General features: G+C 43.9%; 2 protein-coding genes across 4 annotated transcripts; both read left to right on the top strand.

Moving 5' to 3' along the window:
- Positions 1 to 47,961: 47,961 nt before the first annotated feature.
- FAM117A (family with sequence similarity 117 member A) lies at positions 47,962 to 117,444 on the top strand. Of its 2 annotated transcripts, XM_007525624.3 has the most exons (8): positions 47,962 to 48,231; positions 91,418 to 91,587; positions 105,891 to 105,986; positions 110,614 to 110,724; positions 111,205 to 111,339; positions 112,700 to 112,901; positions 114,580 to 114,730; positions 116,304 to 117,444. In XM_007525624.3, the coding sequence occupies exons 1-8, from the start codon at positions 48,036 to 48,038 to the stop codon at positions 116,593 to 116,595; spliced, it is 1,353 nt and encodes a 450-aa protein (XP_007525686.1). In that variant the 5' UTR covers positions 47,962 to 48,035; the 3' UTR covers positions 116,596 to 117,444. The 2 variants fall into 2 exon arrangements, with proteins under 2 accessions (XP_007525686.1, XP_060059657.1); XM_060203674.1 differs by lacking the exon at positions 105,891 to 105,986.
- Positions 117,445 to 120,568: 3,124 nt separating this feature from the next.
- SLC35B1 (solute carrier family 35 member B1) lies at positions 120,569 to 128,829 on the top strand. Of its 2 annotated transcripts, XM_007525626.3 has the most exons (9): positions 120,572 to 120,870; positions 121,454 to 121,557; positions 122,387 to 122,517; positions 122,814 to 122,844; positions 123,432 to 123,589; positions 125,410 to 125,536; positions 126,971 to 127,077; positions 127,246 to 127,399; positions 128,672 to 128,829. In XM_007525626.3, the coding sequence occupies exons 1-9, from the start codon at positions 120,662 to 120,664 to the stop codon at positions 128,722 to 128,724; spliced, it is 1,074 nt and encodes a 357-aa protein (XP_007525688.1). In that variant the 5' UTR covers positions 120,572 to 120,661; the 3' UTR covers positions 128,725 to 128,829. The 2 variants fall into 2 exon arrangements, with proteins under 2 accessions (XP_060059653.1, XP_007525688.1); XM_060203670.1 differs by lacking the exons at positions 122,814 to 122,844; positions 123,432 to 123,589 and having other exon boundaries at positions 120,569 to 120,870.
- Positions 128,830 to 137,890: the final 9,061 nt, after the last annotated feature.

Genomic DNA, 137,890 nt, shown 5'->3' with positions numbered 1-137,890 from the left:
GGCGGAGGAAGCGTTGTCCTTGCCTGTAGCGCACAGCAAGTAAGTTAGTTGTTGAGGTCACAGACGGAGGTAGAATCGTTTCCCGGAGCCTGTAACTCCCCAAATCCCTAATTTAGGGCCCGCAAGATAGCTCACTTGGATAGCTCACTGCTGGATCTTCAGTGCTGTGGTTTCTCTCTCCCTCTTAAAAAAAAAAAACCAGTTTAGCTCTGGTATGCACCTATCTCCCGCATTCACTCTTCATTATGTATGTGTTTGCGGACACTTCAAATCCAGGAGTTGGGAAAGGAAGGAATGTTTTTTTGGTTTGTTGTTTTTTTTTTTTTTTTTTTTACCAGAGCACTGCTTAGCTCTGCCTTATGGTGGTGGTGTGGGGGCGGGGGGATGAACCTAGGACTTAAGAGCCTCAGGCATGAGAGTCTTTGCATAACCATTACGCTGTCTACCCCCACTCGGAAGGAAAGGTTTTTTAATGAGTTTGGATTTAAAAAGATACAGACTCTTAAAAAAAAAAAAATATATATATATATATATATATACATACATACATATATATATATACCAAAGCGTCACTCTGGCGCACATGTGATGCTGGGGCTCAAACTCAGGACCCATGATTGAGAGCCCAGTGTCCTTCCATTGTATCATCTCCCAGACTACATTTTTGTTTTGTTTTAGAGGCAGAAGAGAATGAAAGTGATCACAGCACTGAAGCCTCCTTCAAACCTAAGTGGTACACATGGCAAAGCAGCACACAAAGTGAGCTTTCGCCAGTCCTATCTTTGTCATTTGTTTGTTGTGGTTTTTTTTTCCAGAGAAAACTGAATTTTTTACTATGTATTTGACAGTATTTTCTGAGTGTTAGCAGAATGAATGAGATTCTCTCCATGTTATCATCTTGCCACAGAGCTCAACAGTACATATGCATTTAAAAAATGTAATTCAAGCTCTAAGGAATATGAGCTTGGGTTCAGAACACGATTAAACACACACACACACACACACACACACACACTGTCTTCCCTTTAAACAGCTCCACATAAAGCAGTCAGAATAGAGAATAGTTTCACAATAAATAATTGCTCCTCTAAACTGTACACAGTCCTGTTAACAAAGCAGCCCTTTCCATTTCTTTATAACTGCAGTAATTTGTGAAACACTCAGAATTTTAGCATTTGGTCAAGGCCAATGTGCTGTTATTTACCATCTTAAAGCTGTCAAATAAGTTCATACTTAACAGTGTGACCTCAGTACACACTTAGATGCCGATTCTCAGGTCTTTGCATTCGGAAAGGCTTCTTTCCCACCGGTGACTTCACACACTGTTCTTCCCATTCCAGACACCAAAAGCTCAGTGTGGCGGTAAGAGAGCAGCAGAAAGAGACTGTGAACTATCAAGCATTACAGTTCCCAGTTGTTACCAATTATATAGCTAAATAAGAATTTACATAATTTACAAAGAGTTTGTGTTCCAGGCTTGTTTTAAAGTTATGCCCCAAAGATCCGCATTTATTCATGAAAGCAAATAATTGTCCTAAAAGCCATGAGATGAGATTGCCTTGACAGAGACTTCCTAAGAGCCGGGCCTAGGAAACCAGGGCTACTGTGCTCTGTCTTGACTGCCTGCAATGGACAAAGGATATCAGTCAATTGAACAGCCTCTCTGCTGTGTGTCCGGGAGCTCAAAACCAGCAGTTAGCAGTTTTCTCCATTTCTTGGCATAAACATCAAGGATTCTTTTTTTTCTTCTTTTTGCTTCCAGGATTTATTGCTGGGGCTCAGTGCCTACTCTGGAGGCTATTTTTTCCCCATTTTGTTGCCCTTGACGTTATTGTTGCCATTCATGTTGTTGTTGTTGGATAGGGCAGAGAGAAACAGAGAGAGGAAGGGAGACAGAGGGAAAGATAGCCAGATGCAAACCTGCTTCACTGCTTGTGAAGCAACTCCCTTGCAGTGGGGGAGCCAGGAGCAAGAACCAGCATCCTTATGTTGGTCCTTGTGCTTTGCACCATGTGCACTTAACCCACTGCGCTATTGCCCGACCCCCCCCCCCCCACTTTTCTTTTTGAACAACATTCTTTTGGTGGGTATCAAGCACAACTGAAATTTCCTGTCTAAACCCTCTAAGTTTCAGATTCGTAAAGACCTGTAGAGCTATCATCCACATCTAAAGACAATGCTTTCTGTAAAGCACAATGCTCCTGCTGCATCTACTGCAAGATGGAAATCTCTGTCCAAAATTTTTAAAGTGTTTATTTGCCATTGCCTTACAAAGTTTATAAGATTCTAGGGGACTTTTCACCTGTCTACATGTATATGTGCAACTCATCACAAGTTTCTGTGGTCCCTTAGTTACCCTTCCCTCTGATACCACTATAGTTTTTTGACAAAAATCTAGGGAGGGGGTAGATAGCATAATGGTTATGCAAAGAGACTCTCATATGTGAGATTCCAAAGGCCTAGGTTCAATCTCCAAAGCTGAGCAGTGCTCTGGTAAAAAAAAAAAAAAAAAAAAAACTAAGAAACTAAGATAGTATTTTCACACACAAGTAAGACTATTTGGTGGTTATCTTTCATACCATAGTTGACTTAGCTACACAGTCATCTTCAGTTCCATCTATTTTGTCCAGAAGGAGACACTCCATCTTTTTAAATTGCAGAGTAGTAGTATATTGAGTATATATCCCTCAACTATATATATGAAAGATAGGAGGAGAGAGAGAGAAAGAACTAGACATCACTCTGGTATATGTGCTGCTGGGGATTGAACTCAGGACCTCATGCTTGAGAGTCCAGTGCTTTATCTACTGCGCCACCTCCAGGACCACACACCCCACAACTTCTTTATCCAGCTGTCTGTTGATTGGCATTTACATGAGACTATATTTTGACTACTGTGAATAAATAGTGCATCTATTGCAACTAGTGTTTTGTGTCCTTCGGATATAAAGCATGCACATTTGAATACTAATCATAGGACATGAGAGGGCCTGAGAATAACACAAGGTGTTGCTGAGGAGTTATGACCACCTCAACAACAACAAGGATATAGACTGGAGTTTCCAATGAAGAGAATAAGGACACAGAACTCTGCTGGTAAAAAACAAACAAACAAACAAAAACAATTCTGATGGTGGGGACTGTGTGGATTTATACCCCTGTTATCTCATAATTTTGTAAATCAATATTAAATCACTAATAAAAGAAAGACTAAGAAAAAGAATTGACCAGAGAAGCATTTGGGGCCTTCAATTTTCTATGTGAGATCTTAAATGTAATGACTGTTTTTCTATTATTCTAAACAAATAATAAGTATATAGGCTGCAAGAATGGAAGAACAGCCATAAAGACTAATAAGTGGAGGGCAGGCTCAAAAGATTCAATTTTGCTGGAAGAAAAGCTTTGAAAGAATCAAGGTTTGACCCAGAGCTGTAACTGGGAATCCCAGCAAGGTAGGTCATTAAGCTAGGGTCCTGGACCCCAGTTTCACTAGACAAACAAGGAGATTCCTTCCACTTTCCTCCACCACCACTAACTTCTTCAGCAGAGCTTAAGAACAAAGCATTAGAGAATAAATTTAGCACATTGATGTGCTAAACAGAATACTCCTAAGAGTTCAAGTCACTTTAGACAGCATTCAGGGGGATATCCTGAGTTACAGTCAATAAATAAAGGTAGCTTTTTAAATTTAGTACTTAGCTTTTGTATTTAAAATATTCAATGAAATAATTTCAAATAGCTTACTTGGGTTGACTAGCACATAAGAGCTTATTTGAGGGGCTGGGAGATGACTTACCCAGTGGAACACACTTTGTTTACTTGTAAAGGTTTATTTATTTACTAATGCTGAGGGAGTGAGAGTACACCAGAGCATCACTCTGGCACATGTGATGCCAAGAAACAAATTCATGATTGTAAGTCAGCACTACTGTCACTGCACCCCTCCTGGGCTGTAGAGCACACAGTTTACTATGTACAAAGACCCAGATGTGAGCCACATTGCTGGTTCATTAAGACCTGGGTTTTGTCCTTGGAGAGTGCAGATTCTACCAGAAAGTTGAACAAACGAACATCAATAAGAAAGAAATATGATGACAAAAATTGATATGCTTTGTTAAAATTTAATTTTTTTCAAATATTTATTATTGTACAGAGACAGAAATGAAGAGGGAAGGAGAGATAGAAAGGGAGAGAGACACCTGCAGCCCTGCTTCACTTTCCCCCTGCAGGTGGGGGCCAAGGTCTTGAAACCAGGTCCTCCTGCACTGTAACGTGAGTGCTTAACCAGGTGTGGCACCACCTGGTCCCCTGAATGTGGCATTTTTTTTTTTGCCTCCAAGGTTATTTCTGGGGCTCAGTGCCTGCACCAGGAATCCACTATCCACTGCTCCTGGAGGCCATTTTTTTCCCTTTTGTTAACCTGGTTGTTTTTGTCGTTGTGATTATTATTATCATTGCTATTGATTTCATTGTTGTTGGATAGGACAGAGAGTAATGGAGAGAGGAGGGGAAGACAGAGGGAGAAAAAGATAGACACTGGCAGACCTGCTTTACTGCCTGTGAAGCACAGGTGGCGGAAGGATCCCGGTTCAAGCCCCCAGCTCCCCACCTGCAGGGGAGTCGCTTCACGGTTGGTGAAGCAGGTCTGCAGGTGTCTGTCTCTCTCTCCCCCTCTCTGTCTTCCACTCCTCTCTCCATTTCTCTCTGTCCTATCCAACAATAACAACTACATCAATAGCAATAACAAAAATAAATAAAACAAGGGCAACAAAAGGGAATAAATATTTTTTTAAAAAGTGATTTAAGGGAGTCGGGCAGTAGCGCAGTGGGTTAAGCGCAGGTGGCGCAAAGCGCAAGAACCAGCCTAAGGATCCCGGTTCAAGCCCCCGGCTCCCCACCTTCAGGGGAGTCGCTTCACAAGCGGTGAAGCAGGTCTGCAGGTGTCTATCTTTCTTTCCCCCCCTCTGTCTTCCCCTCCTCTCTCCATTTCTCTCTGTCCTATCCAACAACAACAACATCATAACTACAACAATAAAACGAGCAATAAAAGGGAATAAATAAATATTTTTTAAAAATTTTAAGTGATTTAAATTACCTTTGCCTCAATTTTCTTACCTGTGAAGTAGAGCAGTAATGACTACCTCACAGAGTTGTCATAAGGGCTAAAGGAAATGATTTTTTAATATGATTTATATATGTATATTTATCATCTTTATTTATTGGATAGAGACAGCCAGAAATCAAGAGGGAAGTGGGTAATAGAAAGGGGGAGAGACAGAGACACCTGAAGTCCTCCTTCACCACTTATAAAGCTTTCCCCCTGCAGGTGGGGACCAGGGACTCGCACCTGGGTCCTTGCACATTGTAACTCAACCAGGTGACCTCCATCTGACCCCAAAAAATGAATGTTGATGAGTGTTTATTTCAGTTTCTGACAAAGTACTCAATAAGTGACTATTGTAACTGACATTTGTAACTCCAGTCATCCTAGTCCTGACTATAACATTTTAATGTTTATGCACATACTTTTTACATGGTTTTAATGGCTTTTTTTTTTTTCTTTGTCTCTTCAACCTTACAGCAGGTAGTAGGGACACGCTGAGGGACTTTAAACTGAGCAGTACCATGACTTTGCACTTTCTGAAAACTCTTCAGGGATGATCAAATTGGCTGAGAGACTGGTTAGGGTGCTGCCATGGCAGCCCAGGAGGTGGTGCAGTGGATTAAGCATTGGACCATCAGGCATGTGGTTCTGGGTTCAATTTCCAGTATCAGCATGTGCCACAGTGATGCTCTGGTGTGTGTTCTCTCACTCTCTCTCTTTCTCTTTCTCCCCCACCTCCTTACTAATAAAAATTTAAAAGATTTTTAAATATTCTTTTATTTGTTTTCCTTTTTGTTTTTTATTGTTGTTGTTATTGATGTCGTTGTTAGATAGGTCAGAGAAATGGAGAGAGGAGGGGAAGACAGGGGGGGAGAGAAAGACAGACACCTGCAGACCTGCTTCACCACCTGTGAAGCGACTCCCTTGCAGGTGGGGAGCCGGAGGCTAAAATCAGGATCCTTACGCAGGTCCTTGTGCTTTGTGCCACCTGCGCTTAACCTGGTGCCACCCGGTGCCACCGCCCAAGTCCTTAAATATTCTTTTTATGTATTAATTGGATTGAAAGGGAGAAAGAGGAGCCTGCAGCCTTCACCACTCACAAAACTTCCCCTTTTCAGGGACTGGGGGCTTGAACCCAGGACTTTGTGCATACTAACAGATGAGCTCAACTGGGTGCATCGCCACTAGCCCCTTTAAAACAAATTCTGCTGTAATAAAATTAACTAGAGTAGAGGAGAGCCTGGAGGGTGGCATCAATTGTAAGGAAATTTTCTGGGTAATCTTCCACACTGTCTCCTGTTACAGTTGTATGTTCCTTTAAAAAATCTTTCCTGTGGTCGGGAGGTGGCGCAGTAAATAAGTCATTGGACTCTCAAGTATGAGGTTCTGACTTCAATCCCCGGAAGCATATGTACCCAAGTGATGTCTGGTTCTTTCTCTTTCTTCTCCTATCTTTCTCATTAATAAATAAACAAAGTGTTTTTTAAAATGTTTTTGGGGAGTGGGGCGATAGCCCAGCGGGTTAAGCGCACGTGGCGCAAAGCACAAGGACCCGCTTAAGGATCCTGGCTCTCCACCTACAGGGGAGTCGCTTCAAAAGCGGTGAAGCAGGTGTGCAGGTGTCTATCTTTCTCTCCCCTCTCTGTCTTCCTCTCCTCTCTCCGTTTCTCTCTGTCCTATCTAACAACGATGACATCAATAACAACAACAATAATAACTACAAAAATAAAAAAAAAGTAACGGGAAAGAAATAAATATTAATTTTTTTCTTTAAAAAATACTTATTTAGGGGCTGGGTAGTGGCACACCTGGTAGAGCATACAAATTACAATGTGCAAGGACCTCGTTCAAGCCCCCAGTCCCCACCTATAAAGGGAAAGCTTTGAAAACAGCCTAGCAGTGCTGGTGTGCGGGTGTCTCTCTGTCTCCCCTTTCCTTCTTGATTTCTCTGTCTCTATGCAATAAATAAATAACTTAAAATACTTATTTACTAAGTGTATTTATAGAGAGAGTTGGATAAAAAAAGAGAGGAGAGGGGCCAGGTGGTGGCGCACCTGGTTGAGCACACATGTTACAATGCACAAGGACCCAGGTTCGTGTCCCTGGTCCCCACCGGCAGGGGGTAAGCTTCACAAGTGGTAAAGCAGAACTGCAAGTGTCTCTGTCTCCCCCATCACCCTATTCTCTCTTGATTTCTGGCGGTCTATATCCAATAAATAAATAAAGATACAAAAAACTTAGAAAAGAAAGACAGAAAGCGGGGTTGGGCAGTGGCACACAAGGTTAAGTGCACATAGTACTAAGCATAATGACCTGTGCAAGGATCCCAGTTAGAGCCCCTGGGGGGGGTTCACCTGGGGGGGGGGTCACTTCGCAAGTGGTGAAGCAGCTCTGTAGGTGTCTGTCTTCCACTCCTCTCTCAATTTCTCTGTCCTATCAAAAAAAAAAAAAAAACCCAGAGCATCACTCTGCAATATGCTATGGTGGTAACCAAAATCTGGACCTCACACTTGAGAGTCCAATACTTTATCTACTATGCCACCTCCTGGACTATTTATTTATTTATTTACAAGAAAGAGGACCAGAGCATCATTCTTTTTTTTTTTTTAATTTCTCTATTGGGGGATTAATGTTTTACATTCGACAGAATATACAATAGTGGGAGTCGGGCGGTAAGCACATGTGGTGCAAAGCGCAAGGACCAGTGTAAGAATCCCGGTTCGAGCCCTAAGCTCCCCATATACAGGGGAGTCGCTTCACAAGCGGTGAAGCAGGTCTGCAGGTGTCTTATCTTTCTCTCCTTCTCTATGTCTTCATTTCTCTCTCCATTTCTCTCTGTCCTATCTAACAACAATGACATCAATAACAACAACAATAATAACTACAGCAATGAAAAACATGGGCAACAAAAGGGAAAATAAATATTTTTTTAAAAAACTCATCTTCAAAAAAAGAAAATACAATAGTTTGTACATGCATAACGTTTCTCAGTTTTCCACATAACAATACAACCCCCACTAGGTCCTCTGTCGTCCTTTTTGGGCCTGTACTCTCCCCCCTCCACCCACCCCAGAATCTTTTACTTTGGTACAATATAGAGCATCATTCTTAAATGGCTCTTAAAAATATCTCTTGTGGGCAGGGGAGATAACATGATGGTTATGCAAGATTTTCATGCCTGAGGCTCTAAAGTCACGGATTCAACCCCCTACACCACAATAACCCACTCTCTCATCTTCTCCCACATCCCATCATCTCTTTCATTCATAAATAAAGCTTTAAAAAAAACCTTTTGGTACAACAATAATAACTACAACAACAATAAAAAAACAACAAGGGCAACAAAAGGGAAAATAAATAAATATAAAAAAAAGATTTTAAAAAGGGAGTCGGGTGGTAGCACAGCGGCTTAAGCGCACATGGTGCGAAGCGCAAGGACTGACGTAAGGATCCTGGTTCAAGCCCCCGGCTCCCCACCTGCAGGGAAGTCGCTTCACAGGTGGTGAAGCAGGTCTGTAGGTGTCTATCTTTCTCTTCTCTCTTTGTCTTCCCCACTTCTCTCCATTTCTCTCTGTCCTAACAACAACAATAATAACTACAACAATAAAAAACAAGGGCAACAAAAGGGAAAATAAATAAATATTAAGAAAAAAACCTTTTGGTGGGGGCCTGGTGGTGGCACGTCTGATTGGGCACACATGTTACAATGTGCAAGGATCTGGATTCAAGCCCCTGGTCCCCACCTACATGGTGAAAGTTTCACAAACCATGGAACAGTTCTGCAGGTGTCGATCTTTCCCTTTCTTTTTCTTTCTTTCTTCTTTTTTTTTTTTTTTAGAATTTTTTAAAATTATTGTCTTGGGAGTTGGGCAGTAGCACAGTGGGTTAAGTGCACAACGGAAGGACCAGCATAAGGATCCTGGTTTGAGCCCCCAGCTCCCTACCCACAGGGGAGTCACTTCACAGTGAAGCAGGTCTGCAGGTGTCTATCTTTCTCTCCCCTTCTCTGTCTTCCCCTCCTCTCTACATATCTCTGTCCTATCCAGCAATGACGACATCAATAACAACAACAATAATAACTACAACAACAATGAGAAACAAGGGCAACAAAAGGGAAAATAAATATGTTTTTAAAATTTTTAAAGTATTAAAAATAAATTATCTCTATGTATTGGATATAGATAGCCAGAAATCAAGAGGAGAGGGGCTGATAGACACTGGCAACGCTGCATCACTGCTGGTGAGGACCAGGGCCTTGAACCTGGGTCCTTGCATTATAATCTGTGTTTAGACCATTTAGCCATACTACCACACAGTCATTGTAACCTGTGTTTAACCAGGTACATCACCTATTTTTTCCTTATGTTTTCTCCTTCCCTCTCAATTTCTTTCTCTATCCAATAAATAAATAAAATTTAAAATAAAAAAATACCTCAGTATTATTTTTTTAATTTAATTTTTTAAATTTAAATTTTAATTTTTTTATTGGATAGAGACAGAAATTGAGGAGAATGGGGTTAGAGAGGGAGAGGAAGACAGACATGAAGCCCTACTTCACCACTTGTGAAGCTTTCCCACTACAGGGGGGGACCAGGGGCTTGAACCTGGGACCTTGTATACTGTAATGTGTGCGCTTAACCAGGTGCACCACCGCCTGGCCCCACCTCTTAGTATTCTCTAAAATCTTCCCCTTGCCAGTAAAATTATAGGCACCATGTTTCAAATACAAGACTCAGTTATTTGTTTCAAAGACCTGGGAGCTCCTGAAGGTTGAGATTTCTATCCTTTCTTTCCTTTTCTTTCCTTCCCTTTCCTTTCCTTTCCTTTCCTTCCTTCCTTCCTTCCTTCCTTCCTTCCTTCCTTTCGCCTCCATAGTTATTGCTGGAGCTCAGTGCCTGAACTACAAATCCACAGCTCCTGGAGGCCATTTTTTCCCCTTTTGTTGCCTTTATTGTTTATCCTTGTTGTTGTTATTGCTGTCATTGTTGTTGGATAAGACAGAAAGAAACCAAGAGAGGAGAAGACAAAGAGTGGGAAAGAAAGATAAGACACCTGCAGACCTGCTTCATCGCTTGTGAAGTGACCACCTTGCAGGTAGGAAGCTGGGGACTAGAACAGGATCTTTAGTGTAGTCCTTGTGCTTCACACCATGTACGCCTAACCCACTGGGCTACTGCCTGGCTCCCAATATTTCTAATTAATTAATTACCTTTTAGGCAGGGCTTGAATTTGGGATGTACACTATACAAGTAAGCTGGCCCTGGAGGTTGAGTTGTTTGCTGAGCTGGCCATATTGTCTGTCTCTTTCTTTCTCTTTTAATATTTATTTTATTCATGAGAAAGATAGGGAGAGAGAGAGAGAGAAAGAAAGAAAGAAAGAAAGAAAGAAAGAAAGAAAGAAAGAACCAGACATCACTCTGGTACATGCACTGCCAGGGATTGAACTCATCCTCTCTCCTCTTTTTGACCAGTGATGTGACTGCAAGGGTTTGTGGATAGCAGTTTCCTCTGTGTGCAGATTAACAGTCCTATAAGATGGGGGAAGCATGTTTTTACCTTTTTAAGACAAGGCTAGTGCAGCCAGGCCAATCTCATAACATCTGAGTAAAAGTCTTAGCCTACAGTCTGTCCTTTTGGGAACATCACAGAGGTTGCTGGTGTGACCATAATTCATATTAAAATGTTTTCATTCATAACTGCCTTAAAAAAAAAGTTGTTCAAGCCCCTGGCTCCCCACCTGCAGGGGAGTCACCTCACAGGTAGAGAAGCAGGTCTGCAGGTATCTTTCTCTCCCCCTCTGTCTTCCCCTCCTCTATCCATTTCTCTCTGTCCTATCCAACAATGATGATAACAATAATAACGACAATAAAAAACAACAAGGGCAACAAAGGAGAATAAATCATTTTAAAAAAAAAAAGTTGTTCTGGGGCCAGGTGGTGGCGCACCTTATTAAGCGCACACACTACAGTGCACAAGAACCCAGGTTCAAGCCCCTGGTCCCCACCTGCAGGGGGAAAGCTTCACAAGTGGTGAAGCAGGGCTGCAGGTGTCTCTCTGTCTCTCTCCATCTCTATCTTCCCTTCCCCTCAATTTCTCTTTGTCTCTATCCAGTAATAAATAAGTTTAAAAAGAAGTTGTATTTGACTTCCGGAGGCGGAGCTACGAGCAGCAGATCGCTTTCTCTCCTCTCCTTTCCTCTCCTGGATCAACTAGGAATACCAAAGGAGACCACCCGGGACCGAAACAAGATAGGACTAGAATGACTACAGGAACCCAGTAAATCACCGGTGAGTACAAACATGTGTGGCTGGTGACAGAGAGGACAGAGGAGCCTAAGGAGAGATTAAGTGACTGCTAACAGTTCAGCAGTTTATCAGTTGAGACACAACCTCCAGTCTGCTCCACCAACAAGGGGACAGCTTAAGGGAAGAGAGGACTCCCCAGAGACTCACCAAGTGCAACTCTGAGTCTCCATTGCTACTACCCTCAGAATCTGGAGCAGTGACAGGGAGGGACACCAGGGGACAGGGATCTAACCAGGAAACTCAGGAGAAGACCTATACCATGGTGGCATAGCTGAGGGGCTGTGAAAGTCTCTTTGCATAACCACTGGATTATCTCTGCCACACCCTGCTTTATCTCTTGGTCAGGAGTCAGTGATTAAGCTAAGAAGCCTATTGATAGTTGAAAAGCCCTCAGGCTCCCATAGCCTACAGGGGAAAAAAAAAAAAGAGGCTTTTAAACCATTGAGCTCCAACTCAGGGATTGAATCAACTGTTAACTTCCACCACTGTGAACCCTTTAATTAACTTACTTAGACACAAGTCAATTCAGGTAATAGTGATCAATAATTTGAAAAGTACTGATAAAGGGAACTCATAACATAATATATAAAATGGTTAAAACAACAAGAAAAAATATTGGAGAATCAAACCAGGACAAGAGTCCAGCTAAAAGTCCTCCAGAGGGTGAAGCACAAAACAATGAGTTCAACATCCAAACATTAGCTAAGGAAATAATAACAGGAGTGAGTAAAGAATTTGAAAAAAATTGTAATCAGAAATGCAGGAACAACAAATGAGAATATGGAAGAAAATACTAATTATCTCATGGTTATTAGAGAGCTGAAAGCTGAAATTGCTGAGCTAAGAATGCAACTAGCTGAACAAGCTAAAACAGTATCAGAGCAGGGCAACAAAATAGATGATCTCCAGAAAACAGTAGAGGGCAGAGAGAATAGAATCTATGAGGCTGAAGACAGAATTAGCAAGATTGAGGATGAATTAGAGACAACTAAAAAAGAAGTAAGAGATCACAAAAAGAGATTGAGATGCTGAAAACAACAACAGAGTCCTATGGGATGACTACAAAAGAAACAATATACGCATTATTGGCATACCAGAGGAAGAAAGAGAAGGAGAGGAAGAAAGCATTTTACAGGCCATAATAGCTGAAAACTTCTCTAGTCTAGACAACATCAAAGACATAAAGATTCAAGAAGCCCAGAGGGTCCCAAACAGAATTAATCCAGACCTAAAGACACCAAGACATCATACTTAGAATGGAAAGTAATAAGGATAAAGAAAGGATCCTGAAGGCTGCAAGAGAAAAACAAAGAGTCACCTACAAAGGAAAACCCATAAGATTAGCAGCAGACTTCGCCATACAAACACTACAGGCCAGAAGAGAATGGCAAGATACCTATCGAGTGTTCAATGAGAAAGGCTTTCAGCCAAGAATACTATATCCTGCTAGACTGTCATTCAGACTAGATGGAGGCATCAAAACCTTCTCAGAAAAGCAACAGTTGAAAGAATTAACCATCACCAAGCCTGCCCTGAAAGAAGTTCTGAAAGGTCTCCTATAAACAACCAGACCACCACAAATAGGACATATATCAAAACACTCTAAAACTCTCCAAGAATGGCATTAAAATATCTTCAATCTTTGATATCAATAAATATCAATGGCCTGAATTCACATATTAAAAGACACAGAGTAGGAAGATGGATCAGAAAACACAACCCAACAATTTGCTGTCTACAGGAAACCCACCTAACTCAACAAGACAAAAACAGACTTAAAGTGAAAGGATGGAAAACTATCATACAAGCCAATGGCCCACAAAAAAGGGCAGGAACAGCTATTCTCATATCTGACATGATAGACTTGAAAATAGATAAGATTAAAAAAGATAGGAATGGACACAACGCTCAGAGGATCAGTCAATCAAGAGGACTTAACAATTATTAACATCTATGCACCCAATGAGAAGCCATCTAAATACATCAAACTTCTACTGAAAGAGCTACAGCAATATATTAACAGTAACACAATCATAGTAGGGGACTTCAGCACCCCAACTCTCTCAACCTGACAGATCATCCAGGCAGAAAATCAATAAAACATAAGGGAGCTAAATGAAGAGATAGATAAACAGATAAACTAGACCTATTGGACATTTTCAGAGTCATTCATCCCAAGAAACTTTAATACATATTTTACTCAAATCCACATGGGTCATTCTCAAGGATAGACCGTATGTTAGGCCACAAAGATAGCATCAGCAAATTCAAGAGCATTGAAATCATCCCAAGCATCTTCTCAGACCACAGTGGAATTAAACTAACACTTAACAATCAACAAAAGATTAGTAACAGTCCAAAAATGTGGAAGCTCAACAGTACACTTCTTAACAACTTCTGGGTCAAAGAGGAAATCAAGGAAGAAATCAAAATTTTTCGAGAGTTCAATGAAAATGAAAACACAAGCTATCAAAATATTTGGGACACAGCTAAAGCAGTCCTAAGAGGGAAGTTCATAGCTATACAAGCACACATTAGGAAACAAGAAAAAGCACAAATAAACAGCCTGATTGCACATCTTAAAGACCTAGAAGAAGAACAAAGGAACCCTAAAGCAACCAGACGGACAGAAATCACTAAAGTTAGGGCAGAAATAAATAAGATTGAGAATAGGAAAACCATACAAAAGATCAATGAAAGTAAATTTTGGTTCTTCGAAAGAGTAAACAAAATCGACAAACCTTTAGCCAGACTCACAAAACAAAAAAGGGAGAAGACTCAAATAAATTGGATCATAAATGAAAGAGGAGATAACACAACAGACACCACAGAAATTCAACATATCATGCGAGGCTTCTATGAACAACTATATGCCACCAAGCTAGAGAACCTGGAAGAAATGGACGATTTCCTAGATACCTACCAACTTCCAAAACTAAGTAAAGAGGAAGTGGATAACATGAACAGGCCCATCACAGCTAATGAAATTGAAACAGTTATCAAAAATCTTCCCAAAAATAAAAGTCCTGGACCAGATGGTTTTACAAATGAATTCTACAAAACCTTCAAAGAAGAACTAATACCTCTACTTTTAAAAGTCTTCCAGAAGATTGAAGACACTGGAATACTCCCTGCCAGCTTCTATGAAGCCAGCATCACCCTGATACCAAAAGCAGACAGGGACACAACCAAAAAAGAAAACTACAGACCAATATCTCTGATGAACATAGATGCAAAAATATTGAACAAAATTCTAGCCAACCAGATACAGCAGTATATCAAAAAGATTGTTCATCATGACCAAGTGGGGTTTATCCCAGGCATGCAAGGTTGGTTTAATATACGTAAATCAATCAATGTCATCCACCACATCAACAAAAGCAAGACCAAAAACCACATGGTCATATCAATAGATGCAGAGAAAGCCTTTGACAAAATACAACATCCCTTTATGATCAAAACACTACAAAAAATGGAAATAGATGGAAAATTCCTGAAGAGAGTGGAGTCTATATATAGCAAACCTACAGCCAACATCATACTCAATGGTGAAAAACTGGAAGCATTTCCACTCAGATCAGGTACTAGACAGGGCTGCTCACTATCACCATTACTATTCAACATAGTGTTGGAAGTTCTTGCCATAGCAATCAGGCAGGAGCAAGGAATTAAAGGGATACAGATTGGAAGACAAGAAGTCAAACTCTCCTTATTTGCAGACATGGAAAAACCTCAGGAATCCAGCAAGAAGCTTTTGGAAATCATCAGGCAATACAGTAAGGTGTCAGGCTATAAAATTAACATTCAAAACTCAGTGGCATTCCTCTATGCAAACACTAAGTAAGAAGAAATTGAAATCCAGAAATCAATTCCATTTACTATAGCAACAAAACAATAAAATATCTAGGAGTAAACCTAACCAAAGAAGTGAAAGACTTGTATACTGAAAATTATGAGTCACTACTCAAAGAAATTGAAAAAGACACAAAGTGGAAAGATATTCTATGTTCATGGGTTGGAAGAATTAACATCATCAAAATGAATATATTACCCAGAGCCATCTACATATTTAATGCTATCCCCATCAAGATCCCAAGCACATTTTTTAGGAGAATAGAAAAAATGCTACAAATGTTTATCTGGAACCAGAAAAGACCTAGAATTGCCAAAACAATCTTGAGAAAAAAGAACAGAACTGGAGGCATCACACTCCCAGATCTCAAACTGTATTATAGGGCCATTGTCATCAAAACTGCTTGGTACTGAAACATGAATAGACACACTGACCAGTGGAATAGAATTGAGAGCCCAGAAATGAGGCCCCACACCTATGGACATCTAATCTTTGACAAAGGGCCCAGACTATTACATGGGGAAAGCAGAGTCTCTTCAACAAATGGTGTTGGAAACAGTGGGTTGAAACATGCAGAAGAATGAAACTGAACCACTGTATTTCACCGAATACAAAAGTAAATTCCAAGTGGATCAAGGACTTGGATGTTAGACCACAAACTATCAAATACTTCGAGGAAAATATTGGCAGAACTCTTTTCTGCATAAATTTTAAAGACATTTTCAATGAAACAAATCCAATAACAAAGAAGACTAAGGCAATTATAAACCTATGGAACTACATCAAATTAAAAAGCTTCTTCACAGCAAAAGAAACCACTACCCAAACCAAGAGACCCCTCACAGAATGGGAGAAGATCTTTACATGTCATACATCAGATAAGAGTTTAATAACCAACATATATAAAGAGCTTGCCAGACTCAACAACAAGACAACAAATAACCCCATCCAAAAATGGGGGGAGGACTTGGACAGAATATTCACCACAGAAGAGATCCAAAAGGCCGAGAAACACATGAAAAAATGCTCCAAGTCTCTGATTGTCAGAGAAATGCAAATCAAGACAACAATGAGATATCACTTCACTCCTGTGAGAATGTCATACATCAGAAAAGGTAACAGCAGCAAATGCTGGAGAGGGTGTGAGGTCAAAGGAACCCTCCTGCACTGCTGGTGGGAATGTCAATTGGTCCAACCTCTGTGGAGAACAGTCTGAAGAACTCTCAGAAGGCTAGAAATGGACCTACCCTATGACCCTGCAATTCCTCTCCTGGGAATATATCCTAAGGAACCCAACACACCCATCCAAAAAGATCTGTGTACACATATGTTCTTGGCAGCACAATTTGTAATAGCCAAAACCTGGAAGCAACCCAGGTGTCCAACAACAGATGAGTGGCTGAGCAAGTTGTGGTATATATACACAATGGAATACTACTCAGCTGTAAATAATGGTGACTTCACTGTTTTCAGCCGATCTTGGATGGATCTTGAAAAAATCATGTTGAGTGAAATAAGTCAGAAACAGAAGGATGAATATGGGATGATCTCACTCTCAGGCAGAAGTTGAAAAACAAGATCAGAAAAGAAAACACAAGTAGAACCTGAAATGGAATTGGCGTATCGCACCAAAGTAAAAGACTCTGGGGTGGGTGGGTGGGGAGAATACAGGTCCATGAAGGACGATAAATGACATAGTGGGGGCTGTATTGTTAAATGGGAAACTGGGGAATGTTATGCATGTATAAACTATTGTACTTACTGTTGAATGTAAAACATTAATTCCCCAATAAAGAAATAAATTTTTTTTTAAAAGTTGTTCTATCCAACAACGATGACAACAATAATAATAACTACAACAATAAAACAACAAGGGCAACGAAAGGGAATAAATAAATAAATAAATATTAAAAATAAATAAAAAACCAAAAAGTTCTCATAGTCACTAATGGTTGTTCCTCTCTCAATCTTACTGGAGATGGCATGGAACTTCATTTAGCTTCTTGGCCACTTGTTAATTTGTTCTTACATCACCCTTATTCACCACCCCCCAACCCCCAGCCCCACCCTGAGCAGAAGGTATTGGACAGATCCCAGCAGGCTCAGGCACAACTCCCCGCCTCTGCAGCTGGGGTTATAAATAACCATTGAAACTAAACAGTCAAATAACCACTTTTTGAAAATTGCAGAACGAAAAAAAAAAGTCACTCTGATTCTGATTAAATAGTTCTTCTTCCACTCCTGTCTTATCTACCCCTTCCTCCCTTCCCTGATCCAAGCTAACTTACCTCTCTTCCCTGATCCAAGCTCTCAAGCTCCCTAAGGAAGTCAGTTTGAGCACAAAGCATTGTATGATGGAAACATCCCTTTCCATATTTGACAGGGCAAAAGCCCTCCAGGGGTGTAGTTATAGTTACACAATGTTGTTATGGCAGCAGAGGCCTTAGGGTAACATATGTTCCTGGGTGGTAATTGGGTTTACTTTAACAGACTGTCTCTCCCTAGGTTCTCCATGCCCAAACTCACTTACCAGGAAGACCACAGAATTATAATTATGGATGGATATTCTTCTTCATCTTTTTTTTTCCAGCAAAATCAATTTCCTCTTTATTCCCCAGGATAGAATGTACCCAGTGATCATAGTTCAAGATTTTTTAGACCACAGGAATTTACATGTATTCATTCAATAAATATTTATTGAACTTGTGATAGATGCTCAACACTGGACTGGAACCTGAGTGTACATTGTGAATAAATGGATGTGGCCCTTCCGTCCTGATGCTGATAATTTAGGACAAATGTGGAAAGGAATAGGATTTTCACTTGCCCCAACCCCATTCATCTTTTCAATAAGTGTCAATGCAGTATGATAACACTAAGTAAATCTTTAAGAAGATAAGACAGGAGAAAGAAGAAAACCTTACTCTTACTGCTGCCCCCAAATTAATATATTGCCTTCTAGTTTTGCTTCACCTGCATATCTTATTATCTGCATTTTTGTTTTGTTTTTGCATCATTACATGAGATTACATAGTTCGTTTTAAAACATTTATTCCCTATTGTTGACCTTGTTGTTTTATTGTTGTAGTTATTATTGATATTGATGTCATCATTCACCACTTATGAAGCAACCCCCCTTCAGATGGGGAGCCAAGGGCTCGAACCCAGATCCTTACACTGACTGGTTCTTGCACTTTGCACCACATGCACTTAACCAACTGCGCTACCACCCAACTCCTGAGATCACATGGTTTCAATCATCTTCTTGAAGGAAATGCTGGTTTACATGACTGTTATCACAGTGGTGCAGCTTCACATCTCCCCAAGATGCTGTCACCACATGGGCTAGACTAATTGACATTCCCCCCAACAGTGTTTCCTTTTCTCCATATCCTCAACAGCATTTGTTCCTGTCATTTTGGGGGTATGACATTATCACAGGTGTGAGAGGTGGTATCTCATTGGAAATTACAATTTTTTAAATATTTATTTACTCCCTTTTGTTGCCCTTGTTTTATTGTTGTAGTTGGAAATTACATTTTTTTATCTTTATTTATTGGATAGAGACATTCAGAAATTGAGAGGGAAGGGGCTGATAGAAAGGGGGAGAGACAGACACCTGCAGCCCTGCTTCACTACTTACAAAGCTTTACCCCTACAGGTGAGGACCGGGGGCTTGAACCTGGGTCCTTGCACATTCTAAAATGTGCACTCAACCAGATGCGCCACCACCTGGTCCCTGGAAATTATATTTTAAAAAAACAAATTCTAAACGTTTCCTGTGTTTTCTTTAGTTCATTACTATAATTGTTGTTGCATGGCATTGTTTTCTGTCTTCTAAATTTGACAGAATTTTATTATTGATTTAATGGTCTTTTTTTTTTTTTGCCTCCTGGGTCATTGCTGGGGCTCAGTGCCTGCACCATGAATCCACTGCTCCTGGAGGTCATTTTTCCCCCTTTTTTGTTGCCCTTGTTGTTGTAGCCTTGTTGTGGTTATTATTGTTATTGTTGATGGTTGATGTTGTTTGTCGCTGGATAGGACCAAGAGAAATGGAGAGAGGAGGGGAAGACAGAGGGGGGAGAGAAAGACAGACACCCGCAGACCTGCTTCACTGCATGTGAAGTGACTCCCCTGCAGATGGGGAGCCGGGGGCTTGAACCGGGATCCCTACTCAGGTCCTTGCGCTTTGCACCATGTGTCCTTAACCCGCTGCACTACCGCCCAACCCCCTTAATGGTCTTTTATTAAGACCATAGGAGCATAGTTCCACATCACACCCACCACCAAAGTTCTGTTCCTCTCCCCATAATGATATTGTAACATGTGCTTTCATTTCCCTGTGTGTAATCAGGTTCTTATATGTCAGGTAATGCTGCAGTGAGTGTCTGCATGCATCTATAGTTCTGTTTTTATTTCTACATTATATAGTTTTATTTTTCTCCCTAGAAACTTGCTAGATGCCAATTTTAAGAGACTTTGCCCAGGACCATGTTAACCATTTAATAAAAATCTTGCCATTTTGGTAAACATAGACTTTATACCTCAAATGTGTTGCTTTGTTTTGTTTGCCTCCAGGGTTATTGATGGGTCTTGATGCCTGCACTACAAATACACTCCTGGCAGCCATTTTCCCCATTTTTTATGAACAGGACAGAGAGAAGTTGAGTGGGGAGCAGAGATAGAAAGATAAACACCTGTAGACCTGCTTCACCACCTTTTCCCCCCTCTTTACTCTGATAAGGGGAACTGCCTGACTTCTCTGGTATTTTCCAGGTTCGCTTCCCTTTCAGTGATGGTACAAAAACAGGACTCTTGGTGACAGATACTTCAGGTCCTGGTGTAGTTGGGTTTCAGAGGCCTTTGATCTTCTTCCCTTATCCTTTATCCCTCTGGAAGTATAGACCAAAGTTCTTTTTGGGGTGCAGAAGGTGGGAGTTCTTCTGTAATTGCTTCTTCACTGGACTTGAACATTGGCAGGTCAGTCCATACCTCCTGCCTGTTTCTGTCTTTCTCTAGATGGGTAGGGCTGTGGGGAGGTGGGGTTCCAGGACACATTGGTGAAGTCATCTACCTGGAGAGGTCAGGATAGAATCATTTAACATCTGCAAATAGGTGGCTGAAAAGCAGTAAGATATAAAGCAGGGCAAAATGTTTAATGAACAGGAACCAAAAATTAGGAAGAAAGCAGATGAGAATATGGACCTTAGGGCAGAAAAAAGCTAGGAAGTCCATTTTAGGTATGTTCCTAGAGGCCCATGTCCTTAGCAATCATTGTTTGATCTTGATAGTCAACATGGAAGTGGACTAGAAATGTCTAGGAAGTTGGTATCAGTGTTCAGAATAGAATTAGAAAGCAGGATTAGGGCAGAGAATAGCTCCTAAACTTGAGAAAGTATATAAATACAATGTACTGTTTACCACATTGATCTGACCCAGAGCCCACATTCATTCACATTTAGCACAAGAGCCTATATAACCTCGGCTGCTCCTGGTCACAGCTGGAAACATTCTGGGCTGCTTTCATCTCAGGACAAGTTTTATTATTATTTTTTATTTAAGAAAGGATTAATTAACAAGACCATAGGGTAGGAGGAGTACAATTCCACACAATTCCCACCACCCAATCTCCATATCCCACCCCCTCCCCTGATAGCTTTCCCATTCTCTATCCCTCTGGGAGCATGGACCCAGGGTCATTGTGGGTTGCAGAAGGTAGAAGGTCTGGCTTCTATAATTGCTTCCTCGCTGAACATGGGCGTTGACTGGTTGGTCCATACTCCCAGTCTGCCTCTCTCTTTCCCTAGTAGGGTGTGTCTCTGGGGAAGCTGAGCTCCAGGACACATTGGTGGGGTCTTCAGTCTAGGGAAGCCTGGCCAGCATCCTGTTGACATCTGGAACCCGGTGACTGAAAAGAGAGTTAACATACAAAGCCAAACAAATTGTTGAGCAATCATGGACCCAAAGCTTGGAATAGTGGAGAGGAAGTGTTAGGGGGGTACTCACTGCAAACTCTAGTGTACTTCTGCTTTCAGGTATATATTTTGCAGTAGTTTACGGATACGTGTGAACATATGCTCTCTCTCACAGAAACTGGTGTATATCTAGGTTTTGGGACTTCGTTAGAAAGTGAACCACCTGAGATGGAATTAGAGTATACTATGAAAGGAAAGGTCTCACCCGAGTAATGAAGCTGAAGGGTTGTCATTCCACACGTAAAGTCTCTGGACACAGTCTGCAGTGAAGCATGTTGAGGTGGCAATCGTTGTGTTGGTTAGGTTGTGATCGGCAGATGCAATATTATTTGATATGGATTGGGAGAGGCATACGGGAAAGTGGGCCCTATCCAAGGGTTCCAGGACTGGGGGAAGTAGGGGCTCTATAGTGAAGATGTGAGGTTCCTGCTGTCTTAGGGTTCAAAAAGACAATCGATAGTTAATGTTATCATCACATTATTTGGTAATTGGTGTTGTTAAAATTTTCAGGAGGCTCTGGCCGGCCTGGTTCCAGAGTTGGAGAGTTCCTGAGTTCAAGAGTAAGAGAGAGTGTTTGTGCCGCCGCAAAGAGACAACAGAGTTCTGTTTGGTGATTAGTTAGTCTTAGTTTATAAATCATTGTTCCTGAATAAAGAAATACAGCTTCCCTGCCCAGCCATTGTCTCCGTGTCTCTGTTCACCACTGCTAATCCAACCCGGCTGGCAAGAGCCAACAAATTTTAACAACAAATTGGGTTAACTTTGAAAAGTCCTTTTGTTAGGGTTTGCTGTACAGTACCCAGTATCTTATATATAGCTGTGCTATTTGGTTGCTTCTTCAGGACAAGTTTTAAAGTGACAGAGTAGGCTGACCCAGCCACCCTTTGGAGAGTGGGACATTCCTTACCACTGCTAGTTCACAGTGAGAGCAAGACCCTGGAGAGGCCCCAAAAGAGCCCATGATGACTTTCCTGATGGGAGTGACCAGTGACAGTAGAGAGAGAACTGTTGGAAATCTAGGCCTATAATATCCATGAGGGAATCCAGGTGATGAGGTAGCTATTATTAAGTGAGCCCCTCTCTTGTCTTTTTCCAGCTTTTGTAGTGCCTTAATGCATTCTTTTTTAGATATTTATTTATAGGGTAGAGACCGAAATTGAGAGGGAAGGAGGAGGCAGAGCGAGACAACTAAAGCACTGCTTCACTGCTCGAGAAACTCTCCCCCTACTTGACCAGAGGCTTGAATCCAGTCCTTGTGCATTCAACCAAGTGTGACCCCCCCTTTAAAACTGATTAATGAGGAGAGAGAGAGAGAGAGAGAAATAAAATGAACCAGAGCATCACTTTGGCACACATGATGTCAGGGATCAAACTCCAGACCTCATGCTTAAGAGTACAATGCATTATCCACTACACCACCTTCCTGGCCACTGGTGATTTTCTTTCAAATGTGAATGAGAAACAGATGATACATAGGTAGAAAGACAGACAGATACTTTGTCTGAGCCACATTCAGTTTTGGAGTCAGTATTACTTAGAAGACAAAACATTCGCCTCATAATTATTTCTGTAGTGGTTTCTCCCACTCTTGCTCCAACTTCCCAATTATATCTAATTGTGAACTCTGGCAAGTATATAGGCTATTGAGAAAGAGAATGAAATTGTGTCTCATGTGTGGATGGTGGGGATGTAAGTGGCAAGGAATCCGTTGTCTTTCTTCAGCAAGAGTTGAGGGGTCACTTCAAAAGCTGTAGCCTCCTCTCTCACTTACTATAGAAACAATGGAAATGGTTCTGTAGATACTATTTTCCTGGTGACCTAGGAAAAACTGAGTCCACTGAATTCCCCCCACCCCCAAGTTTCCTAAACCAATGAACATAGGGTGAATAAAAAAAATGGCTCTACATTCTGCAGTTTATAAATTGCACATCAGTTGTTGGGAGATGTTTTCCCAAGAATGAGGCCTATGAATGCCCCCATTCAGCTCTTGGAACTTCTCTCTTATAATTTATAGGATCCAAATATGAATCAAGTGGCTAAGGTAAAAGATGTAAGCCATGGGAGTCGGGCGGTAACACAGCAGGTTAAGCGCATGTGGCCAGTGTAAGGATGCAAGGACTGGCGTAAGGATCCTGGTTTGAGCCCCTGGCTCCCCACCTGCAAGGGAGTCGTTTCACAAAAGGTGAAGCAGGTCTGCAGGTGTCTATCTTTCTCTCCCCCTCTGTGTCTTCCCTTCTCTCTCCATTTCTCTCTGTCCTATCCAACAACGACATCAATAACAACAACAGTAACTACAACAATAAAACAACAAGGGCAACAAAAGGGAATAAAGAATTTTTTTTAAAAGAAGTAAGCCACAACTGGGAAAAACATTTCTCTATTTAAGGCAAACCAACACATATATAGTCCAAACTCACAATCTTAGACCTCTTGGCCTTACTCTACCCAACTGAGATTACTGACCCCAATGTAAACTTGAGAGTTTAGGATGGATGATTTTCTTACTGGTGCGAAAATGACATGAGAATAACAAAATTTCTCTCTGGTCATTTTCTTACCTGCCTAGCCTAACCAGTAGATGTCACTACACGAAAGCCACATTCTTCAAAATTAGGCGTGCAAAGAAAACTTCTGAAAAGCCTTCTTCAACCCTCATGATCCTCTCCTCCCATAGATTAATACCCCTGGAGAACTACCAGATGTGTAGATGTAGTAGTGTTCCAGAAAACACTAGGGTCTGAAATTAGCACCTCAGGGTCTTGCCTTTTGGGTAGGGTCAGATTTTCCTTTTTTTTTTTTTTTTTTTTCCCCAGAGCACTGCAGTTCTGGCTTGTAATGCTGGCAATTGAACCTGAGACCCGGAAACATCTGACAAGAAAGTCTTTTGCATAGCCATTATGCTATCTCCCCTGCACTACTCAGAATTCTTATCTAGGGCCTGCCCTAGATTGGGTGGGGAGCACAGCTGCTGTAGGAAGGGTGGGAGGGTGAATAGACCATTTAAAAGGGGGGGTACACATGATAGGGTTATCTAGGAACAAGAACCATAGTCTTGGGGCTGTTCCAGATGCCACTATAGTTGAGCTGAGCTGATACCTCAGGCAAACCACTCCACCCACCCTCCACCTACCCCCCCAATCCATGTTGCCTGAGTGCTGCCAGATGGGGACTGGCTCATCAGTTTGGGGCCTCCCCAGTGCCATCTAGACATAAATATTGTGCCAAGGCACTAGGAAGCTTTGAGCATTTCAGATCGTTGCTACTAGCTTCCTTCAAGATACGTATAAGGAGCTACTTGGAAGCTGAGGAAAAGAGTTATTGTCAGCTCTTACATAAAGACTTGTGTGCCACATGCTTCTCTGTAGGCTAAAGTCTGAAATCCATCTGCAGTGTTTTGCATGGCCTTATCCTCTGGATAACTCTCCAGCCCATCCCACACAAGCTCATCCTCATGCTGAAGCTTCATTGGCTTTCCTGCAATTACACAGGAGTGCACTGGTTCTTTTCATCTTAAGCCCTTTGCACTTGGGGACTGGGTGGTGGTGGACCTAGTTGAGTGCACATGTTATCATATGTAAGAGCCCCAAGGCACTGGGCCCTACCTGTAGGGGAAAAGATTCATAAACAGTGCTGCAGTTATCTCACCCTCCCCTCTCAATTTCTGTCTCTATCCAACAAATATCTTTTTTTCTTTTTTTTTATATTTATTTTATTTATTTATTCCCTTTTGTTGCCCTTGTTGTTTTATTGTTGTAGTTATTATTGTTGTTGTCGTTGTTGGATAGGACAGAGAGAAATGGAGAGAGGAGGGGAAGACAGAGAGGAGGAGAAAAAGATAGACACCTGTAGACCTGCCTCACCGCCTGTGAAGCGACTCCCCTGCAGGTGGGGAGCCGGGGTTCGAACCGGGATCCTTATGCCGATCCTTGTGCTTTGCGCCACCTGCGCTTAACCCGCTGCGCTACAGCCCGACTCCCCTTTTTTTCTTTTTAATATTTATTTATTTCCTTTTGTTGCCCTTGTTTTATTGTTGTAGTGATTGTTGTTGTTGTTATTGCTGTTGTTGTTGTTGGATAGGACAGAGAGAAATGGAGATGGAGGAAGTCAGAGAGGGGGAGAAAGATAGACACCTGCAGACCTGCTTCACCACCTGCGAAGCGACTCCCCTGCAGGTGGGGAGCCAGGGGCTCAAACCGGGATCCTTATGCTGGTCCTTACACTTTGCGCCAAGTGCACTTAACCCGCTGCGCTACCACTCAACTCCCCAACAAATATCTTTTAAAAGATTTCTCAGGGCTGGTCCAGGAGGTGGCACAGTGGGTAAAGCACTGGATTCTCAACCATGAGGTCCTGAGTTCAATCCCCAGCAGCACATGTACCTGAGTGATGTCTGGTTCTTTCTCTCTCTGCCTGTCTTTCTCATGAATAAATAAGTTCTTTAAAAAAAAAAAAAGATTTTGCAGGGGCCAGGTGGTGGCACAGCTGGTTAAGTGCGCACATTAGTGTACAAAGACCTGGGTTCAAGCCCTTGGTCCCCACCTGCAGGGGTGCTGGGAAATTGTGCAGATGCAGTCACATCTGCCATATTGTCCCCTCAGGCTATTGCTAGTTCCCGTGAGAGTTGGCACTTTCTCAGAGTGCCTTTCCCAACCAATCCTGTTCCGACTCGTCACTCCCCGTTTTTGCCCTATAAAGCCCTTCTTCTTCCGCCCCTCGTTTTCTTGCCCGCTTTTCACTTGGGTGATTAGACACAGGGAAGGTTGCTGTGCGAGGTGGCCATTTTGGCTAGCTCCACGTGGCCCGAACCACTGCGCTCTTGCCCAACTGTGAGGTGCCGGTGCCAATAAAGAATTGTGTTCCCTCTCCACTCCAGATATCCTCTCTCTCTCTCTCCTCCACGTCGCAGCACAACACAGGGGGAAAGCTTCATGACAGGTGAAGCAGGGCTGCAGGTGTCTGTCTCACTCCCTCTCTGCCTCCTCCTCCTCTCTCAATTTCTCTCTGTCTCTATCCAATAATAAATAAATAAAAATATTTAAGGGCAGGGGTAGATAGCAATAATGGTTATGCAAAGAGATTCTTATGCCTGAGGCTCCAAAGTCCCAGGTTCAATCCCTGGAACTCCTATAAACCAGAGCTGAGTAAACACAAATAAAACAAGAGCTGGTAAACACACACACACACACAAAAAAAAAAAAAAAAAGAAAAAAAATTGCACTTAATTTCTCCTCTGCCTGAAATGTTTATGTCCCAAGTACTCCTTCACCTTCTTCTCCATTTAATCCTTCAGATCTCAGCCCAAGTATCATTTTCTCAAGGAACTCTTCCCTGAGGCTTCCCAATTTAATCAAGGTCCCTTTTTCTATATTCTTCCAGCACTCTGTACTTCATAGCACTGTCTAAGTTTGTTATATATAAGTTTATTTGTAGTGATTTGGATTCTCTTTTTTATTTTTATTTATTTATTCCCTTTTGTTGCCCTTTGTTTTTTTTATTGTTGTAGTTATTGTTGTTATTGATGTTGTCGTTGTTGGATAGGACAGAAAGAAATGGAGAGAGGAAGGGGAGACAGAGAGGGGGAGAGAAAGACAGACACCTGCAGACCTGCTTCACCACTTGTGAAGTGACTCCCTTGCAGGTGGGGAGCCAGGGGCTCAAACCAGGATCCTTATGCTGGTCCTTGAGCTTTGTGCCACCTGCACTTAACCTGCTGCGCTACCGCCCAACTCCCTGTGATTTGAATTCTTGACCTTCTGTCCTTCAACACATACCACCTTTCCCTCAGACTATTGTTCCCATGAGGGCAATGTCTGCTTTATTACCATTACACCCTCAGTACCTAGCACAATGTATAACATTTAGTAAGCACTCAGTAACTAGTAGATATCTGAGTGAATGGTCACTGTAAAAATGAAGGGTATTACAATCATAGGATTACTCTGATGTATGTAATTGTATAGCACTTGAATATGAGATAAAAGGTCTAATTCTGATTATACTCATCCTGAGGTGAACATAATTCAGAGAAGTTTAAGTTGATCAAGGGGATGGTGGATGTGAACATAGTGAAGAAATCAAAGCTGAGGATATGCTACCCATGTAGTATATATTATTTATTTTATTTATTATTACTGGATAGGGACATAGAGAAATTGAGAAGGGAGGGAGAGATAGAAAAGGATACAGACAGACATCTGCAGCACTGCTTCACCACTTGTGAAGCTTTCTCTCTGTAAGTGGGGACCAGGGGCTTGAACCTGGGTCCTTGTGCACTGTAATGTATGTGCTTAATCAGGTGTGCCACCACCTGGCCCCTGTATATGAAAATATAAAGGGTTTGGGGAGTCGGGCAGTAGTGCAGCGGGTTAAGTGCAGGTGGCGCAAAGCACAAGGATCCTGGTTCAAGCCCCGGCTCCCCACCTGCAGGGGAGTCACTTCACAGGCATTGAAACAGGTCTGCAGGTGTCTATCTTTCTATCCCCCTCTCTGTCTTCCCCTCTTCTCTCCATTTCTCTCTGTCCTGTCCAACAACGACATCAATAACAACAGCAATAATAACTACAACGGTAAAAACAAGGGCAACAAAAGGGAAAATAAATATAAAAAAAGAAAGAAAATATAAAGGGTTTGGTGCATATTTCTTTACCAAATCCCATAAGGCCAGCTAGAGAGAAGATCATTTGACAACTAGATTGTGAACTCCCTAAAGAAAAAAACTTTGTTATTCATGTTTAAAGCCATAGCTCCTAGCATGATGTCTGGCAGGTACATGATGGAGTCTCAACATGTTGAACAATTTTGTCTTTGAAGCTTAAAGGAGGTAAACTTGTGTCAGGGTAAAGTAGCATGCAGTTATTCACTCAGGATACCCTAGAAACAAGAAAAAGACTGAAAAGGGTCAGGAAGGGTTCCTTTACATCTATCAACAATGGCTATACAATGGACTCTTCCGGGAACATTAGAGCTATTCAAGACCCATCCCTTGACCTTTTGAGATCTTCCTTATGAAGGACAATTACCACATACACGCAAAATGCATCATCTTTCACCAATGGAGAGCAAATACTCAACCATTTAAATCATTGGTCTCACCTTACCTCATACTGTTGATTTCCTTCAATGCCTTCCACTCTTGGACACATGCCCTGCTGATCTCCAGGGCATAATCTACTCTGGTTTTCACCAGGGAAGGGAAAACCCCAGAAGGTGGTATCCTTCAATCAGAAGTAAAAATGGCTGCATCTCTCAGGGCAACCAGACCCTGAGCCTGGTATTCCTGAGCCCACAGCAGGGAGGCCATTAGCTCCAGTTCCAAGAATCTCTGTAACCAGCATCCCTGGCATTTAGCCTTCCATCCTTGGCACTTAACCCCCTGGCCCCTTAAGTTGGAGCATTTTAAATAGTTTTCCTTGGAGCCATGGAAGGTTCAAAAGCATTCTTGTATACTAAAAAAATAAATCTTCCCAAAACAGCCATTGAGCTGCTTAACCTTACTGGTTTCTTCCCTCTTCCAGTAGTGTAAGGACTTAAAGAAAAGGCTGAGGGCTTGAGTATGTGCCCATTAACCTCATTCCAGACAGTTCTACTGGCCTCATCCCAGATAGTATCTGAGTCATGGGTTCTAGCAGGGGAGAGGGCTATGTCTTGTCCCAAAGGCATCAGCATCAAGAAGACAAACGCTGTGACTTGTCAGTGGTATGCTAGTACATCATGAGAATTAGTCCCAGGATCTCTCTCTGGCTTCCCCTCACCCATTCCAACAGCCTATAAATCACTAAGTATTAAATACTGTCCAGAAGGGCCTTCTCTCCCACCTCTACTCCCTGCAAGGCAAAAGACTACAAACTAAAAAGAAAGAAAAGAAAGAATGGGCAGCCAGCAGGGATGTCCATCATCTATCAACTAAACACAGTGGTCGGTCTCTCTTCCCAGCAGTCTCTGACAGGTTGGGCAGCCAGTGCAACCAATGTCATTTTCTGGCAGTCTGGCAAGAGTCCCCCTTATTTCTCTATCTTACCCTAGAGGTGGAGAGACAGCGTCAAGGAGAAAGTCCCTTTCTCTTTTGATTTTGGTAGCTTCAGAATTAAAGCATACTTTCAGTCCTGGATAGACTTCTACCTCTTACCCACCCTTTCTGCCTCACAGCCTCCTCCTGTAGCCTTTCTCCCCCCCCCACCCACACAAAAAGCTTTCTCCCTTTACCTGGCACACTTCAGATCTCTGACAGACTCTTAAAGGACAGCACCACCTCCTCTCTCCATCCTTTAATCTTTCTCTGGTTTTTCCTTAATGGAAATCCCCCAGATTTCCCATCTCTTTTTCTCCCCCACTCTCACCCCCAGCTAGGAAGGATAGAGAAGGGGAATGAGTTTGACCCTAGGCTAGTCCACTGGAGAAGTCATGCTTTTGCATGAAGTTCAAAAAATATGTTCACACATCAGGAACAGCTGGAACCTGCCAGAGTCACCCCCATAATTTCTGAGTACTATTACCCTGTGATATAAATAAGAACAAAGTTATAGACAGTTGAAGGCTAGGGGAGGTAACAGAGAGGCAGGGGATTAGGTTGTGGAATGACTTAGTCTGGCTTGTATTCCTAAATATGACCCTCAAACTCTGGGCCAGGAAGGGTGTCTATTTCCCTCTGATTGAGTAGGCAGAGTCCCCCCAGTAGTAGTTATATACACAGTCTAAAACAGAAGGACCTCCCACCTCTAGCTATATAAGCTTCAATGTATTTCTTAATCTCTCTTAGTCTGTTTTTTTGCCTGTGAAATGGGGATAATCATATCTATTGTATAGAGTAGTTTTGTGAGTCAGATGAGAGGATTGTGCAGATCATCCTTATCGGTACTCAGCTAAGTGAAAGGTTTTGTTTTGTATGTATGTATTTGTTTGTTTGTTTTTGCCAGAGCACTGCTCAGCTCTGGTTTATGGTGGTGCGGGGGATTGAACCTGGGACTTTGGAGCCTCAAGCATGGGAGTCTGTTTGCATAACCATTATGCTATCTACCCCTGCTCTGTCTTTCTTCCTGTCTTCCTTCCTTTCTTTCTTTCTTTCTTTCTTTCTTTCTTTCTTTCTTTCTTTCTTCCTTCCTTCCTTCCTTCCTTTCTCTCTCTCTCTCTCTCTCTCTCTCTCTTTCTTTCTTTCTTTCCACTAAAGCACTGCTCAGCTTTGGCTTATAGCGGTTTAAAAGATTGAACCTGGGACCTCAAGAGTGTCAGGCATGGAAGTCTTTTGCATAATCATTATATTATTATCTCCCTGGCCCTGAAAGTTAAGTTCTATGCTGTGTAGTAGTGGTACATGACCTATAAGATCCTGATTATATTATACTTCTCAAGAGCTGATGTTACTGTCTACCCCCCCACACACACACACACAGTGATTCAGGCTTTTTTCTTGGACATTCTCAGGAATACAAACCCACCACTGGTTCAGGGAAACTGGCATTTCTATTTGGGGAGTAATTTAAAATTGAGTATACAGAGCCTAGAAGTTCATATTGTTATCGATTTTTAAAAGATTTTATTTACTTATTAATGAGAGAAGGGAAGAGAGAGAACCAGAGTAGAGTATCACTCTGGCACATGTGACACCAGAGATCAAACTCAGGACCTCATGGTTGAGAATCCAATAGTGTAGCTACACACTACCTCTCAAGTCAGGACAGTATTGGTATCTACACCCTGACTTGGTATTTTTGGCAAATACGTAGGAGGTCAGAGAATTGAATGGAGCTGCTGAGTGGGATGACTAAAGAAAATGCTGATTTGTATGATATGATCAGAGTGCACTAGAAACACGGCCAAACTTTCTGACCTGAGTGGAATATAGGCTACTTTGTAGACTCCCAGGCCTTTACCCAAGTTGAATGGAAGCAGAGGTCACAGAGGCCACTGGTGGAATGTAGTGGAGCATTCCAGACCCTTCTGTATAATAACACAAACTCTTGAGGCATTGAGCCATCACAGGCTTCCAGGATTGGGTACAAGTTCCTCATCTTCCACTGTGCACTGCAGGGGGAACCACCTGCTTTGAAAAGGACACTATTTTAAGAAATGCCAAGTTTTTAAATAGGAGAAATAGCAATTTAACCTGTGTGGACATTTTCACTTGATAGAAAGACTTGGTTGCTGAGCTGGGGGATAAGCATAATAGTTATGCAGAAAGATTTTCATGCCTGAGGCACCAAAGGCTCCAGGTTCAACCCTCAGCACCACTATAAGCCAGAGCTGAGCAGTACTGTGATAAAAATAAATAAATAAAACTTGGTTGCCCAAGCCATTTTGTTGAGTTTAAGCCATCTTGTGAAATAAATGCGTTGACCACAGGATATCCACAGAAAAAACCTGAAATAATCTTTATCCAGTCAGGAATGAAGATTTAAACCAAATGTTACCAGATTTCATTATGCCACAAAGAACCCGGAGTCTTCCCAACTTTCAGTCCATAGAGCTTTTAGTTAGCCTCACCTTCCAGAAGTGATCAGAAATATTAGTTGGAGAAGCATCAAAATACTTAAATAACCAGGATTGATTCAACATATAACACTTACACAGGGCACTAACAAGAAATACCAGGACATGTAGATGACCCTGCTCAGACTTGGGGAGAAAAGACAAAGGTATAAAAATGACAAAACCACTCATAAACTAGTACAAAATAATGGGCTAAACACTAAACACTTAAACCCTGAGGGACTCATTAGTGTCAGACATCAGTTGGAAAAATGTTTTGTTTTTTGTTTTTTATTATCTTTATTTATTGGATTGAGAGGAAATGGGAGATAGACAGACAGACACCTGCAGCACTGCTTTACCACTTGTGAAACCTACCCCCTGCAGGTAGGGACCAGGGGCTGGAACCTGGGTCCTTGTGCATTGTACCACCACCCAAGCCCCAGGGAAAATGTTTAGTTGGAAAGTGAGTTTAGATTAAAAACTGAACCAAAGGGCCTGGAAATAGCTCATCCAGTAGAGCATACACTTTATCTTTCATAAGAACCCTGGTCCGAGACCCCAGCCACCACACGGGAATACCACACAAAGGAAAAGCAGTGGAACAGTGTTGTAATGTCTCTACTTGGAGTGGTAGAATTGTGCAGGCACAAAGTATGTTGGTAGAAAAAAAAAAAAAAGTTCAAACAGATGATGGTGAGGGAGATGGAGTTGCAAGGAGAGGAAAAGAAATCTCATTTGCCAAAAGCACAGATAAAAAAACAGACTGATCAGGCCAGGTGGTAGCGCACCTGCTTGAGCATACATGTTACAGTGCACAAGGACCCAGGTTCAAACCCCTGGTCCGCACATGTAAGGTGAAAGCTTTACAAGTGGTGAAGCAGGGCTGCAGCTCTCTCTGTCTCTCGCCCTCTCTTTCTTGCCCGCTTCCCTCTCAATTTCTGACTGTCTCTAGCCAATAAACAAATAAAAATAATTTATTTAAAAAAAAGAAAATAGACTGAGCTGAGAGATAGCATATTGGGGTGGGGGGGCGCAGTGGGTTAGATGCACATGGTGAAAAGCGCAAGGGCCAGAGTAAGGATCCTGGGTCGAGCCCCTGAAGGGGGTCACTTCGCAAGCAGTGAAGCAGTTCTGCAGGTGTCTTTCTCTCCTTCTCTCTGTCTTCCCCTCCTCTCTCTGTTTCTCTCTGTCCTATCCAACAACAACAACAGCTATGACAACAATAACAGTAACAACTACAACAAAATGATAACAATAATAACTACAACAAGTGCAACAGCAAGGACAACAATATGGGGAAAATGGCCACCAGGAGCTAGAGCAGTAGAGTCCCAGTGCTGGCACTGAGCCCCAGTGATAACCCTGGAGGCAAAAAAAAAAGAGAGAGAGAGAGATAGCCTATTGATTATACAAAAAAACACTTTCAAGCCTGAGGCAGCAAAATTCCAAATTCAATCCCCAGCACCACCATAAGCCAGTGTTGAACAGTGCTCTGTAGAAGAATAAGAAAAGAGAAAAAGAAAATAGACTTATCTATGGTTATATTTTGAAGTTAGCTATTGCAAAAGCACTTTATTGATAATATGGTTAGTTCTGAAAATAAACTTTGAAGTCTGTACGCTAAGTCTAAAGGAATTCAGCCTGTGGCTGGGAAGATAGCTCAACTGGTAGAGGGAAGGACTCTCGTGCTTGAGACTCCTAGTTGGGGACCTGCTGCTACATGTACTAGAGTGGTGTTCTGGGATGTCTGTCTCTCTCTCTCTCTCTGTCTCCCCCCCCCCACACACACAGTGTAAATTCTCTATTAATATGTCATCGTCAGGGCTTCACTGCTTCAGGTCAGCCTTCCCCCACCCTTCCAGATATAGAGAGACAGAAAGAGAGGGAAAACCAGAGCACCAAAGCTCCCCTAGTGCTATGTGTGTGTGTGTGTGGGGGGGGAGAAGATCTTAATCTGGGTCACAAAATAAGTCTTTAAAGAAAAAGAATGGGAAGGGGTGGGTGGTAGAGCACCTGGTTGAGTGCACATGTTACAGTGTACAAAGACCCCACTTCAAGCCCCCGGTCTCCACCTGCAGGGAGAAAGTTTTGCGAGTGGTAAAGCAGTGCTGCAGGTGTCTCTCTGCTCTCTTCTTCTCTATCTCCCCTTTCCCTCTAGATTTCTGGCTATCCCTATCCAGTAAACAAAGATAATTTTAAAAAATTTAAAAAGGAAGGAAGCAAGGAAGGAAGGAAGGAAGGAAGGAGGGAGGGAGGGAGGGAGGGAGGGAGGGAGGAAGGAAGGAAGGAAGGAAGGAAGGAAGGAAGGAAGGAAGGAAGGAAGGAAGGAAAAGAGAAAGAAAGAGCATGGATCAGGTGGTTGTGGTGCACCGAGGAGAGCATACACATTTCCATGCACAAGAACCAGGGTTTAAACTCCTGGTCTTCACCTCTGAGGGGGAAGTTTCATAAGTGTTGAAGCGATGCTGTAAAGTGTCTCTCTTTCTCTTCCTCTTTATCTCCCATTTCATCTCAATTTCTATGTCTTTGTCAAATACATAAATAAATAAAGTTTTAAAAGAGAAGGAAATCAGCAGCATGGGAGCTAGCACAATGGATAAAGCACTGGACCCTAATGCGTGAGCTCCTGAATTTAATCCCCTGCATCACATGTGCTAGAGTGACATTCTAGTTCTCTCTCATAAAGACATAGATCTTTCTTTAAAAGAAAAAGAATCCCAGGGGTCAGGCAGTGGTGCAGCAGGTTAAGTGCAGGTGGTGCAGAGCGCAGGGACCGACATAAGGATTCTGGTTCGAGCCCCCAGCTCCCCACCCGCAGGGGAGTCACTTCACAGGCAGTGAAGCAGGTCTGCAGGTGTCTGTCTTTCTCTCCCCCTCTCTGTCTTCCCCTCCTCTCTCCATTTTTCTCTGTCCTGTCCAACAATGAACGACATCAACAACAATAACCATAACAAGGCTATAACAACAAGGGCAACAAAGGGGGGGGGGAAATAAATGGCCTCCAGGAGCAGTGGATTCATGGTGCAGGCACTGAGCCCCAGCAATAACCCTGGAGGAAAAAAACAAAGAAAGAAAAAGAATCCCAGGGGCCAGGTGGCAGCGCACCTGGTTGAGCGCACATGTTATTGTGTGCAAGGACCCAGGTTCAAGCCCCTGGCCCCCACCTTCAGAGGGGAGAGCTTGACAAGTTGGTGAAGCACACCTACAGGTACCTCTCTCTCCCTCTCCCCTTTCCTCTCAAATTCTGGCTATCTCTATCCAATAATAAATAAAAGATAATTTAAAAAGAAAAAGAATGGTGGGGGTAGATAGCATAGTGGTTATGCAAAGAGACTGCCATGCCTGAGGCTCCGAAGTCCCAGGTTCAACCCCCTGCACCACCATAAGCCAGAGCTGAGCTGTGCTCTGGTGTTTCTCTGTGTCTTTCTCTCTCTTCATCTCTCTCAAAAATAAAATAAATAAAATACGTTTTTAAAAAAAGAAAAAGAATTCCAGGTTCAATCCCCTTTCCACCATAAGCCAGGGCTGATCAATGCTCTCGTAAAAAAAAAAAAAAAAAAAAAAAAAAAAAAAGGAAAGAAAATAAATCAGGGGGCTGGCTGGTGGCACACCTGCACATGTTGTATGTACAAGGACCCAGGTTCAAGCCCCTAGTCCCCACCTGCCGGGGGAAAGTTTCACAAGTGGTGAAGCAGCGCTACAGGTATCTCTGTCTCTCTCCCCCCCTATATTGCCCTTCCTCTAAATTTCTGGCTGTCTCTATCAAATAAATAAAGATAATAAAAAAAATTAAAAGAAAAAGAAATGCGGGGGCCAGGGGACATACCCCTTTGAGCACACAAGTTGCAATTCACAAGACCCTGGTTTAAGCCCCCAGTTTCTGCCTGAGGAGCAAGCTTTGTGAGTGGTGAGGCAGGGCTGAGGGTGTTTCTATTTCTCCCTCTTAGATCCCACCTACATCTTAATTTCTCTTTGTTACTATCCAGTAAATAAATAAGCCTCATCCTTTCTGTTACATCTGTAATCTCTGTGAGTTGAATTCTCATGATACCTGCTAACTGCCTGGTGTGAGGGGGAAGGAGAGGGATTGGATGTGGAATCAGTAGGTGATTATAGTGGGCATTGTAGTTTATTCGCCCCAGGGCTGTGTTTTTGAGGCAGACTTGAAGAAAGCAGATGGGAACAGCAGTGGAGAAGAAAGAAGTCCAAAGGGGGCTGGAAAAAATATATAGTCTAGAAATGTACTAACAACATTTTTTCAAAGACTCCAATTGTGCAGGTTGCCTGGGAGAGTCAGGTGTGGGATATACACACTGTCCCCACTGGGGCACTGCTCTGGGAACCAGATGGTTTCCTGGTGTACCCATATCACACGACAGAAAACCATTTTAATTCACTTTCTGCAAACTGGTCACAGCTAGGAATAGTAATGAATGATAACCAAGACACACCTTTTCTCCTTAGGAAGCTAGTATATTTCAGAGTGGGAAGACATTTTCTTAAATGAGATTTGCCAGAGAGCCAAATCTTATGTATCTTACAGTGGCCTGCTAAAGTGTATATTTGCAGGTGTGTGGGGGTAGATAGCATAACGATTATGTAAGAGACTCTCATGCCTGAGGCTCCAAAGTCTCAGGTTCAATCCTCTACACCACCACAAGCCACAGCTAATCAGTGCTCTGGTAATAAATAAATGAATAAATAAGTAAATAAAATCTTTATTAAAAAGTGTATATTGCTTTCTCTTGGATACACCCTGAAGAGATGATCAGGGGTGGCCCAGAAAGTGGTTCAGTAGCTAGAATGCGGGACTTATAAACATGAGGTCCTGAGTTCAGTTCCCTGTATCACATATGCCAGACCAATGCTCTGGTTCATTCTATCTCTCAGATTTTTTTTTTAAGTTTTTATAAAATGGGAGTATTGACAAGACCATAGGATAAGAGGGGGTACAATTCCACACAATTTCCCGCCACCGGATCTCCATATCCCATTCCCTCCCCTGATAGCTTTCCTATTCTTTAACCCTCTGGGAGCATGGACCCAGGTCATTATGGGGTGCAGAAGGTGGAAGGCCTGGCTTCTGTAATGGATTTACCCCTGAACATGAGTGTTGACAGGTCAATCCATACTCCCAGCCTGTCTCTCTCTTTCCCTATTGGGGCAGGGATCTGGGGAGGTGGGGCTCCAGGACACATTGGTGGGGCACACATTGGTGGGGACACATTGATTCACCATATCTTTCAGATATAATCACCATAGGTTTTTTTGTTAGTGATGAGGAATCTTCAATTTTTTTTTTTCCAGGGCAGCAGTAGATAGCATAATGGTTATGCAAAGAGACTCATGCTTGAGGCTCCACAAGCCTCAGGTTCAATCTCCTGAACCACCATAAGCCAGAGCTGAGTAGTGCTCTGGATCAAAAATAAATAAATGGGGCTGGGTGGTGGCACACCCGGTTGAGTGCAGTATTACAATGTGCAAGGACCTGGGTTTGAGCCCCTGGTCCCCGCCTACAGGGGGAAAGTTGTGCAAGTGGTGAAGCAGTGCTGCAGATGTCTCTCTGTCTCTCTCCCTATCACCCCCTTCCCTCTTGATTTCTGGCTGTCTCTATCCAATAAATAAAGATAACAAAAAATTAAATAAGTAAGTAAGTAAATAAGGAGTCAGGTGGTAGCTCAGCGGGTTAAGCACACATGGCGCAAAGCGCAAGGACCCGCTTAAGGATCTCGGCTCCCCACCTGCAGGGGAGTTGCTTCACTAGCGGTGAAGCAGGTCTGCAGGTGTCTATCTTTCTCTTCCCCTCTCTGTCTTCCCCTCCTCTCTCCACTTCTCTCTGTCCTCTCCAACAACAATGACATCAATAACAGCAACAATAAAAAACAACAAGGTCAACAAAAGGGAAAATAAATAAATAAATATTTTAAAATAATTCAGTAAAAAATAAATATTCCATCAGGGTTATCAGTGATCCTGCACAAGGATCCCAGTTCAAGTGCCCAGCTCCCCACCTGTAGGGGGGTTGCTTCACAAGAGGTGAAGCAGGTCTGCAGTTGTCTTTTTCTCTCCCCTATCTTCTCATCCCCTCTCAATTTTTCTCTGTTCTATCCAGTAAAAAATGAGGAAAATGGGGGCCAGGTTGAGTGCACGTGCTACAATGCTCCAGGATCCAGGTCTGAGCCCTCCAACCCCACTTGCAGGGAGAAAGCTTTGCAAGTGGTGAAGCAAAGCTGTAGGTCTTCCTCTGTCTCGTATCCTTTCTATCTCACCCTTTCCTCTCAATTTTTGGCTGTCTCTATACAATAATAAAATTTTTTTAAAAAGATAATAAAAAATGGGGAAAATGGCTGCCAACAGCAGTGCATTTGTATTGGTAGCACCAGCACCAGCGATAACCCTGTAGAGAAAAATAAATAACAACTTACATTTTTGACCTCCAGGTTCCAAAATAATAAAACAGAGAGTATGGTGACTCAAACACGTAACATCCCTTTCGACCTAGCTTCTTTCTGCAGCCTCTGTCTGAAATGTCAGGACCAGTTCCTCAGGGAATGAGATCCTGAGGAAATGGGGTCAGAACCAAGGAGCATAGCAGCCTGAGAGGGCCTAGGAAGGAGAGCTGAAGGAATGAACGAGGTTATGGGAACAGAGTAGGGAGGGGTCCTAGCCCTTAACACTTCTTCCACTCCAGTAGCCTCCCTCTCCCTGTACCCTTTCCCTAACTCCCAAGGTAACTAAAGGACCTGGATTTTGACCTTCAGTACATTTTCCAACATATTTTGTCCCTTGCTTCAACAAACGCTTTCTGACTCCTGGATTAAATATCTCACTAATTAGTTCTTCTTTATTCAGATTGGCTGGCAGTTACTACTTAACACTGTTTTTTCCTTTCCATGGGAAAAAAAATACTGCAACCATCTATTTATTTATTTATTTATTTATTTATTATTTTGCCTCCAGGGTTATTGCTGGGGCTCAGTGCCTACATCGTGAATTCACTGCTCATGGAGGCTTCTCCCCCGCTTTTGTTGCCCTCGTTTTATTGTTGTTGTAGTTATTATTATTGTTATTGATGTCATTGTTGGTGAACAGAACAGAGAGAAATCGAGAAAGGAGGGGAAGGCAGAGAGGGGGAGAGAAAAATAGACACTTGCAGACCTGCTTCACTGCCTGTGAAGCGTCCCCCTACAGGTGAGGAGCCGGGGTTTGAACTGGGATCCTTACGCAAGTCTTTGCACTTTGTGCTATGTACACTTAACCCGCTGTGCTACCGCCCAACCCCGGCAAGCTTTTATTTTATTTATATTTACTTATTATTGGTGAAGCTGGTGTCTTACAAATGTGTTATTTCAGCACTCAGATGCCACTTTTTCATTTAGATATAGACACTGAGACAGAAGGAGACACTACAGCACCAGAGCTTCCCCTGGTACTATTGACACTCCTGTGTGGTACAAAGGCTCAAACCTGGCCTGCACACTTGACACAGCACACACCCTATCCAGTGAGCTGTTTCTCAACTCCCTGTAAGCATTTAAAAAATATTTATTTATTTATTCCCTTTTGTTGCCATTGTTGTCTTATTGTTGTAGTTATTATTGTTGTTGTTGATGTCATTGTTGGATAGGGCAGAGAGAAATGGAGAGAGGAGGGGGAGACAGAGAGGGGGAGAGAAAGACAGACACCTGCAGACCTGCTTCACCGCTTGTGAAGTGACTCCCCTGCAGCTGGGGAGCCTCGGATCCTTACGGCGATCTTGCACTTTGTGCCACGTGCCCTTAACCCGCTGTGCTACCACCCGACTCCCAACCTGTAAGCATTTTTAGGTGAAGATTCTGTAACTTGAGGGGTTGTGTAGTGAAATAAGGTTTGGACTCTGAAGCGTGGAGTCTTGAGTTTGATCCCTAGCAATTGCATGACTCCTCTCTCTAATACATTTTTTTTAAATGAAGATTCCTTGGGGCTGCGTGGTAGCATACCTGATAGAGTACACATTACTGTTCATGAGGACATGGTTCAAATGCCTGGTTCCGGGCTGGGGAGACAGCGTACTGTTTGTACAATAGACTTTCATGCTTGAACTTCTGAGGTTCAATCCCCGCACCACCATGAACCAGAGCTGAGCAGTGCTCTGGCTTAAAAAAAAAAAAAAAGCCAATTCCCACCTGCAACTCTCAGCAACCTTCTTTCTCTCTCTCTCTGTCTCTAGTAAGAGAGAGAGAAGAAAGCTGGTGAGTACTAGAATAGTGAACTGTGCTTTGGACTATGTGAACTTAACCTGGTGCACCACCGCCCAGCCCCCCTACTTCTACTGAATACATTTTTTTTTTACTGAATACATTTTGGGGTACAGAAACAATGGCTATGAATTCCCATTTTTGTTGGTTATTGTGGCATAAATGGATATAAAGGGGGATTAGGTTTCCCAAAAGTATGATCAGAACCTGTTGTCAGACCAAGTAAACTCTTTTTTTTTTTTATTTTAAAAAAATATTTATTTATTTATTCCCTTTTGTTGCCCTTGTTGTTTTATTGTTGTTGTAGTTATTATTGTTGCCATTGTTGGATGGGACAGAGAGAAATGGGGAGAGGAGGGGAAGACAGAGAGGGGAAGAGAAAGATAGACACCTGCAGACCTGCTTCACCGCCTGTGAATCGACTCCCCTGCAGATGGGGAGCTGGGGGCTCGAACTCTAGTTCTTAAAAAGATTTATGGGGTGGTGCACCTGGTTAAGCACATATATTACAGTGTGCAAGGACCCAAGTTTAAGTCTCTGGTCCCCACCTGCAGAGAGAAAACTTCAGGAGTGGTGAAGCAGGGCTACAGGTATCTCTCTGTCTCTTTATCTCTCTATCTCCCCCTTCTCTCAATTACTATCTCTCTATCCAGTAATAATAAGAAGAAGAATAGTTGCCCAGCTCTCACCAGCCTTCTTCTTCTTCTTCTTCTTCTTTTTTTTTTAATTTTTGCCTCCAGGGTTATTACAGGAGCTCGGTGCCTGCACCAATGCACTGGTCCTGGAGACCATTTTTCCCCCCATTTTTGTTGCCCTTTTTGTAGTGGTTATTATTGTTATTGAATAGGACAGAGAGAAATTGAGAGAGGAGGGGAAGACAGAGAGGAAGAGAGGAAGACAGACACCTGCAGACCTGCTTCACTACTTGTGGAGTGAATCCCCCCTGCACATGGGCAACTGGGGGCTTGAACCAGGATCCTTATGCCAGTCCATACACATATGCCATGTGCGCTTAACCTGTTGCACTACCGCCCAGCAATAATAATAATAATAGCTATTATTATTAGACTACTGGGATGTGTGGCCATACCTCTGAACCACACCTGAAAGAAAAATAACTATAATTTCTTGCATTCTCATCGGCAACAGCTATGGACACCCTAAAAGCAGAGTGGGGTCAAGAGGTTGAGCATCTGCTATTGGAGCCTTCTTCTTCTTCTTTAAAATATTTTTATTTATTTTATTATTGGGTAGAGACAGAGATAAACTGAGCGGAGTGGAGAAAATAGAGAAGAAGAGAGATAGAGATCACCTGTAGCCCTGCTTCGCCACTTGTGAAGCTTTCCCCCTGCAGGTGGGGGCCAGGGCTCAAACTTGGGTCCTTGCACACTGTAATGTGTGCACTTATCCAGGTGCACCACCACCAGTGCCTCTTCTACATACAGACTTCAAGGCGTGCCTGGGTGATGAATACTAGTGTCAGGTCCATGTTTCTAAACATTATTGTCATTCATTAGTGCCTAGATCTCTGTCTGACACATAGTGCGTAATGGCCATTTTAATAAGCTTGTTAGGAGTGAATAGAAGTCATATTAATAAAGATGGTGGGAATGGTGACAAAAGTTTTCTTGTAAAATGAAAGATGCTTTATAAGGCAAGGCATCTTCATCTAACAACACATTGTTTCTCAAAGCCATGTTTACTGGAAGAAGCAGGGGTTAATCTTCAGAGGAGGTCTTTATCTTTCCATCGTGCCCATACCAGGAGGAGCTATCAATGATAGAGAAGGAATCAGACGGCTGGTTAAGCATGATACCTAGTATGAAAAGGACAGGGTTCTCTGCATGCTTGCCTTCTCACTCCTCCAGCTAGAGTCAACTTTAGTGTCTTTTGCTTTCAACTTATCAGAAAGCACCATGACTCTCTGGACTTAAAAGATCTAATTCTTCAGCTGTGCCACTTTCATTGGCTCTTCTTCCATGGTCCAGGCCCTCAGTTTCTGACACCTTGGCTTTGGGATAAAAATATTTTGAATTTTTTTTTTTTTAACCAGAGCACTGCTCAGCTCTGGTTTATGGCACTGCAGGGGATTGAACCTGGGACTTCAGAGCCTCAGGCATGAGAGTCTCTTTGCATAACCATTATACTATCGACCCCCATCCTTGGGATAAAAATATAACCCTATGTTTTGGGACTACTCACATTACTCTTCAAGGAGAGTCCAGTAATAAGTCATTTTATCTTTAGAACAACTCTGTGAGGTTAGAATAGAGGTAATTCTAACATATAGAGAAGTCATATGCCGGGGTTGGGTGGTGGCACACCTGGTTGAGTGTGTAGGTTACAATAGGCAAGGTTCCAGGTTTGAGCCTCCTGTCCCCACCTGCAGGGGGAAAGCTTTATGAGTGGTGAAGCAGTGCTGCAGGTGTCTGCCTCTCTCCCCCTCTCTCTATTTTTTTTTTCCAGAGCACTGCTCAGCTCTGGCTTATGGTGGTACTGGGGATTGAACCTGGGACCTTTGATGCCTCAGGCATGAAAGTCTTGTTGCATAACAATTATTTGTCTCCCCTGTCCCTGCTTTTCTCCCTATCTCCTCCTACCCTCTATATTTCTAGCTGTCTCTGTCCAATAAATAAAGATAATAATAAAAAAATGTTTTAAAATAGAAGTCATGTGTCCACAGTTTCAAGAGCCCTCATTCCTGAATATTTAATGTTCTTGTCATCATCATTATCATAGCACTGCTCAATTCTGGCTTGTGATGCTGGGGATTGAACCTGTGACTTTTGCTTTCTCAAACATGAAAGCCTTTTGCAAAACAATAGTTCTATCTCCTGGGCCCCAAGACTTTTACTTCTAATGCACAGTGCATGTTTCAACCAATAAATGTTGTTCATTATTTAGACTGCCTGAGAATTTTATTTTATATTTATTTATTTTTACCAGAGCACTGTTCAGCTCTGGCTTCGGTGGTGTGGAGGAGGATTGAACCTGGGGCTTTGGAGTCGCAGGCATGAAAGTCTCTTTGCATAGCCATTATGCTATCTACCCCTGCCCTGTTTCTCTTTTTTCAACAGCAAGGAGTTCACAGCTCTGGTTCAATTTTTTCAGGTAGAAAAAGAAAGTCAGAGATAGACAGAAAGGATGGGAAAGACACTACAGTACCAAAGCTTTCCCCAGTAGGGTGTGGACTGGACTTGAACACTAGTCACTTCCATACCAATACATGGTACCCTTCCAGATGAGCTATTTTGCTGGCCCAAGAAGAGATTTCTTTTATTATTTTATTTTATTTTTGAGAGAGATTCAGAGAGAGAGAGAGAGAGACAGAGACAGAGAGAAAAACCAGAGCATTGGTCAGTTCTGGCTTATGGTGATGTGGGGGATTGATCCTGGGACTTAGGAGCCTCAGGCATGAGAGTCCGTTTGCCTAACCATTATGCTATCTTCCCTACCTCAAGAAGAGATTTCAAGGGACCAACCTACTTTTTGACTTTCAGGCAGACTGACAGTTTAGAAGTTGAGTGATGGGAAAGTGCTTGAGTTTGCAATGAAAAGATAAAAAATGTGGGGCTAGGTGGTAGCACATCAGATAAAGTGTACATAGTACTAAGTGCAAGGATTCAAGTTTAAGCCCCAGGCTCCCCACCTGCAGAGGGGTCACTTTGCAAGTGGTGAGGCATGTCTGCAGGTCTGCAGGTGTCTTTCTCTCTCCCTCTGTCTTCCCCTCCTCTCTCAATTTCTCTCTGTCCTATACAACAACAGCAGCAGCAGCAGCAGCAACAACAATAACAGCAACAACAGCAATGGAAAAAAGATGGTTGCCAAGAGCAGTGGATTTGTAGTGCAGGCACTGAGCCCCAGTGATAACCTTGGAGGCAAAAAAAAAAAAAAAAGATAAAAAAATGGCAGCCAGGGAGATGGTGCATCTTGTATGCCTATCGCAAAATTAAAGGTGGTACTGTTTGTGAAAGTTACAGAATGCTATACAAATGTTAATTTTAACATATCAGACAAATTTGCATCTTTGGGGGCTTTTTATGTAAAATATAGATACCAGTATATTCTGTATTTGTGGGTTTTCTTCTTATTTATTTTTTTTTACCAGAATACTGTTCAGCTCTGACCTATGGTGGTGTCAGGTATTGAAACTGGGACCTCAGGGTTTCAGACATGAAAGTCTTTCTGCATAACCAGTATGCTATCTCTCTAGTCCCATCTGTTAGTAAGAAAACTAGAGAAATAGAGATTACAGCTCAGCTGTAGAATCAAGCCAACTTAAGCCATGGTACGTTTTCCTGAAGCCTCAATGAAGAGGAAATAAAACTCACTCATGGGTGCTTGGCGGTGGTGCACCTGGTTAAGTGCATACATTACTATGCACAAGGACCTGGGTTTGAACCTCTGCTTCCCACCTTCAGATGGAGTGTTTCATGAGGAGTGAAGTTGGTCTGCAGGTGTCTTTTTGTCTCCTTATCTTCCCATCCCCTCTTGATTTCTCTGCTCCATCAAAAGTAAAAATAGAAAGGGAGAAAGGAAGATTTAGTGAGGGAGGAAGGAAGAAAGGAAGGAAAGAAAGAAGGAAAAAATTGCTGTCAGGAGTGGTGGATTTGTAGTGCCAGCACTGAGCCCTGGTAATAACCCTGGTGGCAAAATAAAACAAATATTCATTCATTTATCATTAGATAATGTATGCACACTGCTTTTATGCACCTGGCATGGATAAAGGATCTCAATAAAGGTTTCATGTTCAATACTCATATCACCATAAGCCACAGCTGAGTAGTGCTCTTGGAGAAAAAAAAAACTCAATGAGTATTTGCTGCTAGCTGATTTAATTTATTAATGAAGATGTGACACAGTATGGTCCAATAAGATCTAACAGAGTAATAGGGAAATTGTTGTCTACTGGTGTTTGAAGTTTCTGGTTCAATCCCATGTATCAGAATGTGCTCTGTTATCTCTGTCTTATATGAAAAAACTCTCGGGCAAGGGTAGATAGCATGATGGTTATGCGAACAGACTCTCATGCATGAAGCTCCAAAGTCACAGGTTCAATCCCCCGCACCATCATAAGCCAGAGCTGAGCAGTGATTTGGTAATAATAATAAAAAAAAGAAAAAAGAAAAAAGAAAAAAATTCTCATATACAATAAATAAAAAAATTCTAGCTCAACAATTTGTTTGGCTTTGTATGTTAACTCTCTTTTCAGTCACCAGGTTCCAGATGCCATCAGGATGCTAGCCAGGCTTCCCTGGATTGAAGACCCCACCAATGTGTCCTGGAGCTCAGCTTCCCCAGAGACACACCCTACTAGGGAAAGAGAGAGGCAGACTGGGAGTATGGACCCACCAGTCAACGCCCATGTTCAGCGGGGAAGCAATTACAGAAGCCAGACCTTCTACCTTCTGCAACCCACAATGACCCTGGGTCCATGCTCCCAGAGGGCTAGAGAATGGGAAAGCTAACAGGGGAGGGGGTGGGATATGGAGATTGGGTGGTGGGAATTGTGTGGAGTTGTACCCCTCCTACCCTATGGCTTTGTTAATTAATCCTTTTTTAAATAAAAAAAAAAGGAGGAAAAAAATAAAATAAAATCTTAAAAAAAAAATCTAAAACATATCTGGTAGAGATTTAAATTAGAAATCAAAAGGGCTCACCATTTTGGGCCTCTCTCCATGGAGAGGGGTATAGCACTTCCCAGCAATAAAAGAGTTCAAATGTCTGATCTTGAAGTGAAATCTACAAGAGTACATTCTTTGCAAATAAAATAAAATCTTGGGAGTCCGGTGGTAACGCAGCGGGTTAAGCGCACAAAGCACAAGTGTAAGGATCCCGGTTGGAGCCCCTTGCTCCCCACCTGTAGGGGAGTCGCTTCACAGGAGGTGAAGCAGGTTTGCAGGTGTCTACCTTTCTCTCCCTCTGTCTTCCCCTCCTCTCTCCATTTCTCTCTGTCCTATCCAACAACGACGGCATTAATAACTATAACAATAAAACAACAAGGGCATCAAAAGAGAATAAATAAATAAATATTTTAAAAAAGAGTCTAAAAAATAAAAATAATTTTTTTAAAATTTCTTTATTGGGGGATTAATGGTTTACAGTCAGTAGTAAAATACAATAGTTTGTATATGCATAACATTTCCACATAACAATACAACCCCCGCTAGGTCTTCCTCTGCCATCTTATTTCATGACCTGAACTCCCTACCCACCCCAGTGTCTTTTACTTGGTGCAATACACCAACAAAATTAAATCTTTTTCCTGGATGTCCTATTACTTGATTTCATTCTGCATATGTATGCTGATTTTAATACTCAACCAATTCTTGAATTCTACTTTGGTTATTATCTGTTTTCTATATTTACCCCTCCCTTACCCAGATGATCTCTCCTTGTCCTGCAGCATGCTTCCAGATTGCTTTTTTTTTCTCTGATTAGTTAGTAAGTCTTTAGAGAATACCTTTATTTTCACATTAAACTGGAAAAAAGCAGAAATAGAAAGACAAATCTGTAGCCAGATCAAAAATAGGATTCATAGCTAAATATAAATCTGGAGGGAATTATCCAATTATTTTGACTGTCCCTTATTGCAGACTATTTAGGGTTGATTGCTTTTTGTTTTTCCCATATATAGAACAAAACGGTTAACACACAGCAAGAGTGATAACTTCTTGGGGGGGTGGGGCAGGCGGCGGCACAGTGGGTTAAGCGCATGTGGCGCAAAGCGCAAGGACCAGCGTAAGGATCCCGGTTCGAGCCCTTGGCTCCCCACCTGCAGGAGAGTCGCTTCACAGGCGGTGAAGCAGGTCTGCAGGTGTCTTTCTCTCCCCCTCTCTGTCTTCCCCTCCTCTCTCCATTTCTCTCTGTCCTATCCAACAACGAACAACATCAACAATGACAATAATAATAACCACAAGGAGGCTACAACAACAAGGGCAATAAAAGGGGGAAAAAATGGCCTCCAGGAGCGGTGGATTCATGGTGCAGGCACCGAGCCCAGCAATAACCCTGGAGGGGAAAAAAAAAAAAGAGTGGTAATTTTTTTCTCTTTTGTCACCTGAATAATAATTTTTAATAGTAACTTAAATGATGTTTTCTTTCCCATATATATATATATAGTACCATGTGCTTTTCACAATTGTATGTGTTCTCTTTGGCCATCATTCAGTCTTTTCTGAGTTGTAGGTCAGAGTATTGAACTGGGAAGGCCAAGATTTACTAATGAAGTCATACAAACTTGGGCAACTTTCTCAGTCACTTTGTGTCCTAGATTTGAAATGGACAACTCTAAAGGGAAAATTTCCTGCTTTTTTTCATTCTCAATTTTCAAGCTAGCAGCTGTTTTTCTAGTTGGACCAACACCAGGTAGAGTATTAGAAATGCGGAGAAAGACAAATGTGGGTGTCACATGAGGAATGGTAGCCATTAAATTCATGAATATAATGCAAATCACATGCAAATATATGCAATTTTAACATTACTTTGTAAAATCTTGGTTTGGGTTTTGTGAGCAGCACTGAGTTTATGAGAATTCAAAGTGCTTTTAGGTCAAACCAAAGCAACGCTTGTGAAGCGATTGCTTTCCCGGCGCTTTGCAGGGGTGCAGCTGCTTAAAGTTTGACACACTTCTCTACACCCCCACCCCGTAAAATTTCCACTAGCGCTAGATTCCAACCAGCAACCGGCCCCGCCCCCCGCTCTGTCCAATGTCACATGGCACTATTTGCATACTACCTGGGACTGGGTGTGACGCTCCCCTTTCCTGCATCTCCTCATTGGCGGTGCTCAAGAACCAGCCCTCTTTCGGGCGGACCAATCAGCGGCTCCTCGAACTCGGGGAAAGCAGCTGGGGGTGGGGCGTGGGTTGGGTCTTGGGGCGGATCGCTAGGCCTGTCGGCCAGTCATCCTCGGGAGAGGGAGGAGCAAGCTGTGGATTGGTTGGGAGGAGGGGTCTGGGGGTCCGTACGCGAATGAGAGCTCTGGGCTGAGGGGGCTGGTCTCCGCCCCGTAGGACAGATAAGCAGCCGCGGCGGGGACTGGGGGGCTGTGCGGGGCTCGCTGTGGGGCCGTGGCGGGTGGGCTGCCGAGCGGGCCATGGCGGGGGCTGCAGCGGGCGGCAGAGGAGGAGGTGCCTGGGGGCCGGGGCGCGGAGGGGCTGCGGGGCTCCGGCGGGGCTGCTCTCCTCCAGCCCCCGTCGGCTCCCCTCGGGCTGGGCTGCAGCCGCTCAGGGCCACGGTTCCCTTCCAGCTGCAGCAGCCGCACCAGCGGCGTGACGGGGGTAGCCGCGCAGGTGAGCTGGGCCTGGAGCGGGTTCCCGGGGAGGAGCCGTTGGGGGGAGGGGTGGGGGAGGGGGCGCGGGGTGATGTGAGGGGGGAACTGGAGCGGGGCGAGGGACGAGCAGGGGCGTCGCGCTGAGTCTGTGAGGGAGAAGGGAGCGAGAGCGAGGAGCCTTCAACGTGGGGTACCCCTTCAGGACCGTGTGTAGGGACTTGGGTCCGGTAGGTGAGAGGAGGGACCTGGCAGATGGAGGCCGGCTTTGGGGGCGTAACCGAAAAGTGGGCCGAGAAGTGAGGTTCGGGGGCGAGTGGAAGCAGCAGCCGGGGGGCGGCCGTGAGGTCTGAGCGGCGCGTGCTGCGGTCGGGACGCGGGCGAGACGGGGCGCCGAGCTAGTGGGCGCTGGGCGTCAGCACGGGGCGGGGGAGGGGCAGGGCCGGGAGCGCCCCGCCGAGCCATGTGTTACTTCTCCAACTTGAGTTTGGCCCCAGCATCCTGCGCTTCGGCAGTGGAATGAATTCCCTTCCTCACCGCTTTCACGTGTGCTTCCTTGGATGCCACCTCCGGGAGCTGATCCCATGCGAGCCGTTGGAATAAGTTAGTTTAATGGCTTTTACTGCCATGCAGACGCCACGCCGCGATCCCTCCCCCCATTTCTCCCTTGGCGAGGCTGAAGAGTTCGTGTGTGTTCCCAGACCATTGATCTGCTTAATATGGCCGTCTCATTCCAACTATCTCGAGTGCGTCTGTGTTTTGTCCTGGGCACTACCAGCCAACGTGGCAGTGGGGTGAGGACTACAATCAAGTGCACTGTGGCAAACACCCCCACTTTCTGAACAGCACCAAAACGATGTCTGAAAAGCTTAATGTAGTGGCTGGGGGGCGACCCGAGGAAAGAGCAAGCTTAACCTTGCTTTCACAGTCGGTTGCGACTGGTCTCTCACAAGTACAGGCTGTTAGGAATGGGAAAAGGAACCTACATGCACAAGGAGACTGGCAATAAATAAGTTGAAAGTGAGGCTTGCGTTTGATTCACACCAGATGTGAAAAGATCACTGCACACTTGCAAAGCCTTAAAGTCTACTAAATGTACAAAAGTCATGGTCCTTGCCTTCTAACAGTCAATGACATTCTCTGAATCAGAGTCTCGGGAACTTTTTGTGATTATTAAGTTTAATTGCTGCACATCCTTCTGAAAGTATAGCTGCAAAAGTGCTTTTCTCGGTAGGAATGCATTAAAGAGAGTTTCTGGGGCCTGAGAAGTGGCCGTGTAGATTAAGTATTAGATTCTCAAACATAAGGTCCAGAGTTCAGTCCCTTGCATCCCATCTGCCAGAGTGACATTCTGGCTTTCTCTCTCCCACTTAGTCTCTCTCATTGATAAATAAGCATTTAAAAAGAGGGTTCCTGAGGTAGAAAGACCTTTGGTCTGTCTGGGCTTCATTGTTAATGTTAGCTTTGCATATTGAAGCATAAACTTCCTCCAGTCTGGTAGCAAGATGGTGACCAGCCAGCAAAAGCCTGACTGTGTAGAGCAAGGCAAATTCATGCTTTTCGTAAGCTGTAAAGCAAACCACAAGACTGCAAACTTGTTGGTTTTCTTTGGGCTTCCTTGGAGTCCAGAGACTTTAGTAGAACAGTGAGCAACAGAAGTGTAAATCAGTCTGAGTTGAAATCAGCAGAAAACTTACCTGCATGGTATCTGGAAATCTATTAGTCATATTTTAAGAGCAGTCATTTTGTGTCTGCTATAGAACTAGTATTAAAAGGACAAACATTGGTGGATGATGTGGAAGGGAGGCGAGTATAGGTTTGGATAACTGGGTTCTTACAGGGCCTATTCCTTTTACAGGGCCAGAGGCACAGAGATATTGGTGAAAGGAGGGAAGTAGAGCTCTAAATAGCTTGTTAGTTAATTTAAGGCAAGCTAGAGTGTGGCCTCTTGTTTATGGATTGAGTTGATAAATTATTTCTCCACTGTTAGTATTCAGTGGCACCAATAAGGCACTCAGTGTATAATGGGGTATAGACTTTTAGAGAAGTAGAGGAGAGGAAACATAGAAGAGTGGCCTGAGCCTGTGGGCTTCTTTGTAGGCAGACATTAGGGGAAAGTATCTAACCTTTGGGGAGAACATCAGGTCTTTTATATGCTAATATTAACTTTTATGTGCACATTGTCTCCACAGCTTGAATTTGGGATGTGGCAGAAGGGGTTTCTTCTAGCCCAATTGAGTATAAATGATAGAAGGAAATGCCTTGTAGTCATAAACCCTTAAGAGAGTGAACTTGGTTATCAGATGCCTGGGTTGTTTTCAAATCCAGGTTCTGCCTTTTACTTCAACAAAAAAATATGTGGCTTAGAGGAAATCACTTGACTTTTCTGCCTCGGTCTCCTCATCTGTAAACATAACTACAAAAAGAATATCTACAACATAAAAATCAAGAATGTGGTGGTCCCGGAGGGTGGCGCAGTGGATAAAGCATTGGATTCTCAAGCACGAGATCCAGAGTTCAATCCCCGGCAGCACATGTGCCAGAGTGATGTCTGGTTCTTTTTCTCTCTCCTTATCTTCGTGAATAAATAAAATCTTAAAAAAAAAAATCAAGAATGTGGCCACAGTAATAGCATAGTGGTTATGCAAAAAGACTTTTATACCTGAGACTTTGAGGTCCCCAGTTCAATCCCCAGCACCACCATAAACCAGAATTGAGCAATGCTCTGAAAACAAAAACAAGCAAAAATAAAAACAAAAAAAACATCAAATGAGTTATGACTGAAGAGGTGGCCCAATGAATAAATAGGGTGTTGGACTCTCAAGTTCCATCCGGCACCACATATATACCAAAGTGATGCTCTGGTTCTCTATCTCATTAATCAGTCAATGAATATTTAAAACAAATCAAATGAGGCAATAGATATAAAAGAACAGTGCTTGGCACACAGAACATGCTGTGTTTACTGCCTCTCTCCTCCTCCCCCCAATTGGATGGAGCAAAGGCTTCACCTTTCTGAACCAATATTTTTAGATAGAGAAAAAGGGATAAAGGTAAAGACGCTACAGCACCAAAGCCTTCTCAGTGCAGTGGGGCCTGGACTCAAACCTGGGTTGTAGGCATAGCAAAGCAGGCATTCTCTGAGGTGAGCTATCTTGCTGGCCTACTCTTAATATTCTCTTTACCTAGCCAAGGTGAGAGCACTGTTGGCCAGAGCCCATTACCTTTTTAGGCTTCAAAGAGCAAAACCATATTGGTCTGAAACCAGTATTGCAGGTTTCAGAATTTCAGGGCTTCCCCTTACACATTCCCTCATCTTTTAAAATGAGCTGTTTAGATAGGGCTGTGAACCCAACAGTTTAAAAAAGACATGTGAGCTGGGCATAGGTTTCAAGAACAATTAAGTGTCATCACTGTTTCTGTTTCCCATCTCACCGTGATGTAGTGCTCAGAGCTGGGTAGTTAGTTTTCTCCCCACACATTCCCTGTTATTCTTGACAAGATATATTAGACCTTGTTAAAAAAAAAAAAAGTTCTTGTGTACACAGCAGGATTTGCCTTCTGCGACCATTCATCCAAAAAGGATGGTTTCATCAAGTGAGAGATGGCTTTGTTTTACGAACCTGGGTTAGAAGTGTGAAAGGCAGAAGAGAGTATAAAAAAAAAAAAAAAAGAGGGTCAACTGTAAGAAAACTAAGAGCCACTGGTGGGTAATAGACCCCAGGATAAATTCCTTACTTCAATTCCCCCTTAAATACTCATTTGTGTCTTAAGTCAAAGTTGGAGGCTGAGTTTTATGTTCTTTCAAGATCATTAAAGGTGGGTAGCACAAGAGTGGATTCCATTCTTACCTATTATTTTTTTCCCTCCAAAGATGTTTATTTTAAGAGAGAGAGAGGGAGAAACAGAATGAGAGAGTTGTTCCAACTATTCATGGAGTTATACTCATTTTGTCTTCCTTGCTCATATTTGGTGATGGGGAATAGAACCCAGAATCTCACACATTTACATGGACAGTGCACAACCTCATTGGCTCCCAACAGAATTCATTTATGCTTCAATTCTTTTTGCTGCAAATTTCTTACCTATTATGGTTAGTCTTTCTGTCTCCATATCCTTGGGATGAAGATAGTATTTAATCCGATTTTGTCATGTCTTCTCTACTAGGCGAGCCATACCGGGCCAGCTGGTTTCTGTGCAAGTTAGATGCTACCTGCGATTTATTTATTTGATAGGACAGACAAATTGAGAGGGGAGAGGGAGAGAGAGAGTGGGCTGGGCAGTGACACACTTGGTTTAGTGTACAAGGACCCAGGTTCAAGCCTACTTGCAGGGAGGTAGCTTCAGGAGCAGTGAAGCAGTGCTGCAGGTCTCTCTTTTTCCATGTAATCTCCCATTCCCCTTTCAAGTTTTCTTTTTTTTTTTTTTTAAATTTATTTCTTTATTGGGGAATTAATGTTTTACATTCAACAGTAAATACAATAGTTTGTACATGGATAACATTCCCCAGTTTCCCATTTAACAATACAAACCCCACTATGTCATTTATCATTCTTCACGGACCTCTATTCTCCCCACCCACCCACCCCAGAGTCTTTTACTTTGGTGCGATATGCCCCTCTCAAGTTTTCTATGTCCTATCAAAATTAGTAAATAAATAGAGGCAGAGAGACACCTGCAGCACTGTTTTACCACTTGTGAAACCTCCCTTCAGGTGGGAACTAGGGGCTTGAACCTTGGCCCTTGCTTATGGTAATGTTTGTGCTCAATTGGATGTGCTACCGCCCAATTCTGATGCTGCCTTGATTCTTTTTATTTTTATTATCTTTTATTTATTTATTGGATAGAGACAGCTAGAAATTGAGAGGAAAGGAAGTGATAGAGAGGGAGAGAGACTGAGAGACACCTGCAGCCCTGCTTTACCACTCGTGAATCTTCTACCCTGCAGGTGGGGACCGGGAGCTTGAACCTGGGTCCTGTAACACATGAGCTCAACCAAGTGTGCCACCACCTGGCCCCCGTTCTTTTTATTTTTCATTTTAATGAGAAAAATGGGGGGGGAGGGGAGAGAATGATCAGCTCTTTTGTATGGTGGTGCTGGGGATTGAACCGAGAAGCCTCAGGTATAAAAGGCTTTTGCATAACCATTATTTGTTTCCTCAACCCACAACCTCCATTCTTACCACAAGAACCTTCTTAAACAGAGGTTGGCAGTTATAGCCTACAGACCAAATCCAGTCCCCTGCCTGTTATTTATTTATTTTTTTTAGATTCATTCATTCATTCACTCACTTTTGGGGGGACCACCAGAGCATCACTTTGACACCTGTGGTGTTGAGTATCAAACTCAGGACCTCATGGTTGAGAGTTCAGTGAATATCTTCTGGGCTACAAAATTTATTTATTTATTTATTTAATTTTTTATTTATAAAAAGGAAACATTGACAAAACCATAGGATAATTAGGTACAACTTTGCACAATTCCCACCACCAGAACTCCGTATCCCTTCCCTTCCCCTGATAGCTTTCCTGTTCTTTAACCCTCTGGGAGTATGGACCCAAGATCATTGTGGGATGCAGAAGGTGGAAGGTCTGGCTTCTGTAATTGCTTCCCTGCTGAACATGGGTATTGACAGGTCAATCCATACTCCCAGCCTGTCTCTCTCTTTCCCTAGTGGGGAAGGGCTCTGGGGAAGCGGAGCTCCAGGACACATTGGTGGGGTTTTCTGTCCAGGGAAGTCTGGTCGGCATCCTGCTAGCATCTGGAACCTGGTGGTTGACAAGAGAGTTAACATACAAAGCCAAACAAATTGTTGACCAGTCATGGACCTAAGGACTGGAATAGTGCAGATGAAGAGTTGGGGGGTTTCCATTTTGTAGATAGCAAGTAGGCATATTTGAGTTAAATTCCAAAGGGTTTGTGGCTATCCTAGTTTTTTGTTTTTTTTCCTTTTCCTTTTGCCCCTGAGCCTGAATTCTGATATGCCAGTGGATCCAAGTTATTGTCTGGAGAGATGATGTCATGGCTGGAAAAAAGACCAGAAAGCTGGATCAGGGAAGAGAGTAGCTCCCTAATTTGGGAAAGGGGTATAAATATTGTTGACTGTAAACCCCATCGATTTGATGTGATCTGGGGCCCATGATTAGCTTAGGAGCCTGTGTGACCTCTGCATCCCTCTAGATCTGAGCTCACATTCTGTGGCTACAAGATTTATTAACAAGAGAAAGAAAAGTCGTGGGTGGGCAGGGGAGACAGAGAAGCTTGAGCATCACTCTGGCACATGCAGTGCTGGGAATTGCACTTACAGCTTCATGCCTGGGAGTTCACTGCTCCACCTTTGGTATCATATTTATTTATTTAAAGTTTTAAAACTATCTTTATTTATTTACTTATTGGATAGAGACAGCTGGAAATTGAGAGGGAAGGGGGGGATAGAGAGCAGGAGAGACAAAGAGACACCTTCAGCACTGCTTCACCACTTGTGAAGCTTTCCCCCTGCACTTGTGAAGCTCGATCCCCCTGGGGATAGAGAACTCGAACCTGGGTCCTTGCACATATTAATATGTGCATTCAACCAGGTGCGCCATCACCCAGCCCCCAATAATATATATATTATTTCTGTATAAAGATCAGTTTCAAATGTGTGTGATACATGTCCCCTCAGAAAGTTCTATGGAAACTGAGAAATGTTATGCATGTACAAACTATTGTATTTACTGTTGAATGTAAAACATTCCCCAATAAAGAAATAAAAAAAGAAAGAAAGTTCTATGGGGACAACTGCCTACAACTAACAAGTTTGTATCCTCATTTATATTTTAGGGAAAAAGAAAAGGTAGATCATCAGGTTCCAAGACAGTCTTTTTGTCTTTTTTTTTTTTTCCTCCCCTCCAGGGTTATTGCTGTGGCTCAGATGAATCCACTGCTCCTGGAGGCTTTTTCCCTTTTGTTGCCCTTGCTGTTTTTTTTATCGCTGTTGTGGTTGTTATTGATGTCATTGTTGTTGCATAGGGCAGAGAGAAATGGAGAGAGGAGGGGAAGACAAAGATAGGCAGCTGCAGGCCTGCTTCACCACTGCCCTGCAGGTGGGGAGCTGGGGGCTCGAACCGGGATGCTTACTCTTGCTCTTCGCACCACATCTGCTTAACCTGCTGCGCTACTGCCTGACTCCCCAGTTCTTAGTCTTTGTACTAGATCAGCACATGCGAATTTAGGCTACCAACTCCTACGACATGTTCAGTAGACATAGCTAATTTGGATTTACATAAAAATTTGTCAGCCAGGTTCAGTCCCTAGTGCCACCATAAGCCAGAACTAAGCAGTGCTCTGGTTAAAAGTCAAAAAGACAAAACAAACAAAAAAAATGCTAGGTAAATCTGTTCTCTCTATCTCTCCCTAACAGCTATTTATTACATATGGGAGAAAATCGCACATGAGGAAGATAGACACCAGAGTATCACTATTGTAAATGTGCTGGGGATTGAATTGAGAATCTGAAGCTTATAAATTCAATGCTTTAATAACTGAGCCATTTCCCCAGCCACTTCTCATTACTTTTCTAAAAAATATATAAGTGATCGTTTGAATACATATTTATTTTTAGATAAAGACAGAAATTGAGAGGGAAGGTAGAGATAGAGAGTAGGAAAACACCAGTAGCACGGCTTCACTGTTCGCAAAGCTACCTTCTTTTTTTAAAAAAAAAAAAAATTTATGTATTCCCTTTTATTGTCCTTGTTGTTTTATTGTTGTTTTATGTCATCGTTGTTGGATAGGACAGAGAGAAATGGAGAGAGGAGGGGAAGACAGAGAGGGGGATAGAAAGAGAGACACCTGCAGACCTGCTTCACCGCTTGTGAAGCAGCTCCCCACCTGGGGAGCCGGGGGCTCTAACCGGGATCCATAGCTGGTCCTTGTGCTTTGGTCCACGTGTGCTTAACCTGCTGTGCTACCGCCCGACTCCCCGTGAAGCTACCTTCTTTCTATAGGTGTTTACCACCAGCCCTTTCATTACCTTTTTTTAATTTATATAGATATTTTTAAATTTTATTATCGGATAAAGAGAAATTAAGAGCAGAGGGGAGATAGATAGAGAGAGACAGAGAAACACCTGCAGCCCTGCTTCACCACTAGTGAAGCTTTCCCTCTGCTGGTGGGGACCAGGGACTTGAACCTGCGTCCTTGTGCACTGTAGTGTGTGCGCTTAACCAGGTGTGCTACCACCTGGTCCCACTTCACTCCTTTTTATTTACCTGAGAAGATCATTGAGCACTAGCTGTAGCCATAGCTGCTCTAAACTACTGGCTTCCCTCAGGGGCATGGGAAGGGTTTATTTCAAATGTCAACTAGGTCCTTCAAGATGGCCTTTTCAGTGAATATAAGGTAGCATTGTTATTAGTAATGTTACTGGTAATTGTTTTTTTTTTTCCTTTTGTTGCCTTCGTTTATTGTTGTTGTTGGATAGGACAGAGAGAAATGGTGAGAGGAGGGGAAGACAGAGAGGGTGAGAGAAAGACACCAGCAAACCTGCTTTACCGACTATGAAGTGAACCCCCTGCAGGTGGGAGCCAGGGGCTTGAACTGGGATCGTTAGGCCTGTCCTTGCGCTACGTGTGCTTAACCCACTGCACCACCGCCCAGCTCCCTACTGATAATTATTAAACACCTTTCTTTGCAGTGCTGTGAAACTTAGTCCTTGGGGGATGGGTGTTTAGTAGGTCTGGAACTACATACAGGAGATTTCCTATTAAAGATCCTAGGACAAAGCTTTCATCAAATATTGCTCCATCAAACAATGGTACCAGAAACTGCCTGGAGATGAAGATAGAGTACACCCTTTCTATGCTAAGGAGTCATCTTGCTGTAATGAAGCTTGGGGGTACAGTTCAAATCCTTTAAGAGCTACAATTGTTCTTCAGACCTCTGTGATTAAGCAACTTCTGTTTGGGAAGCACTGAAAAAAAAAACAGTCATTTTCCAGCCTCACACTGCTAACTTGCTTTTTGACAGCTTCAGTAGCATCAGGCACATGGTCAGCAAAATGCACTGCTGAAGTGTCTGACTCTTAAATGTTATCACCAGTAACAACATCCTTGAAGTTAGTGGTGATGTTGCCTAGCTGCCTTATCCCTTTGGTACCTAGAGAGGTGTGGGTCCATGTGTTCTTCAATATTTTTCATCCCAGAGGCTTGTTATTACATGGAAAGGTTTTCCACTTAACACAGCTTGGAGATTTTTAAACCATTGAGGTCAGAGGGGGAGGAGTAAGAATAACAGTGGAATGTGGTGATAAGAGGACATCCTTCTCTCTGCTTCAAATATAGATCTTTAGGGAATTTATGACAGGATTGTAAGACTTTCATAATCACGGTGGAAGTTTTAGTGTTGATAAAGTGCTTGATGAGTTTTAATTGCCAGAGAATACTTTCCATACATTTTGTTTGTTTGTTTGCTTATGCTGAATGCCATGTTATCATGGTACCTCAACTACCCCTTCTTGGTTAGTGGAATCATTAGAAATAAAGTGTCCTGGGAGTCAGGCAGTAGTGCAGCGGGTTAAGCACACGTGGCGCAATGCGCAAGGACCGACTTAAGGATCCCGGTTCGAGTCCTCGGCTCCCTACTTGCAGGAGAGTCCCTTCACAGGTGGTGAAGCAGGTCTGCAGGTGTCTCTCTTTCTCTCCCTTTCTCTGTCTTCCCCATATCTCTCCATTTCTTTCTGTGCTATCCAACAACAATGACATCAATAACAACAACAACTACAACAATAAAACAAGGGCAACAAAAGGGGAAATAAATAAATAAATAAAAAGAAATAAAGTGTCCTCTTCCATATTCTCGTAGAATTCTTGAAAGAACTTTTAACCAAACGATTCAGTCTTTAGGGTGTGACATATATTCTGAGGCTAGTCTGGTTTTTGAGTTCATATTGACACTATGCTATTTGACACTAGCTCAAATGCTTTACTAGACTTAGCTGGGCTTGCTTATTCTATAGGAAGTTGGGAACCCTTTCCCAAATCTGGAAGGGAAAACCTTGTTTCTTTCCTAGTTCCAAGCGAGGGTGGGTGTCCCCTGCAAATTACTTTAGAGAGGGTGGAGAGTGTCTTTGCGTATTGATGTGCCCCTCCAGCTAACCTCTCCCTGTTTCCCCCAGTGAAAGTTGCCCTTCTTTGTCATAGAAGAGGAAGCAGGGGAGAGTGGAAGCAGAGAAAAGATGAGTGAGGAATCTGGTCAGCCACCTGTGTCTGAGATGAGTCTTCACAGAGAGCTCTGTTACTTAGTTTGCAGGGTTATGGATTAACTAAACATTAGCTAACTCTATTCACATTGTTAGTTCAAAACCAAATCCCGATCTCTGAGAGAAAAGAGTTTTGGATTATATCTGAAGTTATAAATTATCTGTGCTCCAGTTCCTCTCCAGTTGTGGGGAGCTTGTGAAGGGGCCCTTGTTCTTGGGAACAGCTGTATGGTGGGAGGTTCTGTGCAGCTGGCTGCTCACACTCAGGCCTTTCGCTCATGGTCCCCACTGAACCTCCTGGTTTTGAAAACACTTCCTGGCACTTTGCTTTCTCCTCCACACTTTTCTTCAGGGTCATTACATAGCTGAATGCCCAGCTTGGAGTCATTTAAATGTTTGTTCTCAGGCCTGAATAAGCCTTAGTTGACTTTTACTGTGTGGGAGCCCCACAGCCAATCAAGGGTGACTTTAATGAACTTAAAGGAATGCTATCAAAGTATTTCATAATAGGAAAACTTTTCATTCCAGCCCCTGGGGAACCTGGAACTGAAGTCTGGGCTATGTGCAGACATTCACTCTGCCCTGCTCACAAGCCCCAGACAGCTGACACTGGGGGTGGATGGAGTGTCTTGGACTCATCTCTGCCTGTACATTAGCAGCTCTGGCTTCCAGCTCTCTAATAAAAAGGGGTGGAGGGGGAGGCCTGGGAAGATTCCTCTGAGAGCTTTGGTTGATCTGAAGGGGCAGACCTGTGATCAGGTTGGGAATTTCTTTCCCTCTCCCTCTCCCTCCCCCGCCCCTCCCCTCCCCCTCCCCTCCCCCTCTCCCTCATTCTCTCCCTCACCCTCATTCTCTCCCTCACCCTCATCTTTTAATGATGTACTTATTTACTTAGAGAAGGCAGGAGGGGCCGGCTGTGGCATGCCTGGTAGAGTGCAGACATTACATTGTGTAAGGACTCAGGTTCAAGCCCCTAGTCCCTATCTGCAAGGGAGAAGTTTCATGAGTAGTGAAGCAGTGCTGCATGTGTTTCTCTCTCTCTCTGCTCATCTCTTTCCCTATTTCCTCTCAGTTTCTCTCTGTCTCTAGTGAAAACAAACAAGAAAATATTTAAAGAGAGGGAGAAGGCAGAAGTGAGAGAAAAAACAAACAAAATGCTATATTTTTTTATATTGTGGCCAAACTCTGGACCTCATACTTAAAAGTTCAGCACTTTATCCACTTCTTCTAGCGTTTGCCAGCACTTTATCCACTGTACTACCAGGCCACAGGTATTCCCTCTTCTCTTCCCTCCTCTTCCCTTCCCTCCTCTTCTCTTCCCTCCTCTTCTCTTCTCTCCTCTTCTCTTCCCTCCTCTTCTCTTCCCTCCTCTTCTCTTCCCTCCTCTTCTCTTCCCTCCTCTTCTCTTCCCTCCTCTTCTCTTCCCTCCTCTTCTCTTCCCTCCTCTTCTCTTCCCTCCTCTTCCCTTCCCTCCTCTTCTCTTCTCTCCTCTTCTCTTCTCTCCTCTTCTCTTCCCTCCTCTTCTCTTCCCTCCTCTTCTCTTCCCTCCTCTTCTCTTCCCTCCTCTTCTCTTCCCTCCTCTTCTCTTCCCTCCTCTTCTCTTCCCTCCTCTTCTTTTCCCTCCTCTTCCCTCCTCTTCTCTTCCCTCCTCTTCTCTTCCCTCCTCTTCCCTTCCCTCCTCTTCTCTTCTCTCCTCTTCCCTTCCCTCCTCTTCTCTTCCCTCCTCTTCTCTTCCCTCCTCTTCTCTTCCCTCCTCTTCTCTTCCCTCCTCTTCTCTTCCCTCCTCTTCTCTTCTCTCCTCTTCTCTTCTCTCCTCTTCTCTTCTCTCCTCTTCTCTTCCCTCCTCTTCCCTTCCCTCCTCTTCTCTTCCCTCCTCTTCTCTTCCCTCCTCTTCCCTTCCCTTCCCTTCCTTTCCCCTCCCCTCCCCTCCCCTCCCCTCCCCTCCTATGTAAACACAACTTCTCAGGATGGGATGCCTCTTCTTTGACCCTGAGCTCCTTGTTTTGCAAATGTTAGGTGGCTTTTTGGAGTGGCCATGATAAACTCACATAGTTATGCGAGGTCTAATTTGCCACCAGCTGTGCCCCTTGAATCTAAGATCATTGAGTTATTACCCTCTTAAGAGAAAGGTAGTGTTAACTATACAACTCTGAAAGCAGTTCACCATATCCACAAGTGACTAAAATACAAATATACATTCAAGCTGGTGACAGCCTTGGATGAAAGAATGCTCAGAGTTAGGTAGAGTTCTATAGAGAGCTGGTTTGTTGCCAATAGACCCCTCCCCCCCTTTTTTAAAAATTAGCTAGCATATTTTCCCTAAGGTTAAACTAAGTTTTTACTTTCCTTTCCCTTCTAAAAGTGACATTTTATGGCCTTGTCTGGTCAGCTGTGTTCCTTATTCAAATCTTGTTAGTCCCTTCTTCCTCTTGGTGGAAATTATGTGCCTGCCTTTTTAAAAGGTAGGCACCTCATGTTTCAAGTTCAAGTGCAATGGAACTCACCCTGCAGCTTGAAGAGATTTGAATGTTTTTGCAGAGGGAGGGCCAGGGCTGATGGGGAGTGGCCTACTCAATAAATACTTGTTAGATTGAGTTGCTGGAAAGGCAACCAGGCTGGGGAGAATGAGCTACACTTCCCCCAGGCTAACTCAAATTGGTTTTTCCCACTCTGGTCCCCACATACTGTGCCCCCTTTATAATACCTCTCTTTTACTCCATACAAGGCAGCCCCCTGAAGTGAGTGTTCTCTCTCTCCTTAAATCATTGCTCTCCTATTCATCCTGGTCACTGGGCTTCAAGCCCAGCTGGTGGCAAAAATGTGGCATTTCCAGGGATGTCATTGCAGGGCCTGTAGGTTCTTTTCCCCGGCATGTAAAGCCAGAATCTGAACTGGGGCAGATTGATCCATGGAAACAGCTAGTGTCAAAGATTTTGTTTAAGAAACAAACCAACAAAAAACCAAAACAGAAAACCTGGTACCTGGCTGTATGCTTTAAGTGGATATGAGTGAGAGGTCAGGGAACCCAAAGTGGATGCTGGCCGACTCTTCACTTCAGGTAGATTGCACCAAATTCCGTTTTTTTTTTTTTTTTAATTTCTTTATTGGGGAATTGATATTTTACATTCAACAGTAAATACAATAGTTTTCACATGCATAACATTCCCCAGTTTTCCATATAACAGTACAACCCCCACTAGGTCCTCTATCATCCTTCATGGACCTGTATTCTCCCCACCCACCCACCCCAGAGTCTTTTACTTTGGTGTGATATGCCAAATCCATTTCAGGTTCTACTTGTGGCACCAAATTCCTTATAGTGTTTTTGTTTTGTTTTGTTTAATGGCAACAGAGAGATAGAGGGAAGGGGGGCCGGTTCGTGGCACACCTGACTGAGGGCATGTGTTACAATGTGCAAGGACCCAGGTTTGAGCCCCCAGTTTCCACCTGCATAGGAAAAGCTTTGCAAGTGGTGAAGCAGTGTTGCAGGTCCCTCTCCCTCTCCCTCTCCCTCTCCCTCTCCCTCTCCCTCTCCCTCTTCCTCTTCCTCTCCCTCTCCCTCTCCCTCTCTCTCTATTACTCCCCTCATGGTTTCTGGCTGTCTCTATCCAATAAATAAATAAATACAATTTGAAAAATTTTTTAAAAAGTTGAGAGGGAAAGAGGAAGAAAGAGAGACTCGGAGCACTGCTTTTCTGCTCATGAAGCTTCCCCTCTATGGGTGAGGACTGGGGGCTTGGACCTGGGTACTTGTGCATGATAATGTGTGTGCTCTACTGGGTACACCATCACCTGGGCCCTTGCAGTGTTATCTGAACCGGAATCAGTGACTTCTTTTGGCTGGGAGAGCAGAACTGTCTGTTGGCCTAGCATGGCTTCAGAGGTGTTATCATACTGGGCAAACCCCACCCCCCCAATTCCACAACCTTTCCCTTATGCAAACTAGGCAGTGTCCTGTGATGCAAAGCCCTGTTTCTCGTCTTCCTACCACCAAATGGGAAAATGCTGGAAAAGTGATGCCACCACCTCCCTCCCTAAGCCCTGGGCTCATAAACTGCCAAGCATGGGATCTGTGTTCCCTGCCTTTAAAGTTCCAACCACAGGCTTCTGTCTTAAAGTCACCTGACTCAAGGTGACTTAAAAAAAATTTTTTTTAAATATCTATTTACTCCCTTTTGTTGCCTTTGTTGTTTTATTGTTGTAGTTATTATTGTTATCGATGTTGTTGTTGTTGGGTAGAAAGAGAGAAATGGAGAGAGGAGGGGAAGACAGAGGGGCAGAGAAAGACACCTGTAGACCTGCTTCGCCGCTTGCAAAGCTACCCCCCTGCAGGTGGGAAGCCAGTTAAAATTTTTTTTTTTAATATTTATTTACTTATTTTCCCTTTTTGTTGCCCTTGTCTTTTATTGTTGTTGTAGTTATTATTGTTGTTGTTCATGTCATTGTTGTTGGATAGGACAGAGAGAAATGGAGAGAGGAGGGGAAGAAAGAGGGGGAGAGAAAGAGAGACACCTGCAGACCTGCTTCACTGTCTGTGAAGCAACTCCCCTGCAGGTGGGGAGCCAGCGGTTCCAGCCGGGATCCTTACTCTGGTCCTTGCACTTCGCACTACGTGTGCTTAACCTGTTGCGCTACTGCCCGACTCCCTCACGGTAACTTTGAACAGAGTAAACTGTGATGGGGAGGGAACAAAAGGCAGCTTCTCTTGTCTGCTTCTCTCTTCTCTCCCCTACCCCACAAACTGCCTTCCCTTTAAGAGTTTCCTGTGCTTTGTGCATGTTTGATCACCCACATGGCTTTGAGAACACATTGCTGATAACTCATGTGTTCTCTGCCCCACACCTGCAAGCTGGCTGAAAACCTGCCACAAAGCCCATGTTTGGGGATTGTGTTTTCAACTCCTGCCCATCAGATAGGACATGCAAACTGGGGTTGAGAGTGGAGGTGAAGAGCATATATCATGATAGAGGGGTACAGAGAGTTTTCATAATATTGCATCATCTGGATTTAGAGGTGGGGATAGGGAAACAGCTCAAGTCATATCGATGTAGTGTGCACACATCTTCTTTTAATCTTATATTTATTTATTTTTTACTTTTTTATCTGCCTCCAGAGTTATCGCTGGGGCTCGGTGCCTACACTACGAATCCAGTGCTCCTGGAGGCCACCCTTTTCCCATTGTTGTTGCTGCTGTTATTGGATAGGACAGAGAGAAATTGAGAAAGGAGGGGAAGACAGTGGGAGAGAAAGACAGACACCTACAGACGTGCTTCACCTCTCAGGAAGTGACCCCTTTGCAGATGGGGATCCGGGGGCTTGAACCAGAATCTTTGCACCTGTCCTTGCACTTGGCACTATGTGCACTTAACCTAGTTGCCACTGCCTGGCCCCCATGTGTACACATCCTAATGCTGAGAGCAGGTCATGGAATCTTGTTTTGTACAACCAAAATCCTGGATAGTTCTGAGTTAACAGGAGACTAAAACAGCTGCTTCTGTGGAAAGAATCTGCCATTCTCTTGGCTGGAAGGCCCCCAGATTAATTTGTAATACTTAGGGAAGTTGAGAATTGAGATGGTTTTAATTTTGACAATGTGTTCCATTTCTTTAGCTCTTTCATGCTCAACTTTATAATGTTAAATACTTCTCATCATCATCACAACAGTTCCCTGGGTACAGGTAGCATTTAACTTGTTTTTGCAGATAAGGAAATCAAGGCCGAGAAAGGAAGTGACTTGCCCCAAACCAAGTGACTAACAAAACCTTATTGCTCCTAGTCCAGGCTGCTTCCAACTTATGTCTGGAGTGCTCTGTTGTCTGTTGGCCATTGGGTGGTTTTGGAGGTGTGATCAGACTGGAAGCCCTCTCTCTCAGGCCAGGGTCCATCTTATGATCTGAGGCTATAAATTTCCTCCAAGGTGGGCATCCTTTGCTGCCTGCCCAGAACACTTCCAGCCTTTGGTTCTCTCTGCTTGTGTTATCTGTATTCCAGGAGCAGAGATTCATGTGTTGAATTAACCAAAATAAGGCTGGGGAGATAGCTTAATGGTTATACAAAAAACTTTCAAGCCTAAGGCTCTGAACTCCCAAGTTCAGTCTTCAACACCACGACAAGCCAGAGCTGAGTAGTAAGTACTCTGGTCTGCCTGTCTGTGTCTCTCTGTTTCTCCCCCCCCCCCATTTAAAAGTAAATAAAATTAACCAAAAGAGAATTGGAAAGGGATATTTCCTAGAAGAAAAAAAGATTATTACTATTATTTTTTTAAAAGTACCTTTATGGGGACAGGCGCACCTGGTTAAGCGCTCATGTCACAGTGCACAAGGACACAGATTCAAGCCCCTGGTCCCCACCTGCAGGGGGAAAGCTTCATGAGTGGTGAAGCAGGGCTGCAGGTGTCTCTCTGTCTCTCTCCCTATCACCCTCTCCCCTCTCAATTTCTCTCTGTCTCTATCAAATAATAAGTAAAAAGAATCTAGATTAAAAAAAATGAAAGCACCTTTGGGGGGTGGGGGGTGGGGACTGGTGGAACCCTATAGAAACACCCGGGAATGTACGTAACTCGTGGGGGCTGGGTGTAGGTGGCCTTGGGTCGTCATGATGACTTAGTTTTCCCTGTAGGGAACTCCTAGTTCAGCCTTCTCTCCCACTTCACATCTATCAGAGCATGTCTCCATACTTTAGGTTAACTAAAGTTAACCTGGTAGTGGAGTCAATGGGTCTCTGCCTTTGTGAGACCAGCATGTGCCTCGTAAAGGGATTAGCAGGGATTTAAAACTCCAGAAGATAGCTCTTTCTAGGGACTTGATACTCTGGACAGTTCCCTAACCCTCTGGACACTCCCAAGATGGTATCAACACAAACCAGAATATCTATCGAAATACTCTTATTTATTCCTTTTAAAATTTACTTTCATTGATGATTACTATTTTTATTATTTTTACTGGAGCACTGCTCAGCTCTGGCTTATGGTGGTGTGGGGGACTGAACCTAGGACTTGGAAGACTCAGGCATGAGAGTCTTTCTGCATAACCATGCATCTACCCCCCCCCCATTTAAAAACAATTTTTAAAATATTTTTTTAATTTGCTTTCCCCCCCTTTTGTTGCCCTTGTTTTATTGTTGTAATTAATGTTGTCATTGTTGGATAGGAAAGAAATGGAGAGAGGGTGGAAAAAAGAAAGAAATGGAGAGAGGATGGAAAGACAGAGATGGGGAGAGAAAAATACCTGCAGACCTGCTTCACCTGTGAAGCGACTCCCCTGCAGGTGGGGAACCAGGGTCTCGAACTGGTATCCTTACATGAGTCCTTGCGCTTTGCTTCACCTGCACTTAACCCACTGCGCTACCACCGGACCCCCCACCCCTTTATTTTTAACCAGAGCATTGTTCAGCTTGTGTTTATGGTGGTGCTGGGGGATTGAACCTGGGACCTTTGGTGCCTCAGGCATGAAAGTTCTTTTGCATAATAATTATGCTATTTTCCTAGCCTTGTTTACCCATTTAAAACATCTTTTTTTTTTTTTTAAAAGAATTTATTTATTTATTCATGAGAAAGATAGGAGGAGAGAAAGAACCAGACATCACTCTGGTACATGTGCTGCTGGGGATCAAACTCAGGACCTCATGCTTGAGAATCCAATGCTTTATCCACTGTGCCACCTTCCGGACCACTTCTTCTTTTTTAAAAATTTTATTTATTTATTTTCCCTTTTGTTGCCCTTTTTTATTATTGTTGTTGTTGATGATGTCATCATTGTTGGATAGGACAGAGAGAAATGGAGAGAGACAGAGTGGGGAGAGAAAGACACCTGCAGACCTGTTTCACCTCCTGTGAAGTGACTCCACTGCAGGGGCTTGAACCTGGATCCTTATGCGCCACGTGTACTTAACCCTCTGTGCTATTGCTTGACTCCCTCTTTTGTCTTTTGTCTTTTTTTTTTTTTTGACCAGAGCATTGCTCAGCTCTGGTTTATGCTGGTGCTGAGACTTTTGGAACCCCAAGCTTGAAGGCTCGAAAGTCTTATTGCATAACCATTATGCTCTCTCCCCAGCCCCATAGAATTTATTTATTAATGAGAGTGATAGGAGGTGGGAGAATATATATATGTGAGAGAGAGAGAACACCAGACATCACTCTGGTACACGCTGCTAGGAATTGAATTTGGGACCTGGTGCTTGAGTGCTCAACACTATTCATTGTGCTACCTCCCATACCACAGTATAGAAGTCTGTTTAAAAGATTCAGTTATTTACTTACTTATTTATGAGAGAGAAGGAGAATATGAATCCTAGTAGTACTCTGGTACATGCAATGCTAAGGCTCAAACTCAGAACCTCATGCCTGCAAGCCCAGCATTATAACTCACTGTTCTACCTCCAAGTTGCTCTGTATAGATTTCTTGAGTGTTCTAATATGCTTGTGTGAACTATTTCTTTCCCAGTTACTTTCCAACCTCATAAGGTAAAATTCCACTATAGCAAATATACAAATGATTCTGTATAATAAAGCTGCTTCCATGGTTTATGTACATGTGTTTTTTTTGTGTGTATATGTGGTTTTTGTTGTTTGAAGAAATGAGAGTAACCAACTCTTATGTAACAAGTGCTTTTTCTGTTCCCTGTTCACCAAATAGTTCATCTAGAAACCAGAACACTTGAGTGCTTGCATTGGTAGCTAGAGAAAGGAGCGGAGCTGTGGGACCGTCACCAAGTGGCAAGGTCCCCTTAGCCTCCCACCCTCCGATACCTCCTTGTTTTGAAACAGAGGACCACACAAAATTCCAACAAAGAGCTATGTGTCTCTAAATGAGAGTATGTGTGTCTTGAGTGTGAACGCGTGGGTGTCAAGTGAGAGTGTATGTGAGAAAAAGTTCACGTGAAAGACAGCTGTGGTAAAGCAAATGGGGCAGATGATGGTGCATCTAAGTAAGGGTTTTGTTATTGTATCTGTAAGTTGGGAATTATTGCTGAAGAAACAATTTATACAATAAATTTATGGTAGATTAATTTGACTGTACTGGGAGTCCTTTGGAATGGAAGTTTTCTTTTTTCTATCATTCTTTTTTCTTTTCTTTCTTTTTAAAAGATTTTATCTTTTTTAATTTTTTTAATTTTTATGTATTTGCTTTTTTTTTTTTTTTTTTTTAACCAGACCACTGATTAGCTCTGGCTTAAGCTGGTGCATGCAGGGAATTGAACCTGGGACTTTGGAGCCTCAGGCATAAGAGTCTCTTTGCAAAGCCATTATGCTGTCTACCCCCACCCGATTTTATTTATTTATCACTAAGAAAGATAGGAGGGGAGAGAGAAAGAGAATGAGACATCACTGTGGCACATGTGCTGCCAGAGATTGAATTTGGGACCTCGTGTTTGAAAGTCCAATGCTTTATCCACTGTGCCACCTCCCAGACAATCCTTTTCTTTCTTCTTTCCTCCCTTCCTTTCTCTCTTTCTTTTGTTCCTTCTTTCTTTCTCTGCCCCCCACTCTTGTCATTCTTTTTTTTTTTTAATTTTTTATTTAAGAAAGGATTAACGAACAAAACCATAAGGTAGGAGGGGTACAACTCCACACAATTCCCACCACCCAATCTCCATATCCCACCCCCTCCCCCGATAGCTTTCCCATTCTCTAGCCCTCTGGGAGCATGGACCCAGGGTCATTGAGGGTTGCAGAAGGTAGAAGGTCTGGCTTCTGTAATTGCTTCCCCGCTGAACACGGGCGTTGACTGGTCAGTCCATACTCCCAGTCTGCCTTTCTCTTTCCCTAGTAAGGTGTGTCTCTGGGGAAGCTGAGCTCCAGGACACATTGGAAGGGTCTTCAATCCAGGGAAGCCTGGCCAGCATCCTGGTGGCATCTGGAACCTGGTGATTGAAAAGAGAGTTAACATACGAAGCCAAACAAATTGTTGAGCAATCATGGATCCCAAGCTTGGAATAGTGGAGAGGAGGAAGTGTTAGGGAGGTACTCACTGCAAACTCTAGTGTACTTCTGCTTTCAGGTATATATTTTGCAGTAGTTTATGGATACATGTGAACATAAGCTCTCTCTCACAGAAACTGGTGTATATCTAGGTTATGGGACTTTGTTAGAAGGTGAACCACCTGAGATGAAATTAGAGTGTACTATAAAAGGAAAGGTCTCACCCGAGTAATGAAGCTGAAGGGTTGACATTCCACACGTGAAGTCTCTGGACACAGTCTAAGGTAAAGCATGTTGAGGTGGCAATCGTTGCGTTGGTTAGGTTGTGATCGGTGGATGCAATATTATTTGGTATGGATTGGGAGAGGCATACGGGAAAGTGGGCCCTATCCAAGGGTTCCAGGACTGGGGGAAGTAGGGCTCTATAGTGGAGATGTGAGGTTACTGCTGTCTTAGGGTTCAAAAAGACAATCGATAGTTAATGTTATCATCACATTATTTGGTAATTGGGTTAACTTTGAAAAGTCCTTTTGTTATGGTTTGCTGTACAGTATCCAGTATCTTGTATATAGCTGTGCTATTGGATGCTTCTAATCTACTTGGTCTAGGCTTTTGAGAGAATCCGCATATCAAATACACAGCCTATATATTAAAAAGATTCAGTTTGTGTTTTGAGAAACTTTGAGACATACAACTGGTTTTCCCCCTCTCATATTAATTAACTAGTGATTTATATGTCTACATTTTGCTAGGAGTGTACATAAACACCATTCCCACCACCAAAAGACTGTGACCCATCCCTCCCACCCACTCCCACCCCCCACTGTCCCAGGAAGCTGCATGTCTACCCCTCACCACAGGGTTTTTACTTTGGTGCCCTACTTCTTGTCATTCTTAATAATGTTTTATTATCCCCATAACAGGCAGGATATATAAAGCCCCCCAAAATTAAGTGACATCTGAGTTCACATAGTACCTTGGGATGGAGGCAGGATCAGAACTCAGGTACTGACTATTACAGTAGGCTACTTTTCAAAACACTAAAACTTGTCTTTACTTCTTAAGCTAGACACAGTTGGCATCAGATTCTGAGAGCGAGCAAGTGACTTCTCTGCCTTGGGTCCACACCCAGTGTGTGCCTCATACTGACCCAGCAATGGGGCTCTGCAGGGCTGTAGCAGCCTTCTGAAATGCACTGGGGATATTGGGATCTCCAGGTACCTTCTAGGGAAGATGGCTTTCATAGTCTAAAAACTGTTTTCGCTCAACTCTTCTTAAAATAGATGAATTCTGGGGTCAGAGAGATAGTTCACTAGGCAGAGTCCATGCCTTATCAGGTTTGAGCCTCAGTAGCATACGAGAGGGTGCTGTAGCATTGGAGGAACTTCTAGTGTTGTGTTCCCATCCTCTCTGAATGAAAAGACATGTCACTGGGGGGCAAAATTGTACATGTATAAGACCCCAGCTATTCAAATAAAATAATATAATAAAACAGATCATATGAAATCTGAAGGCTGTTTTGCTGCAGAGCCAGAGTAGCACTGCTTTGCAATTTTTTAAACATTTTTTTTTGCCTCCAGGGTTATTGTTGGGGCTTGGTGCCTGCACTATGAACCCACTGCTTCTGACAGCCAGCTTCCTTCCATTGCTGTTATTGCTGCTTTTGTTGTTGTTGGATAGGATGGAGAGAGGAGGGGAAGACAGAGAGGGGGAGAGAAAGACACCTGCAGACCTGCTTCATTCACCACTTGTGAAGTGACTCCCCATTGCCAGGGGCTCACACTGGGATCCTTATGCTTCCCAGTGTGTGCTTAACCTGGTGTACTACTGCTCAGCTTATTTTAAAAATGCTTTGCATTTTTTAAATAAGTGTTTATAGGGGCCAGGCAGTGAGTGGCATACTTAGTAGAGTGCACACATTACAGTGTGCAAAGACCCAAGTTCAAGCCCCTGGTCCCCACCTTCTTCAATGGTAAAGCAGTGCTATAGTTCTCTCTCTCTTCCTGTCCTCTCTCTCCCTTACTTTTCTTCTTCTTTTTTTAAAATATTTTATTTATTTATTCATGGGAAAGTTAGGAGAGAGAAGAACCAGATATCACTCAGGTACATGTGCTGCCATGGAATGAACTCAGGGCCTCATGCTTGAGAGAGCAGTGCCCTCCCCACTGCGCCACCTCCTGGACCACTCTTCTTTTTCTAATACTTTTTTTTTTTATTTATTCCCTTTTGTTGCCCTTGTTGTTTTATTGTTGTTGTTCTAGATGTCATCATTGTTGGATAGGACAGAGAGAAATGGAGAGAGGAGGGGAAGACAGAGAGAGAGGGGAGAGAAAGATAGACACCTGCAGACCTGCTTCACAGCGTGTGAAGCGACCTCCCTGCAGGTGGAGAGCTGGGGGCTCGAACCAGGATCCTTATACCAGTCCTTGCTCTTTGCTCCACATGTGCTTAATCCGCTGCGCTACCGCCCGACTGCCCTTCTCTCTCCCTTTCTATCTCCCTTTTCCTCTCAATTACTCTCTGTATTTATGCTAAATAAATACATAGGGGCTGGGTGGTGGGTGCTGGCACACATGGTTGAGTGCACATGCTACAATGTGCAAGGACCAGGTTCAGGCCCCTGATCCCCAGCTGCAGAAGGAAAGCTTCATGAGAACTAAAGTAGTGCTGAAGGTCTGTCACTCTCTCTCTTCTCCCTTCTCTCTCTTTCTTTCATTTTTTTTTTTATTTTTAAGATTCTATTTATTCACGAGAAAGATAGGAGAGCAAGAAAGAACCAGACATCACTCTAGTACATGAACCTGGTGAAGTGACCCCCCCCCCAGGGGATCGAAACGGGATCCTTATACCGGTCCTTGTGTTTGTTACGTGCCTGTGTGCTTAACGCTGTGTGGTACCGCCCAACCCCCCAGAATCCAGTTGCCAGTTTGTACTTTGATAGTAGAAATCTGAGGGGGAAAAAGTTGAGTTTGGTTGAGGAAACAGTGCCAGTGGTGGGCCTGGACCTGATACCTTTTTCAGCTATCTTGATAGCTGCCTGAGGTCAGTTTGTGGTACTGATCACCATCACCTTTTGAACACTCAGGAGCCTGAGGAAGGCCCTTTGTATGGTTTTGTGCAGCATGTCTTACCAGGTACACAGGAATTACAGTTCATACTCAAAGTACTCTTGGTCAATGAAAACCTTCCACTAACCATGGTGCCTGAGGAGGGGTGGATCTGGGTAATCATTGCTAAGCAAACACAAGTTAGACACTGCTGTTTATTTCCTGGTCCGTTTTCTTTCACGTAAACCACATGATTGTGCTTCTGGAAGGGACTAGGATTCTATTCAAATTTAAGAGACAGAAAAGAGACACCGCAACACCTGTTATGTATGGTACTTATATACAGTGCTCTCATGTGGTGCCAGGGACACGAACCCAGATCCTCTCATGGTATAGTGTGCACTCAGTTAGGTGAGCTATCTCCTAGCCGCTGCACCAGAATACCCCCCTCTCTTCCCACACACCCAGTTTCCAGAACTGAAGTTAGTGAATGAGTCCCGCTTTTTTTTTTTAAATATCTTTTGTTTTAGTGTGTCCTTTAACTTAAATGCAATCACCCAGGGCCATGAGGCTGGTTAAATTGTCATCTAAGGGGTTTTCTTTTTTTCTATAAGCTCCAATCCATATAAAATGGATCTATGGCGGGGGGGGGGGGTCGGTGGTAGCACGGCGGGTTAAATGCATATGGCGTGAAATGCAAGGACTGGTATAAGAATCCTAGTTCAAGCCTCTGGCTCCTCACCTATAGGGGGCGGGTGTTGCTTCACGAGTGGAACAGGTTTGCAGGTGTCTTATCTTTTTCTGCCCCACTCTGTCTTCCTCTCCTCTCTCCATTTCTCTCTGTCCTATCTAACAATAATAACAACAACAATAATAACTACAACAACCATAAAACAAGGGCAACAAGAGGGAAAAAATAAAATGGGTCTATGTGCATTTACTGTCTACACACACACACACACCACAGTGCCAAAGTTTACACCAGTGTGGTGGGGACCAGACTTGAACCTGAACCTGGGTAGTGCACATGGCAAAGCAGGCGCACTATCCAGGGGAGTTATCTTTGCCGTGCAAACATTTACTGTCTTATTACCTCTTCTTACATGAAAAAACACTCTTAAGTGCAGGTGGGGAAAACATCCAGAATTCATTTAAAAAATTTTTTTAAATTTTATCTATTTTTAAAATATTTTATCTATTTATTTTCCCTTTTGTTGCCTTTGTTGTATCCAGCGTAGTCTTTAGCCACTTGTTTTTGTTTTACTTTTTTATTTTTTAACCAGAGCACTGTTCAGCTCTGGCTTATGGTGGTACAGGGAATTGAACCTGGGACCTTGGAGCCTCAGGCATGAGAGTCTGTTTGCATAACCATTATGCTATCTACCCTCCGCCCCAGAATTCATTTTTTTAAAGGATTTTATTTATTAATGAGAAAGATAGGAGAACCGGCTATCACTCTGTTACATGTGCTGCCGGGGATTGAACTTGGGACCTCATGCTTTAGAATCCAGTGCTTTATCCCCTGTGCCACCTGTCAGACTACCAGATTTTTTTTTTAGTTTTATTTATTATTTTCAAATTGCAGAGGTTACTTCCACTGTTCTCTGGTTCTTTTTAACTTTGGTGTATCTGAAAATAAATGTTGGGTAGATGGCATTCAGAATCAGGGCAAGATGCAGGAAAATGAGAAAAATGCTATCTCCTGGGGCCCAGTAATGGCACACCTGGTTGAGTGCACATATTATAGTGCACAAGGATGGAGGTTTGAGCCCCAGCTCCCCACCTGCAGGGGGAAAGCTTTGCAACTGGTGAAGCAGTACTGCAGGTGTCTCTCTGTCTCTCCCCTTCTTTATCCCCTCTTGATTTCTGGCTGTCTCGATCCAGTAAATAAAATTTTAAAAAGAAAATGCTGTCCCCCTCCTTTCTGTTGGCTTCTGCATAGCTCAGAGGTCTTGTGTTGAAGCTGCTGTGCAAATGGACGAAGCCTTTGCTTAGAGGCTTCTATGACAACTGACCTTTACCTTCCAGTTCTCAAAGGTGTGGCTAGGACATCTTGGCAATTAACTTCCCAAACTGTTTGCCTGGATCAAATTCTCCTTTGGCTTCAGGAAGATAAGCCTTTTCTGACCTAACTTACACAAGAAGGTTACATGCTGTGAAGCAGCTCCTGATTTAAGAGCAGATACAAAGCTCATCCTCTAAATAGGAGGTGGTGTAACTTCCCCACCAGTGGGGTATGTTGCCAGTCCTCTTCTGCCTCTGAAATACACATGGGGAGGTGACCTGACAAGTGTCCTCCTGCTGTGAAGTCATCTGTGCTCTCAGGCATATATTGAGGATAGGAAAAAATATCATACCAACATCATACCTTTCACAAATTCTGGGGGACTGGGGAGAAAGATTATTGTTTATGCAAAAAGTCTTTCATGCCTGGGGCTTCAAAAACCCAGGTTAATCCCCAGCACTACCATAAACTAGAGTTGAGCAGTGTTCTGGAAGAAAACAAACCAAAACACCTTCCCGGAAGGTCCACCTATTCTTGCTTTTCAGACTGGAAGCACTACATAACCTTTGAGCCTCCATGAGGCATCTGAACAACCGGCATCTGAACAACTGGCAAGACAGGGCTTCAGATCTGGGACTGCTCTGGAATGCTGTCCTGCAAACTTTGGGGCATTTCCACAAGCAGGGCACAGTCTGGGAATTTGCTTCTGATTTGAGAGCAGGCCAGAGCAGTTCTAGAATGTCAGGGATCAGGTAGGGAGCCACTGGATGAATGTAGTCTTGGCAATCTTCTTTTTGGAGCTGGGGACAGAATAGAACTTGAGTAAAGAGATGGCTATAATCATAGCAAACTTTCTACAAGTGGGCCAAAGTGTTTCCTGTGAGTTTTCTTTCTTTTCTTTTTTAATTATCTTTATTTATTGGATAGAGACAGCCAGAAATCAAGAGGGTAGGGAAGATAGGGAGAGAGAAAGAGAGACACCTGCAGCCCTGCTTCACCACTTGCAAAGCTTTGCTTCTGCAGGTGGGGACCAGGGGCTCAAACCCAGGTCCTTGTGTGCTATAACATGTGTGCTCAACCAGGTACGCCACCACCTGGTCCCTCCTGTGAGTTTTCAAAGGGTGTGAGAGTTGGAAGGAAAATTCCAATTAGTGTTTTAGATCCAGGAGGTCAGGTAAATTCTGTGTTTTTTTTTTTTTTTTTTGTACCATCCAGGCCCTGCAAAGCTGAGAGCTCCCCAAACCCCCAACTCAGAGCAAAATGAACCAGAATAGGGTTCAGAGAGTTAGTTTTGATAGATTCCAACTTGGTAAGGTGTAGCAAGTGAGTGAACCTGCCCTCTGAGCTCTGATGTCTATTTGGCGGTTACTCCCACTTTGCCCAGTTATGTGGGGGCACTTTCAGCTTGTGACTAGCCACAGGTAAAGTAGCACTATTTATAGTTTCCTGCTTAGGGGAGGAGGTGGAAGAAATCATCTGAGAATACACAACACAGCTGTCTGACCAGCCTGGGTAAAGCAAATCTCCCATTGACTTTGTTCGCAGCAGGGGTGAATGTTGAGCCATCTGGGGTGGGGTGGGAGGGCATGTGATTATCTCTCCCTGGAGCTATGTAAAGGCTAATGTTGTCTTCCTTGTCAGTTCTTTTTTAATTGCTACAGACATTTTTCCCTAGCCTTTTCCCCCCCTAATGTTTTATTTATTTTTGTTTTAATGAGAGAGAAAGAGAGACAGATATAAAGAGAGAGATCAGTGCCAGAGCACTGATCAGCTCTGATTTATGTGGTGTTAGGGATTGAACTTGTCACCTCAGGGCCTCAGACATGAAAACTGTTTGCATTTCCTTATTTGGATGAGAAAGTTTTTTCTCTAGTCTAGCTAGACTCCTAACCAAAGTTCTTCTTCTTTTTTTAATTTTTTTTTATTGCCCTTCACTTTTGCCACCCACATGGGTGACTACTAATTTTTTTCATTCTATTTTGCTTTAGATAGGACTTAGAAAAATTGAGAGGGGAGGGGGAGGTAGAGAGGGAGAAAGAGAAAGAACCTCTAGCCCTGTTTCACTGCTTGTGAAGCATCCCCCCAGCAAGTGGGGAGTGGGGGCTCAAACCTGTAATATGGGTGCACCACCACCCAGCCCCCCCTAAATTCTATTATTTTTAATATTTATTTATTTATTCCCTTTTGTTGCCCTTGTTGTTTTATTATTGTAGTTATTATTGATGTCGTTGTTGTTGGATAGGACAGAGAGAAATGGAGAGAGGAGGGGAAGACAGAGGGGGGAGAGAAAGATAGACACCTGCAGACCTGCTTCACCACCTGTGAAGCGACTCCCCTGCAGGTGGGGAGCTGGGGGCTCAAACTGCGATCCTTACATCGGCCCTTGCGCTTTGTGCCACCTGCGCTTAACCTGCTGCACTACCACCTGACTCCCATAAATTCTCTTTTTAAGAGAGATTTAATTATTCTTCTATAGGAGAGGGAAGGAGAAAGAGCAAGTTGAGACTGTTCGAACTCAAAATCTTAAACTTGAGAGTTCAATATCTTATCTACTGTGTCACCTCCCAGGTCAGCGCTAATAAATTCTAATTCATTTTATCTTCTTCCAGGAACCTAGATACCTTCCCTTTAGCTTTTTTTTTCCCTTTCTCCCCATCTTCTCTGGGAATCTTTCTACTTTCCACATCCCCTTTGAAGAACAATAATGACAAATGGATGTTCAAGGATAATTTGGCTAGAGAGATCTGAGATTATATCTAACTCCAACTGTGCTTCTGTACCTATAAGAATCTTTAATTCTGCCCACAAATTGGTTCTGGCTCCTGGGGTGATGTGGTATCTCTTAATTTGACTTAAAGGTCAAATAAAGATGCATTCACTTGGTATTTTTATTCTAACTTGTACTGATTTACATCTTTCAATTCCTTACCTCAGATTAAGCCTCATTCACAATTTCATTTCTTCTTGTCTACCTTCTTTTTCTCCCAAATTAGAAGCCTAGACCAGTGACTCAATTGAATTTGACTAAAGCCTGCCAAAATTGAAAAGCTAAATGACTTAGACCCTCACTGAGAAATGAATTGAATTTCTATCTTTCCAAATTAATGTAGCTCTTCTTTCCTCACAACTTGATATGAAAATAGAAGGACTCAGGAGACAATGCATTGATTGCACCATGGACTTCTGTTTCTTTTCTTTTTAAAAAAACATTTAAAAAATATTTATTTCCTTTTTATTACCCTGCTTTTATTGTTGTCGTAGTTATTATTGTTGTTAATGTTGCTGTTGTTGGATAGGACAGAGAGAAATGGAGAGAGGAGGGGAAGACAGAGAGGGGGAGAGGAAGACACCTGCAGACCTGCTTCACTACCTGTGAAGCGACTCCCCTGCAGGTGAAGAGCCGGAGGCTTGAGCCGGGATTCTTGAGCTGGTCCTTGCACTTTGCGCCACCTGCGCTTAACCCGCTGTGCTACCACCCGACTCCCCCTGGACTTCTATTTCTGAGGCCCGAAGGCCACAAGTTCAATCCTTGGCACCACCATATGTCATACGAAACAGTGCTCTGTTCTCTTTTTCTCACTCGTTATCTCTCATAAAAATAAATATCAAGTAAACATTTTCACATGGGTACAATTTTTTATAAACCTATTACATAGGTTTATTTTTAACCTTTTCTTTTTTTTAAATTAAAAAATTTTTTACTTGGCTAGAGAAAAACAGAGGGAAGGGGGAGATGGAGAGAGAGAGAGCGCTACAGTACTGCTTCACCACTTGTGAAGCTTCCCCCCCCTGCATGTGGGGACTGGAGCCGTAAACCTGGGTCATTATGCTTTGTAATGTGCACTCAACCAGGTATGTCACTACCTGGCCTCTCTTTCTTTCTCCTCTTCCTCTCCCTCTCCTCACCTCCTTTCTTTTCCCCATCCAACTACTAGCCAGGCCCAATCCTGCTTAACTTCTGAGTTCAAATGAGATTGGGCATGTTTAGGGTGATATGGCCATAGACTTTTCCTGATAGAGACTGAGAGAAGACAGACAGACAGACAGACAGACACCTGTAGCACTGCTCCACCACTCATGAAACTTCTTGCACTGCAGGTGGGGTCCAGAGGCTTGATAGCTAATATGCAACTGGAATAAAAGTATTGTCTGGGAAGATGGTGTCAGAGTTGAGAATAGGGCTAGAAAGCTGGATTAGGGAAGAGAGCTCCCAAGTATGAGGAAAGCTAACAATATAGTGGTATAAATACCATTAGCTGTTAACCCCATTGATCTGACCTAGGGCCCATATCTATTCATATTTATCACAGGAGCCTGTGTAACCTCTGCATCCCTGTCAGTCTAAGCTTGAAGTCCTGGCTCACAGCTAGGAACATTCTAAGCTGCACTCATTTTAGAACCAGTTTTCTATAAGGGGCAAAGTAGGCTGAGCCAGCCTCCCTTCAGAGAGTGGGCAGACCTCTATTAAACAGTTTTCAAACCTGCCACCAAAAAGTTGTAAGTAGACACAGTGCATGCCCATGTATCATCCCCCCACTCTTTTTCTTAAAAAAATTTTTTTAGTATCTTTATTTATTGGATAGACAGTCAGAAATTGAGAGGGGGGCGGTGATAGGGAGAGAGACAGGGAGATAGTGCAACACTACTTCACCACTTGCAAAGCTTTTCCCCTGCAGGTGGGGACTGGGGGCACCAACCTGGGTCCTTGTGCACTGTAATATGTGTGCTCTACCAGGTGCCCACCACCCGGCCCCACCTATGTATCCTTTACCTACACTCACTGATACTTTTTTTGCCATAACTGCCTAATCTCCTTTCTATCCTGTGTATTATGTATGTCTAGACATAAATATGTGCATGGATATGTGTATTTTTTTTTTTCTGAACTAATTGAAAATCAATAGGGTACTTTGTCCTTTACTTCAGTGGCCCATCATGAAAATAAATATCCATACCATCTAATACCCAGTGCATTTCACATTTCGCTGTTGACCCAAGTTTCAGTTCTTATTTACTTTTTTCAGATCTTATTTGCTTTTGTTATTCAAGTCTACCTAGAACTCTCCATCTATTACCAAACTTACTTTTGTTTGTTTGTTTTTGGGTTTTTTTTGGTATAACTTTATTTTTTTTCTTTTTTGTTGCCCTTGTTTATCATCGTTGTTATTATTGTTATTGCTGTTGTTGTTTTTGGATAGGACAGAAAGAAATGGAGAGAGGAGGGGAAGACAGAGAGAGGGAGAGAAAGATAGACACCTGCAGACCTGCTTCACCGCCTGTGAAGGGAACCTGCTGCAGGTAGGGAGCCGAGTGCTCGAAATGGGATCCTGATACCGGTCTGTGCCTTTCCCACTATGTGCGCTTAACTGCTGCGACACTGCCCAACTCCCCATTTGGTGTTTTGATGACTGATTTTTGAAATGCACAGATTGGTTGCCTTCTAGCTGTCCTTCATTCTGTATTTTTCTGACTTTTTCTCATGGTGGCATTGAATTTGTTGCTATTCTATATTTCCTTCAGATGGAAAGTCAAGTCTAGAGCCTGATTTTGGTAGAGGAGAGATATATTTGACAAAAACATTTCAGGAAACACATTATGTCAGAATGTCCATAATTAGTAGTGCTAAGTTTGATCACTTGAGGTTATGACCATCAGATTTCCCTTAATTGTAAAGGGACATTATTCTCTTAAGTGGTTTGTGAGGTGTCCTTACAGTGTTTTCTCTTAGCAGTTTGGGCATCTAATGATGCCTTTTCCTGAGTGATATATATATTTAAAGAAACTTATTTTTAAAAGTATTTTATTTATTTTATTTTTGAGACAGATGCAGCGAGAGAAAGACACAGAGAGAAACACCAGAGCACTGCTCAGCTCTGGCTTATAGAGGTGTGGGGGGATTGAACCTGGGACTTTGGAGTCTCAGGCATGACAGTCTCTTTGCATAACCTCTATGCTATCTACCCCCACTCCGAGTGAGATATTAACTTTAGGAGTAATGGAAAATCAGATCGAAATTAACCTTAATGGTTGTGAGTGTAAAATAGCAGCTCAAAAGAGTGAAAGCTTTTTTTTTTTTCCTTCCTGGGGGTGGGGTTGCTGGTTGATATTACTGGACACTGGGGGAAGGCACCAAATGGTACCATAACATTCTGTCATATTCTGGGTATTTTGCATGACTTGAGTTGATATTAAATTGAATATTAGTCACACATACACTGCTGTTTGGCAGCTGACTTGAAGTCAGGGAGAATGCAAGCTAGATGGAGCTAAAAATAAACCATAGTTTGTTCACAAAGCAAAAAACTTTGAAAGTTATCTGTAATCCTGTTCTTATTCTCTTTTTTTTCTTTCTTTCAGCTTCCTTACTAGAAAAAAGGAATCCTTTGTTTGTTTTATTTGCTGTCTTCTTTATCCTCTTGGCCCACCCAAAATGTCTAGTGGGTAAAACAATAAGATCTTGGGAATGGGTGGTGGTGCACCTGGTTGAGCACATGTTACAATGCACAAGGACCCAGGTTCAAGCCGCCAGCTCCCCACCTACAGGGGGATAGCTTTACAAGTGGTGAGCCAGTGCTGCAGGTGTCTCCCTTTCTCTCTCCCTCTTTACCTCCTCCTACCCTCTCGATTTCTGGCTGTCTCTATCCAATAAATAAAGATAAAAAAATAAAATAAAATAAACCAATGAGATCTAGGCATGAAGGTTCCTGGCTCCTAACAGGAGAAAGGAGTAGAAACCTTCCGTTTGGTGTAGTAGTTCCCATGGCAAGGCAGCCAGGTAGTCATTCTAGTTTAATCTGATACTGAAACACTAGGGTAGGAAATGTACTTTGCAAAAATGCCTTCTTTATTTCTTATAAATGCATGTATCTCAATTAGTTCTGTATCACTGGGGAAGTCAGTTCATTCTTGATGGGGTGTATTATGACCCCATCATGTGGCATCATCAGCTGTAACACCTTGGAAGTGCTGTCCTTTCCCCCATAGGAGAGTCCATGAGAACGTGAAGTATACACATTCAGAACAGAAAGCAGTGTATAGCAGCCCAGGAGATGAGTAAGACACTTCTTTATCGCCTCTCCTCTCCTCTCCTCTCCTCTCCTCTCCTCTCCTCTCCTCTCCTCTCCTCTCCTCTCCTCTCCTCTCCTCTCCTCTCCTCTCCTCTCCTCTCCTCTCCTCTCCTCCCCTCCCCTCCCCTCCCCTCCCCTCCCCTCCCTTCCCCTCCCCTCCCCTCCCCTCCCCTCCCCTCCCCTCTCCTCCCCTCTCCTCCCCTCCCCTCCCCTCCCCTCATTTATGATATTCTTTCAGAGGTCAAGTAGATGACAGAGAAAAGCAAGATCCAAATCAGTAACTACTAGCATTTTGTTTTGCTTTTTTTTTTTTTTTTTTTTGTCTCCAGGGTTACTGATGGGGCTCAGTGTCTGCACTACGAATTCACTGCTCCTGGAGGCCACTTTTCCCCCTTTTGTTGCTCTTGTTGTTCATCATTGTTGTTATTATTGTTGTTGTTATTGCTGTCATTGTTGCTGGACAGGACAGAGAGAAATGGAGAGAGGAGGGGACGACAGGGGGAGAGAAAGATAGACACCTGCAGACCTGCTTCACCGCCTGTGAAGTGACCTCCCTGCAGGGGGGGAGCCAGAGCTTGAACTAGGATCCTTACACGGGTCCTTGAGCTTCACGCCATGTGCACTTCTTCTAACTGCAGCTTCTTTAGAATTGAATAAGTGTGTGAGTTACACACACACACACACACACACACACACACACACACACACATTCTGGGACCACCCTTTTCCTTCTTAGAAGAGTTAGCATATTCCTTCTTTGCCCCGACAATAGCATCTCCAGATGGGTTTCTTCTAGCTCTTCTCACCAGCTGCCTGTAGATGTGGTCTGCATCCTGGGGTGTCAGATACAAAGCCAAAATGCTTTCAGTTGAGCTACACACTTAAATGTGGAGTTCATAATTAGTTGAACGCCTAACTGAGATATTTGTCATGTGGATATAAATATCACTCTTCCTAATTAGGTAAGTCTTGGGGTGGGAAATGTGGTGCTACCTTCTTCTCTTTCTCCTTCTTCTTACTTCTTTGCAAATGTATTTTTAATCATGTTTCCTTAGTTTCTACTCCCTGTTAGAGTTGAAACAAGCTATTTCTTTGTATTGAAAGAAGCATTCAAAGCCCCAGGTTGAATTTTCACAGCTGGGATGAATGGAGTCTGCTTGGGCTTTCCAAGGAGGCATTCTAACTCTTATACAGTCACATTGGAGATTTCAGTTTTACCACAACTTCCCTCCAAAAGCCACGTGTTCCTGAGTTAGCAGATAAGTGCTGCTGGACCACAGGGAGCTCAGAAGACTGTGCCTGCACTGTAATCCCTGCACACATACTGAGATGGACAAATCATCGCTGTGAAGCTGCTGGAAGGAACTTCCCTATCTTACTTCAAATCTGTAATTAGGAAAATGTTTCAAAATTTGTTGTTTTGTTTTTGCCTTTTCACTACACATTTAAAGAAGTCTGAATCTCGGGGTCGGGTGGTGGTGCAGTGGGTTAAGCGCATGTGATGCAGAATGCAAGGACCTGCGTGGGGATCCCGGTTTGAGCCCCCGGCTCCCCACCTGCAGGGGAGTCGCTTCACAGTCGGTGAAGCAGGTCTGCAGGTGTCTATCTTTCTCTCCCTCTCTCTCTCTTCCCCTCCTCTCTCCATTTCTCTCTGTCCTGTCCAACAACGAACAACATCAACAATGGCAATAATGGTAACCACAACGAGGCTACAACAACAAGGGCAACAAGAGGGAGGAAAAATGGCCTCCAGGAGCGGTGGATTCATGGTGCAGGCACCGAGTCCAGCAATAACCCTGGAGGAAAAAAAAAAAAAAAGAAGTCTGAATCTCCACTGCACTTTGTCTTCTGTACAGATTAATGCATCTTCCCAATGAAAGTGCTGCAGCTCAGCTAGCAGACTGGATGGGGCAGGACCTCTTCTTTCCATGTCCAACCATATGCTCTGTCGTAGTCTCCTGGGCTGCCCTGCCTTTGTCTGTTTTCCATCTTGATTCTTTAATCAGTGGCTGAAATAAGCAGATTGTAGAAAAACATGTACAACCCAGCCTCATTTTACTAAAAGTAAAAATATGCACACATTCATGCACAGAGAGGGAGCAGTAAGGGTGTGCATAGTGGTACTGAGTGGGAGTGTGCATAGTTTTTATTTTTCAGTTTTTGCTCATCTGCATTTTCTTATTTCCTCCAACATATGTACAACTTCTGTTCTTAGAAGTTATTTTCTCTTTAAGTGGGGAGGTGCGAAGACTATTGCTAATAATGCTTCAGAGCCCAGCAACATGAGAAAGTGACTCATAACTGGTTTGTTGAACCAGCTAGTAGTTGAGTCTTTGCCATGTATCTCTTCCTTATTCTGTCATCCTTTGGAGTGTTTTGGGATAACTAGGCTTCTTACTGGTATTAATGAAGGGTGAGTAGAACAGTAGCCTTGTCTGATTGCCCAGACTTCTCTTTCCTACTTTTCCACAGAGATAGTTGAAGTAAGTCAAGTAGCCCCCAGAGCTGCCTAAACTGGGGCTTGTTTCTGTTTGTGAACTGTTGAGCCTCCACCCCATAGCATCTCTCTTGCCAAGCTGAGAAGAGCAGCCACAAATGCCTCACTTCCTACATCATCTACCACCTTCCTCCTTCCCCTGACCCCTTGCCCTTCTAAGAGCTGTCACCCTTCTCCAGGCTCCTCTTAGGGCGAGGGTTGTTTAGATTATCAGGCCTGAGTTGATTTCCAGCCAGAGGAATGAAGGAACAGGAGATACAGATAGATGGTCCTTCTCAGGAAGCATCAGCAAGGGGTCACGTTCAGGCACTCAGCCTTCCCCACTTCAGCCTCATCTGTCTTATAGACCAGGCTTATGGTGGACGCTCAAAATCAGCTTATCGAAGGAATGAATCAGTCTACATGGGGTGCCAAGCTCTCTCTTGGCTCAGTATCTTGTCTGTTTGTGTTTTCTGCCCTATTGGCTACAGACCTGAGTCGACCCTTGACCTCCACCAATGGTCCCTTCTCCCCAAAGTCATGCAAATGCAGCAGTTGGGAGACAGGGCCAAGTGGCTCTGGAAGATAGCACCTAAGGCTTCTTATCTCTGGTGTGTGCTGTTTTGTTTTTTTCCATTTGCCGTTGTCCAAGAACCAAAGCATCCGCCACTGCTCAGCTGCATGGTGAAATGGCCTGGCTCCATGCCAGTGTGCTTTACCAGGTGGTTGGGCTGTGGAGGCTGCTGCATGCGATGGGCTGATAATACCCCACAGTGCTGTAAACAGGACACTCCACCCTCCTGCAGCCACCCAGCCGGTGCCCCGGCAGCCTGCTGCTTTGTCATGGCCTGTCATGATCTGGGCATCTCTTCTCAGATAGGGGAGCCGATTGTCCTTTTTCCTTCCCCCTGTCTTTCCCAAATCTGAGAGGAAGACTTTCCAGAAATAAAAACCAGTTCATCCTCCAACCACAAGCAACCGTTGCAACTACCCTCCCCCTGTTTTTCCTCTACAGAGCACTGCTCAGCTCTGGTTGGTGGTGGTGTTGGTGGGGGATTAAGTCTAGGACTTTGGAGCCTCAGGCATGAGAGTCTCTTTGCATAACCATTATACTATCTACCCCTGCCCTCTGACTTCTCCATGCTTCTCCTTTAACCATAATCACACAATTGGCAGGGCAGAAACCCAAAGCCAGACCTTTCTGGTCTGCCCATGAAGGATAAGCCCCTCTTTCAGCAGCACTATGCTGTGAGAAGTCACCACTATGTTGTGAGGGCTGTTCCCGAATGAACAGGCCTCACTGGGCAGCACAACTTGAGTGCTGAGCTACAGCTATAGGTGACCAAGTCTACACACAGCTTTACTCCCCGGCACCATTTACTCAAGGTGGTGTCCATGACTGGGTTATTAGATGAGTAAAGCAAAGGACTTTGATACTCAACATGGACATCTTCCCATAAGAGCCCAGGCTTGTGGGTGTATAACTCGACTCTGGCTAGGCCCTTCTCCCTGTAGGCTCTCTTCCTCCATCTTGAAGGATTATGTGACGTTAATGGTTGGATATTATCTAATGAAAACTTTGAAGCATATTTGCATCTCATCTTCTGTTCTTTACCCAAGAGAGAACTCAGCCAGGATTATGCTCCTGTTTGCTAGATGGGAGCACTGGCCTGGTGCTGGCCACCATCAAAGCGAGATCCCTTGCATCCGTGGCCCTGCCAGATGAGTTCAGGAGGCCATGTTGTGCCAGCCTGTGGCCCCTTTGAGAATGGCACAACACATGTCCATATCTGGCTTTTGCTTTGCTTTGTGTTGTATTTGGAGGAATCTCAACACAATGGTTTAGCCCTTAAACAAGTGTGCTGTCCAAATCAGCAGATTCTCACCAAACTATTTGGAGCAAGTTTTTTTTTTTTAATTCTTTATTCCTATCAAAATCTAATCTCTTTTAAATGCTCCCTCCTATTATTTTCTGGACATGAAAGAAATGTGACATTTTAATCTTTTCAGAGGGCCTGGGACATGCCAAGACTTTGGGAGTTTGGGGGGTGACATTGGTCTTTCTGAGGCCTCTGAGACAGAAGGTAATTCTGTCATCTTGTGGCTGCCCAGGAGCTGTGCCAGCAGTCTGTACTAGGATGTGGTCACTGTAGAAATAAGGCGGAAGTTTAGCTGTCTCATTTAAGGAAAAGAAACTGAGGCAAGTCCTTGGTTCATCTTAAGTGCAGTGAGATGCAAGTCTGGCAGAATGGAGGGGGTCATTGGCTGTTACTTCTGATGCTCTCTCTCTTCCCCATTTCTCTCTCATCCCCTTCCCTCCCTCTTTTCTGTTTCGGTTTTTGTGTGTATGGAGAAGCAAGCCAGGACCCATGAGGTCCTCAGAGTTTTTTGTGAATAACTTTGGTCAGAGGTAGCCAGAAGGCATGTAGTGTTGACCAAAATGGGTGGTTGGATTCTCACACCAAATTCCAGAATTCTGAGTCTTTCTTAGCCCTGGGAGTTCAGGGAGGGAAGTACCACCTCTGAGTGCTGCCCTAGTACAGCTCATTGAATGGGTGGAATGTGAAGGGCAGTGGGAACTGAGCAAAATGGGTTTGGTTTCAATTGTCCTTGGGAGATAATAGAATGTTTTAGCCTAGCATTCAAAGACTTCTTCAAAAACTAAATCAACCCTCAGAACAAAGGTTATTGCAGACTCCCTGGTCAGGCTCACACCCCCATCCCCTTCTTTGAAAAGAGACTAAAACAGGAATTCTTCCTTCCTCCTGGTACCCCAGCAAACTGGGAGACACTGAGAGGGTGTTCCTGGTGCACAAAGGTCACGAGCCCTTCAGACTGATGTACGAGGAGGAAGCTGGGACTTAGATGTGGGATTGTTGTTGGCTTGCAATGGGAGATTGGGCCTCTCTGTGCCTTCCTTACCTTATCAGTCTTTCCCTGGCTCCTGTTCAGGTTGACAGGAGAGTAGAAGATTACACACATGAACAAAAGTCCTTTGTGGGAATGGGATAAAACTTGAAAGTACTGTTTAAGTATAAGAGGCTACTACTTAGGGCCTCAGAGAGGAAAAGAATCTAAAGGAGAATTTTTCCTTTTTTTTTTTTTTTTTTTTTTTACCTCCAGGGTTATTGCTGGGGCTCAGTGCCTGCACTACCGAATCCACTGCTCCTGAAGGATAATTTTTTTTCCCCTTTTGTTGCCCTTGTTGTTGATCGTGGTTTTGGCTATTATTGTCGTTGTTGTTGTTGGGTAGGACAGAGAGAAATGGAGAGAGGAGGGGGAGAGAGAGATAGACATCTGCAGACTTGTGAAGCAACTCCCCCTGCAGGTGGGGAGCCGGGGCTTGAACTGAGATCCTTATGCCGGTCCTTGCGCTTCACGCCATGTGCGCTTAACCTGCTGCACTACCGCCTCACCCCGAGAATTTTTTTTTTCAGTAGCAACTTTTGAGGGGCTGAGAGAGTGAACTCCAAGAAAAAATTAAAAACCCCATGGCTTCTTTCTCAGGCCTGGAATCAGAGTTCTTTTCCTTGAGCAGTGATGGAAGCTGTTAGAAGTATGACATGTCAGTCTCTTGTCCAGCCTCTCCCCCCAACCCCCGTTTGCTTTTATGTCCTGGAATCTTGTAGACTTAATTCCAAGAGCCCCAGCCACATCACTGGGTTCTTGGGGACAGCTTTGGAGGGCCACAGACCAACATTTTAGTGTCTAGTCTAATAGCAGATTGCTAAGATGCTCCTAGAAATACCCAGATTACTACTTTTAAATTTTTATTTACTTACTGAACTAGAGAGGGAACCAGAAGTATCATTCTGACATGTGCTAAGAATTGAACTAGGGACTTTATACGTGTAAGTCCAGAACTTTTTCCACTGTGTCACCTCCCCTGAGACTGCCACCTTTTTTTTTTTTTTTTTAAATCTTAAGCCCAGGATAGAAAAGTGAGTAGTTGGAATGCTAGCATTAGAAATAAAAGTTGGGAGTCAGGCGGTAGCGCAGCTGGTTAAGCACACGAGGCGTGAAGCACAAGGACCAGCATAAGGATCCTGGTTCAAGCCCCTGGTTCCCCACCTGCAGGGGAGTCCCTTCACAGGCGGTGAAGCAGGTCTGCAGGTATCTGTCCTTCTCTCCCCCTCTCTGTCTTCCCTTCCTCTCTCCATTTCTCTCTGTCCTATCTAACAACAAAAACATCATTAACAACAACAATAACTAAAATAACAAAAAAAGGGCAACAAAAGGGAAAATAAATAAATATTCAAAAAATTAAAAAAAAAAGAAATAAAAGTTGAAGCTTGAATCTGTGTGCCTGTAATACTGGGTTAATAGGTAACCAGGTAAAGAGAATAAAAGGAAGATTAGACCTTCCTGAGCCTCAGAAAGAAAGCGAAGCAGCTATGGTATCTTTTCTCAGGGGAAATGGGCTGAGCATGGATATGCAGGGCAGACAATAAACTTAGAGCCCATGGTAGAATTAGAGCAGGTTATCCGCATGTGGTAACAGATGGTTGATTTTATTCAAGTACTCAGGTGCATGCCAATTGCTGGCCTTATGTTGTGGGGGATACAAGATAAATAAGTTAGAGACAGTCCTTGACCTCAGGTTCTTTATTATCTAGTAGTTACAAATACTCATAACACAAAAGAGAGGGTGGTAAATCCTAGGAGAATCAGTACAAAGTGCTGGAGAAACTCAGAAATTGCTGAGACATTCCTTTCTGGGGATCAGAAAGGCTTTGTGGAGATGGAGGCAGCTAGGTGGCCCTGACAGGTGGATCAGATTTCAACATGGGCCATATGTGTGAAACCTCAGAAGAGGTATAGCCCCAGGCTTCTCTGGGGAATGGTATGAGGCATAGTTTATCCAGGACAGAGAGACTAAGAGGAGTGAGGTGTATGAAAACAAAACAAGGACAAAAAAAAAAGAAATGAAGTATAGAGGAAAGGTAAGTGGAATAAAAACATGAACTTTGGCTATCATATTTGAAAAGAGCTTTTCAGAATTGTAACAGAAATATTTAGGTCCTTGAAAAAGAATGTGTTACAGATGAATGTATTGCTTTGGAAAGATGATTATAACATGCTGAGAATATAGTCCAAAGTGGATGGAGGCATTGCATAGTCATGATGCATGCCTGAGGCTCCAACGCCCTAGTTGAGTTCTTACACCACCAGAAGTCAGAGCTGAGCTACTCTGTTGGGAAGAAAACAAAAGGGCATATATATTAAAGAAATATGCATAGTATGGTTCCATTTATAACTTTTAAGCATACATGTGTGTATATAAAACATGCATATATGCAGAAGGCAGATCCTCAAAGATAAAGTATCTTAGTATATTATCAGTGATTATCTATGGATAGAGCTTGGGGTTTTTTTTTTGTTGTTGTTGTTGTTGTTATTATATCTTGACTTTTCCACAATTTATAATTACTGCTTTTGTAATTACAAAAAATTTTAAAGCATTATTTATTAATGATATATATATATATATATATATATATAGAGAGAGAGAGAGAGAGAGAGAGAGAGGAGGGAGAGAAAGAGAAAAAGGAAGAGGAGAGTGGAGGGTAGATAACATAATGGTTATGCAAACAGACTCTCATGCCTGAGGCTCCAAAGTCCCAGGTTCAAGCTCCTGCACCACCATAAGCCAGAGCTGAACAGTGCTCTGGGGGGGGGGGGGGAGAAGAAGGAGGAGGAGGAGGAGGAGAGAGGGAGGAGGAGGAGGAAGGCGGAGGAAGAGAAGAAGAAAGAGAACCAGACTATCACACACTACCTCCTGGGCGCATAAGTCATTTTAATTTTAGATGAGCACATGTTTTGTGATTGTTGAAGGAGATGGCTTAGAAATATGGCAGAAATGTGTGTGTGTGTGTGTGTGTGTGTAGGTGGGGGGTAAGGGGAAATAACATGATAATTATGCAAAAGATTAATGCCGGGGGCTCTGAGGTCCTAGGTTCAACTCCCCCACACCACCAGAAGCAGAGCTGAACAGTGTTGGGGGAGGAGGAAGAAAAGAAGTATACCAGAAATTAGATAAAAACTGAGCCCCAACGTAGTCCCTGCAGTCACATTTCTGACACTGAAATCGGGAGAGGGAAATTCCTCAAATGCACAGTGTTATAGGAGTGGCTAAGCCAACCATTGAAATACTATGTCATTATTAAAAATGTGTGGATTGTTGATTCCTGGAAATGGGTATATGAAATGAGCAGAATGAAGTAGAACATAATGCTGCATGTTCAGTATTAATCACAAGTATTCAATATTGATGTCAAAATGTAAGTAAATTACTTAAATAACTTGGAATATGTACATTATGCTGTTGGTGTCTTTTTTACATTGTGGTAAAATGTACCTAGCATAAAACTTACATTTACACATTTTCTACTGAGGTCAGGTAGTGGCGCATCTGGTTGAGAGCACACATTACCACCCTCAAGGACCCACAGGTTCAAGCTTCCAGTTCCTACTGGGCAGAGGAAAAGCTTCATGAGCAGTGAAATAGTGCTTCACTGCATGTGTCTCTCTTTCTTCCACTCTATCTCCCCTTTCCCTCTCAATTTCTGTCTCTATCGAATAAAATATAATACTAAAAAAGTAAATATTTTCTGTTTACGATCCCATGTCATTAAGTGCACTCTCAATGTTGTGCAACTTATCAGCATTTCAAGAACATTTTCATTATCCCAAGCAGGAACTCTGACCAATAAACAATGATCACCTAGCCCCTTCTCCCCTTAAGTCCCTGCTAACCTCTATTCTAATTTCTTACCCCTATGAATTTGCCTGTTCTAGGGATCGTATGTAAGCAGAATCATACACTAGTAGTTGTTCTTGGATATTTTGTTTTTATGAGGCAGGGCATGATTTCACCACTTCTGGGGTCACTTTTCATTGAGGCACAGGGTGAGGGAGCAAGGGAGAGGAAGATATAACAAGCACCAAAACTGCCTCTGGCACCATCGTCTGTCATGTGATGCCAGAAGAGATACCAGAACTGTGCATGCCACAGCATTGACCTACCTGGGTTACTAGTCTTCTGGCAATCATTCTTTCCTGTCTACTTTATTTCACTTAATATGTTTTTGAAGTTCCACCGTATTGTATTATGTCTCAGAATTTCTTTACTCTGTGAGAGAGAGAGAAGACAGAGTGTTTATAATGTTCTTTTCTATTTGTCTTTCTTATTGTTTGTTATGTGGTGGGTTTGCACTAGGGCCTGTACTTTATCACTGAGCCATTTCCTCTGCCCATTCCTTTTTGGGACTAATTCTGTTATGTGTATGTGTATATCACATTCTGTTTATTCATTCATATATTGATGGACACTTGGATTGTTTCCACCTTTTGGTTCTTGTGAATAATGCTGCTGTGACTATGGGTATACAAACATCTCTTCCACAGCACTGCTTTCAATTCTTTTGTATATATACTTATAAATAAAATTTCTGGATCTTATGGTAATTCTGTTTAACTTTTTGAGGAACTGCCAACCTGTTAGTGTCTTTTTAATATGAAGCTCTTCAAGTTTATTTATACCTGCAGTTCCCAGTTCCCTTTGCTGTGCTTAGTGCACACATGAATTACCAAGGGACTACTATAGATGTGAAAGAACTTTGCTCTGTTAAGAGGAAAGAGCCTTTGTTGATCTTAAGATAGGAGAGTGTTTGAATGTATCTTTGGAAAAAAAACAGAGTGTCATCCAGATAATTGAAACTTACGGCTGATTCCAGAACCCTTACATTTTATCAACAGCTTCAGCTTTTACCTTATTTTAAGAAAGCCATAACCAAGGTAAAAAAAAAAAATGGATTAGTAGTTGCTTTTGTCCCATTTAGAAATCAGAGACAAGAGAACAAAAAACCTCATATATTTTCCTAAGTTGAATTCCTCAATCCTGGGTGGTTGAAAGCAGTTATATTGTTCTCTTTGTCTTGGTCACCTAGGTTCCCTGAGTTAACCAGTCTTGAAGGAGGTGTATGAAGAGTCCTTCAGTTAATTGGGTTGAATCTGTGCAGTGCATCAGAGCTCTGCAAAGGGTGCCGGAGGGAGGGAGGTAGGAGAGAGAAAGTGGAAGAAAAAGACCCCCTCCCCCCCCCCGAGTTCCCTTTAATCATGGGAAACCATCCTGCTCTCAGGAAACTTTGAATAGAGATCTGGATGTTAAGGGTTCATAGTCCATTAGGAACAGGAAGAAAGACAGAGGACATGTACAAAGTAATCCCTTGGCCAAAATAAAATGGTAAGACTTGTTTCTACGGATAAAGGCCAACTAGTTAAGTCAGGAAATCTCTGTGCTTTCATGGGCCACTTCAAATTCTATTAGGAGGGAGGTGGATACAAGTGAGGCTGTGGCAGTTAGGTGAGATATCCTAGAAAAGAGAAGCTTGATTATAACGACTCCTTCCTCCATGCTGATGTCAAGATGTGTGGGCTGTGCTCTCTTCCAGCTAGTGTCCCATGTTCTGTGGCCCCAGAAAAGTCAGTGTGTAGGCCTCAGCCATCCCAGGTCCGACGTACATTCTCCCTGGACACCATCCTCAGCTCCTACCTTCTGGGCCAGTGGCCACGAGACGCTGATGGGGCCTTCACCTGCTGTACCAATGACAAGGCCACTCAGGTAATGAAGCGCTTTCCTAATGGGATAGAAAAGGAGGGCATGTGGGCTGGGGAGGGCTGACTGAGGGCACCTTTGATCTACTTACCAACTTCTCAGTCACTGAAATAATTTCTCCAGGTTTTTTTACTATATTCACCCTGTATTGCTTAGCAGCTTGTTTCTCTTTGTCAATTTAAATGAAAATGACTGTATACTCCACCTGACTGGTGGAAGAGAGAAGTCAGTCTGGATCTTTCCAGTTTGGTTCTGACTATTCATGGGGCTCCATTTGATTGTGGGTGAGCAAGCACTGGCTTTGGAATTTATTCTAGGTCTTAAAAAATAGGGGATTTACCTTGACAAAATTAAACTGAGGGCAATGTTCAATTGAGTTTGCATTGCATTCCCCAACCAGTTAGAGGAGGTGGCTCAAAGGTGTGCGTAGAACCGGAATAGGAGTAGGAGTGGCGCAGTAGGAGTGGAAAGTTGCCAGATAACGGACAGTGCATCCCTAGCCAGCAGCCTAGTTTGTGAGTTCTGTGAATATACTGGAGGACCCTGGAGCCCAGCTTAGCTCCTTCAGTGTTTTTCCTTTTTTAAAGATTTATTTTTAGACTTACTTATTGTAAAATATTTATTTATTAGCAAGTACGAAAGAAGAAAGAAGACTAGAACATCATTCTGGTACATGCAATGCCAGGTATTGAACTCAGGACCTCATGCTTGAGAGTCCAATGCTTTATCTACGGTGCCACCTTCCTAGCTGCTTTCTGTGGTTTTCTTCAGAGTAACTGTAACAAATCCTAAACTTGGAAAGAGTCACCATAGATCATCCAGTCCCTTGTCTTTTTTGAATAAACAGTATTAACCTGAGCGAGAAATATCTCAGATATGAAGTGTTATGTAGAGTTTTTTTTTTTCAGATTTATTTTTATTTCTATGAGAGAGAAAAAGAGAAACAGATAGGACCAAATATTGGGTTGTTGGAAAAACCATGACAAGCCTAGGTGGGGTGGGAGTCAGGTGTAGCGCAGCGGGCTAAGCGTACATGGCGTGAAGCACAAGGACCAGCATAAGGATCCCGGTTCAAGCCCCCAGATCCTCACCTGCAGAGGAGTCACTTCACAGGTGGTGAAGCAGCTCTGCAGGTGTCTATCTTTCTCTCCCCTTCTCTGTCTTCCTCTCCTCTCTCCATTTCTGTCCTATCCAACAACGATGACATCAATAACAACAATAACTACAACAACAATAGAAAAAACAAGGGCAGGTAGTCGGGCGATAGCCCAGCAGGTTAAGCGCAGGTGGTGCAAAGCACAAGGACCAGAGTAAGAATCTCAGTTCGAGCCCCTGGCTTCCCAGTTGCAGGGGAGTCGCTTCACAGGCGGTGAGGAAGGTCTGCAGGTGTCTATCTTTCTCTCCCCCTCTATCTTCCCCTCTTCTCCAAATCTCTCTGTCCTGTCTAACAATGACATAAATAACAACAACAATAACTACAACAACAGTAAAGAAAAATAAAAGGAGCAACAAAAGGGAAAATAAATATTTTTAAAAAATTAAAAAGAACAACCTAACTGGAGGGTTAGAGTATTATGTGGAAAACTGAGAAATGGTACACATGTACAAACTACTGTATTTTACTGTCAACTGTAAACCATTAATCCCCCCAATAAATAAAAAAAAAGTCATGGTGTAGTTTTCTATGTAAAAATGCATCATGAGTTTTCTGACATCCCAGTACCACTTCCAGTATATACAGTGCTCTGGGTCAAGCATGCAAGTCATGTGCTCTACCCTCGGAAGCTCCTATCCCAGCTGCTGTGAATGTATTTCTTTTTTTTTTTTTTAATATTTTATTTGTTTATGAGAAAGATAGGAGGAGAGAAAGAACCAGACATCACTCTGGCACATGTGCTGCCGGCGATCGAACTTGGGACCTCATGCTTGAGAGTCCAAAGCTTTACCACTGTGCCACCTCTTGGACCACGCTAATGTATTTCTTTTTTTGTTTGTTTTTTAACTTCTTTATTGGGGAATTAATGTTTTACATTCAACAGTAAATACAATAGTTTTCACATACATAACATTCCCCAGTTTCCCATTTAACAATACAACCCCCACTATGTCATTTATCATCCTTCATGGACCTGTATTCTCCCCACCCACCCACCCCAGAGTCTTTTACTTTGGTGCAATACGCCAATTCCATTTCGGGTTCTACTTGTGTTTTCTTTTCTGCTCTTGTTTTTCAACTTCTGCCTGAGAGTGAGATCATCCCATATTCATCCTTCTGTTTCTGACTTATTTCACTCAACATGATTTTTTCCAAGGTCCATCCAAGATTGGCTGAAAACAGTGAAGTCACCATTTTTTACAGCTGAGTAGTATTCCATTGTGTATATATACCACAACTTGCTCAGCCACTCATCTGTTGTTGGACACCTGGGTTGCTTCCAGGTTTTGGCTATTACAAATTGTGCTGCCAAGAACATATGTGTACACAGATCTTTTTGGATGGGTATGTTAGGTTCCTTAGGATATATCCCCAGGAGAGGAATTGCAGAATCATAGGGTAGGTCCATTTCTAGCTTTCTGAGAGTTCTTCAGACTGTTCTCCACAGAGGTTGGACCAATTGACATTCAGTGCAGAAGGGTTCCTTTGACCTCACAACCTCTCTAGCATTTGCTGCTGTTACCTTTTCTGATGTATGACATTCTCACAGGAGTGAAGTGGTATCTCACTGTTGTCTTTATTTGCATTTCTCTGACAGTCAGAGACTTGGAGCATTTTTTTCATGTGCTTCTCGGCCTTTTGGATCTCTTCTGTGGTGAATATTCTGTCCATGTCCTCCCTCCATTTTTGGATGGGGTTATTTGCTGTCTTGTTGTTGAGATTTGCAAGTTCTTTATATATTATGGCTATTAGCCTCTTGTCTGATGTATGGCATGTAAAAATCTTCTCCCATTCTGTGAGGGATCTCTTTGTTTGGGTAGTGGTTTCTTTTGCTGTGCAGAAGCTTTTTAATTTGATGTAGTCCCATAGGTTTATGCTTGCCTTAGTCTTCTTTGTAATTGGATTCGTTTCACTGAAGATGTCTTTAAAATTTATGTAGAAAAGAGTTCTGCCAATATTTTCCTCTAAGTATCTGATAGCTTGTGGTCTAACATCCAAGTCCTTGATCCACTTGGAATTTACTTTTGTATTTGGTGAAATATAGTGGTTCAGTTTCATTCTTCTGCATGTTTCAACCCATTGTTTCCAACACCATTTGTTGAAGAGACTCTGCTTTCCCCATTTAATAGTCTGGACACCTTTGTCTAAGATTAGATGTCCATAGGTGTGGGGACTTACTTCTGGGCTCTCAATTTATTCCACTGGTCAGTGCGAATGTATTTCTTAATTTGATTAAAGACATTAGTATCTTAGCAGTTACTATTTTAAGAATCATATCCCCCCCCCCCTTTTTTGGTAAGTTTAAAACCCATCCCTGCTCAACTGCAGAACAAATGGGTTATTCTCAGGGAAATTGAGAGCAGGGTAGGAAGTGTACAATCTCAGAAGCAGGCTGGTGTCTTGAGAACACCACACACATCAGCTGGCCAGAATTGACAGTGTTTTATATACTCACTTTCCACTACCTATTCTTCTAACTATATCATGTTGATCCTATTTACTTATTTATTTATTTATTTTTAAATGAGATCCATTTTTCAGATGCTATTAGTGATTGCTTGAATGCCCAGTTCTGTTCTTGGCATGTTGCAATCAAGAATAAGGAAATGAGGACAAAATTTGGCCCCTGTGAGTCTGGATGCTGGTTCCATGAAGGCCAGTAAACAGACAGCCAAGGAGTGAAATGGAGCCAAATGTCTGGCACAGTTTAGAAGAGGGTGGTTCTCATGGGTATAGCCCACCTTGAACTAACAAGAATTACTGCTGCTAAGCTCGATAGCCCTCTATAGGCCCATGCACAGGATGTGAAGAACACACTCCAGGCAGTAGACAGAGGAAGCCTGCTTCCTGGGAGCCCTGGGTGCTGTTATTATTCCCTGTTTATTTTGAAAAGGGCCAGAAAGATAGGTTATCCATACTCCACTCCCAGGCCTGGAACACACACCTCTTCCTCTTTTCAGTGGAATGCTGAATATCTCCAGCCACGGAAGGCTTCTTGGAGGAGCAGGACTTGAACGGGGCTTCATATATGGAAGCTCATGATTACAACACTTTGTCAGCCAGCAGATACCATGTCACCCACCTATACTGGTCTGTGTAGCGGCCTGTTTCCAGCTTTCTAGGAGGCCTCCACCCCAATCCTCATATGGCCTTCTCTTTGTCTGCTCAAGGCTGGGTTGCCTCACATGTTCCCTGGCTGGATTTAGAGGCCTGGGCTCTAGTCTGTGTATTTTTGCTCAGGCTCTAGCTGCAGGCCAGATCTTTTATATAACGAATCTGGGCTTCTTGCCATGGCAAGACAGAGGTCAGTGATGTGCCTCCGTGGGTCTGGCAAGGCCGACTCGAGCAGTTTTCCTCTTTCCCTGGGATGGGCTCCAGCCCTCGAGGAACTCTTAGCAACCTGTCAATATTGTGGCTACAGTCAAGAGGTGGGAGAATTCTGATCAACGTAGGCATCCAAACCAAAACACACACTCTGCCCATCTTTCATGCTTGGCCTTCTGGGAATTTTCTGCTTGGAAGTTTTGGGCTCCTGAGCTCAAATTAAATTCCTGAGTCCCTTGGCCTAGCAACATCCCCTTCTTCAACACTGGTATTAGACTTTGAAGGCCTGGGGCTCTCTTGACACTTCCCCGAATGACTGGTATTGATTGCTTCCCTTCTGAAGAGACTGGGAATGAGGGAGAAGTTCTGCTGGGGAGATGTAAAAAATTACAGACATATGCAGAGGGAAGGTAAAGGGGAAAGACCTACCAGAGTCCTTTAAAGTTTTAATTTAATTAATTAATTAATTAATTTTCCTTTTTGTTGCCCTTGTTGTTTTATTGTTGTAATTATTATTGTTGTGGTTATTAATGTCATCGTTGTTGGATAGGACAGAGAGAAATGGAGAGAGGAGGGGAAAACAGAAGGGGAGAGAAGGACAGACACCTGCAGACCTGCTTCACCGCCTGTGAAGCAACTCCCCTGCAGGTGGGGAGCCGGGGGGCTCGAACCGGGATCCTTCCGCCGGTCCTTACGCTTTGCACCACGTGCGCTTAACCCGCTGCGCCACCGCCCGACTCCCGAAAGTTTTAATTTTTAAAGATTTATGTATTTAATGAAAGAGAATATACCAGGGCATTACTGTGTGACGTGATCCTGGGGACTGAACTCCAGGCTTCACGTTTGAGAGCCCCATACTTAATGCATTGTACCACCTCTTGAATCACTCCTTGAGTTTCTGATGCCAGAACCTTTCCCTAATCCATTTGAACTAGAGGGGGTCTGTTTTAATCCTAACTCCATTTGTGCCCTTTTCTTTCTGGCTCTACCAGTACAATATACCCACGATAACTGGCAGGCACTTACTTGCCTGTTTTTCTGGTCCCTCTTACCCCTCACCCAGCCCCACCCCAGATAGCTGTCAGAGTGCATGTTTGGAGACCACATCAGCTCTGGCATTGCCATGCATGCCTTGCCTTGTAGGGAGGGCCACAGCCATAGTTACTGCTTCGACTGAGTAGCTTCCCTCTCAGAACCTTGTAGAACAGTCAAGAACTCTGCTCCAGTCAAATTTCAAACCTGGGCTGCCAAGAGTAGAACACCTGCCATTTAGATAGCCTGGCATGCTGCATCCTCCAGGCTTCTTCACCTGGCAGGAAATGAAGTTAAAAACTATCCTTTCTCAGATGTAGCAGTTACCCACAGTGCCTGTGTACTCCCGCCACCACAACCCCCAACTTCCCTACCTCCCCTGGCTCAGCTGTGCTTTGAGTGTTAGGAAGGCACAGAGGATAGTACAGGTAGTCCCCAGGCAGTGTCCCAATGTCTGATGTGGAAGGCTGGGTTACCAGTATATTTGTAGCAGGGGAGGAAGAGAGAGGTATGTGGGTGGCTCTTTCTTGGGCAATTGGTTCTGGGAAGAAGGTATGAATGTGGTAACCAGGGAAGGAGTATTTTGGAGCATGCTCTGAGCCAGGATGAGCAAAGCCTAGGCTCCCAGAGATCAGTGTGGTGAGTCTAGGAAGAACTGGAGTGCAATGGGGGGGGCTTGGCTGCTGAGCGGCCAGCCAGGGAGAGCAAGGGAGGCTTCTGTGCATAGTTGTGTCAACTACAGAATGCTTCTTTGTGTCTGGGAGGACTTTGCCAAGCTTCTCCAGCTTCATCTGAGTAACATTTTCTTCTCTCTGGACCATGCTCTCCTCCAGGTGAGCTGGTAAACCAGAGCTGGGCCACCAAGTGCTTAGGGTTGACACTCCTAATGGCCGATGGAAGCACATGCTGTGGTTGGCGGTTGTCCCTTGCCCTTCTTTGCTGTGCAAAGCATTCACTTCTTTGTGCATTCTTCTGGAGGGAGGAAGTGGGTTCACCACAGCTGGAATGACTGTTTAAGCAAAGTTCCCCCAGCACCCTTCTTCTGCAGACAGATGAGGCCTTGGGTCCTGCTGTCAGTTTCACCTCCCCTCACCCCATGCTGTCTGACTCATCCCTGACCCTGTTTCCTCAGCATGCTCTAGGTAAGGTGGGGAAGCTTTATCACTATTATTTTTTTGTTTGTTGGTTTGACTTAACCCTTTGGGGAGAAAGATGATGATTTAAGTCCTTGCCAAACCTCATGGAGTATCCAGAAGGCCAGAGGCTGAGTTGGGCTTGCCTAGCATGGGGAGACTTCCCTTTCTGTGGCTTTTCCCTACCTGCATACTGTCTTCCTCTTCCCAAGGCAGTGTCTCAGCATTTAGCAGTGACATACAGCTCTGTCTGCCCATCCCACCCAGATCTTTCTTTGTAGACTCAGGGGCCCTGGGCACAGCGCCTGTTTTCCACACTGATGAGCAGGACCAGTTGTTCAGCATATGGTTTGACAGCAGCAAAGAATATTTGAAAAATGTATCCATGATGGAAAATCTGAGGATTACATGGTCACCGTAAGGCCAGAGATGATGGCCCTGAGCTCTTGCAGCCAGAGTTCTCAGACTGGCCTGCAGACCATCTGCAGAGCCTCTTCCTGCCTCTTTGGCCAGAATCCTGAAGGGCTGCTTCCCTGCTGAAGTTCAGTTCAACATGTAGTTCCTGGCCATCTTACTAAATTAGAGACCACACTGCTCTCTGCCTTCCCACATGTACCACGGGTTATGTATGGGCTTTGCCAAGGTCAGTGGGAACAGCGCAGGTCAGGGTTTTTTCCTCCCTCGGAGTTCATGTAGAAACTTCACTGGACTGGAGGCAGTAAAAAAGGTTCCACTTTGGAATCTGTTTAGCTCCATCCCATCCCTGCCTTCTTGTTACATCAGGCTGTTCTTTGGAAAGCTGTCTTCCACCCCCACACCCAGTTACCCTTCCACATGTTGCTCTGGAATCTCGGAATCCCAGGCAAGGCCTCCTCGGTCTAAGCCACATCCAGTTTCGCACATTCTGAGCATCATCTGCACAGCTGGCTGATGCTACTCACCACTCATGGTAGCCTTGCTTCTCCCTTAGCTGCTCCTCTTGGGCCAGGGTATAAAAAATATATATATGTATATTTTTACCAGAGCACTGCTCAGCTATGCCTTATGGTGGTATTTGGAATGGGACCTGTAACTTTGGAGTTTCAGGCATGAATGTCTTTTTGCATAATCATTATGCTATCTCCCCAACCCCTTACTACCCAGTAAAATGATCTGTCCCAGTGAGTGAGTTCTCTCAACAAACATTTTTTTTTGCCTCCAGGGTTGTCACCAGGGCTTGGTTCCTGCACTATATGAATCCACTGCTCCTGGGGGCCATCTTTTTTCCATTGTTGCTGTTTTTGTTGTTGGATAGGACAGAAAGAACTTGAGAGAGGAGGGGAAGACAGAAAGGGGAAGAGAGGGGGCCAGGTGGTAGTACAGCAGGTTAAGCACATAAAGTGCGAAGCACAAAGACCAGCAGAAGAATCCTGGTTCAAGTCTCTGTGGTTCCCCACCTGCAAGGGGGGGGGTCACTTCTCAAGTGGTGAAGCAGGTCTGCGGGTGTTTGTTCCTCCCCCACCCCCCAGTTTTCCCCTCCTCTCTCGATTTCTCTTTGTCTTATCCAACAACAGCTATAACAACAAGGGCAACAAAAAATGGGAAAAATGACTTCCAGGAGCAGTGGATTTGTAGTGCAGGCACCAAACCCCAGCGGTTACCCTGGAGGCAATAAATAAATAATCAGGTAGAGGGGAGTCGGGTGGTAGCGCAGCGGGTTAAGCATACGTGGCGCAAAGCACAAGGACCGGCATAAGGATCCCGGTTCGAGTCCCCGGTTCCCCACCTGCAGGGGAGTCACTTCACAAGCGGTGAAGCAGTTCTGCAGGTGTATGTCTTTCTCTCCCCCTCTCTGTCTTCCCCTCCTCTCTCCATTTCTCTGTCCTATCCAACAACAAAGACATCAATCATAACTACAACAATATAACAAGGGCAACAAAAGGGAATAAATAATAAATAAATATTTTTTAAAAATCAGGGAGAGAAAGATAGACACCCACAGACCAGCTTTACCTCTTGCAAAGCAACCCCCCATACAGATGGGGAACCAGGTGGGAGTGGCTCAAACCAGGCTCCTTGCACTTCACTTCATCCTATGTGCTTAATCTAGTGTGCTACTGCACATCCCCCCAACCTAATTTTTTAAATATATATTTATTTGATGGAGACAAATTAAGAGGGAAGTGGGTATAGAGAGGAAGAGACACCTGTAGTATTGCTTCGCCTCTTCGGAAGCTTAAAAGGCTACTCCTTATGGAGTAGGCTTTTTTAAATTGGCTTTTTGTTCCTCAGAGAGACACTGACTCAGACCTCTGTGGTGAGCTACAGAGGAGGAGGGACCTGTCTACCTACGGGCACTGGAAATGAGAAGCTGACATGGTCCCCACTAGTGATCTTTACTTGTTTAGGTGTATGTGGGGGGAGGCAAAGCCCACACCTGTGCATATGCCTGCCTTATATAATTAATTATCCATAGGTGATATACATTATTAATAAATCTAAAACCTTCATATCTCTCACCAGTGAGAGAGACAGAGAACAAGTTCAGGTTTAGTACAGCTTCCGATACAGAACAACCTACTGTATTAGGTTCCTAAGGCTTCTGAGATAGAATAGCTTAAACTTAGTTAATTAAGGCAACTGAAATTTATTCTCTTGCTTTTGGAGGCCAGAAGGCTGAATTTCATTTCATTGGGCCAAGATCAAATTGTTGGCAGAGCTGTGCTATTAGTAGGATATTTATTCCTTGCTCTTGCTTATGGTAGCTACCAATATTCCTTGGCTTGTGGCCACATCACTCTTAACCTCTGCCTCTATGATAGCAACACCTCATCTTCTGTCTGTGTCTAATCTTTCTCTTTATTTTTAATACACAACTTAAAAAAAAATTACTTATTTTTGGGGCGGGTGTAGGTAGCATAATGGTTAGGCAAGGAGACTCTCATGCCTGAGGAGACTCTCATCCCCCATACCACCATAAGCCAGAGCTGTGCAGTGCTTTGGTATTTTTCTCTGTGTCTTTCTCTCTCTGCATCTCTCTCAAAAATAAAATAAAATAAATACTTTAAAAATTATTTTTTTTGTATTATCTTTGTTTATTGGATAGAGACAGCTAGAAATCGAGATGAATGGGGGAGATAGAGGAGAGAGACAGAGAGATACCTGCAGCCCTGCTTCACCACTCATGAAGCTTTCCCTCTGCAGCTAGGAAATGGGGGCTCAAACCTGGGTCCTTGTGCATTATAACATGCTTTCAACCAGGTGTGCCACCATCTGGCCCCCCTAATCTTTCTCATAAGAATATTCTGGGGAGTTGGGCTGTAGCACAGCAGGTTAAGCGCAGGTGGCGCAAAGTGCAAGGACCGATGTAAGGATCCTGGTTCGAGGCCTTGGCTCCCCACCTGCAGGGGAGTCGCTTCATAAGCGGTGAAGCAGGTCTGTAGGTGTCTATCTCTCCCCATCTCTGCCTTCCCCTCCTCTCTATTTCTCTCTGTCCTATCCAACAACGGAGACAGACAACAATAATAACTGCAACAAAAAAAACAACAAGGGCAACAAAAAGAGGATGAATAAATAAATATTTTAAAAAAGAGAATATTCTGGGAAGTTCGATAGTAGTGCAATGGGTTAAGCACACGTGGCATGAAGTGCCAAGACCAGCATAAGAATATCCCAGTTCAAGCCCCTGGCTCCCCACCTGCAGAGGAGTCGCTTCACAGGCAGTGAAGCAGGTCTGCAGGTGTCTATCTTTCTCTCTCTCCTATCCAACAACAACGACATCAACAACAATAATAACTACAACAATTAAAAAAAGAGAAGGAAAGAAAGAATATTCTGATAGTATTTTGGGCCCACCCAGATAATCTGGCATAATCGTCCCATTGCAAAAAGACACTTAACTTCTTTACCATATGAGGTAACATATCTAAATCCCGGGGATTGTTACCTAATATCTTGGGGGGGGCACTTTTCACTCTGCCACAGCTACTGTGTCCCTCACTCACTCAGCCAGTGACACTAGCCTCTCTATCATTCTCAAGCATAGCAGCTTCCCCTTGCATCTGGTCTTATGCACTTGCTACTTCTTCCCATAGTCACATGGCCATGCACTTGTCTCTATCATGTTTTTCTTTTCTTTCTTTTTTTTTTTTTTTGCCTCCAGGGTTATTGTTGGGGCTTGGTGCCTGCATCACGAATCCACTGCTCCTGGAGGCTTTCCTCCCTCCTTTTGTTCCCCTGGTTGGTTTTTTTCTTTTAATTTTTTTATCATTGTGATTACTATTGTTGTTATTGATGTCATTGTTGTTGGTTAGGACAGAGAGAAATGGAGAGAGGAGGGGAAGACAGAGGGGGAGAGAAAGATAGACACCTGCAGACTTGCTTTACCTCTTGTGAAGCGACTCCCCTGCAGGTGGGGAGCCGGGGCTCAAACTGGGTTCTTAACCCGTTGCGCTACCATCTGACCCCCTCTATCATATTTTTATGCAGGTGTTAATTTTTCATTAAGGACTGTCCTGGGTTTTTTTAATCATGCCCCTCCCTCCAGCTGTGCTGCTTCCTTATCCTCTTTCTTAGCTGTATTTTCCTTCCTAGCACTGATCACCCAGCCTGTGTAACCTCAAGGGGGACAAGGGTTTTTGTTGTTCATTATGTCCCTAGCACACAATATGGAGTCAGTAGCCATCGGTTGAATGCATGAGTTTTATTCCCTGAGCCCATCTGTACAGAGAGAGAGATGCAGAGCACAGAGGAAGTCAGCATGAGATGGATACTTGAGGAAAGGTTCTTGATGGGAAGGGTGGGCAAGGAGGGACAGAAGAAGGAGAGGGAGCTAGATTTTCCTAGATGGGATACAGAACCAGGTGTGAAGAGGATATAGAATAAAAAGTAATGTCCAGGAGGTGGTGCAGTGATAAAGCTTTGGACTCTCAAGCACGAGGTCCTGAATTCGATCCCCGACAGCATATGTGCCAGAGTGATGTCTGGTTCTCTCTCCTCCTATCTTTCTCATTAATAAATAAAATCTTTAAAAAAAAAAGTAATATGGATCTGTCTGTGGTGAGCAGGGAGTCTTGAAGTGAAACAATGGCTTTAGCAGTACAGTTGACACAGAGTTGGCAAAGAGTTGCCGGAAGTAGTTGCTGAGCAGAGGGTGTTAGGTAAAATGGATTGAAAGAGGAGATTGTCCCAAGGTGCCATGAATTTTCACATCCTTTGGAAATGCCAGTAGTAGCCTATATTTCTCCTTCCACCACCTCACATAGCTCAGGAAAAACGTAGACATCTGAAGAATTTGAAGTAGAGTAGACAGTAGAGCTGGTGGCCATTTTCCCTGCCTCTCCCAACCTACCTGTGAGTGCAGCATCTGCCTGGAGGAAGAAAAGGGCACCATCACCTTGGCCTTTGTCTACAGCATCTGCCACTCTTTCTGGGACAGCAGGCTTGATAGCACTCAAGTTTTGCTTAAGCACAGCTCCCATTCTGTAGGGCTGACTTCAGAGCCCTGGAAGGGGAACTGTGTTTGTGTGTCTGCTGGACCAAGACAGCTATGGGAGAGGGGAGGTCGCTTCTTATTTTTTAATGTACACACCAGCCTTTTCTGAGGTTCTGTCTGCCCACACCCTGGTTTAGAAAGATGTGGGCATTTGAAAGTAGACTAATTGCTTATTCCCATCTACAGTCAGAGCCAGCCTCAGTTTGAGAGTACTGGGGCACAGGGCTGAAGGATGTTTTAGCTGCCCTTTTCCAAAGGGAGTGATTGAGGAGGGGGACATTCAGGGAGGGAAAAGAGGACTGTTGTTTCACTCACTATGGCTGCATCACACAGCCAAGGAAATATCCTGCTGGCTGGGCAGCTGGGAGAAGTAAGAGCCAGGAGACCCAGCCCCCTGTGGACCTCCTTCACCACAGCTGTCATACAGGGCAGTCTGCTCCCAGGCCTGCTCTGCCTAGCGTTTCTTAACAGCTGTTGGGTGGTAAGTTGTTGTTGTGTGTGTGTGACTTTTTTTTTTTTTACTCCTCTTACCCTCCTCCCTTTCTGTTTGTGACGGCCTCTTGTGGGAGCTCAGCAGATCTGTTGAAGGGAGATGGTTCTCAGGCCCTCGTGGGTTTGGCAGCCTGTGCAGAGAAGCTAGAGAGGCTCCACTGGAGCGCCCCCCTCAGGCCCTTTCTTGGGACGGTAGGAAGAGGGTATGTGGTGGTGGTAAGGCATCTTGTACTCATCTGCCCCCAGTTTACAGCCAACAGCTTTCTCCCTTGGGTGGTGGGGGAGGTGGGGCTTAGGAAATAAATCCTACTCTCCTACTTCAGTCCTGCGCCCTTAATCTTCCATACAACAAGGGGGATGAGAAGAGCAGAGCCCAAGAAGAGCTGAAGTGTAAAGTTAAGAGGTGTCAGGAATCAGGACTGAGTTAGAATTTTTAATTTTTTTTGTATTTATTTTTTCCTTGTTTTTTGTTGTTGTAGTTATTATTGTTGTTGTTGTTACTGATGTCATCATTGTTAGACAGGACAGAGAGAAATGGAGAGAGAAGGGATTGAATACAGAGAGGGAGAGAAAGACACCTGCAGACCTGCTTCACCGCCTGTGAAGCGACTCCCCTGCAGGAGGGGAGCCGGGGGCTCGAACTGGGATCCTTATGCCAATCCTTGTGCTTTGCACCACGTGCGCTTAACCCACTGTACTACCGCCTGACTCCCGAGTTAGAATTCTAATTCCCTCCATTCTGGGAAAGTCTCCTCCCCTGCACACTAAGGAGGACTTCCGGGACCCCAGTCCATTCACTGTGTACAGTGGGAAAATCCTAGAACAAACTTGAAGCCCTGCACTACCCAGAATTCTCCTGGTGCAGTAAAGGATGGAAAGTAGGGACCTCTTTTTATTTTTTAATTTTCCCTTTTGTTGCCCTTGTTGTCTTTTATTGTTATTGTAGTTGTTCTTGTTGATGTCATTGTTGTTAGATAGAACAGAGATAAATGGAGAAAGGAGGGGAAGACAGAGAGGGGGAGAGAAAGACCTGCTTCACTGCCTGTGAAGGGACTCCCCTGCAGGTAAGGAGCTGGGGACTCAAACTGGTATCCTTATGCCAATCCTTGCGCTTTGTGCCACCTGCGCTTAACCCGCTGCACTACCGCCCATCTCCCTCATTAACTCTTTAATGGAGGTAAATGGAGCCTAGCAAGTTGCTTTCCTTGGGCCCCCAAGAACCTGAGCCTATGCTGAGGGTGGCAGAATTCAGAATGTCTGTGGTCCCTTGAGCAATTTGGAGCTAGCTGGGATAGGGAAAGACAGTACTTGGCCTCATTTGGGGGAGCACCTAGAATACCTTGGTCTATAAAGGTAAGAGTTGTGAGAGTAAAGAGAGCAGGGTTGGCATTACTGATTCATCAGGGAAGTTTCCTGGAAGATGTGCTCTGGGAAAGAGACAATGTAAGCAGAGGGGTCTAATAGAATAAAAGAGACTGACTATAACAACAATAATAACTACAACAACAATAAAAAACAACAAGGGCAACAAAAGGGAAAATAAATATTGAAAAAAAGAGAGAGAGAGAGAGACTGACTGTGTTCAGGAAGTTGCTGAACAGATGAGAGAAGCCGTCAATGAGTCCCCATTTCTATTCAGAAAATTGTGTGTCAGCTTCCTAAGAGCGTGTTTGAGAAGCTGCTCTGTTTCTCCCTGCAGACTCCTTTGTCCTGGCAAGAGCTTGAAGGTGAGCGGGCCAGCTCCTGCACACATAAACGCTCAGCATCTTGGGGCAGCACAGACCACCGGAAAGAGGTAACTGCTTTCTTTGACTCCCTGGGTAAGGTAGTAATCTCTTGTCCACCCCCAGGAGCATGGAATCATCTGCTCCAAAGCACACTCACATTTCCAGTGTCACTGCTTCCTATTACTCTTTATTTTACTTTAAAATTTTATTAATTAATAAATTATTGATCTATTTATTTAATGTATTAATTTATCTTATTCATTAATAATAAATTATTAAATAATATTGTTAATTTATTTAGTTCATGGCCACCAGCCTGCAAGAGCCTAGGCAGCAATTGCATGTACCCCTCAGTGGCCAAGCAGAGGGTGGGAACTACCATTGTTCTCTCTGTTGGAAGTTGGATCCGGATAAGAAGTTCAGAGACTGGAGAAAGACAGGGAAAGAGGGAAGGAGATCCTGGGAATTGGAATACTCCTCCCCACCCCCGTGTACTACTTAACTATTCACTCAACCGTATTTTTAAAGATGTGTTTATTTTGAAAGTATTTATTTGGATGGAGGAAATAGCATAATGGTTATACAAAGAGACTCTTAGGGCTGGGTGATGGCACACCTGGTTAAGTGAACATAGTAACATAATACTAGGTACAAGGACCCAGGTTCAACCCCCTGCTCCCTACCTGCAGGGTAGACGCTTCATGAATAGTGAAGCAGGTCTTCTCTCTCCCTCTCTGTCCTCCCTTGCCCCAATTCCTCTCTGTCCTATTGAATAAAATGGAAGGGGGGGGGGGAAATGGCCACCAGGAGCAGTGAATTCATAGTGCCCACACTGAGCCCCAACAGCTGGAACCAAAAAAAAAAAAAAGACTCTTATGCTTGAAGCTCCAAAGTCCCAGGTTCAATCCCCAGCACCACCAGAGTTCAGAGCAGGGCAGTGCTTTGGCAAAATAATAACCACAATAAAATTATATATGTGAAACAAGTATAGAGAGGAGAGAGAGAGAGAGAACTAGAACGTCACTCTGATACATATGATGCCAAGGATCAAACTCAAGACCTCATACTATTTTTTAAAATATTTATTTATTTATTCCCTTTTGTTGTCCTTGTTGTTTCATTGTTATAGTTATTGTTGTTATTGATGTTGTCATCGTTGGATAGGACAGAGAGAAATGGAGAGAGGAAGGGAAGACAGAGAGAGGGAGAGAAAGATAGACACCTGCAGACCTGCTTCGCCGCCTGTGAAGTGACTCCCCTGCAGGTGGGGAACCAGGGGCTCAAACCATGATCCTTATGCTGGTCCTTGCGCTTTGCGCCATTGCACTTAACCCTCTGTGCTGCCGCCTGACTCCCTTTTTTTTCTTTTTTCTTTTCTTTTTTTTTAAGTCCAAAGCTCTTATCTACTGCACCACCTCTCAGGCTGCAGTTTTTAAAACAGTGAGAGGGTTGTTGTTTGGGAGTTGGCATAGTGGATAAGGCATTGGACTTTCAAGTATGAGGTCCTGAGTTCAGTCTTCGGCAGCACATGTACCAGAGTGATGTCTGGTTCTTTCCTCCTGTCTTTCTAACTAATAAAAAAATAATTTTTTTTCTTAAGTGAGAGAGAGAGGCCAGAACACTGCTCAGCTCTGGCATATGGGAGTTGTGAGGATTGAACCTGGGACTTCTGGAGTCTCAGGCATACGAGTCCTGTGCTTTTACTCTTCACTTTTCCCCAACCCCATCCTTTTCTGCCTCTGTTTCTATCCCTCTTTCACCAGAGCACTGCTTAGCTCTGTCTTACGCTCATGCTGGGGATGGAACCTAGAAACTTAAGACTCTCAGGCTTGAAAGTTGCTTGTATAACCATTATACTGTCTCTCCTGCCTTGTTTGTTTGTATTTTAATTACCACCAGGGTTGTTGCTGGGGCTTGGTATCAGCATTACAAATCCACTTCTCCCAGGCCATTTTTTTTTCTTTCCTTTCTATTTTATTGGATAGGACAGAGAGAAATTTAGAGAGGAAGGGGAGATAGAGAGAGAGAGGGAAAGATAGACACCTGCATACCTGCTTCACCACTTGTGAAACTTCTCTCCTACAGGTAGGGAGTGGGATTCCAACCCAGTTCCTTCTGCATGGTAATATGTACTTAACTGAGTGTGTCACTGCCCAGCCCCCAGCTCTATTTATTTTTAAAAAGTTTCCCTCCTTTTCCCCTTCTTTTTAATTTTTAAGATTTAATTATTGAGATGAGAGAACCAGAGCGTCACTCTGGCACATGTGATGTGGAGCTGGAGCTTGGGATCCCATGTCTTGAGAGCCCAGTGCCTTATCCACTAACTACATCCTGGGCCTCTCCAATCTTATTTTTAATAGAAGATCATCATCATAATCATCACAACAACAATAATAATGCGTGCCCCCAAGAATTCTCCTGACCCCACATCCTTTCAGGAGAACCCAAGTCATTGAGACTGAGTAGAGAAAGCCACAGGCTGTAACTTGGGGCTCCCAGGCCAGCTCTGCCTCATACACCATGGGGCACAGTCCCCGAGAAGGCCAGCTGGGTAGGAGTTATCCTTGATCCCTTTCGAGGAGCAGCAGCTTCCGCCGTCCTGGTTGCAGTAGCAGAGAATATGTGTAGTGCATATAGAGGAGTCTGAGGCTAATGGGTAATGCAAAGTATTTAGAGTTTCTAATGATCAGAGTTAAGCTTGGACTCAAAGTAGGAATGACCCCCAGTAGCACATCTTCTTGGCGGTGGTCACGAATGATACTGCCCTTCGGCAGTATACTTTCTCTCTGCATTCTATTGGATTTTGCTAGTGCTGCATCCCCTGAGCACTTACTAGCTGAGGGCAAGAAGGTCCAGAACTACAAAAGTGACAGGGATAATATTGAAAATTGTTGCTGATAATCCATCACCGCTACAGGATATGAAGGCCTGGACAACATTAGATATTCCTCCTTTGAGAGCATATTACTTGCCCAGAGCAGTCTACTTTAAAATGGGGGGAAATACTTCCCGTCCTTCCTGGTGCCAGGGCCTTTGAGATAGCAGTGAATGTACTTTGAGGAGTGAATTCAAAAACATCATTTCCCATTTCTATTAATAGTACAGTATTCCATGCCTTTGGAATCTGTGAAAGACAAACAAAGTTTCAGTGTTGTATATTGTCAATTTGGGGAAAACTGATCCATCTATGAAATTCATAGTGCTTCAGAGAATCGAATAGTTGATAAGGTATCTAACTTCTCTGATGAACCTGTTATCAAAGTTTTGAACTCTTTGGAGCTGCATGCAAAATGACTCCTATCTCCCTTCCTTTTCATGTATTCTTTTAACCTTTTATTTATTTTTTTCAAAGATTGTTTTTATTTCAAAGATTGGAGGTAGGGTGGGGTGTGTGTGCAGATAATTACTCTAGCACATGTAGTATCAGGAATTGAACTCAGGACCTCATGCTTGCAAGTTCAAAACTTTCCCACTGTACCACCTCCCAGGCTACTACCCGTCCATGTATTTTATCTTTTAACATTTTAAAAGATACACTTATTTATTTATGAAGTGGGGGAGGAGAGAGAAAGAACCAGAGCATCACTGTGGCATATGTGATGCTGAGGATCGAACTCAGGACCTCATGTTTGAGAGTCCAGTGCTTTATCCACTGTGCCCCCCACCTCCCAGACCACGTTTTTTATATATTCTTTTTTAATTTAAAAAAATTTTTTAAATATTTATTTATTTATTTATTTATTCCCTTTTTGTTGCCTTTATTATTTCTATTGTTGTAGTTATTAATGTTGTTTTTATTGATGTTGTTGTTGTTATAGGGTAGGATAGAGAAAAATGGAGTGAGGAGGGGAAGACTGAGAGGGGGAGAGAAAGATAGACACCTGCAGACCTGCTTCACTGCCTGTGAAGCAACTCCCCTACAGGTGGGGAGCCAGGGGCTCGAACTGCGATCCTCACGCCAGTCCTTGCGCTTTGTGCCACCTGCGCTTAACCGGCTGCACTACCACCTGACTTCCTTTTATATATTCTTTTTTTCCCCCCTTTTGTTGCCCTTGTTTTTCATTGTTGTTGTAGTTATTGATGTCGTCGTTGTTGGATAGGACAGAAAGAAATGGAGAGAGGAAGACAGGGGGAGAGAAAAATAGACACCTGCAGACCTGCTTCACTGCCTGTGAAGCGACTCCCTGCCGGTGGGGAGCCAGGGGCTCGAACCGGGATCCTTATGCCGGTCCTTGTGCTTTGTACCACGTGTGCTTAACCCACTGCGCTACCGCCCCACTCCCCCTTTTATATATTCTTTTTTTTTTTTTTACATTTATTTATTCCCTTTTGTTGCCCTTGTTGTTTTTTATTGTTGTAGTTATTGTTGATAGATAGGACAGAGAGAAATGGAGAGAGGAAGGGAAGACAGAGAGGGGGAGAGAAAGACAGACACCTGCAGACCTGCTTCACCGCCTGTGAAGGGACTCCCCTGCAGGTGGGGAGCCAGGGGCTCGAACCGGGATCCTTACACCGGTCCTTGTGCTTGCGCCACCTGCACTTAACCCGCTGCGCTACCGCCCGACTCCCCCTTTTATATATTCTTAAGGGTTTCTGATAGAAGCCTCACCAGGGAAGAGGGACCCAGATAATTTTTGTTTTGCCTCACCTTCCTCTCTTTTCCCCTTCTTCCCCATCCCTCTTTCCGGCTGCCAGATTACTAAGTTGAAGCAACAGCTGCAGAGGACAAAGCTTAGCCGTGGTGGGAAGGAGAAGGAGCGGGCCTCCCCACTGCAAGGGGACCATGCCGTGCGGGGAGCCTTAAGGGTATGTTTCTCCCTGATCCCTCTCCTCTTTATTGTCCTCTATGTTGACTGGGGTATTGGGGGTGGCGGTACCCTATGTGGGCAGACCTTCTGAGTAGTACACCTACTTAGCCCTATCACATGATAGGTGCTGTGGCCATGTGGGTGGCCTGGTAAAGTTTTAGTGCAAACTGTGCTGTTGGAGCATGACACTGGAAGGGCTTAATGCTACCCTGAGTTTCGGTGTCCTCCCCGCCTGTGCCCTTTGTCTACTTGGGGCAGTGATGTCCCTATAGGCTCTAAGGTTACTTCCTAGACCTGCCAACACTAACTTCTAGAGAATTCCAGCGAAGGGGCCTGTTGCAATCCAGAAGTATCCAAATCTTCCTTTACCTACTTGGTTCTGCTAAGGAGACATGGCCATGTTCTCCTCATCAGAAATAACTGTACAGGGCGTGGTGGGCTCAGAGTTTAGTGATGACTTCATTTGTCTTTTCCCCAGACATCTCCCCCCAGCTTCCCCTCAGGGTCCCCTGTCCTACAACTCAGCCCCTGCCTGCACCGGAGCCTGGAGGGACTCAATCAAGAGCTGGAAGAGGTGTTTGTGAAGGAGCAGGGTGAAGAGGAGCTGCTGCGGGTGCGTGGGGAAGCATAGCCTGGGTTCAGGGTCACAGAGACTTGACTGAATGTGGGGAGGTGGGGCTCTTGTTGTCTGGGGACTTGGAGCTGAGTTTAGTAGACTTTGACAGACAATCACAGAACAGCAGAGCTGGGTGGGTATATTGGGGAAGATGCTGGGAAGTGAGGACAGAGAGGCACAGAGGCTGGCAAAGCAGAGGATCTCCAGTTGGGAGGGCGGGCTTGGCACCCGTCTTCAGCCAATGCACCAGCTCACTGTTACCTGTAAATGTGTCATCATCACATATGCTTCAGTTCAAACCCGCCCACCCCCACTGCCACCTGTGACACTGTGTCCCTTCCATCAAGTCCTCCCTAGTGAGATCCAGCCATCCTTTGTGCCCAGTTGCTCCTGTGCTATTTCTCCACCCCACTCCCAGACAGGATTTTTTTTTCAATTTATCTTGAGGATTTTATTATTATTATTTATTTCTTTATTGGAGAATTAATGTTTTACATTCAACAGTAAATACAATAGTTTGTACATGCATAACATTTTCCAGTTTTCCATATAACAATACAACCGCCACTAGGTCCTCTGAATCCTTCTTGGACCTGTATTCTCCCCACCACCACCCCAGAGTCTTTTACCTTGGTGCAATACGCCAATTCCAGTTCAGGTTCTACTTGTGTTTTCTCTTCTAATTTTGTTTTTCAACTTACCCAGGCAGGATTCTTTGCTGCTTTTTTCTGCAATCTCAGGCACGTTTTACACTGACACAGTACAATTGGGGAATGAATGCCAGTTGGGCACAACTAATAAAAATCTCATGGGCACTCTCAGTTTATGATTTACTTTCTGGTTGATTTTTAATTTGTGTGTATGTAGAATTTTATAGCAGCCCAAATCCATGCACACAATTTGAGCTGTGGGTGCAAGTGCCTTTGAATGGTAAACTGGGAGAGGCAGTACTCATTAATGACGATCATCTACATACTTATCCAGCAGGGGGGCCTACAATGGGCACAGAGTCCTGTTGGTTTGGCCTTCCTACCCCCACATTCTTCATCATTGTGTTCCCACAGTCTAGCACACAGATGGTCCCTGCCCTTGGGAGACTTGCAACCCAGTAGGGGGTGACACGCTGATGAAACCGTACGAGTCAATATGTCATTCTAAATTGGGCTGCAAGTGTAGTGGGGGAAGAGAAAGAAGTGCTGTGAGAAGTATAGGAGGGCTCCTTCGGGGGTGGCAGGGAAGTTGGGGATTTAAGGAAATGGTGTCTTCTTGTATGTTAGGAATAGCAGAACCCCACAGCAAGGCAGGGCCCCAAGAGTCACCACGGCTCTACAGACCTGACTCACCCGCTTCCTCACAGATCCTTGAGATTCCTGATGGGCATCGTGCCCCAGCTCCTCCCCAGAGTGGCAGCTGTGATCACCCCCTCCTCCTCATAGAGCCTGGCAACCTTTGCAGCTCTCCCTCTGTGCACCTGGCATCCCCACAGCCTTCTGGCCAGGTTGGCCATGAGGAGCACCGGGGGGCAGTGGAGGAGCTGGCAGCCATTCCCAATGACAAAGGTAAGCTGAGGAGGCCGAGGCAGCAGGGCTGGCTGATATGGGGTAGGGGAGGGGTGGGGGAGACCACATGCCTACCTTTTCTACCTCAGAGATCAACTTCAGGCCTGGTATATTTTTTTTAATATTTATTTTTTATTTAGTTATTTTTCCTTTTTGTCCTTGTTTTATTGTTGTAGTTATTGTTGTTATTGATGTCGTCGTTGTTAGATAAGACAGAGAGAAATGGAGAGAGGGAGAGAGTAAGACAGACACCTGCAGACCTGTTTCACCGCCTGTGAAGTGACTCCCCTGCAAGTGGGGAACCGAGGGGACTCGATCCTTATGCCAGTCCTTGCACTTTGCATCACGTGGCCTGTGCTTAACCCCCAGGCCTGGCATTTTTACTTACTAACCATCTAGAAGATGAGTCATCTTCATCTTATACCTTGCATCACTAATAACAGTCCTTTACATTGACATTAACTCTGGCTTATAATTTCTATTCTCTGCCCATATAGTTTTACTCATTCCTTTTTGTAATCAAAGAAGCAGTCCCTCCCATCCCTAAGCCTGTGTGTCTGCTCCCACCTTCTCCCCATCTATAACCATCAACAGGTCTCAGGGTGGTTGGGGAAGATAGAAAATGAGAGGATATTGTCTCGCTTTGGGTCACACAGTTCAACTCAATGAAATCCAAGCTTTTTGACTCCCAAGTTTCCACTCTCTACTATGCCCCCTGACAATAATGAGCCTCACATTACAGAGCACGATTACCTGTGTTGTCTAATTGGATTCTCACAGCAACCTCCCCCCCCCCCCCCGCATGGTCAAGGGCATGATCTAACAATACACAAAGGTAAATAGAACACAGAGTAATAAGGAATACATGTGAGATAACTACAGATAAAGTCAATATTTGCAACCTAGGCAAAGTGCATTCTCTATGTGGAAAGTGAGAGGAATTTTATCCCACAAGTGGGGGTGAGTAAAGATTGTTCTCTGAGTCCGTATAAGAGCTCTTCCTGCAAGAAGGGATAGGTTTTCAGTTCTGTGGAAAGGAAGAAGCTGTGGTATGTTGGCAGGCAGGATGCAGTCTTAGAAGAAGGCAGAGAGACATGTTAGGATTCTCTTAAGTTTGAGACTTGAAGTCTACCTCCTGGGTGTACAGAATGGAACTGCAGCCTGATTTTTCTATTAGTTCAACTGTATTTTTTTTTTTTTTAATCCTGGCCAACAGGATGTGAATTTTTTTTTGTAAGCTGCCCCAATGATTCTTTTTTTTTTTTTTTTTTTTGCCTCCAGGGTTATTGCTGGGGCTCAGTGCCTGCACCATGAATCCACTGCTGCTGGAGGCCATCCCCCCCCCCTTTTGTTGCCCTTGTTGTGGTTATTATTGTTATTGTTGATGTCGGTTCGTTGTTGAATAGGACAGACCGAAATGGAGAGAGGAGGGGAAGACAGAGGGAGAGAGAAAGACAGCTGCAGACTTGCTTCACCACCTGTGAAGCGACTCCCCTGTAGGTGGGGAGCCGGGGGCTCGACAATGATTCTTGTAAGGTCAAGCATAAACAAACCACCTGGACAGCATAGCCATTGCCACTGATCTTACTGTGTGACCTAGTCTTTCTCATTTACAACAAAGACCAGGGCCAAGGAAAGTAGAGGCCTTCCTTAAGCTCCAGCCAATCTCTGTTTACAGCTTCCTCTCCAGGCCATCCCGTCTTCCTTGAAGATGACAGCCCGTCTCCAGTCCTTGCCTTTGCCGCCTCCCCTCGGCCCAATCACAGCTACGTCTTCAAACGGGAACCACCAGAAGGCTGCGAGAGAGTGCGTGTGTTTGAAGAGGCCACGTGAGTGCAATGAGATGGGCAGGATGGGAGGAGGGCTGAGATGGGGGCAGACCCTGTGTTATACTATCTGACAGGCCCCTTTTTTGGTCTTGGACTCCCTCTTATCCTAGAGGTGTTGTCAGCTTTAGATTTATCAATATTGGAGTTTTTCCATGATCAAACTTGTTGACATTACCTACTCTGAGCACTTAAATCTCTGCTTATCATTATCTCCATAGAAACGTGCTCTCTGCCCACATGCCAGCTACAAGCACAGCAGGAGTTGGAATGAAAAGAGATCTGAAACCTAAACCCTTTGTTTCTTCTATTTTTTTCCACCCCCAGGAAAAGGTGTGAGAATTTGCTAGACCATTTTGAGAAAGAGAGAAAGAACATTTTAGCAGTTCTATTCCAGCAGAGGTTAGAAATGTCTCCTCCCCACTGGAGTGGCTGGAGGACGCTAGAAGCTTTCTAGTTGCTTCTGTACAGTTCTCCATGCTATTGGTTTAGTGGTTCAAGTGTCAGGAACTCCCAGACAAAGATTTTTAGTCCTTGCAAAGATTTTATTTCATGGGGGAGTCTGCACAAGGACCAACATAAGGATCCTGGTTCAAGCCCCCGGCTCCCCACCTGCAGGGGAGTCGCTTCACAGGTGGTGAAGCAGGTCTGGAGGTGTCTATCTTTCTCTCCCCCTCTCTGTCTTCCCCTTCTCTCTCCATCTCTCTGTCCTATACAACAATGACAACATCAATAACAACAACAATAAAACAACAAGGGCGACAAAAGAGAATAAATAAATACAAAAAAATTTATAAAAGATTTCATGGGAGGACGAGATAGGAGAGAGAGATCAACATTGGCACATACAATGGTTCTAACACATACACATTGGCACATACAATGGTTCTAACCTGGGGCCTCCCTAATGCTTACCTACTAAGTCACTCCCCCAACCCCAGAAGCCAGGTAGGTGTATATTGATTCTTTACTACAATTCCCTCCAGTTAGCAGAGAGAACAGAGAGCCAGCCTTTCTAAGTACCCACACAGCCCCCACAGTGTCTGCCAGTTTAATATTTATCAGGACAGATTCACACTGAAACTTAACACTTCAGTATTAGTCAGGAAGTTTAGTCATGGCGTGTGAGTGGTGATTTAGCTAGAAAATGGTTTTGCACCATGATGGCTCTCTTCATATTCAGATTAAGGAGAGTGAGTACAGTAGAAGCAGAAGCTACATACAGAACCAGAGCAGGGGGCTGGGGAGATAGCATAATGTTATGCAATAGACTCTCTTGGTTCAGTCTCCAGCATCACCACAAGCCAGAGCTGAAGCTGAGCAGTGCTCTGGTCTCTCTTATAAAAAAAAGAAAGAACCAGAGCAGGCATTATGAAGAACAACATCACTGCTACTAGGTTTTTTTTCTCCCATAATCACTGTAGCTTCGACCCTCAAGAGTCCTGGGTCTTCTGGCTTAAGCAGACTCTGGGTTCTTGTGTGTTTCCCAATCCTTATTCAAGTCGAGTAACTTGTGGGAATTTGAATATCACTCATGTTCATTCTTTCATGAGAGATTTCTCTCTCTGCCCTCCAGGTCTCCAGGTCCTGATCTGGCTTTCCTGACTTCCTGTCCTGACAAGAACAAAGTTCATTTCAACCCTACTGGCTCGGCCTTCTGCCCCGTCAACTTGATGAAGCCTCTCTTCCCCACTATGGGCTTCATCTTCCGTAACTGCCCCTCAAGCCCAGGGGCCCCCACCAGCCCCAGGCCACCACCTCGGAAGGATCCTGAGGCCTCCAAGGCCTCCTCTCTGCCATTTGAGCCATGGCAACGCACCCCACCAGCAGAAGAGCCCGTGCTTTTCCAGAGCTCCCTGGTGGTCTGATAGCCTCACCCCACTTTTAACCATGGAGATTAGTGCCTTGGTGGCAGGATCCTTCCTAGCTCCCCTAAGGTGGGGGATGAAGGAGCCCTTCCCTCTTGGCCTTTGAGCACTTTCATTTATCCGTGTCAAAGCCCCAGGTCCTCTTTCTGATGGACACTGGCCCCTCTGACTGAGGGGACCTGCCTTCTCCACTAGCAGCTGGGCAGCTCACATGTCACACCTGTGTTATTGCAACCTTTCTCACTGGGTGGAAGACTCACCCAGAACGTCTTGCCCCCAGCCCCTAGGTTTGAGTCCAAAGGACTATGTGTGGGGCCCTTGTCCTTGTCATAAAGCAAGCTAGTCATAATTAAAGGTGAGAGGACACCATAGATTTCCTTCCTTCTCCTCCATAGACATAGGAGAGGGGACCAGGAGAGATTTATGCCCCTCATTCTCTCAGCCTCCACCCCCCCACCCCCGAATGGAGAAGCTGACCAAAGCGGCCCTAAAGGGCATAACACTTGACCAATCAAGCTGCTGGCAGAGGGGGGAACCAAGCATTTTCTTCCCAAGGGCATTTTCATCTCGCTTTCACCCTAAGATTGTCTTAAGCAGCAGCTCAGCCTGCCCAGCCCCAGGTGGGTAATGGAGAGGGAGAGCTGGCATTCCTCTAGGTGGCAAGTGGTGACTATACCCCCTCCACCTGCCCCAGGACTGGGTTGGATTAGAAAAATGCCTATTTTTTTCTTGTATTGATGTAGAAACTCTATTTTCTCCCAAAGACACTATTTTTGCAGCTGTTTGAAGTTTGTATATTTTCCGTATTGCAGAGCTTACACGAAATTAAAGAAGAATGTTAATGTTCAAGTTTTCTTATCCTGTGTTTAGAGTTTTTTTTTTTTTTTTTTTTTGCAAATCTTGGTGTTAATAAACTAAATAAATAAATATTCCCAGCAGCTTAAGATTCTGTTAAATATTTTTGGGAGGAAGCAGTGGGATGGAAATTGAGAGTATCATATTGATCACTTCATTCTTATCAAGATGAGTCTTAACACATGTAACACTTGCATCTATCACTATGTTCTCAGGTGACCAGACTTGAACTCTTTACATTGACCTAGAAACAGTGGATCCATGGATATAGTGTTCAGAATGAAGTCAGGTGTGTCCTGAAGGTGAGAGAAAGGAATCAATGTGAAAGGTATCCATTCTGGATGAATCTGGAATAGTCCTCCTAAAGAGAGTGGGTTTCAGAGAGGAAATGAGGGTCCCTAGGAAGACAGTTTGACATTTGCACATTCCAGGGGCCAAGATGAGAGAGTGGCATTCAGGCTGAATCTCCTGGCACAGCTTTGAGGAAGATTTAGCTCTTTTTGAATTTTTCTTTCTTTTTTTAACCAGAGCACTGATCAGCCCTGGCTTATGGTGGTGCAGGGGATTGAACCTGGGACTTTGGAGCCTCAAGCATGGCACTCGGTTTGCATAACCATTATGCTATCTACCCGCCCTACTTTTCTTTTCTTCTTCTTTTTTTTTAATATCTTTATATATTGGATAGAGATAGCCAGAAATCGAGAGGGTAAAGGGAGGCACGAGAGAGAGAGAGAGAGAGAGAGAGAGAGAGAGAGACTGACTTACAAAGCTTTCCCCCTCAGGAGAGGGCCAGGGGCTTGAACCCAGGTCCTTGCACATTGTAACGTGCACTTTACAGGGTGTGCTACTACCCACCCCCTCTGAGTTTACTTTCCATCTCATATCCACAACACAGATAGAAGAAACTGTTCTTGTGGTCCAGGAGGTGGTGCAGTGCATAAAGCACTGGACTCTCAAACATGAGGTCCTGACTTCAATCCCCAGCAGCATATGTACCAGAGTGATAATCTGGTTTTCTCTCTCTCTCTCTCCCCACCCCTCACATCTTTCCCATTAATAAATAAAATCTTAAAAAAGAAAAGAAAAACTATTCTTGTTTTATGGTGCTAATCTGTGAAAGCTTTTGGGATGTGGGGATATAGGGATGATTGTCCTAGCATTCTGATGGTACTTTCCAGTTTACAAAACATTTTCACAGGGTCAATTGGTGGAGTACCCAGTAGAGTGCACACATTATCATTACCTGAGTTCAACCTACAGAGCCCCTGTCCCAATCTCAGGGAAGCTTTATAAGCTGTGGAACAGTGCCGCAGGTGTCTCTCTCTCCCTCTATTTTTTCCTGTTTCTATGGAGAAGGGTAGATAGAGAACAATATACAGGAATAGTGGAGTTATTGTGCAAACATTGAGCCTCAGATAACCCTGGACGCAAAAGGAAAAATAAACTTCACAAAGATGCACTTCCACTGTATAGGTGAAAAGTTGACTGGCCCAATGATAGTTAAAACTACAAGTATGTGTCATGAGACTAAAAGATGAACGAACCCCTGATCCAGGCTGTCTCAACTACCATTCACTGACTTGGCAAACATGAGATATCCTGTTATGTGCTTTATATAAGCTGTCATTGAAATATCACAACTTTGAGTAAAATGTAAATGCTGCTGTTCCAATGAGGAGAAGGAAGAAAGACTGAAAAATTCTACTGCAAAAGATAGATAAGTGAGGGAGCTAGGACTAGATACCAAGTAATTTGAATCCAGTACTTCCCGTGTTATTTTAAAATTCCCATTATGTCTGGATGAGGAAACAACTGAAAAGTGAAATCTTTGAAGTCCTAACTGGTAAAGAGGCAGAACTGAGACTGAATCCCTTGTCTCTTACCCCTGGTGCTGCTCACTGCCTTAGAGTCAGTTGAGTGTACCAATGGGCAAGATAATCAAATGTATGAGAGGCCTTCCTACCCCAATAATAAAAAGGGGAATAGGAGATTAAGGACAAACTATTCCTAGTCCTCCCCCCACCCCCCAAAGATGTTTGGACTACCCCCAAATTCTTAGTGAGTCAGGCCTGGAGTGATGGGTGTGGTGCTGCCCCGAGTTTCCTTCCTTTGCCTGAGGCTGTGCCAAAGGAACTAGAAGAGAGAACCTCTACCTAGATTGGGGGGTAGTATAAAGACCTGGGACCAGTCTTTTCCTAGCTTTTGGTACCCGCAGGTGTAGGTGAGACTCTTAGGTGAGGAAGAGATCAGACAAGTAGCTCATTAATGGTGGAAAAAAAAGTGGATAGCAGCCAGAAAATTTGCCCCATTGTTGGTGAGTTGTAAGACCCTGAAGAAAATTCACTTTAGTAAGTTTCCATTTCCACCTCTAGGGTGTGAGGAAGTAACACCAAAGTTGAGAAAGATTAATGACTGACGCCTTAAACTTACATAGCACACTTTACAGTTTGTAAAACACTTTCAGAAACCTCAAATCATCTGATCCTTTGTGAACAGTCATGTGATGACAAGGTAGTTAGTAATTATATATACACAGCTTACAAACTGGGGAAAACGTTGGCATGAAATATAGGTGACATAGATGGATTACTTAGTACCTTCAAACAACAGAACAAGAGGTCTGACCCAGCAGAGGTTTACTCTACCACCCGCCCATGGAATGATGTGCACCAGGAGGGGACTGATCAAAAGCCTGGCCTTAAACGCTCTTCTGGTCGAAGGGGTAGAGTCGCTGACGCCGAACAGCAGCTAGGGGGCGCTAAGGCCCTGTCAAGAATTTCCCGGCATTTGGACCCTGCAGAAGCCTGATTGTCCACCGAGATCTACTGTTCAACTAGCCCAGCCAGCGGCACCTCCTCCTTCCCGCCCACCTGTCTGTCTGTGCAGAGCATAACCAATTGTTTACCTCCACATCCTTGAACGTCATCACTCTACGCCCGCGGATCTCCTAGGCCACCCTGTCTAGCTCTGGGTTGTAGTTATCTCTGGAATTGCCTGATCGGAAAAAAATCTCAAAGCAAGGCATGAATCTTAGGGCAACAGACTTTCCTGGCCACTAAATATAACACGCTCCCGGGGCGGGTCTTTTTTTTTTTTTTTGGGGGGGGGAGTGTTGTCTGGTTTCTAAAGCATTTCCTCCTCAGTGGCTCTGAGCTGGCAATTATGCAGGTGACTGCTGGGTCCTGCTGAGAGGCGGTCGCTTACAGCTCCTATGAGGCCCCTGTCGCCGGTCGGCGATGTCCGACTGGAGCTGTCGTCGCCGCCACTGCCGCTGCCGGCTGTGAGCGGGTCTCCGGTCGGGTCGTCCGGGCGTCTCATGGCCGCTAGCAACTCTTTGGTTCCCGACCGGCTGCGACTGCCACTCTGTTTTTTTGGAGTTTTTGTCTGCTATTTCTACTATGGCATCCTGCAGGAAAAGATGTGAGCGCACCTCCGGGGCTGGGACGCAGCTATTCCTTCTATCCTGTCTGTCCCGGAGCTTCTTACCCCTGGCCTGGTGTCCCGTCTACTCCTGCTCCTGACATCTTTGTAACTGAGACCGAGATTTCCAAAATGTTAAACCTGGTCTGACTTTTTGGAACCTAGTTGGTTTTTGCTCCTTAGTTGTTTTATTTCCCCTATTGGTTTCAAGAGCCAGAGTTTTACAGGCTAAAGTTTCCAGACATATGCTGATACCTCTTTGAAACTCCCAGATGCATGCAAATAGCTGATTCTAAGGGGCAGAGGTATCTCAAATCCGTTTGTTGCTGTTGTTGCCTGAGGTAGCTCGTTTTCCCCATCTAATTTTCCACATTTCCTCTAGCCCCATTTTTTAAATAAATATTTGGGGTGTATATATAGATCTAATAAAACGAGTGCTTTTGGAATGAACTCTAATCCTTACTAAAATGTCCCTACTTCTAGAGATGCAGGAAAGCTTTAAAGCCTTATGTGGGCATAGTAAGTGGCACTGAGGGAAATATATTAATTCTTTACTTGTCTGTCTCATACGTTTAACTCTTAGAACAAGAGGAAAGTATGGGGATGGAGCCAAGCAGGAGACGTTCACTTTTGCCTTAACTTTGGTCTTCATCCAGTGTATGATCGGTGCTGTGTTTGCCAAGATCTGTGAGTACCTAGATAGTAATCCAATGTGTGATCCCTCACTTCTGTGTCCTGGACCTTAGGCAATAATCCAAACCTGACTTTAAACTTTCAAGAACCTCATTTTCGAGGGCCGAGTAGTAATGCAGCTGGTGAGTACACATGTTACAGTATGTAAGAATCCAGTTCAAACCTCTGCTCCCCACCTGCAGGAGGCAAGCTTCACAAGTGGTGAAGCAGTGCTATAGGTGTCTCTCTTCTCTCCCTCCCCTCTTAATTTTGTCTCTATCCAATAAATAAGTAAACATTAAAAAAAACCACTTTTAACAATTACTGTTCCAATTCTTTGTTGGGTCTGTAAAGCTCATGGTGTTGGAACTGAGCAAACTCCCATTTCCTTAAATCAGTTTCCAAATCAGAAATAAGAAGAGGATGGGTTTTCTGTGTTCCAGATTACCATTAAAAACAAATACTTTCCCTGTGCCCTTTTGACATTTATATGTCAGTTTCAGGCATGTTTTGAATTTTTTCTCTTTGCCCTCTGTGCTAGCAGCAGCACTAACTGATCCTCTGCCCTGAATGAGTGCCCTTGTGCCTGCCCTTCTGCCCTGCTTTGGCTTGTTAGGGTTAGGTGGGATTGGAGAATTAAATAATCTTCAGGAGATTTCCTAGTTAAAAACAAAACAAAACAAAACACCAACATAGCTTGTGATTCTGGTCTTATTTGACGCAGACAAGTGCCTTTCATATAGCTTTGAGTTTTGCTCAGCTGGCCATTTTGATTCACCAGATCTCTGTCTCTGTCTCTCTCCCCCTTGCTCCCCCTCTTCCTCTCTTTCTCTTAATCTACTAGTGATCCAGTTATTTGACCCTGCCAGAGTGGACCGAACACAGAGCTGGCTCTATGCTGCCTGTTCTGTTTCCTATCTGGGTGCCATGGTCTCCAGCAACTCAGCACTACAGTTTGTCAACTACCCAACTCAGGTAAAACCTCAGGTTGGGATGAGGGTTTCCTCACAAGTTGTTCAAAAAGAACTAAGAATTCTTCCCACATGCCTGTGATTTAACTAGTAAAAGAGGGTGTGTATTTGAAAAATTCAGATTGCATAAGACCATAGCCACTGCAGTTTGGTGATGGTGGGTTGGGAATGATGGAAAGTGTTGCTTTCTGAGACTAGTCTCCAGTACAGGCCCCACACTTACTCATCTTAACACTGCATCTAGCACAGTACCTGACACATAACAGATGCTCAGAAATGATTTGCTGGATTTAATTTCAGGTCCTTGGTAAATCCTGCAAACCAATCCCAGGTAAGCAGAAGATGGGTCTCTCATCTTCCGTCTTTATTCTTCCTGTAGTAAATTCTCCTCCTCTGCTAGAGCTCTGTGTCCCTCTAGGTCTTCACCTTCCCATCATGCTGTCCTCAGGGCCTGCTGTGCATTCCCTTGCCCCTACCTGTCCTGCCATCTGTTTCATCTTTGGTAGTGATGGGTATGTATAGTCTGACAAACCTTACTGGGAGCTAGAGGCCAACCTTTCTCTGTTACAAAGTCAGTTGGTTCAGCATCCCATGTATTTATGTTGTCAGTGTATATCCTAAATACCATTTTGATCATTAGCTTCTTTCTCCCAAGCTCTTACTTTTACCCACCATCCCCACTCTCATTCTGTTCCTTCATGGATCTTTCACCTTTGCTCCTTACCTTTCCCTACTCTGTGTTCAACCCGGTTACTCAGTCATCTCTGTCTGTCTAGCAAATCATATTCTCGTGTCCTCTATAGATTCCCTTTTTAAGTCTTTACACCCGTGAGTCTTTTCCAAGTTCCTGGGAGGAAAATGCTGGGCTCATCAATGCCTTTTATTACCCAAGTTTTCCACTTTGTCTCTTCACTATAGTCATGCTCCTTGGAGTGACCCTTTTGAAGAAGAAGTATCCAATGGCCAAGTACATGTGTGTGTTGCTAATTGTGGCTGGAGTGGCCCTTTTCATGTATAAACCCAAGAAAGTAATTGGGGTGGAAGAACACACAATTGGCTATGGAGAGCTGCTCCTGGTATGTGGTCCTGATGGGAACAGCAGCATTTTTCAGGAATCTGAACCAGAAAGCTAGTTAGAAGTTATACATCTTGGGTGGGTGGATGTGTGTGGTGGTGGTGGTGGTGTGGTGATGCTCCTTGCCCTCCAGTTCTGGTCTTTGTCTCTTGCTCTGTGACTTTTGACTCTGCTAAGGCCATAGTGGAAAGTCTAAAGTACTTGCTTTAGCACAAGTCCTCTTATGGGAAAAGGATGACTCTGAAGCCATGTCTGAATGAATGCTGGTATGAGGTCACAGAGACCTGGGAGCAAAGGGGGTGCAGTGGGAAGGAGCTTTGTGCTTTCCAAAAACTGTCAAGCCAGAGTTTAAAATAATAATAATAATAACACTTTAAAAAAATGGAAAAAATAACACTATGGTGACTGTTGCTTACTGTGTATCAGGCACTTTTCCAAGTTTTTTACATATTAGTAGATTAATTTTTACAACAGTAACCTCATATCTTAGATAATGTTATCTGTACTTGTCAATAAAGAAACTGAGACAAAGAGGTTAAGTCATTTATCCATGGTAACGTGGCCATTAAGTAGCTGACTTTGCCCAGGATTCTAATTCAGTCAGTATGAGCACTAAATCCAACTTCTCAAATAATGTATTCCAAACCAGGAGACCAGTGTGCTGGGACTAAATTGGTTGGGGTTTTTTGGGGTTTTTTTGTTGTTGTTGTTTTGTTTTTTTCCCTCCAAGGTTATTGCTGGAACTCAGTACCTGCATTACAAATCCACTGCTCCTGGAGGCTATGTTTTCCCCCTTTTGTTGCCCGTATTTATCATTGTTATTAGATAGGACAGAGAGAAATGGAGAGAGGACAGGAAGATGGGGGTAGGGTGGGGGGGTGAAAGATAAACACCTGGAGACCTGCTTCACCCGCCTTGCGGGTGGGGAGCCGGGAGCTTGAACCAGGATCCTTAACGCCAGCCCTTGTGCTTTGTGCCATGTATGCTTAACCTCCTGCACTACTGCACGGCCCCAATAAGTTGGCTTTATTTCATTTCTTTTTTGTACCTCTTTTCCTTTTCTTTCTTTCCCTTTCCTCTCCTTTCCATTCAAAAAAAATTTTTTTATATTTATTTATTTTCCCTATTGTTGCCTTTTTTTAATTGTTGTTGTTGTAGTTATTATTATTGTTATTGATGTCATCATTGTTTGGACAGAGAGAAATGGAGAAAGGAGGGGAAGACAGAGAGGGAGAGAGAAAGATAGACACCTGCAGACCTGCTTCACCACCTGTGAAGCAACTCCCCTGTCGGTGGGGAGCCGGGGGCTCGAACTGGGATCCTTACGCCTGTCCTTGCGCTTTGCGCCACGTGCACTTATAACCCGCTGCACTATTGCCCGACTCCCCCCTCCTTTCCTTCTTACTAGAGGATGGTACTGGGGATTGAACCTGGGACACTGGAGCCTCAGGCACTAAAGTCTTTTTGTGTTACTGTTATACTATCCCCCCAGACCTCTTCCATTTTAATGGAACCCATGTTGCTTACTGCAGCTGTTTTAAGCCCATGAACACAGGATTCATAGTATGTTAGGAACTGTTAGGCTGCTGATCTACTCTGATTATATATTACAACTACGGCTGGAGTGCCTAGGGGGAGAAGAAAACTAGCATAGACTCTCCCTGGCCCCCACCCATGACCAAAATATAGCATTTTGTTCTGAGAATTCTGTCTTATGGAAGTGGCTTTCTGAGGAGGCTCAAAAAGTGAGAGTGCTGTGTGTCGGATCAGGGAAGTGCCGTGTTGGCCTTCTCACTGCAGGTTGTGCTCTTTCTCTCCCAGCTATTGTCTCTGACCTTGGATGGACTGACAGGTGTTTCCCAGGACCACATACGGGCTCATTATCAAACAAGCTCTAACCACATGATGTTGAACATCAACCTTTGGTCGACATTGCTGCTGGGAGCTGGTAAGGAGCAGTTCTCTTCTTTCCATGTTTCACCATAGAGCAGACTGCCCTCCTGTGGATCCCAAGTCAGATGCCAGTTGCTAACTTTGCTCAGGTCAGAGGTCTGCTTCGGTTCTAAATGACCTCACAGCCAAGTCTGAGAAGCCTTCACCAGCAGAGCCTACTTGCTACTCATTACTGGCGCAATCAGGTGAACCTGTGCCAGGCCTCACCTGGGAAGACACTCAGTACTAGAAATGGGGGAACTTGGGAACTCATCCTGTCTCAGGGAGATGAAACTTTGGTGTGGCCTTTATACTGACTATAGTTCAAACATGAGTTGCATCTGCTTTCATTTGGTGCTCCCTGAATTTCCAAATCTAGGCACAAGTTGGAAGTTGTTTTTTTGGTTTTTTTTTTTTTATGTTTGATTTATTTTTTTTAATTATATTTTTTCAGGTGACATATTTTTTATTGTTGTAATTGTTGTTTTTATTGATGTTGTTATTGTTGGATAGGACAGAGAGAAATGGGGAGAGGAGGGGAAGACAGAGAGGGGGGAAAGAAAGATAGACACCTGCAGACCTGCTTCACCGCCTGTGAAGCGACACCCCTGTAGGTGGGAAGCCGGGGCCTCGAACCGGGATCCTTACACCAGTCCTTGCGCTTCATGTCACCTTTATTCGGATTTTTTGTATTGTTTCCTGAATTAATAAACACTATACAAAACAGTGTAAAAATGGCTACCATTTTTTCTTCCCTGACATATTTTTTTAGCTTTTTTTTTCTTTATTGGGGATTAAGGTTTGCAGTAGACAATAAAAAACAGTAGTTTGTACATGTGTAACATTTCTCAGTTTTCCACATAATAATCTAACCCCCACTAGGTCCTCCTCTGCCATCATGTTGCAGGAACTGAACCCTCCCCTTACCCCAGAGTCTTTTACTTCGGTGCAATACACCAACTCCAGTCCAAGTTCTGCTTTGTGTTTTCCCTTCTGTTCTTATTTTTCAACTTTTGTCTATGAATGAGATCATCCAGTATTCATCCTTCTCTTTCTGACTTACATCACTTACCGTGATTCCTTCAAGCTCCATCCAAGATGAGGTGAAGAAGGTGAATTTACCATTTTTAATAGCTAAGCAGTATTCCATTGTGTATATATAACACAACTTAGCCATTCATCTGTTGTTGCACACCTGGGTTTTGGCTGCTACAAATTGTGCTGCTATGAATATATGTGTACACACATCTTTTTGGATGGGTGTGTTTGGTTCCTTAGGATATATCCCCAGAGGAATTTCAGGGTCATAGGATAGGTCCACTTCTAGCCTTTTGAGAGTTCTCCAGACTGCTCTCCACAGGGGGGTATTAAATTATTATTATTAGCAATCTGCATGAATGTATGTATGGGTATAGGCACACAAGATTTATATCTTGACATCTCTTTCTAGGAATCCTATTCACTGGGGAGCTCTGGGAGTTTTTGAGCTTTGCTGAAAGGTATCCTTTCATCATCTATAATATCCTGCTCTTTGGCCTGACCAGTGCCCTTGGTCAGGTGAGTGCCTTGAGAGGGAATGGTTTGGCCTCCCCAGGAAATACTGGCTTGGTTGGGAATTGGGGGGTGGGGTGACAGGGTCAGTTCTCATGTCCCGTTAAAGACTTCAGACCTTGTGGCAGATAAGCAGGAACTGTCCTGACCTCACCTTTCTCTGCCTCTCTCCAGAGTTTCATCTTCATGACGGTTGTGTATTTTGGCCCTCTGACTTGCTCTATCATCACCACAACTCGAAAGTTCTTCACCATTTTGGCCTCTGTGGTTTTTTTTGCCAATCCCATCAGCTCCATGCAGTGGGTGGGCACTGTGCTTGTGTTTTTGGGTAAGTATCCTTCAGAGAAAGTCCATTCAGAGGGGCAGAGACAGGACAAAGGACCCTCCCATTTGTTATGAAATTATTTATTTATTTGTTTATTTTTCATAAAAGAGAGCTACAGAAAGAAAGGTACAGAAGACCAGAGCACTGCTCAGCTCTGCCTTATGGTGGTGCTGGGGATTGAACCTGGGACCTCAGAGCCTTAGCCATGAAAGCCTTTTGTATAGCCATTATGCTGTCTCCCCGGCCCTATGAATTTACCTTTAGTAATTTTTAAAGAAAAAATGTAAAAGTTTTATGAGAGGCAGAACCAGAATGTCATTCTGGCATTTGCAGTGCTAAGGATTAGACTTTGGATCTCACATGTACAAGTCCTGCCTTTTACTGCTGAGTCCTCTCCTTGGTTGCAGGGAAAATAATTTTAAGAGAAAAGAAGGCATCACCTCTAATTCAGTCTTCCTAGTGAACATTACATTTTAGTTATTTCCTTCCAGTGACTTGGTTCCTCCAGACCATGAGCTGAAAAAACTACTTAGAAGTCTTAACCCCAGGGGCTACGTGGTGGCACATCTGGTGCTCAAGGACCCAGGTTCAATCCCCTCATCCCCATCTGTAGGGAGAAGCTTTGCCATTTGGTGGAGCAGCACTGCAGGTCTCTCTCTCTCTCTCTCTCTCTCTCTCTCTCCCTCCCCCCCCCCTCCTTCAATTTCGCTGAAAAGGGAAAAAAAGGTTTTTGGTTTTTTTTTTTTTTTTTCCTCTAGTGTTATCTCTGGGGCTCAGTGCCAGCACTATGAATCCACTGGTCCTGGTGGCTTTTTTTTTTTCCTGTTTTTTTTTTTTCTTCTTTTTTATTGGGTAGGACAGAGAGAAAAATTGAAAGCAGAGGGGAAGATGTAGAGGCGGCAAGACAGACACCTGCAAACCTGCTTCACCGCTTGTGAAGCCACCCCTCTGCAGGTAGGGAGCCAGGGGCTCAAACCAGGATCCTTGCTTCATACTATGTGCACTTAACCCAGTGCACCACAGCCTGACACCCCCCAAAATTTCTTTCAATCTCACTGTGTTTTATATTCACATACATGAAATTATCAGAATGTTAGTGATTCTTCCCCCCCTCCCCCATTAACACTATTCTTTACCACTGGGGGATTGGATTAAGCCAGTGTTCAGTGTTAACGTCTGAACCAGGAGAAACAAAGCTGACTTGTCCTCTCTTACCAAACAGTGGTTGATCTCACTATCCTCCTTAAAACTAAGCCTGTTTCTCCCTTTTTGTAGGTCTCGGTCTTGATGCCAAGTTTGGAAAAGGAGCCAAGAAAACATCTCACTAGGAAATGAAAGACTACCTCCACCCCAAGAATATTTAAGTTATTATCTCGAACAATGGCATATTGGGGGGGGGGGGGGAATGGACACAATAGAAATAAGGGACTGGGTTTTTTTTTTTTTTAAGGAAGCAAAAATCACAAATTAAAAAACAACAACAAACCCTTGGATTTTAACAAGACAGAGTGGACGATTTCTGTTCCTCATGACCTGGAGCACAGCCTAGGTCAGAGAAAAAGGGAAGAGGTAGGGTGATGCTCACTGTTCACATGCTGTTTCCTCTTGGGAGGGGTTAGCCAGGCTGCATAGCTGTTTCCCCAGGAGCCTAAGCAAATATGGAGAAACATTGATAGGCTGTATCAAGTTGTGCTTGTAATCTCTGTTTGCACAGATGAGGGTGAAATGTGCCAGGACCTAGGTGGCTCTGTATTAGAACCAGAGAATGTAAAAAATACCTATCTCTTGAAGATTTGATGGGTAGGTATTTCCTAAATAATGAAGGATATAAAATATATATATATATATATATATGTATATATATACTCTTTGAGAAACATCTCGATACTGGTGTAAAACCCAAGCCTGGCAGGCAGGAGAGAGCAAAATGGTTATGCGAAGAGACTTTCATGCCTGAGGCTCCAAAATCCCAAGTTCTACCTCTCCACCACTACCATAAGCCAGAGCTGGTTAAAAAAAAAAAAATTGAACCCAAACCTCAGTGGCTCTTGTGTTTTCACATTTCCCCACTGCCACCCCTTCAAAGCTCAACCAAGACCAGAGCAGAGAAGTGTATGTCATGGGCAGCTTTGAAGGCTCAAAAGATTCCCTCTCTCCATCTCCATGTCTGTTCTTAATCCACCTGGTCCCCTCCTAGAGAGGCTGATTTAATCCTCCCTATTTCCCTGCCCCTTTCAGCTGCTAAAGCATTGCATCCTCTGCCATCCTGGCTGTGAGAGGGTGTCACCATGCCAGCTTCTGCCTCTTGAAAGGGATGCTGGCGGAAGGCATGGTGGCTGAGTCCTGGCGCAGAGTTGATGTTGAGTTTTTTTGGTGGCAATGGAGGGTGGGGGGAGAAGGCGGAGCATGGAACAGAGCCACCTGCCCACTGCTGCCTTCAGAGTTGGAACTCACAATCCTCCAAGGACCGAACTTTACACATGAAAGTGCATCTCCACCAGCTGCAACTTTCACTCCATCTGTTCAGCAGCCCCAGCCCCTTGGCTCTCCAGATGGAAACCCTGCCTCCTTCCTGAGCGGCTGCCTTGCCACCTCTGCCCCACAGCCCCCCAGCCTTTCAAGTCTTTCTTCACTTGTACTCATTCTCACTCTCTGGGGCCCCAGTGTCACTGCAGCTCTGCCCCTAAATGCCCTGCTCTCATTTTGAACTCCTCCTTGAGAGAAGAGGTCTTAAGTACATTTGGCAGGACATCCCTTCCTTTCTCTTTATTTTTTTTCCTCATCCTAAGGGTTGCATAAATTATCCCCTTCCCTGATACTTCTTTCAAACTGTCTTCTGTGGGTTGGTTCAGAGTTTACATGTTATTTGTGTTAGGGGCTGCTGGGCCTGTTTCAACAAGAGAAATTTTCCCAGCTATCAGACCAATCCCTTCCACCTCTACAGCTGCCATTCCCAACTAGCTGGCTCATACATGCCTTGATACTGGTCACCAAGATCAAGACAGGATTTCCAGCAGTCCAGTCACCCAAGATTTCTGTGTGCCAGGTATTTGCCATGAACACTTTAGGAGTTCAGAGCTGAATCAGACCAGTACTCACTGCCCTGGGGGACGGGGAGCTTCACAATGTATTAGAGAAATAGGAAACGAATCCTTTTGTCTCAGAAATGCCTGGATAACAGCAAAGGAAGGTGTCTGGGCAAGGTGAGGCTTGAGCCAAAAAGGAGTGTGGGAAGATGAAAGGAGAAAGAAATGGAACTTTGGTTCAAGAGGAAAGTGGGGGTTTAAATTGCCTAGCATCTCCCCATGCTTCTGCTTACAATCAGTTAAAGTGCAAGGTGCAAGCAAATGAGTAGGCGGGTAGTTAGCTCTGCAGTGAAGATTTCAGAACTCAACTGGAAGATTTTTGAAAACACAAGTTGCTGTTTTGTTCAGGGTGGCATATTTATCTACAAGATCACAGGACTGAGAGATCCAGGTTAGACTAAAGTCAGCTACACTTTTGTCAGGATATAATAGGGCTGATACGTAAAATACCAGACAAGTTCAAACAAAGTATTGTTGATTACTAACCCAGGGCAGCTTGATGCCTCAGGTTTCTAGAGATCAAAGGACTTTAATCTACAGTTAATTCTATTTTTTTTTCTTTTTACCAGACCACTGCTCAGCTCTGGCTTATGGCGGTGTGGGGGATTGAACCTGGGACTTGAGAGCCTCAGACATGAAAGTCTCTCTGCATAGCCATTATGCTATACCCCCACCCAATCTACAGTTAATTCTTATCTATGTGGAGAAGGGAGGGAGCCAACACATTTTTTTTTCCCCCTCCCTTAACACTTTTCTGTTTGGAATGAATTGTACTTAACATCTATTTTGGTCAAACCGTCAAGCCTTCCTCCATGGTTTGTACTCAGCCTCCAATTTCCCTGTACCTCTTAGCCTCCAGCAAGGGCAGTGATCCACAAATGTGGTTTTTGGGTAAAACCCCAGTGGAGGCTATTCTGGGATTAAACATTAAAAGAAAGAAAAAGTGTACATTGTGTTTCAAAAGATTTAAAGAGGCTAGGAATTAAATGGTTACCAGCTAATCTTTAAAGGAAAGTATTTAGGAATGGCTGTGTTTTCTCACAGCCCCGTAACACCCTTGTGGAGAGGACTGAGCAGACATCTGAAAATGAGATGGGAAGCTTGAGTGAGTGACCTGGATGTGTCCCTGAGAGATTAACTGGAACTCAGAGTTCCCTGAGTTGTCAGCGTGGTGTCTTGGACCTGTGCCCTCTGAGGGACAGAAACAGAGCCCCTCAGGAGGCCCGTTCTCTGCTGTCTGGTCTCAATTGTTAGTGGAACAGTTTGTATGTTTTATGACTGGTACTGGTCACTTTCCCCAGATGCCCCAACAGAGAAATTGGCCCTGGGTTCTCTGTGGGATCATTCAGCCCTTCCCACTGAAATCACACCGGCTGTCTTTAGGAACAGCTACCTCATGTTTATTTCGTTCCTCCTTTCCCAAACTCTTTAGTTAATGACTCTTTATCTATTCATTGCTTTTTACCAGCACATTGCTGTGCTCTGGTTTATGGTAGTGCTGGAAATTGAACCTGAGACCTTTGGTGCCTCGGGTATGAAATTCTTTGGAGTAACCATTATATCTTCTCACACCTTTTTTTTTTGCCAATCAGGGTTCTTTTTATTTTTTTTAATATTTATTCCCTTTTGTTGCCCTTGTTTTTTATTGTTGTTGTAGTTGTTGTTGTTATTGATGTCATTGTTGGAGAGGACAGAGAGAAATGGAGAGAGAAGGGAAGACGGGGAGAGAAAGACACCTGTAGACCTGCTTCACCGCCTGTGAAGTGACTTCCCTACAGGTAGGGAGCCGGGGGCTCGAACCGGGATCCTTAGGCCAGTCCTTGCGCTTGGCGCCACATGCACTTAACCCGCTGCGCTACCGCCCGACTCCCACCTACTTATTTTCTTTACTACACTCCTGGGGAGAGCTTAGACCAGAAGCATGTCTCCTCAGATTTGCAGGAAGGAGCCTGAAACCCACTGTTTCTGTCAAGCTGAAATTTACACAACTCCATGAGAAGGCACAGCGCAGCACAAAGTCAGCCACATGCCAGTAGTCAGTGAGCCAAGCTGGTAGTCCCAGTTATTTGTGTTCCCTGGTTTGGTACGATTTCCAAGAATCTGGAGAGACTGGGGCCAGGCAGTGGCACACCTGGTTAATCACACAATTACAGTGTGCAAGGACCCAAGTTCAAGCCCCTGGTCCCCACCAGCAGGGGAAAAGCCTTCACAAGTGGTGAAGCAGGGCTGCAGGTGCCTATCTCCCTCTCCACTCCCAGTTTCTCTCTGTCTCGGACTGGGGAGACAGCATAATGGTTATACAAAAGCCTTTCAAGCCTGAGGCTCTGAGGCCCCAGGTTCAATTCCCAGCACCACCATAAGCTTGAACTTGAGCACTATTCTTGTCTAGGAAAAAAAAAAAAATCAATTTCTCTCTGTCTCTATCAAATAAACATTAAAAAATTACATCCCTTCTTTTAAAAAGAAGAATCTAGAGAGACTGATAGAGGTATGCTGGTTTTTTTAAGTGTTCCCCACCCCCACCTCCAGTTAAGGACATTTTAAAAATCGAGTATCTGGCCTGGGAGGTGATACAGTGGCTACAGCTGTGTTTGATCACTGGCATTGCATGTGCCAGAGTGCAACTCTGAGTCTCCCTAGCTCCATCTCTCTCCCATCTCATGTCAATAGGTAAATACTCTTTTTAAAAAATCTAATATCTAGTATGGTTGGAAATATAGATATTTGTAAATATAATATATATTTATTATTAATTTTTTCTATTGAGAGACTGAAAGAGACCACAGCGCTGACCCCTGACAATTTCTTTTTTCTCTTTTTAATTTATTTTCCCTTTTGTTGCCCTTGTTGTTTTTTATTGTTGTTGTAGTTATTGATGTCGTCGTTGTTGAACAGGACAGAGAGAAATGGAGAGAGATGGGGAAGACAAGGGGAGAGAGAGATAGACACCTGCAGACCTGCTTCACCATCTGTGAAGTGACTCCCCTGCAGGTGGGGAGCGGAGGCTCAAACCAGGATCCTTATGCCGGTCCTTGCGCTTTGTGCCACGTGCACTCAACCCGCTGTGCTACCGCCCAACTCCCACAGTTTCTTTATGGAGTGTGAGAAGAGAGATAGGGAAAGACAAAGAGGAGAGACCTCTAGTACTGCTCCACCTCTGAGGATGTTTCCCTCTGCAGATGAAGACCAGGGTCCACACATGTAACGTGTGCTGTACTGGGTAGGACACCACCTGGCCTTATAAGATGTTTAGTTTTTTTTAATTTCTTGGGAGATAGAAAAATCAAGAGGGAGTGAAGAGATAGAGAAGGAGAAAGAGAGAGAGAGACCTGCAGCACTGCTTCACCACTTGTGGAGCCTTCCCCCTACAGGTCTGGGTAAGGGCTTGAGCTTAGGTCCTTGTGCATTGTAGCATGTGCACTCAACCAAGTGTGCCATTACCTGGCCCCCATAAGATATTTTTTTCTTTTTATATATATTTATTTATTTATTCCCTTTTGTTGTCCTGTTTTGTTGTGGTTATTATTGATGTTGTTGTTGGATAGGACAGAGAGAAATGGAGAGAGGGGGAGAGAAAGATACCCGCAGACCTGCTTCACCGCTTGTGAAGCGACTCCCCTGCAGGTGGGGAGCCGGGGGCTCGAACCGGGATCTTTACGCTGGTCCTTGCACTTTGCGCCACCTGTGCTTAACCCGCTGCGATACCGCTCAACTCCCTCATAAGATATTTTTCTAATTGATGGCTTAGTCATGGTTTGCAGGATTATAAGATTACAGGATATAGTTGCACACCACCAAAATTCTGTGCCTTCACTCATGATAACCACCAGAGTTCTCATAGTCTCTGGGACAGTTTGGCTGCTTTTTATTTTATTTTTTGCAAGTTCATGTGTTTTGTTTTGTTTTTTTAATTATTTAATTTATTACCAGAGCACTGCTCAGCTCTGGCTTATGGTGGTGTGGTGGATTGAACCTGGCCCCTTGCAGCCTCAGGCATGTGAATCTCTGCATAGCCATTATGCTGTCTCCCTTGCTCTGTTTTGATTTTCTAGATTTCACATGAGTGAAATCATCCCGTAGTTGTCTTTCACCTCTTTACTTACTTCAACCTAAGGTAATTTTCTCAATTACAGAGCATTTTCAACATAAAATACTACCGTCTAGCTCATTGTAGGGCATATCACGATTGTTTACCTGATAGAACTTGGACAGTTTGGGGATTGTATTCATAGTGTGATTCACTGTGATGGGAATGTCACATAAGCATGCTGACAAAGATGCAATGAGGTTTGACATTTAGAATGTTCTGAGACTTTGGCTAGGAGGAAGACATATGTGAGCCAGAGGGCTTTCTAGTAATAGACCAACAGTCCTCCTCCAAGGATATTCAGGCCATGGTTTTGATTACTCACCTTTGAGCGTGTAGAATGTATTCTACAAGCTTTGCCCTTACTGGGAAAAGCCAAAATTCTGGGGCCGGCTGGTGGTGCACCTGGTTGAATGCACATGTTACAATGCACAATGACATGGGTTCGAGCCCCCTGTCCCCACCTGCAGGGAGAAAGCCTCCCAAGTGGTGAGGCAGGGCTGCAGATTAGGGAGTTATCCAAAGATAGTAAACCATCCAGTTTCATTTCTACTGGCCCCTCCACACACTTTATCTAGGTCTGTCAGGCATAGCAAATAAAGGTCCTGCATGCCAGGTAAAAAACGGGATCTCATACCTACAGCAGGCTTTTTACATATAGGTATGTACTGTGCAATACTTAGGGCACACTTCTACATTTTTTTTTTTACTGTTTATTTATTGGATAGAGACAGCCAGAGATTGAGAGGGGAGGGTGTGATAGAGAGGGAGAGAGACACCCGCAGCACTGCCTTCACCCCTGCAGGTGGGGACCCGGAGCTTGAACTCTGGTCTTCGCGCATTTTAATACATGCGCTCAACTAGGTGCACCACCACCCGGCCACCTTAGGACACACTTCTACTAAAAATTACTCATGCGATGTTAATGTTTGTGAGACATACCAAAGATTATGTGTTTTCATCTGAAATTCATATCATTAGCCAATGTTCCCTATGGACCTGGCAACACTGTTTGTGACATTAGTCACTATTGCACCTGTTTTCGTGGGCTCCTCTCTTCCTAGGAAAAGAGAGGCACTCTCAGATGCATCACCACTTGCATCACCAGGTACTTTTTGTTCCCAACCAAATATTTCATTATTTCCCTCTGTAGGGGGTGCAATTCCATACACTGTCAGCAGGGGGCACCATTTTCTTAAACTAGACTCCCCAGTGGCTCTCTGGGACCTCAGAAGGGGGAAGGGGGAAGGGGATCATTTCTTACTTCCCTATAGCTCTCCATCCCACTGCTCTGCCAGAGTTCTCTCTGTGAAACAAAAATCGGATCCTGTCATTTCACTCCTTATTCCTTTCCCTAGTTACTTTTTTTAGTGTGGCATAAAAAGCCCTTCAGGATTCCACTGGAGTCCTTTTCTCCTGTTTCCATTCCTGCTGCCTCCACCCACCTCACACTTATGGCACCTCCATTCACTAGAAAAGCTTTGCAGTGTCCCTATACACCAATTACTGTCATGCTTTGGTGCCCACGGCTTTGTCTGCTTAGACTTCATATTTCATGTGGCCAGGCAGTTGGCTCAGCTGGTAGAGAGCATGCTGTGTAGGCGTGAGGCCACAGCCCATGTCAGAGCAGTGGTCTAGTTTTCTCTCACACAAAATAATAACATATATATATATATATATATATATATATATATATATATATATATATATATTTAAAAAAGAAAAAGAAAAAATATACATTCCCACCCGATGCTTCTAGTGACTCTTCATTTCACAAACATGTACTGAGACCCACCACCATGTCGCAGGCAGTGTGCTATGCACTACAGACACTGGACACTGGAGAAGGTGGCCACAGGAACTTCCTGTCACACTTTTTTTTTTTTTTGCCTCCAGGGTTATTGATGGGTCTCAGTGCCTGCACCACAAATCCACTGCTCCTAAGGGCTAATTTTTTCCCTTTTGTTGCCCTTGTTGTTTTATCGTTGTTGTGGTTATTATTGTTATTATTATTGCTGTTGTTGTTGTTGGATAGGACAGAGAGAAATGGAGAGAGGAAGGGAAGACGGGGGGGGGGGGGGAGAGAAAGACAGACTCCTGGAGACCAGCTTCACCGCTTGTGAGGCGACTTCGTGTAGGTGGGGAGCAGTGAGCGCGAACCAGGATCCTTCCACTGGATCTTGTGCTTTACACCACGTGCGCTTAACCCACTGCCTGACCGCCCGATCTCCTCATCATGCAACTTACTGTGAGATAGGAAAGAAGCAGCAAGTAATCAGACTTACAAACTTACAAGAAGGGTTACCTAATCTCATTTTGTCAAGCAGATGGAGGGGTCCTTCCTTTGGGGCCTCTGATGGCTTTTCTTTCTTTTTTTTTTTAAGTATTTATTTACTCCCTTTTGTTGCCCTTGTTATTTATTATTGTTGTTGTTACTGATGTCGTCATTGTTGGATAGGACAGAAGAGAAATGGAGAGAGGAGGGGAAGACAGAGGGGGAGAGAAAGATAGACCCCTGCAGACCTGCTTCACCGCCTGTGAAGCGACTCCCCTGCAGGTGGGGAGCCGGGGGCTCAAACCGGGATCCCTACACCGGCCCTTGTGCTTTGAGCCACATGCGCTTAACTGGCTGCTACCGCCGGACTCCAGATGGCTTTTCATTTTAAGAGTCTTGATTTCTAGCATCTGCACAGACACTGCAGGCAGGATACATGAAAGCCAACCAGGGGGTCGGATGGTGGTACACCTGATTGAGCGCACATGTTACAGTGCACAAGGATCCAGGTTCCAGCCCCCTGTCCCCCCTGTCCTTCAGGGGGAAAGCTTTGTGAGTGGTGAAGCAGTGCTGCAGGTGACTCTCTGACTCTCACCTTCTCCCTCTCGATTTCTGGCTGTCTCTATCCAATAAATAAATAAAGACAATAATAAAAAATTTTTAAAAATAAAGCCAACCTGTTCAAATAAATAATAAATAGCAAAGGGACTGGGGATGGAGAGGTGGAATGTGCGCAACCTGTGACAAATTGAAAGTACACATTCCTTTTAAAGGAGAGAGTCACTTTTCATCTCCTGATTGTTGTCAGGTGCTATTTCAAGAGAATGGATATACATATACATATACATATACACATACACATACACATACACATACATATACATATATATATATATGCATCTACATATTTTTTTCCTTCTGAGGTTTACCATTTGGGGCTGACTATTTCAGATAAAGAGACAGAAACATAAAGAGGAAAAACCATAGACCCAAAGCTTCCTTTAATGCAGTGGGCTCCAAACTTATACCTGGGTCATACATATGGT

The sequence above is a fragment of the Erinaceus europaeus genome, chromosome 12 (genome assembly GCF_950295315.1).
Source record: "Erinaceus europaeus chromosome 12, mEriEur2.1, whole genome shotgun sequence".
NCBI classification, from domain to species: domain Eukaryota; kingdom Metazoa; phylum Chordata; class Mammalia; order Eulipotyphla; family Erinaceidae; genus Erinaceus; species Erinaceus europaeus.
The sequence above is the reverse complement of the archived record's forward strand: the minus strand, read 5'-3'. Positions and strand labels throughout refer to the sequence as shown.

Excerpts from the sequence above, each read along its gene's own strand:
- FAM117A (XM_007525624.3), top strand. The coding sequence starts at position 48,036 with ATGGCGGGGGCTGCAGCGGGCGGCAGAGGAGGAGGTGCCTGGGGGCCG. Across the intron at positions 111,340-112,699 it reads GTGAAGAGGAGCTGCTGCGG|ATCCTTGAGATTCCTGATGG; the intron begins GTGCGTGGGGAA and ends GCTTCCTCACAG. Across the intron at positions 112,902-114,579 it reads AGCCATTCCCAATGACAAAG|CTTCCTCTCCAGGCCATCCC; the intron begins GTAAGCTGAGGA and ends CTCTGTTTACAG.
- SLC35B1 (XM_007525626.3), top strand. The coding sequence starts at position 120,662 with ATGAGGCCCCTGTCGCCGGTCGGCGATGTCCGACTGGAGCTGTCGTCG. Across the intron at positions 122,845-123,431 it reads ATCCTGCAAACCAATCCCAG|TCATGCTCCTTGGAGTGACC; the intron begins GTAAGCAGAAGA and ends TCTTCACTATAG. Across the intron at positions 123,590-125,409 it reads GCTATGGAGAGCTGCTCCTG|CTATTGTCTCTGACCTTGGA; the intron begins GTATGTGGTCCT and ends TTTCTCTCCCAG.